Source organism: Lepus europaeus, chromosome 4 (assembly GCF_033115175.1).
Source record: "Lepus europaeus isolate LE1 chromosome 4, mLepTim1.pri, whole genome shotgun sequence".
NCBI classification, from domain to species: domain Eukaryota; kingdom Metazoa; phylum Chordata; class Mammalia; order Lagomorpha; family Leporidae; genus Lepus; species Lepus europaeus.
Genome location: NC_084830.1, coordinates 122,781,506 through 122,908,805, shown reverse-complemented (window position 1 = coordinate 122,908,805; position 127,300 = coordinate 122,781,506). Strand labels below are relative to the sequence as shown.

The 127,300-nt window shown below is 40.3% G+C and overlaps 1 protein-coding gene and 1 non-coding gene across 3 annotated transcripts; one reads left to right on the top strand and one right to left on the bottom strand.

Moving 5' to 3' along the window:
• Positions 1–22,901: 22,901 nt before the first annotated feature.
• On the bottom strand, positions 22,902–95,957 carry CLINT1 (clathrin interactor 1). Of its 2 annotated transcripts, none has more exons than XM_062188762.1 (12): positions 95,736–95,957; positions 56,100–56,204; positions 55,433–55,529; positions 53,861–53,969; positions 52,775–52,939; positions 49,592–49,769; positions 45,547–45,793; positions 42,630–42,696; positions 34,527–34,601; positions 28,925–29,217; positions 26,699–26,903; positions 22,902–24,631 (listed from the first exon to the last, which is right to left on the bottom strand). In XM_062188762.1, the coding sequence occupies exons 1-12, from the start codon at positions 95,774–95,776 to the stop codon at positions 24,285–24,287; spliced, it is 1,929 nt and encodes a 642-aa protein (XP_062044746.1). In that variant the 5' UTR covers positions 95,777–95,957; the 3' UTR covers positions 22,902–24,284. The 2 variants fall into 2 exon arrangements, with proteins under 2 accessions (XP_062044746.1, XP_062044747.1); XM_062188763.1 differs by having other exon boundaries at positions 26,699–26,849; positions 95,736–95,956.
• Positions 49,233–49,338, top strand: LOC133758946 (U6 spliceosomal RNA). Its single transcript, XR_009865845.1, has one exon. It is a non-coding gene; the product is annotated as a U6 spliceosomal RNA (small nuclear RNA).
• Positions 95,958–127,300: the final 31,343 nt, after the last annotated feature.

The following is a 127,300-nucleotide window of genomic DNA, read 5'->3' as shown; positions in this document are numbered from 1 at the left end:
GTGAAAACACACACACACACACACACACAAACAGGGGAAAGGACTCCATGACATTAGTATCAACAAAGTTTTCACTGCCCAGTACTTCCCTGAATAGTAAAATTGTGTATTTATGAGAACTAGAATAAGACTATTTACTGGGCAGGTGCCGTGGCTCAATAGGCTAATCCCCCGCCTGTGGCGCCTGCACCCCGGGTTCTAGTCCCAGTCGGGGCGCCAGATTCTGTCCCAGTTGCTCCTCTTCCAGGCCAGCTCTCTGCTGTGGCCCGGGAAGGCAGTGGAGGATGACCCAAGTGCTGGGCCCTGCACCCTCATAGGAGACCAGGAGAAGCTCCTGGCTTCGGATTAGCGCGGTGCGCCAGCTGCAGCGGCCATTGTGGGGGTGAACCAACGGCAAAGGAAGACCTTTCTCTCTGTCTCTCTCTCTCACTGTCCACTCTGCCTGTCAAAAAAAGAAAAAAAGTATTTACTGAAAGTCCTCTATGCAGATTCTACTAGTATGGCTTTGTTTTCTGATGCATTCTTGTTATTGATGGCATGCTCTGCATAAGGAATCTGAGATCCACTGCTCCAGCTGCTTCTCTACTGTTTCCAAGTCTGATTATGCCTCACCTGGCCCCAGAGCTAAAGTGAGCACAGCTGTTACTCAAAGTTCCCTTCCCCTGTCCTGGGAGTCCTCTGTCCTTACTGGTGTAGAACAGTTCTTAATGTACATTTGAATGAATTAGGTAACAACATACATAAATGCACATCCATTTTAATGAAGAACAAAGAGACACAAACCAAGACTGACCGTAAGAACCTATCTCAGATCACATAGAGAGCCTCCCAGAAAGTAACACACTTGGGGATGCATCCTACCCAGCACTGCCCAACTGATGAGTCAGGGTGCCTTCAGTTACAGAACTGATGCTGCAACTCTTGAGGGTGCCTGGAACTTCTGGGCTGGTCACTTCTAGCCACAAGCATGGATAGCTTCTGCAGTGTCCTTCACAGGGGGCTTAATGGAACAATGTTGTAGCCCATGATGCTGTGGACGTTGAACCTAACCAGCTTTATGGCATCCACAGTGTTGCACTCCACATTGGTGCACTGAGTGTGGTAGCTAAAAGGTGGCTTCAAATTCCAGAAGCCAGTGTGGCATCAGCCACTGCCCATTGTGACGAAGGGCAAAAGGTAGCTTCTGAAGCAATTTAGGCTCTAGGTGCCCAACATGCCAAAATCTGCTACGTAAATGGCAGGGCCCAGTGCAAATTGAAAATGCAGGTGCTTTATTCAAAAAGTGTCAAAAATTTCCAGATGGCATCAGCAGAGCACTGAACTAAACACAGAGCCCTTCTTAGCATGAGCTCTGTGCAGCTGTGCAGGTTGCATGTCCATGAAGGCATCCCTGTGGCTGAAGTGCTAAAAAGAAGACAGTTGGAAATTTCCACAGTGAAGGGGGAGGAGGTGGCAGGTGCAGCACAGAACCGATTCTTCCGGTTGTTTGTGACTGACATGCTCTTTCACTGGTGTCCAGACTGGCTGTGTTTAGTAACTACTCTTAGTATGCATGAGTGACTTACAAATGAAAGCATTATCATTATTTTGAATACTTTGAGAACATTTCATTAGATTTGAAAGATACTCACACAATAGCAAAGAATATCAATATTACAAATGTCAATGAAAGAAAAGGAAGAACTGTTGTTTTCTTTAAAGATAGCTCAAAAGTAAACTTAGGGATGTTTAAAAAATGCCTTAATGTTTTTCTATCACTTGTTTAAACAAAGCTTATTCTTAGTCATAACTTTCATGAACTTGAAGACACTATTATTAAAAAGTCTTGATTGGAGGAAAGAAGTTGAGCTGGAATTGTTATTTCTAGCATAAAATCTGATACTAAATAGTTATGCTCATAAAAGAAAATGTAAATTTCTCATTAAAAATTAAAGATGTTATTTTGGGGGAATTTTATATAAATTCAGTATTTAATGTCTTCCCTAAATTTTGAACTCTATTTTCTTATATAATATGAAGAGTGATGAAGGCTTTTTTTAAGTCCCATATAGATGCCCCAAATCCCTTTCAATTTATTCAGTTTATCCCAGTGTGTACCTTAACGTACTATCATTTCTGTGTCCTATGCAGCAAAAATTACTGGAGCATATTCTAGCCAGCAACTGTCTGGGGGAGTCTAGAGACTATGAAGAAATGCATCTGCTTTTGCTCACTGCCCACTGGGCTTTGACCTGGGAAACAAAGCCATGACTGAAACAGAATTCAATCATGGGGACAATTACCAGTATTTCATGGAGTATTAAACTGGTGGCATGAGAAACAGCACAATGCCTCAGCTCTCTTTGTGTCTCTACTTTCCATTTCTCTGATTCTGCCCCCTCCTACTTTTACCATTTTATCTGTGCTCACCTGGACAATCATATTAGCCTCTTAGCTTGTCTATTCAGCTTCATGTTTGACCAGTCTGGTTCAATTACGATGCATTAGGTTTCAAGTAATAGAGAACCCAATTAAAACTTATTATTTCACACATAAGTTCTCATAGTTGGTTCTGCAATCAAACAATATCAGAGCTGCGTAGGGACTGTTTGTGTGTGTGAAAGGCATAGAGATCATTTGTTTGATCTGCCTTTCCCCTCATGGTCTCAATATGACTGTTAAAGCTCCAAGCATCATCTCCACTCATGATGACATCCAAAGACATAGAGTAAAGGAGTATTCTCCTTGGAATCTCTTTCTACCCAGGAGGAAAGTTCTAGAAATCCTCTTAGAGTTCCTTGGGACATATCCAAGTTGAGCCAATCACATGCAAAAGGGAATGGGATTATAATATTGGTTTAGATGCCTCATTATTTATCTCTGGACTTGGCATACATTTCCTGAGAATAGTTAGAGCCCTATACCCGAATAGAATAAAAAAGTCCATATCCAGGAAGGCGCAATGGCTACTGGGTAAAAATCCAACAATTTCAGTGTGTCTTTCCTACACATCACTGGAAGACTCATCACACATTTCCTGCTTGAACAAGAGTCCTCCAAAGACTACTGGGTAAAGTTTCAGTCCCTTCACTTAGAATTTTGAAAGGTCCCCAATCTAGAGGATGAGGTCAGATTTCACAAGCACAATCCGCCTGGAGCCACTTCTATTTTTCCTTCCTGGTCCCTTAGCACCTTTTTATAATTATGCATGAACCTGGGAATTACATGACCATTTAGAGCTCCAGAATGTAATCCCCGGTAGAACTGTTTCTGTTGTGCTTATCATTATACCCAAAGTCCAGCCTTTCACTCGGACATGGTAGGTTTTCATAAATATTTGTTGCATGGATGAATGTGTGTGTGTGTACACCTGTCTGAGGCAGCAAGCAGCCATTTCAATAGTTAGATATTTAATTTGGCAAAAGCAGGTTTCTGTGTAGCTATCAAAAGAGGTTGAAAGAATTTGGTACCTCAACATCACCAACATTTTGTTAAAGGACTAATTGCCAAGCCCCGTGTGCATGTGGGACCATTAGTAATTCTGTAGCTATGCAAATTAAAACAGTGATGTATGATTTATAGCTTTAATAACATTCTGAAGGCTCTTAAATTTTAATCACTTGCAACATCCTTTTTAATATTCAATTACTTTATTAACTAATTAGGTCACTTGCTGAAAAAGCACATAAGGCTGGTGCTATTTTAATATCAGCTGAGCCTCACAAAATACCTTTGAAATGGTGCAAATGGTTTATTTATTTTAAACAGATCATTAAGATGCTATAATTAATAAACCAATTACCAAAAAAAAGGCCCAATAGTGATAGATGCATAAGTACAATAGCAGTGTCCGATGGATTAGTCATTTTTATATACATACGTCAAGGGGCAAAACCTAAATGTGCTTTCCTAAATAATTAATTTGTGCAATGACTGATAACCCTATCACGATGAACCTAACTTGAGACCCATTCATTACGTAAACCTGTAATGTGTACTTTCATTTTATCTAATGACGCTCTGGATGGAAAATCTACAGCAAGCTAAACTTGGCGTTCCTTGATTACTTACAAGGGCCTTAATTTGCAGACAGAGACGGCCACTTCACTACCTATCAGCGTGTTGGCGTGAGGCGAGCCTCCCAGAGGAGACTCAGAGGGAGACACATCCCGGGTCAGCAGCCGCTCTGCTTATTGATTTCTCAGCACTGTGTTAAGGTCTTCAAAGCAAACAATGTGAACAAAGAAAGCCAAGGCCAATCCTGTAGAGATTCTTCACCCAAAATTCTCCAAGGAGACTCTGGATGGTAGCATTGAACCTGCATAGCTAATGCACAGAACTATCGAGACTGCGGCTGGGGTACAGAGAGGAACAGCCTTTGGGCTTGGAATAGGATTTTATTTCTGGGATCAGGGTGAGATAAGAGACATTAACCCTTTTGCTGGGCTGGAAAATACTGTCAAATCTTGGAGAACAGGTCATTTTCACAGCTGTCAATAATACAATAATAATTTTAAAAAATATAATAAGAAATAGTGGCCACCATTTATGGAGTGCTCACCATCTACTTGCTAGACCCAGTGTTGACTGCCTGTATTAACTCCTTAAAAACCTTCCACATATCAGAATAGCCCTCTCAGGGTTCCTGCCAGTACTAACTGCTGTAGTTTTATCTGCTCCCACATTCCTCCTGGGCCTTCTACTCTGCAGGGTACTTATTTTGTCAGTATGTATTTACTGAGCACCTTCTAGTACCAGCCACTGTTCCAGGCACTGGAGATCCTGGGGTGAACAGGACAGACAGGTTCCCTGCGGTCATGGGGTTGACCTACTGGGGTGGGAGGGCTACAGATAATACACAAAGGTAAAACTATGAATCAGAATTTTAGAAAACATAAACTGCCGTGGGAAACGTGAAACAGGAGATTGTGATGGAGTGACTGGGGCAGCTGTTGGTGATGAAGTCACTAGCGAAGGGCTTTTGAAGGACAGCAGCATTTGCCAAGAGACTTTAGGTGTATTCTTCTCCCAGTTTCACTACTATATTGTCTGTGCCCTTTGCACATGAGTGGAAAACAGGGAAGGCAGCTAAGGGAGAGAGAAAGGGAGGCCAGGCAGAGTGAGACAGGCTGGTAGGAGGGAGACTGAAGGAAAGTGGTAGGTGCAGACACTGGCTTGCAATCAGACAACAGCATGAACTTGCATGTGTTCTGTTGTGTGTGTGTGTGTGTTCTGGGGGGTAGAAAACGTGGAGAGAGAGTGATTTCTCAGGCCTCACCTCTTTTCTGCCACTGTCAGGCCCTGCACGTGCCTATAGCTTGATTTTATGCTTTTTTGATCTATTTTAGCACCTTCCTGATGTGTTGATGGAACTTTAAAATATTCATCTGTTTCCACATCCTGCCATGGATGCTGAGCTCTCTAGGAGGAGTAGCAGAGCCCAGACAGTGAATCTGATGTTGATGCTGCTCAAATGCAGAGAAGATCTTCTCCCAAGTCTCTATTTCTCATTGTTGTGGCTTTCTGTAAGTACCACATGGTTCAAAACAAATGACTTTTCAATTTTCATTTCATTATAATTGACATTGTAATCTGTCAGTTGTCCTTCCATATGTCTCCGTCTGCCACATCAAGAATTAAATAGGTTTTAAGTTGAAAAGAAAAAAACAAACTATTGTAAACCACTGTGATAGACATTAATTCTGAGTTATAAATGACTACTAAGGAATGTGTGCCATATATCCGCATTTGTGGTCTGGGTCGTCTGTCCTTTTTTAAAATTTGGAACTGGAGGGGCCACCACCTGCAGCATATGGACCATGTGGGTCCATTTCCAACCCAGCTGTCTGTTGATGTGCCTGGGAAAGCAGTGAAAGATGGTCCAAGTGAGTGGGCCCCTGTACCCAGGTGGGAGACATGGAGGAGGCTCCTGGCTCTTGGTTTCTGGCTTCAGATCAGCCCAGCTCTGGCCATGGCAGCCATTTGGAGAGTGAACCAGAGGATGGAAGATCTCTCTCTCTCTCTGACTCTTTCAAATAAATAAATAAATCTTTTATTATTATTATTATTTTATGTTTAGATTTATTTATTTATTTGAAAGAGTTACACAGAGAAGAGGCAGAGAGAGAGAGAGAGAGGTCTTCCATCTGTGGGTTCACTCCCCACTTGGCTGCAACGGCTGGAGCTGTGCCAGTCCGAAGCCAGGAGCCAGGAGCTTCTTCCGGGTCTCCCACGTGGGTGCAGGGACCCAAGGACTTGGGCCATCTTCCACTGCTTTCCCAGGCCATTGCAGAGAGCTGGATTGGAAGAGGAGCAGCCGGGACTAGAACCAGTGCCCATATGGGATGCCGGCACTGCAGGTGGCAGCTTTACCCGCTACACCACAGCGCCGGCCCCAATAAATAAATCTTAAATAAACAAACAAACTGTGGAACTAGATCAAGATAGTTGGGCCTTGAGGTAGGAAACAGGCTATGCTGACTCCTTGGATGCGTGCCCGATACTCATGAGCAGATTCCTCAGGATCCTTTGCCCTCCCTCAAGGATAGACAGGGTGAGAGAGAGCAGGTGTGCCAGGGAAAGGAGCTGCAAATACATCCATAATGCATGTCCTGGTCTTTCCTAGCATCTCCTTTCTCACACCTGCTAGTCACCAAATCATTTAAACAGCCTAATGTAAAATAACTTTTAATGTACCACTTCCAAATGTGTCTATTCATAAGATAGATACCTGTACTATTGTTAGGTTGTATATTAAGCACGAGACACATACACTTTCTAATAGCTTGGATAAAACAGATTCAAGTCTGAGCCAGCATTGTGGCTTAGTAGGTGAAGCTTCCTTCTGTGATGCTGGCATCCCATGTGGGTGCCCGTTCATGTCCTGCTGCTCCACATCCAATCCAGATCCCTGCTAATGGCCTGGGGAAAGCAGAGGAAGATGGCCCAAATATTTGGGTTCCTGCCACCCATATGGAAGACAGGATGAAGCTCCTGGCTTCGGATTAGCCCAGCCATGGCCATTTCAGCCACCTGGGGAGTGAACTAGCAAATGTAAGATCTCTCTGCCTCTCCCTCTCCCTCTTCTATAACTCTGACTTTAAATAAATAAATTTTTAAATAAATAAGTATAAATTGATATTCAATTCCTACTGTGCCCCAGTGGGCCATCTGACATCTTTTTTTTTTAAATATTTATTTGAAAGGTAGAGTTACAGAGAGAAAGAGGCAGAGACAGAGGAAGAGAGATCTTCCATTCACTGGTTCACTCCCCAAGTGGCCACAATGGCCAGAACTGTGCCAGACTGAGGCCAGGAGCCAGGGGCTTCTTCTGGGTCTCCCACATGGGTGCATGGGCACAGGCACTTGGGCCACCTTCCGCTGCTTTCCCAGACACATTAGCAGGGAACTGAATCGGAAGTCGAGCAGCCAGGACTCAAACTAGTGCTCATATAACATCCTGTGGGCAGCAACTTTACCCACTACACCACAATGCCAGCCCCATCTGGCATCCTTCTAGAGCTTGTGTGAATCTTCCTTGAAGATCTGAGCTCTGAAAAATTGCAGAAATGTGTCCCATGCTGGTGGCAGACAGATCTACTGCTAGAAGTACCTTAAGAGCAGTTGGGGCGTTTCTTGCATGAGAATCCAGATGGTGGGGCTGGTATTGTACTGCAGCTGGTGAAGCTGCTGCCTGAGATGCTGGCATCCCATATGGGGGCGCCAGATCTGAGGCAGCTCTTTGATAATGCAGCTGGGCAGGTAGCAGAGGATGGTGCAAATACTTGGGCCTTTGTCACCCACGTGGGAGACACCGATGGAGCTGGGGGCTCCTGGCTTCAGCGTGGCCCAGTCCTGGCTGTTGTGGCCATTTTGGGAGAAAGCCAACTGATAGAAGATCTTTCTGTTTTTTTTCTCTCTCTCTCTGTCACTATGCCTTTCAAATAAATAAATCTTTTTAAAATAAAGGTATCTGGATAGAAAATGCAGTCACCTACGCCAGTGCTTCCTCCAGTTCTCATATGGCCATCACAGTCTTTGCCATGTCAGGGTACCACAGTGTTGTTATTTTAGAAACAATATTCTTTACATTTTCTCATGGCTGTTCATGTACACATGAATGCACTTCAGAAGGACCCTTTCTATCACTACCAGAAAGGAAATGCCAGCTTTGCCTGCCAGAAAGACAGGAATCGACAGGTGCTTAATGATTAAATTTAAAAGGATTCACTTATGTGCTTCCTCTAAAACCACCATAAGAACCCAAAGCACCACAAGTTGAGAAATATTGCCTTTAGCTCTCAAGAAAACCAACACCAGATTTGCCAGATCTCCCTTTAAAGGGTTTTGACACCTGTAATCAAGCAAGAGATGACATTCCCAGCTTCAATCTGTGAGTTTCCCTATCCAGCCACTGATCTGAATCAACGCTCAGTTGATATTGTTCCTAGTCCTGTCAAATGTCCACAGGTTTCTGTTATTTATTTAAAAGGCAGAGAGAGAAAGAGATAGAGACACGGAGACAGAGAGACTGAGTGCTCCCCTCTGCTGGTTCACCCTTCTACTATCTACAATGGCAAGAGGCCGGGACCAAAGCCAGGAGCGGGGAACTCCATCCAGGTCTCCCACATGGGTGGCAGGAACTCAATCATTTGAGTTATCACCACTGTCTCCCAGGATTTGCATTAGCAGGAAGGTGGAATCAGTAGACAGAGCCAGGAACTGAACCCAGGTATCTTTATGTAGGATGCGGGTATCCTGTGTTTTAAGTGCTGGGGCAAATGTTCACTCTGTGTTTTGTGTTAAGAAAAATGGTGTCATTTGGTGTTAGTGTGCTGAATAGTTTAGAATTCATTTTTTTTTTTTTTTTGACAGGCAGAGTTGATAGTGAGAGAGAGAGAGACAGAGAGAAAGGTCTTCCTTTTTGCCCTTGGTTCACCCTCCAATGGCTGCTGCGGACAGCGCATCTCGCTGATCCGAAGCCAGGAGCCAGGTGCTTCTCCTGGTCTCCCATGCAGGTGCAGGGCCCAAGGACTTGGGCCATCCTCCACTGCCTTCCCGGGCCATAGCAGAGAGCTGGCCTGGAAGAGGGGCAACCGGGACAGAATCCGGCGCCCCGACTGGGACTAGAACCTGGGGTGCCAGCGCCGCAAGGCGGAGGATTAGCCTCATGTTCTCTTGAAATATTTTGTCTGAGTTTTTTCCTAGGTCTGTCAAACAAGCTATGGGACATAGTTTTTCCTTCTGGATAATGAGGCTAACTGACTTACTATTTAGCCCAGTGTAATGGAAATGTGATGGGTGGATGAGAGGTCATTTGTTTTGGGGATTGAGCACAACAGTATGCTGCACTGATGAAAGAACATCTGGTACACTCAGAGACAGGGGTGAGGGTTCGCAGCCCAGTCATCAGGTATGTACTGAGTACTGTGGTGGCCAGATGTACACACGAAGACACAGCCTGGCGCTCTCATATGGGATGTCGGCATTGTAAGTAGCAGCTTAACCTGCTGCACCACAATTCTGGCCCCAGTATCACAGGCCCTTCTGTGGAGTCGTCTTTATGCACAATTGGCCTAGAAGAGATGATGGAAGACTCATGTCTGTTGTTGTCTCAGCTGGCCTGTTTCTACTGCCTCTCCTCATGGGACCTTTGCCTGTGCCTGACAGTGGTACTCCACATAGACACACCTGATTACGTATTGCACATAACTACCTAAGAGGGCTTCATAAAGTTCATGGAAATGGTGTTTTATGAACAAACATGTAAGGGTTTCAATTTTTTACACCAAAATAAACTTACCTTTTAATTCCATTTTTCATGGACTTTTTGAAGTACCTTTAAATATTGTTGTTCAAGGTTATGACCACAAAGCCACACACAACTTAAGGGATTTTTCAAGGAAAATTCTATTCCTGTCTAACATGAGTATTTCCTATATTCCTGCTTCTACAAGCAAACCTCACAGAAGCTTCCATGTAATTCAAGATCATGGGTTACAAGAATCCTATGGGATTATGTCCAAAAATCTCCTAGCCTAGTGCCCGGCACCTTGCTGACAACAGAGGTTATTATAATCATGATGATAATGTCATTATTACTGTTTTACAACCAAGAGTTCAAACTATCAAGGATGAGTTCTATTCTGTGGTTATTATTAGCATAATTATCAAAAGGAATGGAAGAGATGGAGGGAAGGAGCGAGGGAGAGGGAGAGAGGTAGAGAGAAAGGGAGGGTGGGAGGGAGAGAGGAAAGGGGGTAGATAAAGAAAGAGAGAGGAAAATTGATTTTACTTCCCCTGGGGTTACAGAGTTTTTGAAGAGAAGAGTGGATATTTCAACAGACAGGACCTGAGATCTGGTGGAGGCCTCCAGGGTTCTGGTGTCAGGACTGGCCTGGGGCAGTGTTAGAGGAGGAGAAGCAGATATCAAGTGCCAAGTGTGAGAAGCAGTTTCCTTTGGTTGGCACACATCAGAAGGGGTAGGGGAGGAAAATCTGGGAAGGTAGCTCATCATTAGAAGGCTTGAATGCCTGGATTTGATTCAGCTGGGAATGAGGAGCCATTGACAGTTGTTGAGCTGAGGAGAGAAGAGCACCACTTTTGCTAGAAGCATAGAAACCAGGGAGGAGGCTGTTACATATGTTTGTAAGAAGTCATTCTGAGCTCAAAGGAACTCAGCCAAGGCTGAGCCAAGGCAGCCAAGGGGAGGGAAGATACTACCTCATGTTGGCAATGATTAGCTTCATATTTTCTGAGATCTCAGATATTTTGCGTTTTTTAAAATTTATTTTTTTTTCTTTTTTTTTAACTTTTATTTAATGAATATAAATTTCCAGTATACAGCTTATGGATTACAATGGCTTCCCCTTCCCATAATTTCCCTCCCACCCGCAACCCTCCCCTCTCCCGCTCCCTCTCCCCTTCCATTCACATTAAGATTCATTTTCAATTCTCTTTATATACAGAAGATCAATTTAGTATACATTAAGTAAAGATTTCAACAGTTTGCACCCACATAGAAACACAAAGCGAAACATACTGTTTGAGTACTAGTTATAGCATTAAATCAAAATGTACAGTACATTAAGGACAGAGATCCCACATCAGGAGCAAGCGCACAGTGGCTCCTGTTGTTGACCCAACAAATTGACACTCTAGTTTATGGCACCAGTAACCACCCTAGGCTGTCGTCATGAGTTGCCAAGGCTATGGAAGCTTTCCAAGTTTGCCGACTCTGATCATATTTAGACAAGGTCATAAAAGACAGGGTGAGGATAGTAACCAATGATCCTAAGAGTGGCATTTACCAGGTCTGAACAATTATACAGCATTAAGTGGGGAAGAGGACCATCAGGACACACAGGTTGGGAGTAGAGCCATTGGTGGTAGAGTAGAGGTTATGATTACAAAGGAATGAGGCCCAAGTGCACTAGACAGGGTCTAGAACAAAGGACAGAGTCATTATTAGAGGAGCTAAGAAAGGTGCTGTCTAAGCTACAATTAAGTTTTCTGATTGAGAGGCAAATAGAACCTGACAGAAGGGGCTTGATAATAATCTGGTGGGCTTTAGGCCTTGTAAGTTAAGAGGCCCAGACCTATCTATCTCTTCACATGGGGTATATCCTAAGGGAGGTGTGCACCTCCTAGGGGAAGGCACTCTGTTGACTTTTATTACTTGGCTGGCCTGGGAGGCGTTTTTTAAAATTTATTAATTATTGCTACATAGAGTTATGTATTCCCATCTCTTTAAAAACATTTTGAGGGGGCCAGCACTGTGGCACAGCAGGTAAAGCTGCTGCCTGCAGCGCCGGCATCTCATTTGGGTGCTAGTTCGAGTCCTGCCTGCTCCTACAACCCATGTGAGAGACCCAGATGGAGTTTCAGGATCTTGGCTTTGGCCTGGTCCACCTCTGACCATTGCAGCCATCTGGGGAGTGAACCAGTGGATGGAAGATCTCTCTCTGTCTCTCCCCGACTCAGTCTGTAATTCTGCCTCTCAAATAAAAAATATATATAATATATATAGATAGATAGATAGATTTTATTTATTTATTTGAGAGGCAGAGTTACAGACAGAGAGAGGGAGAGACAGAAAGGTCATCTGTCTGCTGGTCATCTGGCTGCAACAGCCAGACCTCGGCTGATCCAAAGCCAGGAGCCAGGAGCTTCTTCTGGATCTCCTACGTGGGTGCAGGGGCCCAAGCACCTGGGCCAGCTTCCACTGCTTTCCCAGGCCATAAGCAAAGACCTGGATTGGAAGTGGAGCAGCCAGGCCTCGAACAAGAGCCCAAATGGGATGCTGGCCTTGCTACTATACCACAGTGCTGGCCCCAATACATCTGTAAAAAAAAAAAAAAAAAAAAGTTTCAATGTGTTTTCTACCACTTATCAGTAAATTTTTTAAAAAGTCATTTTCAAGTATAATGATAACATTATTGAGGACTTTCACAAGCCACAACACTGAAAGTTAAATCTCAAAAATGTAACTAATGTGGGAAGCCCATGGAAAAATCCCCACCCTGGGACCTTGGACCCAGCAGCAGCCAGTGTAACAACAACAATATAACAAAAACTCCCTGGTCTCAAATTGCACTGCCAACTGAAACCAACCGAACCAATCACCTTCAAGAAAACATGAGAGGGAGAGCAAAAGAAAAATCCAAATATTGAAAAGACATTTACCCTGATTTGAACATCACACAATGTATACATGTATTCAAACATCACATGGTACTTCATAAATATGCGCTTTGTATCAGTTAAATATTTTAAGAAAATTTAAAAAATAAAAAGGATGCTGTCTTACAAATATCTTATAAGGATGGATGAATATTATTTATAGGAACTGATTCTTGGATTTGCTAGTGTCTAAGGTATGCAGGTGGATAGTTGCTTCACAATTTTATAAAGAATTTTTATCTTAAAATTATTTTTCATCATACTTGCATTGCGGATGATGCAAGTTGCAGAGTGTGCCTGAGTATGGCACTGGAATTCCTTCAGCTGAATGTCTCCCACCTGCTTGGGGTTAGAGAACATTACTGCACATCAAAATACGTGATTTCCTACTGGATTGCTTACAGAATGTTGTCCCATCTACATGTCCTTGCCTCCAGTACCACTTCCCTTTGTCACTGAGTCATTCTATAATTTAAAAATTTAAATGTTTGATTTGCGGAGAAGGAGAATGAGAGAGATATAAATAAACAGAGATCTTCCACCTTCTGATTCGCTGCCCAAATGTGAATCAGCCAAGGCTGAGCCAGGGAAAATCCAGGAGAAAGGAACTCCATGAAGGTCTCCTATGTGAGTGGCAGGGCCTGCTCAATCACTTGAGCCATCACTTTCTTCCTCCCAGGGTGTGAATTACTAGGAAGCTGCAATTGAGAGCTAAGCCAAGACTCAAACCTAGGCACACCATCTAGCAGCATCTTAACCACTATGCCATACACCTGTCCACAATCCATCATCATTTTACATTTACATTACATTACATTTCATCTATAACATGAATGTGTTAGAAGAGGGAGTAGTTGTTGGTATTTTTTAATATAATTTTTTTAAAGATTGATTCATTTATTTTGAAAGTCAGAATTGCATAGCGAGAGGGGAAGAGAGAGGAGAATCTTCCATCAGCCAGTTCACTCCACAGATGGCTGCAATGGACAGTGCTGGGCCAAGCCAAAGCCAGGATTCAGGAGCTTCATCCTGGTTTTCCACATAGCTGGCAGGTGCCCAACACATGTGCCATCTTCTGCTGCTTTTCTCAGGCCACTAGGAGGGAGCTAAATTGGAAGCCAAGCAGCCAGGACATGAACTGGCATCCATATGGGATGGTGGCATCACAGGCAGCAGCTTTACCCTCTAAGCCACAATGCCAGCCCCTTTAATGTAGCTTTGTGGGGAAAATGACCTTATGTCCCTACAAATATGGAACTACTCTCTGGGTAAATATTCAAGGTGATATTCTTCTCTTATTTCACAAAAGAGTCACTCACACATCTGCAAGCTTGTAGGCTTTTTCATGTGTCTGACTCCATGGGTTCTTTCAAAGACAACCATAGCCCTGAGCTTAAGATAGACCCACACAATGTTACAATAGATGAACGGATAAACAAAACAGGTATGCACATAGAATGGGATATTATTCATCTTTCAACAGGAATGCAATCCTGACACAGGCTATAACTTGTATGAATCCTGATGACATCATGTTAAGTGAGACAAGGCAGTCAGAAAAGACAAATACTCTAAGACTCCACTTTATAAGGGAGTTAGAGTAGCAAAATTCATAGAGACGGGAAGTAGAATGGTGGTTGTCAGGGACTGAGTTTCATTCTAAGAATTTTCTAATTCATTAGATGTCCATCTTTCACCAATTTGTCTCTGATGTTCCCTACCTTTCCTATCTAGAGATGATGCCTTTGATTAAAGTTATCTTGGCAAACAAGTGATTTAGTGGGAACAAATGGAAGCCATTTTTGGAAGATCAATATTATAAGACTCAAATCAGGCCCTAAGGAAAAAGAAGTTGCATGTCAGACCACTGCCACCATTTTGGGAAGAGTGTTAGTGCCAATGCAGGATACAAAGACACCCTTAGCTAAGAGCTGATTGTTAACCTCCCAAACTCAATGCAATGTGACAGTGACACTTCACAGCACATTGCATCCAATCTCATTTGAAGCTGACAAAGATTGTTTCTGCTTTACATCTATTGGTTTATTAATGGTCTACAGCCTCTTAAGCAGATGCATATTCATTAGGTAGCCAGCTGTTAGGAGGTTCCCAGATGTCGAATGTAACTCTGTCTTGGAACATTTTTTTTTTTCCTTATCAGGAAACAAAGTAATTGAGGCCTTATTAAAGAACCAGTTAATTACTAAAGCGGTACCTTATGGCACCTTTTTATCATTCAAATCTCAGAACTCTCGGGATGTCTAAAAAATTTGGTGAAGAAACATATTTAAGAGCCAAGCTTTGTTCTAAGTTTATATACATAGAAACAGTATGTGTAGAGACACACATACACACTTCTACATTGCAGGAAGTGAAGGATGTGATGAGCTCTTAACTGACAAATTTTTCAGCAATAATCTCCTATCCTTAACTCATTATAGGTATTACGTCTAAAGAACAATACTGACAAACCTACGAAGTTCATTGAAATTACAGAACTTTAATAGTGTTCTTTTATCTAGTCTTATTACTTTCCTGTAAAAGAGAGCCACTGAAAAATGTTTTTTGTGTAATCCATGTCTCAAACTTCATGTAAAATTTTTCATTAAAGAGTATTTTTTCCCCATCAAAAATAAGGAAGCTCAACTATTGGTAATGAAAGCAAGGTTTCGAATAGCTAGATATTACCAAATGCCTTTTTAAATCCTATCTAAATGTAGCCGGCGCCGCAGCTCAATAGGCTAATCCTCCGCCTTGTGGTGCCGACACACCGGGTTCTAGTCCCAGTCGGGGCACCGGATTCTGTACCAGTTGCCCCTCTTCCAGGCCAGCTCTCTGCTATGGCCGGGGAGTGCAGTGGAGGATGGCCCAAGTGCTTGGGCCCTGCACCCCATGGGAGACCAGGAGAAGCACCTGGCTCCTGATTTCGGATCAGCGCGGTGCGCTGGCCGCAGAGCACCAGCCGCGGCGGCCATTGGAGGGTGAACCAACGGCAAAAGGAAGACCTTTCTCTCTGTCTCTCTCTCTCACTGTCCACTCTGCCTGTCAAAAAAAAAAAAAAAATCCTATCTAAAGTTATCAATTCAAACACTCCCTTAAGAACACCTTAATCTAGAAATCCCATTTCTACTTTTATTTGGTGACTTGTCTCTATTTCTCAGCTGCAAGAATCACAGGAGCAAATATAAAATGGCCAAGAGCGCTCAATCTTTAGAAAACATTGTGGGGCACTTTTTGAAGTGGATTCTTCAACCAAGCAGTCCAGTGACATCCAGCTTCAGCCTGTGGCTTACTTTTAACATATCTTTTGATCCCTTGAAGTACATTTTGTTAATATTACTCCATATCTGCTGGATACAAGAAATCTGGTTAATAGCTTATGCTAAGTTACATCACCACATCAACAACACAAACATTTCAGAAGAGACCGGTTTTTATGGGCTCTGGGGCTTATCTCCTGCTGGTGACCTTTAGAACATGCAAATAGATTACATAAACATAAAGTGCTTACTTTAAAAGCATATTAGTTAACAAGCATTTACTAGCTGTCTGGTATGTGTGGAACATAACACAGCATCTGGGGACAAAGTGGTCAGGGCTCAGGGGGATATGCCAGAAAAAGCTGACAACTTCTCTGTGTGACATGTACAGCCTCTAAATTCAAGAGTCTGAAATATTAAGAGGCGGGTAATGAGGAATGGCGGAATGAAGCTGAATTTGGATTCTAACGACCAGCCCTAGGAGATGTGGCTTCCCTAAACCATCTTGAATTCTCAGGGCCTCAGTTTCCTCCTCTGTAACAAAGGGATGACAATTGTCTCACCTTCTCAGCTTTGGGCAGGGAAGAAATGAGTGTTAAGACACTCTGTCACCAGTAACATGCAAATTAGTACTACTTGAAATACTCCACTTGCATGTACAAATGGATCCTTAGGTTAAAACAATTTCTGTCTTTCACACTTAAATGAACTGCTAATGAATTTCAGGTTTGACAGTAAATAACAAACTACTGCCATACAATTTTCCACTCAGGTTTCTTAACATTCAAGGGAGCCCTGTGACAACCATGGCAAGGAAGGCGCACAGGGCCTTCAGAACATTGCATTCCAGGTGTCTACAGTCCCCATGAGGAACTTCGGAGGGAAATGAGTCACTAACTTCAGCATCCTACACACCAATTACCAGTCCGTCCTTGCCTATCTGCCCCTCACTCCCTCCCCATTCCACTCCTTTTACGTGAAGCTGCACCCACACCCACTGAACTTCTGACAATTCTTTCTCCACTTGGGGGTCTTCATGTATGTACTTTTTCCATGGCTCTATGCTTTCCCTCTTGCCTAGCATGGTTGCCACCTTCACATCCTTCTTCAGACATCAAAGTAAAAGTGCCTTTCTCAGAAAGGTATTCATGGATTAATCCATTTAAATTAGGATTCTGCTCCTGGTTTTTTTTTTTTTTTCTTTTTTTTGACAGGCAGAGTTAGACAGTGAGAGAGACAGAGAGAAAGGTCTTCCTTCCATTGGTTCACTCCCCAAATGGCCGCTATGAGCCAGCAGCCAGGTGCTTCCTCCTTGTCTCCCATGCAGGTGCAGGGCCCAAGCACTTGGGTCATCCTCCACTGCCTTCCTGGGCCACAGCAGAGAGCTGGCCTGGAAGAGGAGCAACCGGGACAGAATCCGGCACCCCGACCAGGACTAGAACCTGGTGTGCCGGTGCCGCAGGCAGAGGATTAGCCTATTGAGCCGCGGTGCCAGCCCCTTCTGTTCTTTCTTAACAGCACCTTGACCAGTTCCTTTGTAACACTTAACACCTGCCCACACTTCCATGTGACCTTATGGAGAAATTTGTTGAATTATCTTAGCTCATAATTTGAGGTGATGCAGACAGTAGGCACATAATATGAATAAACACATTAAAGCATACTTGGGCAATGGTCCTCTGGTTTGGCACTCCAGTACACTACTGCAATCTCATTTCCTAGTTGGGAATATTTAGGGTTTCTATATCATAATTACAGCGACTCTTTTGGTATTGTTTTCCTTAATTAAAAAAAAAAATTTTAGAAGCAGAGAGATTGAGAAATAGAGAGTATTCCCATCCCAGTGATTAATCTTCAAACGACTGCAATGGCTGAAACTAGGCCATGTTGAAGCCAGGAATTCAATCCAGGGACCCAACTACTTGAGCCATCACCTGCTTCCCCGGGTGTACATCAGTTAGAAGCCGGAAGCTGGAATCGGGAATGGAGCCAGGACTGAAATTCAGGCATTCCAACAAAGCATGTGGGCATCTTGACCGCTAGACCAACTGCCTATTCGTGATTTGCTTTTTCTTTTTTAAAATAATCAACTCATATGGTTCTCTTTGTATTTGGTAAGCAGAGACACACAGAAATCTTCATTTGCTGGTTCACTGCCCAAATGCCTTCAACAGCCAGGGTTGGGCCAGGCTGAAGCCAGGAGCCTAGAACTCATTCCAGGTCCCCCACATGGGTGACAGGGACTCAAGTACTTTAGCCATTATCTGGCACCTCCCAGCATGAGTTTTAGCAGGAAGCTGGATCTGAAGAAGTAGAGGAGCCAATACTTGAATCAGACTTGGATACTAGATGAAAGCAACCGAAGAAGCATCCTAACTGTTGCACCAAATGTCTGCCCCTTGATTTAGCTTTCGAAGACTGAAAAGTAAAAATTAAAAAAAAAAAATTCTATGAATATTAGGACCTATTCCACCATCTACACTTTAGTTATACTTGAAAAATAGTTCAATAAAACTGATTTATAAATCAAACATATTCAATGCTTCCTTACCAAAAATTATGTACCTCTCCTATGTACTGGTTTACTAACGAAGCTCTCTTCAAATGGGGAAACTAGTCTGGAAATTCCTCTTTCCATGATTTAAAACAAACCTTGTCAAATGTACTGACCCCACTCCCTGATGAGTTATTAGAAATCAAGTCTCCAAGTTGGGGACTCTGCAAAAATTCTCAAAAGCTTTTTTGTTATCTCATTTCTGACTCTCTTACCATAAGAAGATAACTGTCATGGATCATGAGAATGAAATGTTATGATGGACATCAAGGGACCAGCAAACAGCTTGGCATTGTCATTTCATGAATTGGATGCAAACTTTGCTGAATTCTTCTTCCGATGGCATGGATCAAATTTATCAAGGAATGTGGTCTGGTGCTCTGGCATAGCTGCCACCTGTGGAACTGGCATCTCATATGGGCACCAGTTCAAGTCTGGCTGCTCCATTTCTGAATAAGCTCCCTGCTGATGGGCCTAGGAAGGCAGTAGAGGATGGCCCAAGTGGTTGGGCCCCTGTTCCTTCGTGGGAGAGCAGGAAGAAGCTCTGGCTCCTGACTTCAGACTGGCCTAGCTCCAGCCATTGCAGCCATTTGAAGAGTGAACCAGCAGCCGGCGCTGTGGCTTAACAGGCTAATCCTCCACCTTGCGGCACCGGCACACCAGGTTCTAGTCCCGGTCGGGAGGTCGGATTCTATCCTGGTTGCTCCTCTTCCAGGCCAGCTCTCTGCTGTGGCCCGGGAAGGCAGTGGAGGATGGCCCAAGTGCTTGGACCCTGCGCCTGCATGGGAGACCAGGAGAAGCACCTGGCTCCTGGCTTCGGATCAGCGAGATGCGCCATCCGCAGCAGCCATTGGAGGGTGAACCAATGGCAAAAAGAAAGACCTTCCTCTCTGTCTCACTATCCATTCTGTGTGTCAAAAAAAAAAAAAAAAAAAAAGAGTGAAGCAGCAGATAGAGTAATTCTCCCTCTCTGTAACTCTGCCTTTCAAATAAAACAAACAAATCCCTCCACCCCAATTATCTAGTAGTACAGAACACAGATGCAGTATTTCTAAAGAAATATCCTTCCGGGGTGTCAGAGAACATTAAGTAGGTTAAATTGCCAGAGCTCCCTCAAAACTGGTCAGAAGCCTTCAGACTTAACCAAGATTCTTAATGAAGGCTAGGTTTTCAACTCACCACGCACCCTAACACCCAATCTCTCAGCCGGTTTGTGAGTCTTAGGAACTTACTCTTCCTAATTTTATAAAAGCAAGCTGGTAGGAACACACTACGTTATTAGAATAAATAACCTTAAACATGGTATGAAATTCTATGGTATAACCTATTTTAAAAATTTTTAGTACCCAGAGAGCAATCTCATGTGATTGTTCTGCTAATGGTAAAGGCAAAACTAAACTTTTTGTAACTCAAGCAAATCACTTCGGAATAAATCAAGCATGGATACACAGCATACTAGGAAATAACCTTACCCCTTAATTACAGCATTGTTGGCCAAGTGCAGTCTGAAAACCACTGAGGTGCTCTGAGGCCAATTCCAGGGAGCTTGCAAAGTCTTCTTTCCAACCACAAAACAACTTATCACTCCAGACTGAATCCAGAGAGACCAGGGAATCCAGCTGTATCCCATTAAGCCAGAGTGGTGTTAAAGACTTGTAAAAATGCAAAACAACATCACTCAAACTTTTATTTTCAAAAATATAGTTTATAAAATTACAATTTGATAATATACAATGGATTTAATATGGTTAGACCAACTAATACTTTCAAAGCTTCTCAGCTGCTTCATAAATATCAATAGATATGAAACTACTTCAAAATATTCATGGAAAATTTGAAACAAAGTTTTTGTGGCTACAATTTTTGAAATCCAAGTATTTTTCTCATAATACAATTTCCATGAACTTTTTGAAGATACTTTGTATTCATAGATTTCCCAAAGTTCAAAAAATCCTTTCATGGATTTTTTAAGTATTTATATTTGAGAGGCAGAGTTAGAGAGAAAGAGGTCTTCCATCTGCTGGTTCACTCCCCAAATGGCCGCAAAGGCCCGAGCTGGGTGGATCGGAAGCCATTAGTTTCTTCTAGGTTTCCCATGTCAGTGCAAGGGCCCAAGCACTTAGGCCATCTTCCATTGCTCTCCCAAGCCATCAGCAGTGAGCTGGATGGGAAGTAGAGCAACTGGGACACAAATGGGTGCCCATATGGGATGCTGGCATCATAGATGGAGGCTTAACATACTACACCACAAGCCGGCCCCTTCATGAATTTTTAAAAATTCTATTTGTATCTGATGACTTATCTGGGTATCACAAGACTAGCAAGATCTTAGTCAACAAAACAGCAAGAACTCAAGCAAAAACAGATTTCCACAGCCTGTGAAAGCTGAGAACATTCTCATCAGAGTGGTTCGTGTAGCAAATCCTCTCTAAAGGGCTCATTTTATGGTTCTTTCCCTTGCACCTGCCCTAATGTGGTAAGAAGTGAGTCAATAAAGTCACAAACAATTCATTTACAATTTCCTTGACAGTTAAAGAAAACAGAGTTAAATTCATGCAGATAGTAAACTTCTCATCAGAAAATGCCTCAGAGGTGTCTCTGGCTTTCTTAGCTCTACTTTGCTTTCAGGAAAAAACTTTTTAATTTGCTGTGTAACTTAAATGACACTCATGTGAACCATTCAGCACAAAGACTGGCAAAGAAAGCTGTCCGTATGTAAAAACATTCACATCAACAAGAAAATGGGGGGCAGCGACACATGAACAGCACATTTGTCAGTGCGGGTGGGTCATACACATCATTTAATTATGCAACACTACAAGACTTTAGTAGTTTGTCTTAGAAAAGTCATATTAGGGTCCAGACTGGGTCGTACACATCATTTAATTATGCAACACTACAAGACTTTAGTAGTTTGTCTTAGAAAAGTCATATTAGGGTCCAGACTGGTCAGGTAAACCGATCAGGACCAGTGAGTGGTGGAAATGGAAACACTTTCCTTAAACAATGAATGCAGTGTTGTCCAGGAGAGCTGCTAAGTAAGGCCAGTTTATTTCAGAAACCCATTAAGAGAAGCCATGCTCTGTGCCAGTACAAATTTTGCATCTTAGCTGGAAAACTACAGCATGACAACTGATCTTCATATGGAGACAATGTAATGTTCCGAAAGAAGAAAAGTTCTTTTGTATAAAAAAATCTACTGTTCTAAAAATATTCTGGAAAAAGTACTAACCTCTATCTCCAAATATAAGTGACTATAAAGGCCCCAAGTTATTAGTGAACTACTATCACACCCATAACATTATAGGTAACTCAATTAAAAAAATCCAAAGTTCTGTACAAGAACACTGTGTACATGTATGGTTCTTCAAGATTATCAGAGAGTTAAATAAAATCCAGAGGGAAACCAACCAACACAAATCTGGAGCAGCTATGTAATCATTGTATATAGGGTTGAAAGGAAAGTCTATTTGCTCCTCACAGTACAGGAAGTAGGAAAAATGGATACAAATAGAACCCTGGGTAGGAAGGCAAAGTGGTATAGGAAGTGTATAAGGGAGCCCAACAGGAAACTGAAGAGCTGTCATCTTGCTAACTCCAAGAGATTTGAGGAAATTCATGCCTTTTTTTGAGGCATCACTTATTAACCCTTTCAGAGACAAATCTTTATAAATTGGATAGACTCCCAGTGAGGCAATTCTGCTTTTCTTTCATGGGCTCTAACACAAAAAATTCTTCTAAGATAGCAGCTAACTATGTTGACTAAAAAGGAGACAAGGGGTACCCCAAGTATCCTCAGAGATACAAAATTTAGGGAGGCACTGGTATTGAAAATGCTTGAGAAAGAAACCTTACTATAAAAAAATTTAAACACAAAAGTTCAGATAAAAAATATTTACTTCCTGTAAGAACCACATATATTTTAAAGGTTGAAGACATATTTCTTAATTTAAAGAAAAAAATTATTTAACATTATGGGTTTTAAATTTAAGTGAAGACATTCTACTGTGCTGCCACCAGAGGTTGGTTTGATTGCTCTGAAGTAACAACACTTGAAAGCTCCTATTCTTTGAAACTAATTTAAACACATTGAATTGTTGAAAGATTAAAAACCACAGTCAGCTAATTATACTCTCTCTCATCTCTTATTCAGCAAATGAATCACTTTTCATTACCACTTAGCTGAAGTACATGAATTTCTGCCTAATTAGAAACGTTGTAGATGGAACATTAGCAAGAATGGAGCAGGTCAGGATATCTGTGCTGCTTCATTTTTAATTCTTAACAGTAGAGTCTGATAGGAAATAACAGAGAAGTCATTAAATAATTTTAAATTATTTATAAAAATTACTTTGCCCAAATTATAATTATTTTTTCCCCAAATGGTCTCAAATGTCTAACAGAAAGAAAGAAAAAGCACTTCAACATTGATTTTAATGAACATTTTAATGTTGTGTATAACAGAACATTATGAATACAATGGAAACAAAGTTTTATCAATTTAATAAAAAAATTCAACATAAAGTGGGGAGGTAATAATTTGATAACTATATTATAGTATTTATTTTAAAAAATATTCCCAGCTTGAGGGTGAAACAATTAATTTTGCATTCCAAACTCTAGAATCATGATTTTCATGTGAGCTCAATGCAGAATTACAGCAGGAAAACAAAAACATTTTAATTAATTTCCTTTATTTGTCATTAAATCAATAAAATCTTTGACTGCTACAGGTCTCCTTTAATAATATATATTTAACTCCTCTCTATTGGAACCATATTGCTAATGTCATATTATATACACTCAAAACCCAAACAGAACAAATACTGTATAAAATCTAAAAGTGAACATTGTTGAATTCTAACATTGATATTTAACTTAAGGTTTTAATGGACTTTTACCTTTCAATTTTTTTTTGACAAGACACCAAAAAAATAAATAGTTTTCTCTTTTGACTGTTCCTGACTTAACTGATAGTTACAGGGATAAACACGGAAGGAAGCTTTGCCAAGTAAATCACTGCAAACTGTAAATAATGACAGCAAAAAAACAAACACAAACACTGGAGGGTTCTTTTTTTTTTTTAAATTTTAAAGGAAACCATAGAGCAGTCCTGAAAAAAATTTTTTTCCTAGTTCTGCAAAGGATAATTATAGCAGAAGACATGGGAAAAGTCCCATAGCTATTACCAATTTCTTAAAGTTTTGTTACAATAAAAATTTGGATAGTATAATAGCAGTGTTGCTGGAACATTAGCAAAAGTATATACATTCCAGTTACCTTTGATTTAGCCATAATCACATATGTATGCCTTTTTTGGACAAAAATATATATTTTTATAAAAAACTGATCATCCACTTTAATGATTTCATATATGGACTCAAGAATGGTAGTAAAAGGAACAGACCCAATTATGACAAGGTGATTCAGGGACAGAAAAATCAAGTTCCTCAGGAAAAGAGAAGTATAAAATTAGATATCCTAACATTTATTCAGCCCTATTCCAGTACTTCCACAAATTATGATGTTAAATGAATGGGCTCTTTAATTTATAAAGGCCTTCAGTGTTTTCACCACCTCATGGGTGGTCTATCCTCACCGGGAAAAGATTCTGTCTCATCTGAAGTGCTCTTCCCTGGCCTTCTAAAATACTAGCTATTTCACTTTTATAAAACAGCTTTTTTGGTTCTTTATGTAGGCTTATTTAATTAACTGATAAAAGAATGGGGAGTTGATTAGCATTTTCCATCCCAGCATCACCTATCTGCACAGATAAAAATTCTTCATTTATTCTGTTTCTTTACAATCTCTTATTTGCTAAAGTTGGCGAAATTTGCAAAGGCATCTTGCTTAGGTTGCACAGTTCCAGAAGTCATGGCTATGTTGGGCATGCCCATTCCCATTGTGCCTGTCAAGCCCATCCCAGGAGTTGACATCCCTATGTTCATGTTCATGCCCATCATGCTCTGGTTCATCATTGGAGTATTTCCAAGAGGGGCCATTCCCATGGTGCCAGTCATCACATTGGGCATGCTCATAGGCATGGGTCCCCCCAGCAAAGGGTTAGTTTGGGGCCGGACAGGAAGCATGTTTGATGGAGAACTGAGGTTCACGGCTCCAAAACTTTGAGTCATCACATTCATAGGCTGTTGCATATCTACAAGAAGAAAAGAGACAAAAGAATTTTAACACACTGAATTCTTTTTTTTTTTGAAAGCTTTTATTTAATAAGTTTCATAGGTACAGCTTTTTGCAATACAGTGGTTCTTCTTCCCATACCTGTCCTCCCACCCCCACTTCCGTCCCACCCCCACTCCCTCTCCCATCTCATTCTTCATTAAGATTCATTTTTAATTATCTTTATATACAGAAGATCAACTCTATACTAAGTAAGTATTTCAATAGTTTGCACCCACACAGACACACAAAGTATAAATTACTGTTTGAAAACTAGTTTTACCATTAATTCTCATAGTACAACTCATTAAGAACAGAGGTCCTAGGTGGGGAGCAGGTGCACAGTGTCTCCTGTTGTTAACAACTGACACTCTCATTTATGATGTCAGTGATCATCCAAGGCTCTTGTCATGAGCTGCTATGGAACACAGCTATGGAAGCCTACTGAGACACAAACTTGGACATTATTTAGACAGGGACATAATCAAAGTGGAAATTTTCTCCTCCCTTCAGAGAAAGGTACCCTTTCTTTGATGGTCCCCTCTTTCCACTGGGATCTCACTCCCAAAGATCTTTCATGTAGGCTATTTTTTGCCACAGTGTCTTGGCTTTCTGTGCCTGATATGCTCTCATGGGTGTTTTCGCCAGATCTGAATGCCTTAAGGGCTGGTTCTGAGGCCAGAGTGCTATTTAGGGCATTTGTCATTCTACCAGTCTGCTGTGTGACCTTCTTCCCATGTTGGATCATTCTTGCCTTTTTAATTATATTAACACACTGAATTCTAATACTGAAACAGCAAAAAAGAAATAGAAAATAATAAAAAGAAAACAATAAAATTTTCCTGACCATCCATACTTCTAGCCCCAGTAAAACTCCTTTACAGTAATTTTATTATAGAAGGCTGCTCCAAGGCCGGCACCGCGGCTCACTAGGCTAATCCTCCGCCTTGCGGCGCCGGCACACCGGGTTCTAGTCCCGGTCGGGGCACCGGATTCTGTCCCGGTTGCCCCTCTTCCAGGCCAGCTCTCTGCTGTGGCCAGGGAGTGCAGTGGAGGATGGCCCAAGTGCTTGGGTCCTGCACCCCATGGGAGACCAGGATAAGCCCTTGGCTCCTGTCATCGGATCAGCGCGGTGCGCCGGCCGCAGCGCGCCAGCCGCGGCGGCCATTGGAGGGTGAACCAAGGGCAAAAAGGAAGACCTTTTTCTCTGTCTCTCTCTCTCACTGTCCACTCTGCCTGTCAGAAAAAAAAAAAAAAAAAAAAAAAAGACGGCTGCTCTTGAGAGATTTAGCAGTTGTTGGCCTTGTTTCTCAGAGATGTAGAAAGAATTATGAATGAGCTGGGGAAAAGCATTCCTATAAAATCTTCTGTTGAATTCTACATAACAAAAGTTGTCAAGAGCTAGTGTGAATCAAGAGTCTTAAAAAAGTCTATACTTCTGACTTATTCTATTTTTAGAATATTATATTAAGTTAAAAAATCAGGAGTACAAAGATTTATATAAAATTATGGAGTTACTTATAATAACAAAAAGCTAGAAACAAGTAACCTGAAAAGAGGAATTATACACTGATATGAAAAATAACTTTAAAGATCTAAAAGTCATTTTTCTTAAAAACATTCACAGAGGAAAATGATTATAACCTAATGTTGGATGAGAACAGTACGTTACAAAATACATATTCATTCCAAGTATTAACAACATGCTTAGAAAAGATGGAAATTAATGGTAATTATCACTAGATTGTGGCATATAGACAATTCTTATTTGTGGATCATATTCTAAAAAGTTTATATATAGCTAATAATTTTATTTTAGTGACCAGTTCCTGGCCCCAAACTCAACACAATACAATAAGTATCACACCAAGAGTAAACACAAAGTCAAAGTGCCAGGAGGGACATCAAGTTGAGTATTATATATGGTTAATTACCTTCCCTACAGTTTATGTTGTATATTTTTATTTTGTAGCCTGAAGTGGTGCTACTAGCATCTAGGCAAAAAGTTAAAGTACACAAAGAAGTGAGATATCCTGAAATAACTTACTCTGTTGTTGAATCATTGTATTCAGTGATGGCTGCTGGGGTTTGGAAGGCTGCATACCAGGTAGCAAGTTGTCTAGGCTGATGTTTACACTGGGGTCAGACCAAGTTGACGGCAGGGTTTTGCTGACCGACTTCTGGACCATATCTGTATTCTGATTATAGAGAGGATTAGGCTTCTGCAGCACTGTGCTAAAATTTTGCAAAGGCTGGAAAATAGAAAAATGCTCTAAAATTTAAGAATCCGTTTCATGAAGATTATCAGATGGTAGCTTAATCACAAAAATGAACTTCAGAAACCAAGAGAAGCCACTGATGTTCTATGCTAATGTTATCAATACCCTAACCATTAGTTTCCCAAAGAGAACCCTCTGACATCCCAATCAGATTTGGGGTAGAAAAAAATCTACAATATATCTATACTGACAATTATTTGCCTGTAACCCAAAACCTCAAAGTCACTATCCTTGGAAAATGTTTAGGCAAACTCCCAACTTCAAGTTAATAAAGCTTTAATGGAATACATGAGTGGCAATTTATTTTTATAATACAGAATTATAAAATTTAATACAAATTATATTTAATATAGCCTGATCGTCATGTCCCTACTTCTACTGCCTAATATAAGCAACACAGTAGAATAGACCAATTTGGGAGAAACTAGAAATTCAGGAGAAAGAAGCAGAAGTGCCTGGTGATTACTAATGTTAACTGTGAAAGGCACAGAAAAAAGGAAAGGAATACTAACAAGAAGAACTTTTAAATGGTACCAATGCAAAGAATCACAACAGTTATAACTGTCACTGCAAATAAAATGGACTGGCTTCATACTTATGTTAAATCTAACTTCTGTTACATAGAACAGTCACTTTTCTGTTTCTTTCTTCTCTTCCTTTATCCTAACACCCAAAAAAGGAAGACTCCACACATTAAAATGAGTAATTAGCATCATAAACAAATATCCTCAAGAGCTTTAATCAAACATACAAGTTCCTGGTACAACTCAGGCACATACTTTCTCACTCTACATTTTAGGGATTCTAAGCTAGTATTGGGCAATCTAAATTTAACTAGAGAAAAGTAAATCAGGATATTCTTATTTTAGTTTTATTTATGAAAATGAAAGTTGAAAAAAGAGTCTATATAATATTTATACAATATACTGCAAGCCCAGAAAAGGGGAAAACATTCACCCTCTTTTTTTAAAATTTTTTTGACAGGCGGAGTGGACAGTGAGAGAGAAAGACAGAGAGAAAGGTCTTCCTTTGCCATTGGTTCACCCCCCATTGGCTGCTGCAGCCGACGCGCTGCGGCTAGCGTACTGCGCTCATCCGAAGCCAGGAGCCAGGTGCTTCTCCTGGTCTTCCTTGCGGGTGCAGGGCCCAAGGGACTTGGGCCATCCTCCACTGCACTCCCTGGCCACAGCAGAGAGCTGGCCTGGAAGAGGGGCAACCGGGACAGAATCCGGTGCCCCGACTGGGACTAGAACCCGGTGTGCCGGCACCGCAGGTGGAGGATTAGCCTAATGAGCCGCGGCACCGGCCCAGAAATTTTTCTAAGTGAATGTTTGTCCTTGGGAAAATTACTATATTTCTATTATTTTTTCCCAAAAAAAATTTTAAAAATCTAGGAAATATTTATTTGCTATAAATCAAGAGATTTTCAGTATATCTCTCCCCTATACAAAGAACGATGCTCGGTTATACAGAGATTACAAAGATGAATGAGATGATCTTACCCTTGAGAACTCAAATAACTGCAAAAGGGGAAAGCATGCAAGGTAAATGTCCATGTACAATAGTACAAAGGCACTTCAAAAGTTCATGGAATGTGGAATTAAAGAATCAGCTTATTTTGTTGCAAAACGTTTTAAAATTCAAGCATGTAAGCGTATATAGCCATAGTATATACAGCCATGTGCTGCATACCAACATTTTGGTCAATGATGGTCTCCGTATACAATGGCAGTCCCAATGTCTATCACCTAATGACATCACAGCTGTCTTAGTTGGTCTAATACTCCATTATGTTTACACAAGGAAATGCCTAACACTGCATTTTTCAGAACCCACGTGATCCTGTTAAGTGACACAGAACTGTATATATAGGCACTCATACACACACATGCAGAATGAGCTAATTTTTATGTTTTACATTATCCTATCATTAGATTAGCTAGAGCATCTTAAAGATTAAGACTCACAATTTCTAAGGAAAGTTGCTAACTTACCTGTGATCTTGACATGGGCAAACCAAGTCCTACAGTATTAGTACTCATTATAGAGAAATTCATACTCTGAGAAGATGTCATAGTTGCCTGGGACGAGCCCATCAGATCAAACAGGTCTGAAGAGTTTGAGGCAGCTGCAGTTGGGCCTAAAGGTGGTTGTGAGCCACTGACAAGTTCTACTGGTAGCTGTGAGGCACTGCCAAAGAGCTCGCCACTGGAAGCAACAGGGCCCGATGGGGCTTGGTTGAAGGCACTCCAGTCACCAAAGTCTCCATTCCCACTTGTTGCTGTTACTAAGACAGAAAGAAGTATAAGGGCAAGAAACTTTCTGAAATGCACAGAACAAATGTTAACAATCTATGACCTGAAATAAATAAGAACTGATGGGAGTCCACACAGATTAACATCTACAGGTACTATCTCCATCTGGACATTATTCTTTCTCATGAATATTACATGCGAGTTAACAAGGTGGCAAAAGAAAAAAAAAACTCCACATACACACTGAAACTTAACAGGTCTGTAGGTGATATGTAAAAACCACCATAAAAACTTCTTTTCAATCGAATATGCTTCCAGTTAAACAAATATGATCCAGACTTGGTCCCAGAAATACAAGGAGGAAACTCTAAACTTGGTTAAACTTTTGTCAGGAGTTCCAGAATTCTCTTATGAGGAGACTTTCTGTAAAATAATGGAACGCAACTCATTTTACAAATTCATTTAGGGGGCCAATGGCTCAGCAGATTAAAGCCACAGACTGCAGCACCAGCATCCCATATGGTCACCAGTTCTAGTCCTGGCTGCTAAATTTCTGATCCAGCTCCCAGCTAATGTGCCTGGAAAGCAGCAGAGGATGGCCCAAGTCCTTGGTCCCCTGCACTCACGTGGGAGACCAGCAAGAAGCTCCTGGCTCCTGGCTTCAGATCAGCTCAGCTCTGGCTGTTGCAGCCATTTGGGAAGTGAACCAGAGGATGGAAGATGTCTCTGTCTCTACCTCTCTTTGTAACTCTTACAAATAAATAAATAAATAAAAATCTTAAAAAAAAAAAAAAAAAACCCCAAAAAAACAAAAAAACAAAACCTGGACTGGCACCGTGGCTCACTAGGCTAATCCTGTGCCTGCAGCACCGGCACTCCAGGTTCTAGTCCCGGTTGGGGCGCCGGTTCTGTCCCGGTTGCTCCTCTCCCAGTCCAGCTCTCTGCTGTGGCCTGGGAAGGCAGAGGAGGATGGCCCAAGTGCTTGGGCCCTGTACCTGCATGGGAAATCAGGAGGAAGCCCCTGGCTCCTGGCTTCGGACTGACGCAGCGCACTGGCCGTAGCGGCCATTTGAGGGGTGAACCAACAGAAGGATGACCTTTCTCTCTGTCTCTTTCTCTCTCTCATTGTCTAACTCTGCCTGTCAAAAAAACAAAAACAAAAACAAAAAACAAAAAAACAAAAACAAAAACAAAAACAAAATTAAAAAAAAACCTGATAGTTAGATTTTAAAAAATTCCATTTGGAAAAGTTCACAGAGAAATAAAATTCAGATTTATACTATCTCATGTAATTTTTTAAATTCCAAATTCATGAGAGATAAATTTATTTTTTGAAAAACCGCAAAAGCATGGAGAAAATACCCTAATAAAATCAAAGACAGGTTTAATTTCTTCTTTTTTTTTTTTTTTAAGATTTATTTATTTATTTGAAAGTTAGAGTTACACAGAGAGAGGAGAGGCCTTCCATCTGCTGGCTTACTCCCCAGTTGGCTGTGCCAATCCAAAGCCAGGAGCCAGGAGCTTCTTCCAGGTCTCCCACACGGCTGTAGGGGCCCAACGCCTTGGGCCATCTTCTACTGCTTTCCTAGGCCATAGCAGAGAGCTGGATTGGAAGTAGAGCAGCCAGGTCTCAACCGGTGCCCATACGGGATGCCGGCACTTCAGGCCAGGGTGTTAATCCACTGCACCACAGTGCCAGCCGTGGGCAGGTTTAATTTCTAAAGGAGTTTTCACTCATTTGGCAATGCTTCCACTGATAATACAAGGACTATCATCACAATTTACCCTTTAGTACATTGTTTGCTTTAACTGGGATTATTCAATTTACTTAAATAAAAACAGGGGAAATAAATAACAGGGAAATAAATTTAAAAACATAGGCAGAAACAAAATTCTCTTATGACATTTCAAAGTACATTTTCAACAAGTTTAAATGTCAATGTATTCAACAGCAAGGTAGACTGGGGCTGGCACTATGGTGTAGCAGGTAAAGCTGCTACCTGCGATGCTGGCATCCCATATATGCATTGGTTCAAGACCTGGCTGCTCTACTTCTGATCCAGCTCCCTGCTAATATCCCTGGGAAAGCAGTGGAAGGTGGTTCAAGTGCTTGGGTCTGTGCACCCTCTTGAGAGATCCAGAAGCAGTTCAGGCTCCTGGTTTTGTTCTGGCATAGCCATGGCCGTTTTGGCCATTTGAGGAGTGAACCAGCAGATGAAAGATCGATCTCTCTCTCTCTAACTCTGCCTTTTAAATAAATAAAAATAAAAATCGTAGGAGAAAATTAGACTGATAGACTGTGACGGTGAAAAGCATGGTTTGTACTTTACTAGCTGTGTGACTCAGCAAATTATTTAACTTCTTTGTATTTCACTTTTAAAATCTAAGTGGTAAAATTGAATATCTCAATATATAGTTAGTGTCATTTAAGATCTGGGATTATTACTCTGGATTAACTGTGAAAGTTCGTGTGAAAGCCAACACACTGCAACACTGCAGTCTCTTTTTTTCTAAGTATGCCATAGAAAAGTGGAAGTCAAGCTTTTGTAAATTATGCATATATAATTTTAACTAATTGGAACACAATGACTATTTTTTCTTTTTTTTGACAGGCAGAGTTAGAGAGAGAGAGAGAGACAGACAGACAGACAGACAGAGAGAAAGGTCTTCCTTCCATTGGTTCACTCCCCAAATGGCCCCTATGGGCCGGTGTGCTGCGTCAATCTGAAGCCAGGAGCCAGGTGCTTCCTCCTGGTTTCCCATGCAGGTGCAGGGCCCAAGCACTTGGGCCATCCTCCACTGCACTCCCCGGCCATAGCAGAGAGCTGGACTGGAAGAGGAGCAACCAGGACAGAATCCGGCGCCCCAACTGGGACCAGAACCTGGGGCGCCGGCCGGAACACAATGACTATTAAGGCAAGTGATATCTAAAAAAACTTTTTAAGCTAGGCTATACACACACACACACATACATCTATGTAAATAAACCTTCCATTAAGAAGGGGAGAAATGGACAAATATGAATAAATGGAAGTTGAAAAAGCAAAAGGTGAAGAAACAACCACATAAAAACTGTCATCCAAAAGCAAATAGCATGTATTTTCCAAGTTAATTAGCACCATCTTTTTGCACTCCATGTTCATTTACAACTTGGAAATACATTTTGTCTAGCCTAAAAAGGTAACCAACCCCTGTAATACTATGTCTCATTATACAGAATATCAAAAGAGAACATGAAGTTTTAAAAATTATTCTTCTATTACCATATTAAAATGTAAGTACACTCAAAAGAGAAAATAATTCACTTAGAAGCGCCAAGCCCTATCAACATTTTAATACAAGAACAGGATGAAGTGCCAAGCCCTACCAAAAATTTAATACAGAATTGGACAAATATTCATTACCTTAGGGTAATGATCTTCACCAAAACAAAATGCATCAAGAGTTTTACAATTACTTATATACATTAAGCAATTTAAATTAATGTAAGTAAGGCTGCTGGATAAAGGTAATCTTTATGTTGATTTTCTATTTGCTTGATCTGTAAGACAGAATATAAATGGAAACTGGGGCAAAATGTGTGGCCCCATCTGAAACCTCAGTATCTGAGATGATTAATCATGGGATGAAGAGATTTCTAGAGGGGCATATACTGCTCAGAAATGATTAATCATTGTTGCAACAGTTTCAGCCCTCTGCGTAATGGTGATCAGGTTACATTAATCACATGCATACAGATGAAGAGATGTTACACTTAGGCAACATTAACATATTCAAATTACTTGCACAGTAGGCAACTTTACATACATAAAAACTTTGGAATTACACAGGGAGTCTGTAAAATTAGGACAATGTTTATCTTTCACTTTGGTTTGTCTAAAGTAAGATATCAACACTTAGAAGGTATAATCACACTTCCAAAATGAAGTACTTAATTACTAAACAATTCTGTTTTCTGGAAAATCTCTGGAATGTATAAAAACAAGCTGTTCAAATAATCTTAAAACATGTTAAAAGCTATGCATTTTTCTTCCTAACTCCTCATAAACCTATACCAGCCATTACTAAATATAAATTGTAATCCACTTTTATGTTACACCCAACAGACTATTCTATTTGTAATGAATAAGATAATTCAGTTAAGTTACATCTTTCTTCCTTGTCTCACCTCAAATTTAAGAATTTTATGGCTGAGGGGCCAGCGCTGTGGCTGCCTGCAGTGCTGGCATCCCATATGAGTCCCAGCTGCTTCACTTCCAATCCAGCTCTCTGCTATGGCCTGGGAAAGCAGTAGAAGATGGCCCAAGTCCTTGGGTCCCAGCACCCACGTGGGAGACCCAGAAGAAGTTCCTGGCTTCAGAATGGCCCAGCTCTGGCTGCTATGGCCATTTGGGTAGCAAACCAGAGAATGGAAGACCCCTCCTTCTCTCTCTCCATACCTTTGCCTTTCAAATAAATAAATCTTTTAAAAAAAGACTTGTATGGTTTATTTTTAAAATATTATCTCTCAAGCTGACCAGATTTTATGGAACAAACACTACAACATACTCTCCCCTCCAAAAATGAGACAATAATGAATTTAGTCTGTATTCTACCTACTTTTATAGACATTATTTTATTCTCTAAAGAACCACAACAATTAACCTTATTCCCAGGTTTAGAAAACTGGAGGCTTAGAGGCTTTTCCAAAGTTAAACAAGTATTGCAGTATAAGCAAAATTAGTAAGATAAAAAATATTTAAAAAAAAAATACTAGTTACCTCAATCCTTACCATTTAAGCCTAAAAACTGCTTGAATGTTATTTTTAAAAAACTTCTTACTTAATGCAGAGTGAGAAAATTATAGCTGAGTTCATCTGCTCACTAGTTTTAGGGTATGTAAAAATGAAGCTCAGTTACTTTCACAGAAATATTCTTAAGGTATCTGTCTACATTACAAAGCAATGGATTTTATTAAGACAATCTGCCCAATCCCAGTGCTCACTTCATTCACAAAACTCAAATAAGCATAATTAAATACAAATCAAAATATTCTTCCTGTTAAAATAAGATTGTTTATACTTATTAATTCTCCACTCATCCCCATTCCCTGAGAAGATACACTTACAAATATGAGCAATTTTCTTTAGGTGTCCCTGAGTAGTCTACAACCAAATTAATTCACTTGGTACATTTTAGATCCAATAAAATATCTTGTGAATAAATTCCTTATGAATTATGAGTTATAAATACTGCAAGGATAAAAACAAAGTAAACAGACAATCTTGGAAGGAGGGAGTCTTTTTGTTTTGGTAATCTTTTCACTGCTCGTAGATGTCTGGCCAATTAAACCACATCATACCTTGGGAAGAGAAACTCCCTGATGCAGCCGCTGAGCCAAAGTCAGCAAATCCCCCAAATAAATCAGTTGATCCTCCTAGAAGTTAAGAATGAGGAAAAAGTTAAACTGTGAGAACTAGAGAAGAACTGTAAGCAATTTCAGGAAGCCATTTTTAAATCACACTGAAAGTTTCCAGTATTAGAGGCCTCAGACCTCTCCTAAAAGCTAGTTTGTTGGTCTGAGTTTTCATGTCACCAATGCTCCCTATAAGCTGCCACAGACTTTTATATTTCTCAGTCCTATATCTAGTAGATAAAATGATGCCACATCTGTGGAAAGTTATCACTAATATTTTACAAAAATAACACGGCAAACGGTTTATTCAGCAATTATATTCTATGTATAACAATCTTCAGTAGATGTTAAAACCTGAGTAAAACACAGCTGGAGAATAAATATTTAAATGACAAGTAAATGAAATGCGTAATACCTCATTGGACCTTGGATTTTGTTTCTGTTGAAACAAAATTCATTTGAAAGGCAGAGTTACAGAGAGACAGAAGCAGAGGCAGAGAGAGAGAGAGAGAGAAGCATCGATTGGATTCACTCCCCAAATGGCTGCAATGGCTGGAGCTGCGCTGATCCAAAGTCAGGAGCTTGAAGCTTCTCCCAGGTCTCCATGTGGGTGCAGGGGCCCACGTAGTTGGGTTATCTTTCGCTGCTTTCCCAGGTACATTAGCAGAGAGCTGGATCGGAAGTGGAGCAGCTGGGACTCTGAATCAGCGCCCATATTGGATGCTGGCACTGCAGGCAGCAGCTTTACACCTACCATGCTACAGTGCCAGCCCTGGACCTTGTATTTTTGAAAAAGTGTTATCCTTAATGATATAACTCATAGTATGGAAATCTGAATATGTTTGTATATTCAACAAAAATAGTGTTTTAATGTAAATTTCGCAAGTATATATTTATAAATGAGCAATGTCCTTGCAAGGAAATGCATGCTGAAGTGTTTTAGGAGCAAATGTCATGTTAGATACTTCCTCTCAAATGGTACAGAACACTGCATAATAAATGAACAACAAATAACAAACTAGAGAGACTTTTTAAGATTTATTTTATTTATTTGAAAGACAGAGTTACAGAGAGAGGTAGAGACAGAGACAGAGAGAGAGAGAGAGGGAGAGGGAGAGGGAGAGGGAGAGGGAGAGAGGTATTCCATATACTGGTTCACTGCCCAAACAGCTGCAATGGCCCAACCTGAGCTGATCTGAAGCCGGGAGCTTTTTCTGGGTCTCCCACGTGGGTGCAGGGGCCCAAGAACTTGGGCCATCCTCTGCTACTTTCCCAAGTGCATTAGCAGGGAGCTGGATCCGAAGTGGAGAAGCCAGGACTTGAACTGGTGCCCATACAGGATGCCATTACTGTAGGCTGGGGCTTTAACCTGCTGCGCCACAGTGCCAGCCCCAAGAGAATTTTAAATGAGTAAATTTTCAGTATTTCATAAATTTTTTTTTTTAAATAAAAAGGAAAAAAAAAACACCTTGAAGTTGATTGAGAAGAAGTTTAGGGTGAGGCATTTAGCCTAGTGGTTAAGGTGCTCACGTCCCACATCACAGCACCTGCACTGCATTCCTGGCTCTGGTTCCTGAGACCAGCTTCCTGCAAAAGCAGATTGTGGGAGGCAACAGTGATGGCTCCAGTTACTGAGCTCCTGCCACCCTCGTGGGAGACATGAACTAACTTCCCATTCTCAGCTTAGCCCAGATCACTGTGGCATTTGAGGAGTAAACCAGAGGATGGGCGCTCTCTGTTCATCTGTCCCTCTCTAACATATGTAAATAAGTAAACATTTTAAAGTCAGTTTAAATAGACATGAGGGGGGAAAAGTCAATGCAGTGAGTTCAGTGTATTTTTTCCTTATTATTTACTCCATGTAAAGATGTTTTAATTTTAATGCATGGAAAACAGCTTTTTGCTACTTCTTGATTGATGTTTTCCAAGGGACGAAATTCCAATCACAAGTCTTCAAATCAGTCTATGTGTACTTAACATCATGTCCTCCTCATTATTATTTATAAATACTACATAGGTAAGAATATTTTTATCTACAATTTGGAGTAACATTATTTCAAATTTTAATATTCCATTTTCTCCAATTCAGTTATCAATGGAATAGCCAAAGATAAACTTTAAAGAATTATGCTTATTTTTGTCCTTAAAGATTTCACCTCTTAAGAGTCACAACCTTAGAAATCTAGAGCCGCAGTTCAATTACGGGGCTTTTAGTGTTATGTGAACATTATATAGGTTACATCACAGCTGCTTAGCCTGCAATGCTTAGAAACTAGCCAGGTGGGACTGGAACATCTGGGCTGTACTCAAACTCCACCAGGGACAGCTTCTAACATCTGGTGCCATTTCTGAATTGTCTTATCGCTCCAAGACATTCTGCCCCATCTGCTACACTCAACTGGGTTAATTAAAGTAGAACTATCTCCCCTTCTTAATAAATGGCCAGCAGTAATAAAAGGAACAAATCAGTTTCTGATACATGTATATCTGACATTTCTTTTTCAACACACTCTCACTGCAGTCAACTCTCAGCAGGCGTAACTAATTCTTCATTCCTTTACCACCTTACATGTATATCCTCACATTTATATTCTCACTCACCAATGACCTAATGCTTGCCAAAATCAAGGTCTTTAATTTATTATGCCAAACAGGTTAGGAATTTTCAAAACTTACTTAGTTTAAGCTAAACAGAAATTCACGTTGAGGATAAAAGTTTAGAACACAACTTAAACTGGGACACAAAAACTTTATTTTCTGACATACCCTGAATTTAATTTTTCAGATAATCAGCCACTTCATTCTGCTGCTCTACCTTCTACTACTACCTGAAGTGAAATGACATGATATTCTAACTTACCTCTAGCAAACATTCTTCTCCCCCATACCATAGGGAGTTTGATTTCAACATGACTAATCTGAGAAACGCAGGAGCAGAGCAGAAAGAGGCAGAGCTATTTTCCAAATAGAAGCCACCTTTCTTTGAAACAGATTTGAGTTTTTTCTCTAATTTTTTGAAGTGCAACATACTATGCCTTACTAGTTTAATGTGATCTTCAACTCTGAAAACTGTCTCAAAAATTAAAATTCTCTTTCATCATTTACGCTAAGTTTCTCTCTCCTAGGAAGATCTATACCCACATGAATGACACTCCTACCAGTGCTTTAAATGCAAGAGAAATTTTGTGTGCTAAAGCATTTTCCCCGATTACCTGTATCTAAGGGAATGTAAATAAAAGAGACTACCAAAAATTGCTGCATGTGGATGACTGCTAACTTTCACAACAAGAGCCATCCTTTAAGATTCCCACATGAGAGCTGTCATTATAAATGAACCATTTCCATCTGCCTTTTCAGGGCAGCAAGGAGGTTATTTACAATCACCAGCTGGGAACACGTATTTTCCAAAGCAATATTGTGAAGAAAAATACAGCTAAACCAGACAATGCTTAAACTAAAAATGGAAATTTTCTTCCACAAAGAATTTAATCTAGATGGCATTAAGAATACTTTTGCATAAATAATTCTAATATGAAATGACAAAATGCAAAAAGTATAAATATATAAAGGAATTAACTCCATAAGAAGTTTTTAAAAAAATCAATGATGAATATCCCCAACAGAAAAAAATGATGAAAGGACATGAATAGACAAGTCACAACTGGCATATAAACACGAAAAGTGTTCAAACGCAGTCATCAAACAAATGCAAAATAAAACAAACACTTTTCAATTAACAGTATTTTTTCCTTATCAAACTGGAGGATTTTCAAAGGTGCATTTTGTGCTACTTTGTTTATAACAGAGGAATTTTTGAAAAAAAAAAAAAAAAAAAAAAAAAAAAAAAAAAAAAAAAAAGCAAAAACTAATGTCCAGAAAATAAGGGATGGTTAAATTATAGAATGACCATACACTGTAAGAATTATTTAAAAAATGGTCATGAGATCGTGGGTGAAAATGCAGTTCACACACACAAAAATTCCTCATCTAGAAACCTGAAAAAGATTTGCCTCATAAAAAATATTCTGACTGAACAAAAATGTGTTTTAAAAAGAATATTCACCAAAATTATTAATAGTTAATTTTATATATTCATATTGGAACAACTCATTTATTTTCCACCAAACTCCTAAAATAAGCTTTTAATAATCCTTGAAAAGAGAAATATGCTAAAACAAAGCTAAAGCTAACCTGCAATCAAATTCTACTATGTAAATTGATCTACTAATGATGTGCCAAGGTGATTCATATTTATGTAAATAGTCTCAACTAACTAGCAATTATTGAGTGCAAAGCAACAGGTTCAAATATAAGCCTAATGAAAAATTTGGATTTGATATACCTTAGTCCCTTTCAATGTTTGTTTTTACAACTTAAAAATAAAAAAGGTCAAAACATACCGCCAAGTTCCATAAGGTTTTTCTATCTTCACTGATTACAGGTATTCTCTCTTCAACTTTACAAAATGTACTAGAATTATCTTGGGTAATATGTTAATTGAGACCCAAATTCCTTAATTACAAAGTGACAAAGACAACTAGGACTTTTTTAAGAGGTAATATATACTTAAGTCACCAAAGCATAAATCAATGAGACATTACAATGGGACATTTATCAAAATAGCTTCAAATAAATCTTGATTAATGGTTAGGTTTCATACATATATTTTTAAACTTGGTAGATATTCTACAATGATTTTACTATATATCTTTTTGAAGATGCTAGCAGTAAGGACATCACACACACAAACAACCAAAAGGAAAATCTGAGCATTTTCTCAGAGGAGATATTTATCTGATGAGTGGTACAGATGCGCTATCTGCTTAGCTTTACAGTTCATGCCCATATTACTTGCATGATGGTACTATTATAAATATGGGCACATCTGGTAAATGACACCCAAATGGCATCCCAAACAGCAATGTTAATATGGTAGATTCTTATACCTTATCATGTGTAGGTGCTGAAGATTTAATATGCAATTTTCTTTCACTGCTGAATTCAATCTCAAATACATTATTAAAATATCTAAATAGAGAGTAGGAGTAACTACATTTATATACTGATTGGAGGGGCAACACGCACAAAACTGGAAAAATATACTGTTTCAAATAGGAGTTAACTTTAAAAATAACTCTAATGTTACTCCACATTCACTTGTTTTTAGAGAACATTGAGATAAATAAATCTTAAGGTAAGAAACCTTACATATTTCATGCGAACTCTGTATCAATTACTACACTCATATTAACTGTTACTTCCATTTAATTAGTCTATCTACTGTTTGCATTGGAAAAGAAAAACCACTCAAAGGTTTCTGGCCAAGCAAAGAAAGCATGTTGGTATTTAATAATTCTTTCTGTTCAAAGCAATCTTGGTATCACCAAGGAGGAAAGTTACATCCACTCATCTGACCTTCCTGGTTAACTCTTCTTTGATTGCTCCATTAAAACTTTCCACAGACACATGAAAGGAGTCCTTTAATATTTTATGCTAGAAGTCCAAAACAGTTGATACTCTGCGACACTACATCTATATTATATTTCTACATGCTAACCACCAGTTAGTGTTCCAGCTCAAATCTTAAACATACAAAAAGACGGCACACAAACTGTCAAATAACTATTGCAGATATTTGTAATCTTGGGCATTATAATCCCATTAAGTTTAAAGAATAATTTTAGGAATGAACAGTTACAGTTACAGAAAAAAGGAATTGAACAACCTCAGAAACGAAGGCAAATCAGATTTCCAGTAAGTTCACTTCCAGTCCAACAATTTAGTGACAGCAAGAATAATGAAAAAAAATGGCATTTATATACTGCATTTATTTCATGTTCTAACTACCACCAATGAAAATTAATTTCCATCAAAGACTTTAACTTAAACATTAATGCAAAAGTTTAGAAACAATTCAAGCTTTGAAAAATCATTATACACAACTGGGAACAGATTTACTTTGCACATTAGTAATACCCCAATTTTGCATTTTAATGTGAAATATACTTACAACAGGCTTGGAAAGACTGTCTTAAATTATGGCATATACACACTATGGAATACTACACAGTAGTAAAATAAAATGAAATCCTGTCATTTTCAACAACATGGATATAACTGGAAACCATTATACCTAGTGAAATAAGCCCATCCCCAAAAAGACAAATGCCTTATGTTTTCCCTGATCTGTTCTAACTAAATAGATAGCTAAAGGTAATCTATAGAAGTGAAATGGATATTTTGAGATTTGATGACTTTCCATAGCCCTTCTCTCGACTGTTGAGGAACAATGTTTTTTTCCTCCTACTATTTATTGAACTGTTTACTTAGTAGAGTTAATCTGATGAGTATAAAATTAGCTGAAAACAGATCTTTATAAAAATTAAGAGTGGGAATAGGAGAGGGAGGAAGAAGAAGGGTGTGGGCATGGGCAGGAAGGAGGGAAGGATGGGAAGTATCATTATGTTCCTTAACCTGTATATAGTAAATACATGAAACTGGTATACCTTAAATAAAATTTAAAAAAACAAAAAATAAAACTTTACATTAATTGAAGTTGTTTCTTGAGCTGTTTTGATTTTAGACATAGTAGCTTACAGTTAAAACACTGCAATCATCAAATATAGCCCTAAAATATCAATTTTCATAAAAATAACTTATTATTAATTACTCAAAATCTAGAATGTTTGAAATCAAATGAAAGAAATCAAACTACAAGAAACTCTTGGTAAGCTGCTCTCCCCACAGTTCTGTGAAAATATGTTTGGTAGATATTTTCACACTTGATTTCACAGAATGCCTCTCTCCTCCAATGCATTCCCCTTGTTTACAACTAGACAGCTATTTGTGACTCTTTGATTGATGATTACTTTCTCCACTTGACCTTTCTATGAGGGCAAGAACTCTGTTTTACAAACACTCAGCCCAGTGTCTGGTTCAACAAATATTTGCTCAGTAAATGAATGAAAAGTTCAACAAACCCTAGGCATGCCCTTGTTGACACTCAGAATTAAAAATTCAATGAAAGATTAAATTGGGCAGAGCAGCACATTTTGCTTATAAAGAATGCAAAGGTGGAGATTCTAACATAATTTTTTGTTTTCCAAGTTAAAGGATTAGAAATGAAAATTATAAAGCCTCTAAAATCTGTAATCATGGAATATTTCAAAAAGTATACATACCTTGAAATATAATTTATTGTTTATTAGAGGAAGCACTACATCAGATACAAGGAGTCATTAAAATTACAGTGATTTCAGGATATTATTATAACATACCAGTTTTAACTGACTACCCAAAACAATTAGGTTTTTACCAGGTCTCAGGGTCAGAAAAAAGGTGTAAAACAGACTATATTTCTTTTAAGGGCTAATTTTGAGAAGTGGATGTTTATATAGAAAGATAAACAAAAATAAAAACATAGCAATTTGAAAGTGGTAAAGCCTTAAAGAAATTAACAGGAACAGATTACTGAAGTTATAAAATATTTAAGTATTCATCTCCCCTATTTTGGAAATTAAAAAATTCCTACCAAATAATGGTCAAGGCTCATGTTAGGAAACTGGCGCAGTTTTAGCCAGGTGGCCATATCGCCCAACCTCTGTGGTCAAGCTCTACCCCCATCCTAATGGGATTCGCTGCTCCTGCTTCCCTGCCCACCCTCGGGCAAAGTTTTAAAAGGGCCTGTTCCTGAACACGTGCTCTTTTGGCTCTCCTCTCCTGTTCTCTCTGCTCTATCTTCTCTCCTCACTAGCTCTTCTCTTCTGTCTCTCTTTCTCTCATACTCTCTTTCTCTCTCTCTTTCCCTTCACCCCTTCACTCTGGTCTGTTGGGTGTTCCCCAATAAACGCTTTCCCTTATTCCGGCGTTCGGTGTGTTTTGTGATGGCTAACGTTAAAAATAACAGATCACTAATTTCATACTAAAACTAAAGCCAAAGCCAAAGCCAACAAATAATTTTATTTTTCATTTCATCTTTCATTTGGTATTAAAAAAAAAAGATTCTGAAACCAAGGCGACCAAAAGGATAAAGCCATTCTGGAGACTTACCTGACTGGCTGGAGCCATCAAATAGATCAACAAGGTCACCAGATGACTTGCTGCTAGGCACTGATGTCTGAAAACAAACAGGTAAGAAGCTTAGAAAAATAAGTTTCTACTTTTCCTTTTTTTTTTTTTTTTTTTTTTTTTTTTTTTTTGAGAGGCAGAGGGCAAGCAAACGAACTCTCAACCACTGGTTCACTTCCCAAATGCCCGAAACAGCTGGGTGGCTGAAGCCAGAAGCCACAAACTCAATCCCAAATCTTAAGTGGCTGGTGGGAACCCAACCACTTCACCTTCTGCCTCACAGGATCTGCACTGAGTAAGAAGCTAGAGCTGGGGATAAAAAACAGGTACTCTGAAGTGGGTTCTTTGTGTCCTAACTGATGTCTTAATCACTAAGTCCCAAGCTCTACCTTTCATTTATAATTTAGACAAAAATACCTGTAATTAATTCAATGAAAAATGGATACTAATTGTGATGTAGTGAAACTTTTTAAGTAATTCCAGTTCCAATAATACCAAAGTTCCCAATGTTAATAATCTTTTCCCTAAGTCATTTATTTTCTTATTGCACTTCACTCAGGAAAAGATACCTCCCAGGCTTCACTCAAATCTTAATGCTATACATTAGAATCACTGAGAAAAAAAAAAAAAAAAAAGCCATAACCCCATCACAACACAGGGAACTTTCCAAGGTAGAACCTTGGCTTATGAAGTCTTGTAAAGCTTCGTAGAACGTTCCAAGGATCCAGATCCACTGGATTAGAGGTCAAAAACTTGTGCAATACTCATTTATGTACCACACAAGTTAGAGCAATTCTATGCTGTTGGATCTAATTATCTCATATTTAGTTTTCAAACTAAACTGTGGGGACTGGACCTACATTATCATCTTTGTTTTTTGCATAATGCTAAGCACTCTGACAGCTATGTTCTCCAGATCCAATACATACATGTGAGATTAGCAGTGAACTGCTAGCCAACAGGGAAACAATGAGTTCCTAGGCATTTTATTTGTGCTCTAAAGATAAACATACTACATTATGGTTCAAAAACCCTTGAATTTTCAAGAGATCTGATGATGCTGGGTAGCTCTTCAAGAACTTCAAGCCTTCCAAACACTTTTTTCTAACAAAACAAAAATAAAAAGCTTACATTACAAATATGAAGCATTTATGGCAGAGTGATATTCAGGTTATATTATAAATTAATATTTGAAATCCTTCAATAACAGAATAGGTGTTTGGCCTAGTAGTTAGAATGCCAATTAAGAAACTTAGGTCTTATATTAGAATATATGGCCGGTGCCACGGCTCACTTGGCTAATCCTCCGCCTGTGGCGCCAGCACACAGGGTTCTAGTCCTGGTTGGGGTGCCGGATTCTGTCCCAGTTGCTCCTCTTCCAGGCCAGCTCTCTGCTGTGGCCCGGGAATGCAGTGGAGGATGGCCCAGGTCCTTGGGCCCTGCACCCGCATGGGAGACCAGGAGGAAGCACCTGGCCCCTGGCTTTGGATCGGCGCAGTGCACCGGCCGCAACGCTCCGGCCGTAGTGGCCACTTGGGGGGTGAACCAATGGAAAAAGGAAGACCTTTTTCTCTGTCTCTCTCTCACTGTCTAACTCTGCCTGTCAAAAAATAAAAAAAATTAAAAAAAGCTTTTTGTTTTTTAAATCTGACACTGGCTCCTGACTCAATCTTCCTGCTTATGGAGACCCTAAGAGGCAGTGGTGACATCTCAAGTGACTGGATTCCTGCCACCCATGTGGGAGACCTGGCTTGTGTTTCTGGCTCCCAGCTTTGGCTCCTAGCCTGGGGCAGTTGCACACATATGATAGGAGATCTCTTTGTCTCTGTCTCTTAAATAAAAAAAAGAAATGCTTTAGTATTGAAATGTCACACTGTATTCCATAAATATTTATGTCTGTAAGTAACAAAAATTAACACCCTTTAAGTTGTAACTTGATTTACTGTTAAAAAATTATAGTTTGGATGACTTTCCTCATGTAACCTTAAAGAGTTGTCTATGCCAGCCACTGTGTACTTAGGTGTTAAATATGGCTATTTATCAGATCCTATACAACTATCAGTAAGTTAACTATACAGGATGGGGAATCTTAAGACTACAAAAAAAAAAAAAAAAGAGAGATTCACTATTTTTCTTTAATTACAACTAAAGTTGAGTTATAATTCAAAATTAAAAAGATAACGGCATGAGTAAAACTTGGCAAAAGGTTGTTGACACTAAATAGGCCTAACTTTTATCTTTAGAGGCACCTAAATGTGCAGGATACATTACAACAGTGTATTTACCACCTACTTCTACTGAAAAGATCGAAGTTGAGCAAACAGTTGTGGGGGGCAAAGTGACAAAAACAACAATTCTGTCTTCCAGGCAAATCTCCCTATTTGGCAGATTTCTGTCTAAATGACTAGCGCGGGGCCAACTTCTTGGGAGGTGGATTTCCTTTCTGTGGTGAATAAAAACAAATGAAGGCAGGAGGCAGTGTTTCTGATACTGACTAGGATGCAAGTAAGCAAGGCGCCATCAACATGTTAAGAGAGATCATTTCCTTAATACACTTCTATCTTTTTAGGCCCTCTTTTGTCATTTTACAAAGTTGCCAAACAGTCTGTTTTCCTCAGTGAGTCTAGTTGTGTTTGGTGATAACTAGAATGGAAACAGATGCACAATGTTCTGATTCACAACTTAGCCCAAATGAACCAAAAGTGTCTCTTCTACTTCCATAAAAAATAGACAATCATTCAGCAACTGGACACACTTCTTAGTATTAATGACTCTAATACATGCCTCCAATTAATACAATTGCCAGAAATGCCCAAGTCTACTAATGCAGGAATTCTATGAGTAGTTTATAGAAAGAAAATCATGTGTAATGCATAAATTCCTGCTGGAAGATTCCCACCTTCACTGAAGACTGAGGTGTGTGGGTGGAAGCATTCTGATCTGGACTTGCTTTGTCCCCGGTGTAATGTGCTGCTGCTCCAAGATCAATGGTTTTGGAAGGGTTTGCAGTGCGCTTGTGTCTAGTTGTGGTGGTCTCTGTGGCCTGTGTGATATGGATATGCTTTGTCGTCACTGTCTCCTCTTCATCTTTGAATTCACCTTTGGGAGATCTCCCTCTTCGGGCTTTCTTTTCCTCATCGCTGTCACTAAAAGATATTAAAAATGAAGCAAAATAAGATGACTTGGGATTATTTTAAAATGGAGTCCTCAGTGAGTTGAGTGAAAGAATTTCAGATGCAGTAACTCCAATACTCTACACTTTGACTATCTGACAGGGATCAACATAATGTTATTTAAGCTGTCTGAATAATGATATGTGTGTATTGGGGAGGGGGAATAGAAAGCCACAGAATTCCCTAGGTAAGTCTCAAACACTGCTATAAGAAAAACTGAAATACTCAGTTTTTTTGTTTATTATAGTTTTGAGGTTAACTTAAAAACATAATAGCGTTGTTCTATCAGAATTAACTGGTAAGACCTCAGTAATTCACACAGCTGCATTTCATGACCATTTTGCTTGAAATACAATGTGTGCAAATGGCTATAATCTCATTTTATAATACACTTTTATTTTCAACTCTCATTAATTCATTATAACAAGACACAAGTTCAACAGATGCATTTGAAATATCCTGTTTGGATTCAAATGCCTAACCTCTCATCTGTCAATGTAGGAAGAAAAATATGAGGGAATGTACTTCACAACTATGAACTTTATTTGACTACAGTATCAAACTTTTAACATATTTTGGAAACTGCTTTTTAAACATGCCTTTTAAATAATTCCCCCTCAGGCACATTCAAAAAAAATTTTTTTTTAAAGAGGCAAAAGGAAAAAAAATCTAAAGAGTAAAAAACTGGGTTTTTCAGCTGCTACAAAAGAAAATGTCAGCACTAGTCTGTCCTACAGTAACAAGGTATTGGGGTTTTTTCTGATATAACCTGGGGAAAAGAGGGAGAGAAAAAAACCTGAAGTATGTTCTATTACCTATATTAATTACTTAATTTTAGAGCAGGGAGTTTAATTTACAAATATCTTAGAATAAAATGCTGAAAGTCTCTTTTAAACTATGACTATTAATGATACAATGTATTTAGACTAAGCTAAAGCAATTTCTACTTAAATATAAACCAATTTGGAATTGTATAAATCAAGGGTAAAAAAAAATGGTATCCCACACACACAGAACAAAAGGATTACACAGATTTTATAAATAAGCATTTTGAGGAACCCACATATTCTGATAAGTGACCAAAGGACCATAATTTCTTAATAATGAATGACTTAAAGATTCCTACCATCAATAATGTAAGTAAAACAGTTATTTCTTACCCTTTCAGAATCTAATTTTATTTTAGTACAAGATAATTTCTTTACAAATTGAAAATCTCAGTATGACTACCATACATTGAAGCAGATGTTTCATAAAGGATCAATGTTCAAGAATTCCTGAATCTAATAATGAGCTAATAAAGTCTGAAATTCCTGTTAACATGTCAAAGAAGTCACATGTAGCTTCTTATAGAAATCTAGTCTTCTCTCAGAAAAACTCCAAGATGCAAAATTCCTAGTGATAAATGCTACTCATCTTCTATCTACTCTTTTAAACTTGAATACTCCACACAAAAGACTCAGGAATGCTAGCATATCTGTGTTACGAGTATAGAGTGTAGAATAAAAAATAATGGCAGAAAAAAGGAAGACAAAAAGACTAGGGAGGCAAAGCAAGACAAAATTGAGGGTAGAAGGGTAAAGGAAAGAAAATAGCAATACAAGTATATAGACAATATACAAGTATATAGATACAAGTATATAGATATAGATCAGCCTTCTGATTTTACACTTCATCAGGAAATATCAGAATATATAGCCATTATGTTTTCTAAACCAAGGGAAAAGTTTATACACACAAGCCAAAATAACATTAATGTTGGAAAAATTGCACAGATTATTTCAAGTAGGCACTGTTTCCCAGAGTTTAGTATTTATAACTACCATGTATATACTCTCCTAGTATAAAAGAGCCAGGCTAGAGATGGAGTTATAAAATATACATACTGAGTACTAAAAATAAATTCTGGCTCTTCAAAGTGTACAATCCAGACATGATCTTGAAAAAGTGGCATTCCAGGGATTTAATAAATATGGAAACACAATGAGAGTAGATAATACAAATATTTCAGGCCCTGTTTCAAAATTAGATTACATTTTTATTTGCACTTCTTTCTTTTAAAAAAGTTAAAAATTATTTTTTTAATTAATTACTTAATTATTATTATTTTTAGAGTCTGAGAGGCAGAGACAGAAAGGGAAAGTTCTCATTAGTGCTAGGAGCCAGAAACTGAATGTTGGTCTCAAACATGGATGTGAGGACCCCAAATCCCTTGAGACCCTCCCGTCCAGAGTCTGCATGAGCAGGAAGCTGGAATCAGGTATCAAACTCGGTTACTCTGACATGGCCTTCAGATTGCATTTTAACCATGCCAAAGGTCCACCTCTATACTTCTTTTTTAATGACTCCTAAATCCAAATTACTAAGGTATGTGCTAGGTAGGAAAAAATAGATGGTATTTAATAAGAACTCAGCTGAAGGCTTGGTTTTTACTTTAGGCAAGTCCACTTAATCTTATTGGGTCTTAGGTTTTACTTCTAAAAAAATGTAGGCAAAATTCTTGCTCTAAGCTATTTAATACAGGTATTACCATGCATAATTGTTATAGATCTTGTAAAACTTAAAAATTAAGTGCTACATATGTTGCCCTTTAAATTGACAAAAAAATTAGCTTATAGCTGTACTGTTAGTTAAGAACAAAAAAAGAATGCTGTAAAGTTCCAAGTACTGTTCTATGTAAAACTATATACAAATTTCTACCAGCAGAAACACTGTTTATGAAACAGTTAAGTCTATATTCTAAAACTTCTGCTTTGAAAATTCATTTGGGGGCTGATGTTGTGGTTGTGGCGTATTGGGTAAAGCTGCTGCCAGTGAAGCTGGCATTCCATAAGAGCGTAGGTTCTTGTCCTGCCTGCTCCACTTCTGATCCAGCTCCCTGCTAATGGCCTGCAAAAAGCAGAGGAAGATGGCCCAAGTACTTGGGCCCCTGTCACCCACATGAGAGACCTGGAAGAAGTTCCTAGCTTCCGGCTTTGGCCTGGCCAAGCCCCAGCCAATGTGGCCAGCTAGGGAGTGAAGCAGCAGATGGAAGTGCTCTAATTCTCTCAAATCAATCAATCAATCTTAAAAAAATAAATAAAATTTGGATTCTTTTTCTGGTAACACTGGCACAGAATCATAATGAAATATTAGAGAGAGAGTTAAATTCCAAAATATTTAACCATTTTGTTTAAACATAATATATAAACTTCATTATTCCTTGTCAATACTGAGATCCCTGGATCATCTGCTGTGCAAATGCAAAGTAATACATAAAACTTTTTAATGTGGAAAAATTTCTAAAGAAGCTTGAATAAAAATATATATGGCATATGATCAACTTAGAAACAAACCAACAGACGACACAGAAGATGTGTCAATGCTAATTATAACAATGTTTGACTTAGCATCTTAAAAGCAGCTGCACAGTGCTTGCTTTGGCAATCTAAGTATTAAAACTGAAAATATACATGAAAGATTAGTATGGCCCTTAAGAGAGGACAACCTTGCAAATTCATGAATTGTTTCATATTTTTGCAAAAGGACATTGTTACAGCAATGAACTATTCTATGTGGTACTATTATGGTAGTCAATATGCATCTAACAGGAACCACAGAACTTATAATAGAAACTGTAATGTTAGGAGGTAGTATATAGCAATTCTGTAGGTATTTCATGTACTATTTTTCTGTAAATCCAAGACTCCTTTTTAAAAAAAAGGCTACTAGACAAAAAAGTTGAGCATAAAGCACCCATTCTAAGAGACCCAGGAGATAAAGTGTTAATACCTGCATCTCTCTGGAGAGTCTTCTCTATCTTTCCTCCGGAACTTGCTGATGGTGTCATCAATTGTGCTTCCAATTTTATCACTCAGTTCTCCTAATTTATCACTGAATGGAAAAGCACTCTTGTTTTTATCCCACTCTTCATCCCATTTTGATTTGGGCTCAGGATCATACCTTTCACCTATATAAAGCATTAAAAAAAGAAGCAACTCTAAGGATATTAAATTCAAAAGGTGTCTATAGTCTTTATTTCTGAAGCTTTTCCTCATAATAAAATTGTTTTAAAAAGAAAACAGAAAGCTCCCACAGTGCTGAATCAACACAATTACAGCAAGGCACAGCATGTAATGCCAGTCATTAAGTGGTAGGAATGCAGATTCAAAAGCTTTTGTTTATGAAAACTTAAAACAACCTTAATGCGCAGCACGGCATTCATAAAGTTCATAAAGGAGGTTGAAAGACTAGTAGAAAACACAAAACCAACACAAACCACATAAGCAAAAGAGAAATGGCAATCTTTTCATTTTTACCAAACTCACTTAACTGCATATTTTATTCTTGTAACAGCTTTTTAATTTTTAGAAAAGTATTGTACAGCAACAGTGTTTGAAAAAATTACACACTAAACTAATTGCTTCTGAATACTACCTATCCCGATACACTGAAAAGACTCAGTAGTGGTCATTAATTAGTATCGAACTAGAAAAATAATTCAATGGATTTCAGGTCACAGAAGAACAGTCTAGAATTACTATAAAAAGGAAAGAATATTCTAAAGCTTATATGCAAAAATTATGAAGTATGTTCAAGCAGTTCAGAACAATCATAACCTATTCAAAGATCAACTCGGAATATATGATGAGATTGGTGAAAACACAAGAGCTTGTGTATGAATTTGGGAACACAGAGAATACAGTATGACATAGAACAAAATGCCTAAAATGTCAAGATTTGCTATCCTTTTTTTTTTGACAGGCAGAGTGGACAGTGAGACACAGAAAGGTCTTCCTTTTTCCATTGGTTCACCCCCCAAGTGGCCGCTATGGCTGGAGCGTTGCGGTCGGCGCACTGCACTGATCCGAAGCCAGGAGCCAGGTGCTTCCTCCTGGTCTCCCATGCAGGTGCAGGGCCCAAGGACCTGGGCCATCCTCCACTGCACTCCCGGGCCATAGCAGAGGGCTGGCCTGGAAAAGGGGCAACCGGGACAGAATCCGGCGCCCCAACCGGGACTAGAACCCTGTGTGCCGGCGCCGCAGGCGGAGGATTAGCCTATTGAGCCACGGGCCAGCAAGATTTGCTATCCTTAACCTTAGACATCCTAAGGAAAGATAGGAATTACTGACACAAAATGAAACCCTTCTATTTCCATGTCCAAACTCAACTTCAAAAACAAGAAATCATATGAGCCATTCAAATTAAAAAGTTGAAAATTAAGGCCAGCTGGAGTAAAAGATAAAGGGCAATGAGAAACAAAATAATCAAAAAGTAACTAACAGAGCTTTTGAGTTTTTGACAACAAGTTCTGGGAGCATACACATTCTTTGAAGATTGAACAAAAACCATTTTGTTGAAATGCCTAATAAAACTGTAAGGCTAAAATTTTTCTGCAAAAGTGAGAGGATTCTAAAATATATTTACTGAATCTGAAGTGACCACTTGACGATATGGTTTTCCAGACAGAATTTAAACCATAATGGTTTTCCAAAAATATTTTTCCAACAATGTGTACATCTCAAAGATAATGTGATGAGCCAGAATTTGAAATAAAACAAATTTATAAGAAAAAGCAGATGAAAACCAAATTGATTACAGTGGTGGACATCCCATTAAGTGAGTGCTAAAGATATTGGTAAGATCATTTAATGACAAAATGGAAGCACATAAAAAAGCTAAAGCAGATTACCTAAGTCTCAAAAATATTAATAATAACAGCACAGAATGTGATGAAAACAAGATGTTCAATTCTACCTCTAAGATGGATGCCACAATTAGTTGTGAACCTGAACTTAATTTTTTAAATATATCTGATATGAAATACTATGCCACTAAAAAGAGAAACAACAAGTAACACAATGAAACTAGCTGCATACAGCAATTTCTACTCAAAAACATGTTAAAAGCTATAGCTACTTTGAAAAAGCTGAAGAAAATACTTGGGTAAATAAACCAAAAACATCTTAATACCAAAACTAATAAAACTTTCAAAACATATTTATGTGCTTTAAGAGAAATCTTCCAGCCCAATTCAAAAACTCACTTTTACATGACATAAAAAAACGGAATTTTTCTGCTGTTAAAAGATCCATAAAATTAATTAAATGCAGGATTTTATAGGTAATGACAAACTAATAGAAGATTTTTATGTTGCTCCACTGAAGGTGCTACAAGATCCCACTATAATCCAAACTTAAACTTATACATGGAACTGGTGAGCCCCAAGCATCTGGCATGTTTGCAAGGAGATAAAGTGGCCAGGGGATAGATACTCAGAGCTCACAGGAGACAGAACAAGTCCAAAGGAGCAGGCTGTGTAAAAGTTCATTATTTTGTGTATCCGTTCTGAGCACCTAGTGTCAAGTCTTCAGGAAACTGTATCATTACATTAAAAAATAAACATGACATATGAACATTCTAGTTGTTCTTAAGAGTGCGAGGAATGGTCAACAAAGCAATAGGTGCAGATGAAAACTAACAATATCATCAGTCATCTTTTTTCCATGTTATATTGTTATGCATTGCTTAATTAAGTGAAGAGAGAATACAGGCAGACTTACAGGATGTTATTTCTGCCCTGAAATAGAGATACATTGGTTTTGAATTAGAAAGGTTGATTTCTTAATCAAACTATATTTTTATACTCCAAACAGTGAATTAGAGAAATTTTTTTCTTCTTTTTTAAGGCACCCTAAGAGGGAAGGGTACATTTGTTGTCTGTGTGCCAACTCAAGCTTTGCAGTCATTTAGCTAACCGATGATGGTTAAAATCATATTCTTGAACCTATAAACGTAAAAAATAAGATTCCCAGGGTCCATTTGCTAGGAAACAAAATAAGTATTATACATATTTTATTACTATATGTATTCATGAAAACAAAAAGCAGATCATCTATTGTATTTCAATAATTCTTAAAATACACCCAAGAAACCAAGTTGATGCTTAGGTGCCAGCCTATCTTTGATACTCACTGTATCTGAATCCTCCAACACTGTCAGAGGAAACACCAACATATTTGTCTTTGTTCTTCTTTGCTTTCTTTCGCTCTTCACGAAGCCTGTCATCATCCTGGGCAAATTCAACCAATTCCTTTACCTTCTGGCGAATATTTATACCTTGATCTTTGCCATGCTCATCTGAGAGAATGGTAGGGGAGAAACAAAACTTTCAGAATTCTCTTAATATGTATCAAACTCAAATCTTTAAAATGAAAACAAAAATTCCAACACAAGAAATCAACTTCAATATTTACAAAGATAATGAAAACAGGTAGATTGTGTTATATGACTTTGTCATATCCTTTTCAGAAAACTCTAAGTTCTGAAATATAATTCTGGCTTAAGGACTGCAGATAATAATCTATGTAAGGTCAATTAAAGATACACCAAAAAGGATCAATGATGAATATATGAAACAGACATATCATTAATGGCATTTATTTTTCTACTATATTTTAATAGGAAAAAATCAAAACAAGAACCACTTTAAAACTGCAAGGCATCCTTTTGCCTTGGAATCCCAAATATAAGTTTGGGAATGCTAATTACTAGGATTTAATGTAGCTGGAAAGCTTACTTTTTAAAGTACTTTCAACAGGGTATGCTACAAAATGAAATGTACTTCATTCTCTAGCCTCTTTCACATTCAAAACACACTCTGGCCTTGCTGCCTTTGCACAGTAAATATTATTTGGTGGGAGGGAAAAAAAAAACTCAGCTTCAAACAGATGTGTGTGTTTTGGAGCTCTAACCTTTTCTTCCCATATGATTAAAGCTATTCCTTTATGGACACCACAGGGGACCAGTCTCCAGTGCATATTTTAATATAAACCCGAACACTCATGTTGTGTTGGTTCTGTTGTTATTAGCCAGTCTTTTCTGCAAGTTCTTGTCTTCACTAATTAATACTCTAGGGCCCCACGTCTTGGATTCTGCACTCGTCACACAACCAGCAACAGTCACATTCTAATTAGAGCAGAGAAGCTTCTAAGCTAGTTCAGGTGACTGACAACTCCAACTACTGTTTTAATTTGCTTATAAGGTTTTTCTATTGCTCACCTACAAAGTGGTAATTTTCCAGGGATCGCAAATCATAAATGTGTTCTCTGGCACTTGTAACAACACGCTCTGATCCATTCCTTATGAGGTAAGCTAGGAGCAGCAATGACTGTAAAAATACAAGGCACCAACTAATTTAATGAAATAAATTCTAGTAGAGCTTTGGAAAATGTTTTAAAAAAAAGAGAGATTTCAACATTAGCAAATAACTAATCTTCTTGGTAGTGGGAGTTCTTTACCTTATATTAGACTTTAAATATTTATAGTCTAGAACATATATTATCAACTTGAAGTTTCTCTTGTATCAAGCATAGTAAATAATTGTAAACTGTCCACTGGATGCTATATATCAGAGGAGTTTTAAAAAAATAAATTAGTCTGATGTTCAAAAAAATGTGAACATATTATGTAAATAAACAATAAAGTCTTAGAAAACTGGCTGTTTTTAGTTTTTAACTGGACATTATGCAACTATACAAAGTTACAAGCAGCAGAATTATTATTTGGTAATACCACAGTATTTTCTCCAGATAAATTTAATTTTGATGTTAATGAAGCTTTTGTTTCAAAAGATGCTGCCAACAAATAAAAGAAAAAAACCCAATACCTTGAAAATTTTGTTGCAATGTGAATTTAAAATGACCACTAACAGGTACAGGGTTTTCTTTGGGGGTAATGAAAATGTCTTGGAATTAGACAGCAGTGACTCTTGCACAAACTGAATACATTGAAAACTACAAACTTGTACACTGAATGGAACTCTGCTTGGAACAAATCTCACTTGACTATATTTAGATATGACCATCTAGTTAGGTTGGTAAAACTGAGGGGTACAAAACCTCATCGTATCAGTTACTTAAAAAGTCATTTACTCAAGAAATGAAATCGCATCTACCACACAAGCAGACAGAAAGACATGGAATATTTTCAGAAACAAACAATATAAAAACACACAGAATTAAAGCACAGATTTTCAATCCTGAAAGCTAGAAATGTTACTTTCAAAGTTCCAAATATGAATGTTATATGTCATTTTGGAAAACACCGAAAAACGTACTCTGAGTAGCAAGAAAATATGGTGGGGCTGAAAGAACAGATGACTGCTACTTTATAATTCTAATGAAAGGAATCTGATAAACAGCATACATTCACAAATTAAAAATATTAGAATTTCAAGTCTAATATGTTTTATAATTTCTGAACTGACACATTTTGAGTTGCAGAACTCTATAATACTATTATAAATTAAGCAAAGTTTTATGGAAAGTCAAATCGTATTAAACTGCAGTTTTCGTCTTAGCCGTTCATGCACTACACATGTATACTAACTATTTTTGATAGGCACAATTTTTGGTAGGAAAAATTTTAACAGATTAAAACAAGAATACTCAAATTTACAAGTATGATTCATATTAACTTTAAACATTTTACACTAAGAGTAACTGCTTACCCCAACTAATAATCAAAACTATACATCTACTTTTGTTTTAAGATCACTTACATATGTACATCTTAAGTTTTAAGGTTTTGCTTTCAACATGTCAAGTTACTGAGAAAGGCTTACATCCATACCTTATAAACTCTTCTCCAATTCTTTTTGTTGTCTTTTAACATTCGTGACCAAAGCATGTTCATAAGTTCTGGAAATTGTTCATACATAAAAGTTGCCCTGAAAAAATACAATTTTCTTTAAGCTTGCAATATATTAATTTTGACAGTAGATGGCAGACTTGTTCTAAGTTATTGGGTATCCCTCAAAGAGCTTTAAAAAAATTAGTATGCTTTGTAACAAAAAATACGCTTTCAGATATACTTTCTTGAAAATGTTTACCCTGCATTTTCTTGAAAATGTTATCTCCCACATTTGTAAGCCTTGCTAATATCATACCTTGGAAGCTCTTCATTTGAACAGGGGCTTAGTTGTTACATATCAGTGAAAACATTCTGGTAATTTTACTTTAAAACATCTTATATGCACCCAACAAAATTTTACATAGGAAGTTACTGTTAAGTCTCTGATCTTGAAAAAGAAAAACTGTGGGTTTTTTTTTTTTTGTTTGTTTGTTTAAAGCTAATAGTTAAGGGGAATGGACTCTGCATAAAACTTTCTACATAATCTGAATGATTATGCTACATTTATATTTGGCAGCTAAAGAGTTTAAAACTAAAAGCAAATTTTTCATTTCTGTGAAAAGATACTTTGATTCTTTCTGCACTGCTGAGTCAAATTATCACTTACTTGGCAATCTCTCCCATGAGTTGCCCAGAAGGTCCCCAAGGATCATCATTCGTTGCTTCTCGAACCTTAGACTCGATTTCTGAATAATTCATAACCACATTGGTGCTGCTCAGAAAAAAAAATATACGCACATACGCACAAAAATTAGCATCAAAACTGAGAAACACATGAAAACTTAATAATGACACTACTGGGTGTCCTAATGAGCTACCTCTACAGGGTGGGAGAGAAAACATCTTTTGTACACAAGCTACCCCAAGGACACTATATAACACATTTAAGTTATCTTTAAGAAGATTTTACTATTCCATTAGCCTCCAAGAATACAGATGAGAGACTACATTAGAGCTGGCACTAGTCCAGTGAAAAATAGCTTGGGGTCAAATTAAAAGGGAACTGTATATGCTAGACTCTATTATAAAACTAAGTTGTCAGTTCCCTGACCAGAACTGGTTTACATGTAGGGTTATGTATCCAGCTTCCAGCAATTCTGTACATTAAGCAAAATTGTGTAACAGCTGAACATTATCATGTAAAAAAAAAAAAAGACTATTGAATCAAGTTAATCTACAGTTTATTAGGACTTAGATGAACATTTAATTGTAATCCCTTGGTCTCTTTTCACTTATTATATAGTATACAGTTTACATATCATTATATAGTCACTAGAACTTAAACTGTTATTGTTACATAATATTCCATTCCAAGATTCCATGATACATACAACTTTTCCTTAAGATTTCAGCAATGCTATAAAGAACATGGACTTTAAAAAGAGAATGATCTAACTTTAATAAAACACTTACTTTTTGATCTTTGGCAAAATTATTTTAATTATCTTAATCTCTGCTTCTTCCAAAATAAAGTGAGGATAAATAAGACTACTACCTCAAAAGACAGCACATCAAATGGTGCTTAGTACAGTGCCCGACATAGGCAGTGCCCCATAAACGTCACCTGTAACTATTATAGTAAACATCTACTAGGAGAACATAAAAACACTAAAGAGTATGTTAGCAAGAAAAGTTAGTTTTTTAAGGAATATCTTAAAATTAAGACATGAGATAGCAACACATTTGGTTAAAACAATTCCTCAATCATGTATGAACTATAAGAATTCAAAGAATAAATAATGTGAAAATGTGACATACTACAGTATTCATTTGACATCTAAAGTTCTGATTGTTACTTAAGAATTGTTATAACAGATGCTTGTGAATGTGGTAATTCAAATTTCCTACTTAAAAAGTGTTAGGGATAGTGAAAATTCAGAATTTGGTAACTACTGCATATCCCACACTCTTGCTACATGGCTTTTGAGTCATCAAAAAGTTGTGTTTTTTAAACACAAAAGTTTGGTTGAAATTAGTGTTCAAATATCTTAACTATAAAGAAATATAAATTTTACTGAACATATTTCAATTTCTTTACTTTTATGACGAGATGAAGATTTGAGTACAATTTTAAAAAACTATTATGCATATAAATGTGATTTGCCAAATCAGTGAATAAATTTGGCTTCTAGATTTATATTCAGAATACCATTCTATTAAGAAAGAAATGTGAACTCTTAGTATTTTCTTTTTGATAAATTGAATACAAATTACTTCCCAGGAACTAAATGAATCCATAATCTTCCAAAATGTAAGATTCTTAATGAATAAATTTTTATAAAAAATCCAGTAATGATTTTACTGACAATTGTATGTATAAATGTAGAATAATTTTCTCTCTAATTTTATCAACACAAAACAAGAAACAAAACCAAGAAGCCAATAACAGATCTGCAATTTAAGATGCTACAAAACAATGGATTTCAGAATGCTTTTGTTTATCCTGGTGGCTGAAGAATGTGTGGTTTATGCAGTTAGAAGGTGTCAAAATGCAGCAGTGAAAATGAACAACAGCAATTAGGATTATAATTCACCCAAGCATTTCATTACCAAGAATGCACTTGAAATCTCCCTGCATTGTTTAATTTGCTGGAGAACAAGATGAAAGGAGTTAATCTCCAATCCATGTACATGAAATATTTTTACCAGAGCCTTCATAAATGCTGTAGCTTTCAGAACACTACTTCCCTTGTTCAAGCTACAAAGGCCCATGGGTCAAATGAGAAAAGTCCTGTTTCTGTAACCTTTCACAAGAGTCTTAGCTGAAGGTTTGTATGTTTGAGTGACGTTTATTTAGAGAGAGGTGGCAAAAAGCCAATAATTTAAGAATCTCCTTATTCTCCTGGTTAAAAAACATTGAGATCCATTAGAACATACAATATAAAGTATATCTACAGAAGGATATGGCAACCACAATGACCAAAAAAAAAAAAAAAAAAAAAAAAACCAGAATACTTCTATGATGTGAATCAGCCTCTATTTTAAAGCTATCTTCCAATGAAACTATTGTTTTCAGAAGCTGGAAAGAACTTTTTCAAGAGATCTATTGGCACGAAGAATTCCAAAACAAAGTATTTTTAAACTTCACTCAATTCAAAAGTAAATGTAAACTGAAACAAAACAGCACTACACTGGATAGTTTGGCCTTATTTCAGGTCATTTAAAAATAACTATGCTTAAAAAGGTAGAAATGCTATTCTGTATCCTTTCTTTCTTATGTTTTCTACTGCCCATAATTCTGGTGCTATTTTTCAAGAGAAAGCAATCCCCTCTCCCTGCAAAAGAAAAGGAAACAAACAAAAACTTATGTACAGACATGAAAGGAAAAGATTGCTAGTTTAATTCTCCAAAACTTTCTATGACTGACAAAATATCTTACAAAACGCTATTTCAGACACTAGAGGGGGCAGTTACGGTTTTTAAGACACACACAAAAAATCCAGACAAAGGTGTTCTGCCAACTAAATTATCAAAAAAATCCTAGTAAGTTTCATACAACTTGGACTAACAGTATAGTCAGACAAGAGGCATGTGGCTTAAAAATTCCAGAGATCAAATCTTAAAGAATTATCTCTTTATAATCAGTTTGAAAAGAATAAGCAACCACTATTATGACTTTTTATTGAAGGTCAAGTTTTGGATACAGGCTTTTCTACTTGCATTTTCATTCATGTAATTATAATAAAACTTTAAACAATAAAAAAAAATGAAGAGTAGGTTTCCCTGTCCTCATTAATAGATAATGATGAAGATCACATTGTTTACAATTAATAGTAACAGTATTAATTAACAATTAACAGTATACTGGGCTGTATCCCAATATAACAGGCAATAATACCCAAACTTAACAGACTCCAATGTTAGGCGAAAGAGAGAGAAGGAGAAAAGCAGGGAATGAGAAAAGAATGAAGAATGGATCATGGCAACTGTAACGCTGGCTGCTTTCTTTCTAATGCATGCTGCACTCTACAAAAAAACAAAATGAAAAGAGAGGAAAAATATACAGCAACTCCTTGTAGAGGAGTTAAAGGATAAATACAGTTAGGTTTAATTCCAAATTCCATTCTCTATTACGTTAAAATGACCTAAAAATCAGATAATCAGTATTATTCTCTGACCTAAATGAAAAGGCTTACTACTTAATATACAAACTGTTCTTAATTACTCAAACTATATTTTCTATGGTTTCAGCAAATGTTAAATACAAACCATAAAACCAAACAGGAAGTCAATGCGCTCCCTTTTTACGCATGCACACTTAAAAGCAAGGTAAATAAAAATAGCAGTTTGGAGAAAGGCTAAAATCAGAGACATAAAAATCTGAGGCTCCTTTAACCCATCCTTTCAAAAAAGAGTAACCTACTTACTTAAAACCCATACAGCCTATTTCAGCGCAATGATATTATATCTATGATGGATGCTCACGTGCATATTACTTAAGACTTCAAGTATTTATACAGGATTATACTGGATTATGCATTTTCTGTTTTCCTCTTTGCTTTTCAAGAGGGAACACTAAAATTCTAAATGATGAAACATGAAATTTTATACTTTCTAAAATAATCAATAAAAAAATCTGCATTGAAATACTATTTCATGTTTTAGCTATCTCAGAAACGAAAGTAAGATCAGATAGAGTAGTTTCTTGACAGGTTTTGGGGGAAGAAGGGAGTTGCATAGTCCTTTTTAAATCTTATACAAAAATTTTGGATACTTAAAGATCAGGTTTGTTAGCATAATTGGGTACTTAAAATATTTTTTTAAAGAATTTATTTGTTTGAAAGGCAGAGTTATAGAGAGGCAGAGGCAGAAAGAGAGACCGAGACAGAGAGAGAGAAAGTGAGGTCTTCCATCTGCTGGTTCACTCCCCAAATGGCCACAATCGCCACAGCCAGGCCCATCCGAAGCCAGGAGCCAAGAGTCTCTTCCTTGTCTCCCACGTGGATGCAGGGGCCAAATCATCTTCCAGTGCTTTCCCAGGCCATAGCAGAGAGCTGGATCAAAAGAGGAGCCGCCAGGTCTCAAATTGGCGCCCATGTGAGATGCCAGCATTGCAGGTGGTGACTTTACCCACTTCACCACAGCACTGGCTCCCAGGTACTTAAAAATATTTTGAAAACACTGTAATAACAAAAAAATCCACCTAAGTCTAAACTCAAGCTGCCTGACATTAAAACTACAGAAATTGCTTAAAAACATCACTCCTGACTGTTCTTCCCCCACATGATATAAGACCACAGAAAAGAACCCCCAAATGATATAACTATTTTTGAAATACTGATTGTTTTAAGTAGTATGAAAATTAAGGATTATAGACTTTTGACATCAATTCTATTGCCAAATGCTTTGTTTCATTCTGATCGAAGCTGACATTCAATTTCAGCAATAGTTCAGTCCAGTATTATCATGAGGGTGGAGAACTGAACTGCATAATTTTTTTTTTTTTTTTTTTTTGACAGGCAGAGTGGATAGTGAGAGAGAGAGAGAAAGGTCTTCCTTTTTGCCGTTGGTTCACCCTCCAATGGCCGCTGCGGCCGGCGCACTGAGCTGATCCGAAGCCAGGAGCCAGGCGCTTCTCCTGGTCTCCCATGCGGGTGCAGGGCCCAAGGACTTTTTGGGCCATCCTCCACTGCCTTCCCGGGCCATAGCAGGGAGCTGGCCTGGAAGAGGGGCAACCGGGACAGAATCCGGTGCCCCAACCGGGACTAGAACCCGGTGTGCCGGCGCTGCAAGGCGGAGGATTAGCCTGTTAAGCCACGGCGCCGGCCCTGAACTGCATAATTTTAATGATTTGATGATTTCCTACTATTGAACACTGTTGATTAATATGACTTAAAAGCTTGTAATCTTAATTCAAATTTTTACAATTTATTTATACTACTTACAGATAAACTAGAAAGATAAATTCCATAATGTTTCTCTAAAAATACTTTTCACTTTTTATAGAGGAAGGTAGAGGAGAGAAGCAAATAAAACAGAACAATTTCCTGCAATTAAAACAAAAACAGGGGCTGGTACTGTGGCAAAGAGGGTAAAGCCGCCACCTATAGTGCCAGCATTCCATATGGGCGCCGGTTTGAGTCCTGGCTGCTCCACTTCCAATCCAGCTCTCTTCTATGGCCTGGGAAAGCAGCAGAAGATGGCCCAAGTCCTTGGGCCCCTGCACCTGCAGGGGAGACCCGTAAGAAGCTCCAGGCTCCTGGCTTTGGATCGGCGCAGCTCTGGCAGCTGCAGCCAATTGGGGAGTGAACCAGCGGATGGAAGACCTCTCTCCCTCCCTCCCCCGCCTCTGCCTCTCCTTCTCTCTCTATGTAACTCTGACTTTTGAATAAATAAATTGAAAAAAAGAAAGAAAAAAGCAGTACTAACAAACTCCTAACATTTTTGAAACTCTAGGGTATCCTCAAAATTACAAACATGTAAATCTTTTGCACAGACTCCTGAAATCTCCCATAATCAACTGAAAGTTCAAGTATCCTGTGCATACTGAATTTTCCTCACCACAGATAATCAATATTTACAGTCACCAAAATTTTATTTCTCAAGTAACAAATTTTTACATGGAAACACCTGTCTCATAAATTTACTGATCCTACATAGATTTGACTGTGTGATCAATCCAAGCTTATTGCCAAATCGATGCATTCTTAAATATATGCATAATATTTATTTTCTGTCTATATGCTGTCATTTCCTTAGACTGTGTCACACTATTGGCACTAGTGGTTACCTTTCTCTGAATAATCCACAAAGAATCAAATTGTTACCACTGCCCCTTGAGAACAAAATTGAGCTGTGAGGTGGATGCCAGTGACTGAGTAAGGGAACCCATTCCTGCACAGGTAGTTCAGATGTGGACCACAACAAAATTTTTTCCTGTTAAAAAAAAAACCCTCCCAAATCTGTTTTTTTTTTAAAGATTTACTTTATTCATTTGAAAGACAGAGTTACAGAGAGAGAGGTCTTCTATCTGCTGGTTCACTCCCCAGATGGCTGCAATAATCTGAAGTCAGGAGCCAGGAGCCCCTTCCAGGTCTACCATGCGGGTACAGGGGCCCAAGGACTTAGGCCATCTTCCACTGCTTTCCCAGGCCATAGCAGAGAGCTGGATGGGAAGAGGAACAGCTGGGACTAGAACCGGCGCCCATATGGGATGCCAGTGCTTCAGGCCAGGGCTTTAATCCACTGTGCCACAGCGCTAGCCCCTCCCAAGTCTGTTTTATAAAGTCAAAACTTTGGAAAAAATTCTATCAAGAAATTACTGTATTTTTAGAAAGGTTAGTTCATAAGCAAAATAATGCAAAAGAACTCTGAGGAGCCAATAATGTGAGCAGTGAGTTAGGCCACAAAAGCATTCCCAGTAGGAGAGCTGTTCTGCGCCCAGCTGCTCTGCTTCAGATCCACCTTCCTGCTAAGGCACAGGCAATGAATGATGGCTCAAGTACTTGGGCCCGTGTCACCCACATGAAAGACTTAGATGGAATTCCTGGCCCAGCCCTGGTCATTGTGGCCATTTGGGGAGTGAACCAGTAGATGGAAGAAACATCTTTCAATCTCAATCTCAATCTCTGCCTTTCAAATATATAAACAAACAAACAAATAAATAAAAAGAGAAAGAAACCTGAGATCCTTCCTTTTTAATTTAAGCACGATTCTTGCACATCTGTGAGCATTTCCCAATAGCTGATAATGGATTTATACCATATTTACTCTTCTGATTTCTAAAAATACCTATTACAGATCATCAGTATTACAAATAGTCTTAAAAATGTTCAAGCTTAAAAACCAGAATTCTAAATTTCTGTAATTCTAAGTTGCACATTAAAGAAATATGTGGTTCCTTGCTTATAAAAGAGTCTACTTAACAATCCAGCAAAATTTCCAGTAATAATTATCACTTTGGATGTATTAAAACTAACCAGAATCACATCTAAAATTTCTCTGAGATTTCTAACAACTGACACATCTGTCATTTAAGTTCAAGTCTCAAGATACACCTAGCACAATAAATCTTAAGACTTTTAAAAAAACAGTTCAGAGAATCATTACTTTATGGCTTACGTAGAATTCAAGATTAGAAAGCACTAAATTAAATGAATAATCATTAAAGAAGTCAATGATACAAATTTAGTTTCAAATGGCCAACAGTGCACCAGAATAGAATGCATATATAAATTATCATTGAAAAGTCGTAATTTATTATAAAGGCAGGGACCAAAATAACTCATTTTATAAAAAAAGTCATTAAATGTTTATAGTCCAGCATAAAGTCTCTTGGGGAACACTAAAAACCATATATAATTATTTTAATACTTCAAAAAAACATAGGCATCAATCCAAAAGCAAAACAAAACAAAAATGTGCAACCAGAATGGTAGTGGGATTTCTGCTCTTTAAAGCCTGTCATTTAATTCTCTAAAGGTACCAACCTCTTGATGGCTATTAAGCACGACTTGAACTGGCAATTTTTCAAGGAAATAGTTTAGTAATTTATGTAACAGATGTGCAAGGAAAACTACATGACTGAGATAAGCCAAGAAAAACATCCTGATGTCCACAACTAAATTATGACCTGTGGGAGGAAGAAACTATAAAACTATTTCCCTTTTTCTTACAACTTCAGTGGTTAGCAATACCAAATAAAAGAGCCCGTCTGATAGCAGCCCATTTTCAGACATTAAAATGCACCTTGACTTCAGGAACTGTTCCAAAACACAAGGCCACACTAAGGGAAAACATTGCACATTCAATTACTTCCATAAACTACTTCATTTTTTATGGCTATTTTGCATGAAAACAAAGTAATGTGTGTTTTAATTGATCAATAATTTATTAGCAATTATTAGGGCCTTAATTTTTTTTTTTTTTTAATATTTAGTTACTTAAAAGGCAGAATTACAGAGAGAGAGCTCTTCTATCCGCTGGTTCACTCCCCAAATGGTCCCAATGGCTGGAGCTGGGCCAATCTGAAGCCAGGAGCTTCTTCGGGTCTCCCATGTGAGTACAGGGGCCCAATCCAAATATCTGGGCCATCATCCACTGTCTTTCAAGGCACATTAGCAGGGAGCTGGATCAGAAGTGGAACAGCCATACCTTGAGCTGATGTCCATATGTAATGCTGGTAGCTTTAGCCACTACACCACAGGTACAGCTCCTAGGTCCTTAATCTTGTTTCTAGCATACACTAATTCTGGTCCCTATATAAAACAATCACTGTGTGCCTCAGTTTCCTCATATGAAAGGTCTCTATGTATTATAGACCAAAATGAAACGGTATGTGTGAAATACTTAGCACACAGTTTCCCATTATTATTTGTTTCAAGCTGAAGACATTCAACCTAACCACGGCCCCTTATAAGAAGATTGGCATAATGCTTATTACTGATCCACATCTGATTGTCACAGAACTTGACAGTCACAGCAACTAGCCACCAAACTGACCCAGTACAGACAGTGAAATTAAAATTTCAGAGAAAGAACTATATACAGCAAGGTAGAAATGCCTCTATAACTGAAAATGAGTATCACCAAAAACAGCACAAGAATCTTTTAATATAAGCCTTATCACAGAATAGTTACTATCTTCACTTTTAACAGAGGTTTGGCTTTGAAGTTTACTCTCCTTAAAAACCTGGTGCCTAACTTTAAGTTAGGATTTTACTTTATATTAACTGGTAATTTCTCCTTTAACAACAATCTAACACCATCTGATAAAATAAGCATTAAGTCTCTAACATTTCTGGACTCCCTCAAATAATTCATTCATATTAACTACATATCCCTTAGCAAAATACACCAAAAACAAAGACTTTAACTTATGAAAATAAGATGGAAATTACCTAGCAATACGTTTATATTTAGAAGTTAGGAATGTCAAATGTAGCAGAACTCTGAGCTTTCAATATGCCAAATATAAAGTTCATAAAATTTAGTTGTTGAGGTATCTGAATGAACAAAGTATTTTAGAAGAGCCATTGTTAGTCTGTTTCTGTATTGTGTTTCTTCTGCAAGAATACAAACCATGATACTAGGAAATGTGTGGATGCTCACTGTGTTTTGATGTTTTATGTGGAAACCCTTCTAGTCCCATTCTAGCACAGGTGCTGCTGTTACTGGGATCTGGGCAGCAGACGGCAGGCTTACAGAAAAGCTACTTCAACTTTTTTGTTAAATCCCATGATGCTAAGGACTTATTTTCCAGGTAGGCACTGTGGCAGTGTAAAATTGATAGAAGGGGTGTTTTATGGCTGGTAAAAAGGAAGAGTAAGTTGTATGGTTAAGGAAAGTAGGCTGAAAAGCAGCTTCCGAAATGTGGCAGCAATAGTATCTGAATGCCATGGTAATAGATCAAGCAGAGATAACTGCTACTAGAAAATCCCTTTCCTTTCATGGCCACAGAATATCACCTTCCACAAAAAATTTATGAACACTGACTGCTACATAAAAACACAAGTGCATGTGGACAAAGTCTGGAAAGACCAAAAAACCCACATGAGAACAACTGTGTTAGAGTGGACAGAATGTAAAAGTGTCAAGGTGCTCTCTGTCCCTTGGCTAGGTGCAGTACATGGCTGCTTGAACAGACTATTCCCTATGCCAATTCTAACTCCAAACTTTCTATTTCCAGTCTGTTTTTTTTTCTTTCTTTTTTACCATGTTTCTCTAATTTTCAAGATTTTCATTTTCTTTAAAACAGTAGTCTAAATGGCGTTTTGTGAAAAATACTCTGTCTGGGAGAAATAATTGATGCTCTGTAAGAAAGGAGTTCCATTGGGAGGTTTGGGAAATGTTAAACAAAGTCAACTTTATTACTGCATGATTTCTCAGAGACTTCACTGTTCTAATGTGGCATTTTGAGTTTCCAAGAGGGAACTATATTAAACATTTCTAAAACTTGAGACAACCAATCTTTTTCCAGCTTAAGTGTCTCAAGAAAGTTGCTTTGGTGTATTCTATTCCTTTAAAAGTCCTTTTCTTTGAACTTCTAAACGTATCTGTCCACTTCTTACAACCCACACAACATGACCTGGATTACTGCCAATAGCCTCCTTTTTTTATACAAATTTATTTTTCAAATTTATTTGACAGGTAAAGTTATAGACAATGAGAGAGAGAGACAGAGAGAAAGGTCTTCCTTCTGTTGGTTCACTCCCCAAATGGCCGCTATGGCCAGCGCTGTGCCGATCTGAAGCCAGGAGCCAGGTGCTTCTTCCTGGTCTTCCATGAGGGTGCAGGGGCCCAAACACTTGGGCCACCCTTCACTGCCCTCCCAGGCCACAGCAGAGAGCTGGACTGGAAGAGGAGCAACTGGGACTAGAACCTGGCTCCCAGATGGGATGCCAGCACCGCAGGCGGAGCATTAACCAAGTGAGCCACGGCACCGGCCCCTGCCAATAGCCTTCTAACTAGCCTCTGCTTCTACATTACCTACAACCAGGCTAACATTAAAGGGAGTTCTTGCTGAAATACAAATCCTAATTAATTGAGTCCTCATTTTAAATCCAGCAGTGACTCCCTTTTGGCCTTCAAGATGAAGTCCAAATTCTTTAACATGACATAAAAAGGTCCTTCATGTGAATTTTCAATTTACATCTTTAGTCTCATCAGTATGTCATTGTCACCTCTAGCTTATGGAGCTAAAGGAAAGTTTTTTGGGGGATTGTCATTTAAGTTAAAATTTTAGCATGAAGTAGAGCAGGGTAAGTCGGCAAAGGATTAGAGATAAAACAGCCTGTGCAAAAGGCTGTGTTTTATACAATCCTGGACTAAAACTTAAACCAGTGTAAGAAAACAGGCTTATTTACTTGTTTATGTTCCTCTCTCAACTGAAAATACCTAGAACACACAAAATACTGTACCCTGCTCACATCAAGATGGCGAGTGCCTTGGAACAGGCATACTGACAGCAGATGCTCAATGTTTAGAATAACTGAACAAAAGGACTGAGATTCTTAACTTGTCTTTTTCTTAAATAACCCCTTTAGGACTATCAAAAATCCTAAGTAAACTGATGGACAAAACCTGCATGATTTGTCCTCAAATGACCTATCCTTTTCTCCCATTACTTCTGTTTCATTTCCCTGATGGGATAATTATACTGTCTTACTAGCTAATCAGCATTACTGCATAACCAACATTCCCTTTACTTTCTTATCTCAGTGACTCTCTGCAACCCTGGAATCATCATCTCTCCTTCTTTTTAACAAAGAAGAAATGAAGCCATCCTGAATCTCTCCAACACATAATTTTCCCTTTCTCAGATCAAAATTAACAATATTATGTCTTATATTCTGCCTTATACAATGGCTGTGGTATGGATTAATCTTTCTTTTTAATTAATGCACTGTAGTTGTATGTATTTATAGGGTATAATGTGACATTTCAATATATGTATACAATATATAATAATTAGATCCGGGTAACTGGCAACTCCATAACCTCACACTTTTATCATTTGTGTTAAAACAATCAGAACTCTACTAGCTGTTTTGAAATACGGAATAGCTGTCAACTGTGTTTATCTCAACCTTAGTTTTACAACATTAGAAGTTATTTCTCCTATTCAACTGCACCCCATGCCCAATAACTACCCGTTCTCCCTAATATAAGTTTTTTAAAACCAAGTTGAGTTGATTCTCATTATTTGTGGGTTTCATACTTGCAAATTTGCCTACTCATTATACAGCAATTGTAACCACAAAATCAGTATTCATGATGCTTTTATGGTCATCACAAACCTGTGTAGAGAAGCAAAAAATTTTTAGTCACCCGTCACATGTTTGCAGCTGATTTTGTTTCAGTTCTCATACCATAAACACGTGTCCATTTTACAGTCGATTTAAAATGTGTCACATTTTTCACATTTTTGTGTGATTTTGGTGATAGTGCTGTTTAAAATGGCCAAGTGTAGTCAACTGTTATCTAGTGTGTTCATAAGCTCAAGAAGGTTGTGACATACCTTTCAGAGAAAATAGGTGTGTTAGATAAGCTTTGTTCAGGCAAAAGTTATAGGGCTGCTGGTGAATTTAATGCTAATAAATCAATTCTCTAATATACATATTATTTATAAAGTATTCTGTCTTTAAACAAAAACACACCAATAAGAAGGTTAAGTTCTAACTGGCTGAAGAAAACGTGGCTTATGGGGACTCTTTAACTCTGTGCTGTCCCCTAGGAACAATAGTTCGGTCTTTGCTAACTTCTTTATAAAGCAACAAAACTACCTCAAAAACAAAACAAAACAAAAAAACAGAAAACACACACAAAAAAACAAGGATTGCAGTATTATGTATTTTTGTTTCTCCCACTTTAAGATGAATACTTAAAAACTGCCAAGTGAAATATATAAATGAAATCCATGGTATCTTGGAAACAGAAAAGGGGCAAGAAGGGAAGGAAGGAAGCTGAGACCAAAAAGGGATAAAAATAAACACTTCCCACCCAATAAACACACAAAGAGAATGACATGATAAAATACCACCCTCACAAAATTTTTCTTAAAAAAGAAGGCTATAACAGAATACTGTTTCAGTCCCAGGTTTTTTTTTTTTTTTTTTAGATTTACTTATTTATTTGTATTTATTTGAAAGGCAGTGTTACAAAGAGGCACAGGCAAAGGTGAGGGGACAGGTCTTTCACCTGCTGGCTCATTCCCCAAATGACCTTTAATGGCAGGAGCTGGGCCGATCCAAAGCCATGAAGCAGGAGCTTCTTCTGGTTCTTCCATGTGGCTGCAGGGGCCCAAGGACTTGGGCCATTTTCTACTGTTTTTCCAGGCTATTAGCAAAGATCTGGATCAGAAGAGGAGCAGCTGGACTAGAACCAGCACCTATATGGTATGCCACCACTGTAGGCAGCAGCTTTACCCACTACACCACAGTGCTTGCCCTCCCAGGTCTTTTGAGCACATGGCTGGAAGCATTTATTAACTGGCTATATATTCTGAAATTAACTCACTGATCCCTAACAAGGATTTAAACATTAAGGATAACTTGGCGCAAGATTTCTATATCTCACAGAAACATTTGAAGAGCCAAATGTATAATCAAGTTTTAAAAAATACTTCAGGGGCCAGCACTGCGGTACATCAGGTTAAAGCCCCGGCCTGCAGTGCCATAATCTGATATGGGCACCAATTCCAGTCCTGGCTGCTCCACTCCTGATACAACTCCCTGTTAATGGCCTGGGAAAGCAGCTGATGATGGCCCAAGCCCTTAGGCCCCTGTACCGATATGGGAGACCCAGAAGAAGCTCCTGGCTTTGGAGTAGCTCAGCTCCTGGCACTGCAGCCATTTGTGAAGTGAACCAGCCGATCGAAGACCTCTCCCTTTCTGTCTCTACCTCTGTCTGTAACTCTTTCAAATAAATTAAAAAAAAAAAAAAAAAAAAACTTCAAAAGCACCGGACATCCTGCTACTCACTGTCAAATACAAATATGAGAACCATCAAGTTCCACAGGTGCAATAATTTTTTTATATAAACAACTTTCACTTTGTATCACAGTATCTTGTTAACTAAACTCATATATACAGGAACACTGCCCTAATTTTACATAATTTGTTACCAGAGAACTGTGCAAAGACAATAATGCCAGTTCAACAGTAATTTTTGTGTTTTCTTCCCAAAGTAAAGCAAACAGCAGGGGACAATGAGAACATTTTATTCCACACTTCACATCCTGTCCCATAATACAGCACGTTTGTTAATTTTTAAAAATTTAACTCTAGAGGCCGGCGCTGTGGCATAGTGGGTAAGGCCACCCTCTGCAGTGCTGGCATCCCATATGGGCACTTATTCGAGACCCAGCTGCTCCATTTCCCATCCAGCTCTCTGTTATGGCCTCGGAAGGGAGTTGAAGATGGCCCAAGTCCTTGGGCCCCTGCACCTGTGTGGAAGATCTGAAGGAAGCACCTAGCTCCTGGCTTCAGACTGGTGCAGCCCCGGCTGTTGCGGCCATCTGGGGAGCTCCTCTCTAACTCTGCCTTTCAAATAAAATATATCTTAAAAAAAAAAAAAGTAACTCTAATGGGCCAAGCACTGTTCTAAGCTTTTTACAAAGAATTCACTTAATCATCCTAACAACGCTACAAGCAAGATACTACTATAATACTTATTTTACATATAAGGAAACTGAGGCCCAAAGAGAATCAATATCTTGCTCATTAAGTGGTATGCACAAAACTTGACTCTAGGCAGTCAAGTCCAGAAACCAAAGTCCAGAGATCATGTTCCTAAGTGCTATGTTATAATCATGATATCAACCACTTCTTCCTTCTATTCTTAGTTTCCTCTCTGACCCAACTCAGCACCAAAAATTAGCTATGTAAGTGGGAGCACTTCACTCTCTTGTTCGTCAAAATTCCTTTCTTATAAAAATTAGAATAAATTCAAACTCAATGCGAAGACTTACAAATTCCTAAAAACTACCCTCACATTCTATGCTCTTGCCACAACACTCTGGCTCTACTTTCTCACCAGCTTTCCATTATCTGCTCAAACTGTGCTATCTTCACCCTGGATCACTATACTCTCTGTACTCTACTTTTCAGTCTTAATGCCACATTCTCAAAAAAGCTTTCATCAGCCATCCTACTTAAAATAGCTCCATTTATCAACTCTCTACTTCAAGCTCTTTCTTAACACTTAGAGAGGGTATAATTATTTTATTTATTCTTTTTATTTAGCTCTCTCTACCAAAACTTCCCTACAACTATACTTCAAGTATCTATGAGTTCCAGAGGAACAATTCTGAGTCTTTACTAAATTTCTTGAGGCCTTCTGTTTTGCATGGCTAAAAATAAAATGAAATATTCATAAAATTAATAGGCCAGGTTACCCTGTGGCTTCCTGCTCCTTGTTACAGCATCTAATTCCCTTTGTGATATGGATATCTGACGTGAGATGCATACTTATATCTAGCCTTTATCAGAGATTATATAAGTATTAAGAATATATGTCAAGGCCGGAGCCGTGGCTTAACAGGCTGATCCTCTGCCTTGCGGCGCCGGCACACCGGGTTCTAGTCCCGGTTGGGGCGCCGATTCTGTCCCAGTTGCCCCTCTTCCAGGCCAGCTCTCTGCTGTGGCCCGGGAAGGCAGTGGAGGATGGCCCGGGTCTTTGGGCCCTGCACCAGCCAAGGGAGACCAGGAGAGGCACCTGGCTCCTGGCTTCGGATCGGCGAGATGTGCCAGCCGCAGCGGCCATTGGAGGGTGAACCAATGGCAAAAAGGAAGACCTTTCTCTCTGTCTCTCTCTCTCACTATCCACTCTGCCTGTCAAAAAAAGAAAAAAAAAAAAAAAGAATATATGTCACATAAATACATCTTTTAAAAAATACACCTCATTAACTAACAGATGATTCTAATTATATATTCTAACTCACAGTTGAGAAACATTATCAGTCTCAAAGAAATTACAAAAATATGTGTTGACTTTCAAATTACTCCTTATAAATCTCAAGATGGCAAAAGGGATATTACTTAAAATTCAAAACCAGTGTTAAATCACCAGAAAATGTTTTTTTAAAAATATTTATCTATTTATCTGAAAGTCAGAGTTACAGATAGAAATCTTTCATCCACTGATTCACTCCCCAGAGGACCATAATAGCCAGGGCTGAGCAGGCTGAAGCCAGGAGCTTCAGCTGGGTCTCCCATGTGGATGATCCAAACACTTGGGCCATCTTCTGTGCTTTTCTCAGGCCATTAGCAGGGAGCTAGGTTGGAAGTGGAGCAGCTGGGACGTGAACTAGCATCCATATAGGATGCCAGTGTCACAGGCCCCTCCAGTAAATTTCTTAAGCTCTTCTAGCCTTAATGTTCTAATTAAAAACTTATACTTAATTATTTAGAATCATGTGATGCTTCAGTTTCTTTACACACTTGTTTTTTTTTAAGTACCAGAAAAACATCACTCTCAACGTATGGCCAATTTTTTCCCCCTAATTTAGGTGAGAAAGACTTTCTATTTCAAATAAGTTTTATATATTTTTTGGGGTACAGCAGGCAGAGATCCACTTAAAATACACATCTTAAGATTATATTTAAGTTAATATTGAGTATTTCTATAAATTTCACATCAATATTTTACACTTGTGTTTGCTAAACAAAGTGCCAACTTCTAGTATTCTAATTAGAACAGTGCTGTGATGAGTGAGAGTTTTAAATTACTTAGTAGTCAGTTGCTAGTATAAACAAGCCAACAGCTTTGCAATACAACACAAGTATTGTGAATTGCAGGTAAAAAAAACAAAACAGAAAATAGCATTAGGAAGAATAAGTTTTATGGGAGCATTTTACTGATATAATCAGAATATTGATAATATATACACTCAAATAGCATATGCTTTGATTTTTGCTGGCACATACTTGATTTAAGAAAAGCAAATTAAATTGCTGAACATGGGAAAAGCAGGCTAAGAACAGAAATGCAGAGTGCCTCACAAAATCTTAAGCTTTAATTATCAAAAGAAAAACACTACCACCACACTTCCAATGAGCTTTTTGTTCCAAGAAGTTCCAGCAACATCTTATTTTTATTTTTATTTATTTTTTTATTTTTATTTATTTATTTATTTATTTTTTGACAGGCAGAGTGGACAGTGAGAGAGAGAGAGAGAGAGAGAGAAAGGTCTTCCTTTTGCTGTTGGTTCACCCTCCAATGTCCGCTGCGGCCGGTGCACCGCGCTGATCCGAAGCCAGGAGCCAGGTGCTTCCCCCAGTCTCCCAAGTGGGTGCAGAGCCCAAGGACTTGGCCATCCTCCACTGCACTCCTGGGCCACAGCAGAGAGCTGGCCTGGAAGAGGGGCACCCGGGACAGAATCCAGCGCCCCGACCAGGACTAGAACCCGGTGTGCTGGCACCGCAGGCGGAGGATTAGCCTATTGAGCCGCGGCGCTGGCCCCAAGAAGTTCCAGCAACATCTTAATAATGATGACATTATCTCTACACAAGGGATCTTCAAAAAGTTCATGAAATACAATAAGAAAAAAAAATTTAAGGATTACAAAACATTTTTGCATGAAAATAAACCTACCTTTTCAATTCTTTTTCTATAAACTACAATATACATCAGCTGTATAACCTTTGGTTTATACAACCTCACCACTAAAAGGAACCAAAATAAGAGCCCATGGAGAAATGGCTGATACAGGGCTGATGCAGTAAAAGTATGGGTAAGCCTAAGTTATCTTATGCCAGAAACTTCAACAGTGCTTTAAAAAAAAAAAGGAACTGCCTTTAAGGGGTTCCTGCTAGCCACATTGGTGACAATTTGGGTACTGAAATAGAAAAAGACAATAACAGATTACAACCCACTGAATAAAATAAAAATCCACAGATGGATAAAGGTAAGAAAACAATGAGAGCTCCTGCTTATAAGAAATTGATAAATATTTAGAGCTGTGGAGTATGGGAGTGGGGCAGGAGAATCATCACTCTGCAATTCTAACATAACGACTGGTTCAAGGAAGAAGCATGAGTAGATGCTAAATTGAGGGAGAAAAGTTTGATAAGGAGGTCTCAGAGTGTCTCCAAAGATTACTTATCAGTTGCAACAATAAGTATATGATAGAGGAACCAGAAAACACCTTGACTCTAGTGATCAAAACTCCTATACGGGAGCCAGCATTAAATAGCGGGTAAAGTCATTGTCCGCAGTGCCAGCATCTCATATGGTGCCAGTTTGAGTCCTGGTTGCTCCACTTCCAACCCAACTCTCTGCTATGGCCTGGGAAAGCAGTGGAAGATGACTCAAGAGCTTGGGAACCTGCACCCATGTGGGAGACCCATAAGAAGCTCCTGGCCACGGATTGATGCAGCTCCAGCTGTTGTGGCCATTTGTGGAGTGAATCGACAGGTAGAAGACACCTCTTCCTCTCTCTGCCTCTGTCTCTAACTCTGCCATTCAAATAAATAAATAAATAAATATTTAAAAAAAAAAACACACAAAAAACTCCTATATGCTCAATAAGGAGCATATAGATACTGTGCATCACTTAATGAAATAATTCTAGCTGGGAATAAATAATCCTGAGGAAACATCAGCTAATCATACATTGTGGAATTTTCCAAAAAATAACTGGCTTGTAGTCTCTATCATGGAAGACAAAATACTAGGGCTGGCATTGTGGGGTAACAGGTAAAGCCACCGCCTATAACACCATCATCCCATATGGGCGAGTCCTGGCTGCTCCACTTCTGATCCAGCTTCCTGCCAGGGCAACTGGGAAAGCAGCATAATATGGCCAAAGAGCTTGGGCCCCAGCACCCATGGGGGAGACAAAGATTAACCTCTAGGCTCCTGGCTTCAGCCTGACCCTGCCCAGCTGTTGGTGGCCATCTGGGGAGTAAAGTGTCAGATGGAAGATACCTGTCTCTCCTTCTCTCTCTTTCTGTAACTGTGCCTTAAAAAAAAAAAAAATAAATGAATCTTTAAAAAAAAAGAAGGAAAATATACTAAAGTGACTGAAGAATCCTGACTACATAATACATGGTCCATTATAGAATCCTATACTGGAGTGGGAAAACAGAAAACTAGAATATGGGTTATGGAGAAAATAAAGTGTTGTTTCAACACTAAGTTTTTTTAAACTTGATAACTGTACTGTGGTTATGCAAATCAATAATTCTTGTTCTTAGGAAATGTATGTATTAAGGCAAATGGGGCATGATCTGTGTCATCTTTTCAAATGGATTAAAAAAAATATGAGTGAATACTTGGTATACAAAGATTCCAGTAGGGCAGGGATAATGTCAATATGTAAAAAAAATTGTGAATATGGACAAATGGTACATGTCCTCTTTATTATTATCGAAACTTTAATTTCAAAATAGTTATTTTAAAATCTGCCTCACTGTACAACATTCTGATGTCACTGAATTAAATGTCACTCAATTAAACACTGCAAAATGCTTAATTTTAAATAACATGACTCTTACCTCAAGTAAAGCTTTTTTTAGGGGCTGGTGCTGTGGCACAGCAGGTAAAGCTGCCATCTGCAGTGCCACCATCCCATATGGACGCTGGTTTGAGACCCAGTTGCTCTACTGTTGATCCAGCTCTCTGCTATGGCCTGGGAAAGCAGTAGAAGATGGCCCAAGTGCTTGGGCCCCTGCTACCCACGTGGGAGACCTGTAAGAAGCTCTGGCTTCTGGCTCTGGCTTCCATCTCCGGCCGTTGTGGCCATTTGGGGAGTGACTCAGAGGATGTAAGATATCTCTCTCTCTCTGCCTCTGCCTTTCAAATAAATAATTTTTTTTTAAAAACTGTTTAAAAGGTGCCTCATGAAACAAAATACATAGCTTGGAACAAAGACCAACTTTATGAAAAGGACTGGTTAATATTTTTTATTCTGACCCTGATTTTCTGGACTCTAAACTTTGAAGAAGACTTATTTCAAAGTCAAACTAGGCAGTAACTAGTTCTCTAGTGTAATCGTTCTTCTATTAAAGCCGTGAAAAAAGATAGCATGAACACTATATTTTAAAATCCAGAACAACTAAGTTTTTCTTTTTGTTTAAAATTTATTTATTTATTTGAAAGGCAAAGTTACACACACAGAGAAGGAAAGGCAGAGAGAGAGAGAGAGAGAGAAGGAGAGAGAGAGAAAGTCTCCCATCTGCTGGTTCACTCTCCAATTGGCCACAACGGCTGGAGCTGTGCCAATCCAAAGCCAGGAGCCAGGAGCTTCTTCTGGGTCTCCCACGTGGGTGCAGGGGTCCAAGGACTGGGGCCATCTTCCACTGCTTTCCCAGGGCATAGCTGAGAGCTGGGTCGGAAGAGGAGCAGCTGGGACATGAACCGGCGCCCATAAGGGATGCCAGCACTGCAAGTGGTGGCTTTACCTGCTACGCCACAGCACTGGCCCTAACACCTAAGTTTTAATATAAACTATAGTTTATCAGTTAAAACAATTTATTAATATTATTTTAAAAATATTAACATAATTTTACAGTTAAGTTATAATAATCCATACTGTCTAAGTTACCTATATTTTATTTTCTTGGGATGCTCACTACCACCCCTTACATGAAGTAAGCATGTCAAGAAGTCTTAACTATTTATCAGGAGGCCGGTGCTGTGGTGTAGTGGGTAAAGCTGTCGCCTGCAGTAGAAGATGGCCCAAGTCCCTGGACCCCTGCACCTGCATGGGAGACCCAGAGGAAGCTCCTGGCTCCTGGCTTTGGATCAGCATAGCTCCGGCCATTGTGGCCAATTGGGGAGTGAACAAGCAGATGGAAAACTCACTCCCTGCCTCTCCTTCTCACTCTGTGTAACTCTTTCAAATAAATAAATAAATCTTTAAAAAAAAAGAAAAAAGTATCAGTAGAAAATTCTAAGAAATCATTTTACTTAATAAACATGTGAAAAATATTATCCATGAAACTTGAGATTTCCAAAGCTCTTACAATTGTTCTAATTAAAAAGATTTTTTTTTTTTTTTTTGACAGGCAGAGTGGACAGTGAGAGAGAGAGACAGAGAGAAAGGTCTTCCTTTTGCCGTTGGTTCACCCTCCAATGGCCGCTGCGGTAGCGCGCTGCGGCCAGCGCACCGCGCTGTTCCGATGGCAGGAGCCAGGTGCTTCTCCTGGTCTCCCATGGGGTGCAGGACCCAAGGACTTGGGCCATCCTCCACCGCACTCCCTAGCCACAGCAGAGAGCTAGCCTGGAAGAGGGGCAACTGGGACAGGATCGGTGCCCCGACCGGGACTAGAACCCGGTGTGCCGGCGCCGCAAGGCGGAGGATTAGCCTAGTGAGCCGCGGCGCCGGCCTAATTAAAAAGATTTCATGAGGCCAGTGCTGTGGCATATCACTCTGCAGTGCCGGCATCCCATATGGGCAACAGTTTGAGTCCCAGCTGCTCCACTTTTGATCCAGCTCTCTGCTATGGCCTAGGAAAGCAGTCGAAGATGGCTCAAGTCCTTGGGCCCTTAAACTCGTGTAGAAGACTCGAAAGAAGCTCCTGTCTTTGGATTAGTACAGCTCCAGCCGCTGTGGCCATCCAGGGAGTGAACTAGCAGATGGGAGACCCCTCTCTCTCTCTCTCTGCTCTGCCTCTCTGTAACTCTGCCTTTCAAATGAGTAAATAAATCTTTAAAAGATAATAAAGAAAAAATATTTTATAACATAGTAATTTCCAAATTTAATACCATTAATAAAAACCCACAAAATATTGTATCTTATTTTTTGAAAGAGTTACACACAGAGAGAGAAAATCTCGTATTCCCCATTGGTTCATTCCCCAAATGGCTGCAATGGCTCGGGCCAGGCCAAAGCCAGGAGCTTCATCCATGTCTTCTTCTAGGGCTATCTTCCACTGTTTTCCCAGACACATTAGCAGGAAGTTGGATCAGAAGAGGAGCAGTCAGCACATGAACCGGAGCCCATATGGGATGCTAGTATTGCAGGTGGTGGCTTAACATGCTGTGCCACAACACTGATCCTCAAATACTGTATTTAGATAAAACAGTAACAGAATATTCATGACTCTAAATACCCAGGCTACTCATCCCTACTTGCTAGAAAACTTTTATTCAAATATATAGCACAAAACACATATTTGAAATACCAGTTATTCAAATTCAACTATGTTTCCTATGTTACACTTTACACAGTTTGGAATAAATATTCAAAGTCTAAGCTGTTAGGTCAATTTCCTTAAAAAAACAAATATCATTTCTATTCAACAACTAAAACTTTACCTTGTACTTAAAGCAGCTTCAGGCTTGCATTGTTTTGTGTGTTCATTTTAACTGTGAAATATTCTTTCCTACTGTTGAGAGAGCTTAAGGCCAACTGCACAGTTTATTTGCTTTTTAGTACATTGATTTTGTTCTAAAAAAGAAAGGAGACTGATATTTTTCTTGCCCCTTAGGGTATCACGTTAGCCTAGTTTCACAGGCAGATCAAAATATCCAAGGTATTAAAACATAAGTACAGGGGGCTAGTGCTATGGCACAGCAAGTAGCCACCATCTGCAGCACTAGCATCCCACATGGCCACTGGTTCAAGTCCCAGCTGCTCTACTTCTGATCCAGCTCCCTGCTAATGAGCCTGGGAAACCAGCAGAGGATGGCCCAAGTGCTTGGGCCACTGCACCCATCTGGGAGACTGGGAAGAACTCCTGGCTCCTAGCTTTGGATCAGCCCAGCTCCAGCTGTTGCAGCCATTTGGGGAATGAACCAGTGGATGGAAGGTCTTTCTCTAATTCCACCTCTCAAAAAAATAATAAAAAAATCTTAAAAACAAAACAAAACAAAACAAAACAAAACTAAGTACAGGGGTGGCGCTGTGGTATATCAGGTAAAACTGCCGCCTGCAACACCGGGACTCCATATGGGTGCTGGTGAGAGCCCCAGTTACTCCACTTCTGACCTAGCTCTCTACTAATGATCTGGGAAAGCAGCTGATAATGGCCCAAGTACTTGGGTCCTTGTACCCATGTGGGAGACCCAGACAAAGCTTCTGGCTTTGGATCAGCCCAGATCTGGCCATTGAGGCAATCTGGGGAGTGAACCAGTGGAGGGAAGATTTCTCTGCTTCTGCTTCTCCCTCTTTGTAATTCTACCTTTCAAATAAATAAATCTTAAGAAAACAAAAAACAAAGAAAATGCACATAAGTATGGTATAAGAATTTTATTTGCATTACACAACAACTCTAGTTTTTACAAGTATGGCAAAACAGTAACTAAAATAATTTTAATAGTAAAAAATTATACTGTGAAAGAGGTTATTTCTTTTTAAAGATGTGTTTGTTTATTTCAAAGACAGTTACAGAGAGGCAGAAGCAGAGAGACAGAGAGAGGTCTTTCATCCGCTGGTTCACTCCCCAGTGGCCGCAATGGCCAGAACGGCACAGATCCAAAGCCAGGAGCCAGGAGTTTCTTCTGGGTCTCTGACGTGGGTGCAGGGGCTCAAGGACTTGGGCCATCCTCTACTGCTTTCCCAGGCCATAGCAGAGAGCTGGATTAAAAGTGGAGCAGCTGGGACTTGAACCAGTGCCCATAGGGGATACTGGCATTGCAGGCAGCAACTTTACCCACTGCGCCACAGCGCTGGCCTCATGAAAGGGGCTTATAACTTCAAGAAAATATTTGGCAACTTTTAAATTTCTATAATTAGAACAAATCTGTAAATCGTCTTTGTTCATTTATAACTGTTAACTTTTGGGTTACAATTTTTGAAGCTGTCTCATAATGACAAATCTAAAGAAAAACCAAGAAGGGTCTGCGGTTGTGATGTAGTGGGTTAAGCTGCCACCTGTGAAAACAACATCGCATATGGGCACCAGTTCAAGATCCAGCTGCTCCACTTCCAAGCCAGCTCTCTGCTAATAAGCCTGGGAAAACAGCAAAAGATGATCTGAGTACTTGGGTCCCTGCACCCACATGGAGACCTAGAAGAAGCTCCAAGCTCCTAGCTTTGGCCTGGCATAGCTCTGGCAGTTGCGACCATTTGGGCAGCGAACCAGTGGATAAAAGATCTCTTTTCCTGGGGCCAGCACTGTGGCATAGCAGGTGAAGCTGCCGCCCGCAGTGCCAGCATCCCATTTGAGCACCGGTTCAAGTCCCAGCTGCTCCACTTCCAAGTCAGCTCTCTGCTATGGCCTGGGAAAGCAGCAGAAGATGGTCCAAGTTCTTGGGAGACCCGGAAGAAGCTCTTGGATCCTAGCTTAGGATCGACGCAGCTCCGGCCATTGTGGCCACTGGGGAGTGAACCTGCAGATCGAAGACCTTTCTCTCTCTCTCTCTCTCTGCCTCTCCTCTCTCCGTGTAACTCCAACTTTCAAATAAATAAATAAATCTTTAAAAAAAAATCTCTCTTCCTCTGTGTCTCTCCTTCTCTCTATAACTCTGCCTTTCAAATAAAAAAATTAAAAATGAAAAAATAAAGAATACAAAATTCTGGTGTTTCATTACATAGCAGGGTGAATATAGTGTTAATATTCTGTACATGTTTCTTAAAAACAAAACAAAATGTTTTAATTGGGGGAGGTATGTTTAACATGGTTCAATACTACAAAATGTTCACATGTAGCAAAACATCAAATGGTACCCTATAGTATACAAATAAAACAGTTAAAACTTTTTTAAACTTAAAAAAATAAAGAATTTATGGAGAACACAACAGTAAATGTTTTCACAATATATTAGTTCATTTATTCCTCTAAATAGTACTGGCAGGTAGATCTTACCCCTGTTTTATACAGCAGAAGGAGAATAAGTATTTTCATTTGTGTTTCCCATCCAATTATACCTACCACTCCACATAATGATAAAATAAAATTGAAACCCAAAGAAATGTGATCAATTCTGGCACACTTAAGAGCCGTTACATTTTAAATAGGTGGTACCTTACTTAAAACATGCTATTAAGGTAGCTCTATCGAATCTATCATCTTACTCCTTTAGGAGAAAAGTCTAGAACAAATTACTGAAATCTGTTAGCCTTAAGGAAAAAAAAGGATAAAATTCTTCTAAGTGAATGGCAGAAACAGACATCCTGTAGTTACACAACATGAGAAAATTACATCTCTGTGGACACAAATGTCTGATATTGTACAGTCTGATACCACAGACTTTTTCATTTCTACCTGACTAAATTCAAATACACTGTAAAACAATTAATAGTATCTAAAACCATGTAACTCTAAAACTCTCATCAACAGAATGGCATAATGAGAAATCCTATACCACAAAAGTGCTAAGTTTGTTATAACACATATTTGTAAATTCATATACTTATGTTTTTCATTTTTCACTACTTAAACAGATGCTTTATCAAATCCCAAAAACTAGATTCAACTTTTCCTTTTTAAAATTTTTAAATTTATTTGATTCATTTATTTTAAAGGCAGAGAGGCAGAGAGACAGAGGAAGAGGTAGAGATCTCCCATCCACTGGTTCACTTCCCAAATGCCCACAACAGCCAGGAGCCAGGAACTCAACCTGGGTCTCCCATATGGGTGGCACAGAGCAAACTACTTGAGCCAACAGCTGCTGTCTCCTATGGTATATATTAGGAGGAAGTTGGAATCAGGAACAGAGCTGATACGTTAACCCAGAGACTCTGGTAAGGGATATCGGCACCATAAGCACTGCACCAAACATGCACCCCAAAACCCAACTTTTCCGACAGGAAGACAACTGTTTACAGACTCTCACTACTAAAATTTTGAAAACCTTTATAATTTATTTTTTCTTTAAGTTCTCAAAAAAGAAATCTATGGTTCAAACTATTTAGTTTGGACTATTCAATTGGGGTAGAACAGAGACCTCCTTACAGAGAATAGGTTCTCAAGAGTATTTACTGATGTCATCTCATCCTTGAAACCATTTGGGAGTGGGGTCTTCTCCGTGAGCCTACATCATCTGACGTGTGTTTCAGAGTTTCTACTCTATGTTTGATACCTTATTTGGCCACATCGTCTTCCCAGAAAATATTATTTTTAAATACCATGCTCTATCTCCTTCATGATGTTTTTGCTCAATCTTGTTTTCTTCCACTCTTCTACAGAATTTATAGTATCCAAATTTGGATACACAATCTTGTATCACGCCCTTCCTTTTTTTTATGTGTTATTTGAATGCATCTGCTTTACAGAACCTTAAGCTATCCACCAGAGCCCTAAGGTCTGTCTCACACCTACCCTACCCTACAGGATTTGTAGGTGTTTAATAATAAACACTTATTGAAGGATCTTTACAAGGTATGATTAAGATTAGTAAGGAAATCAACAATGTATTGAGTTATTGTATAGTATTTACAACCTATGCCAAAAATGCAATACTTGTTCAGGTACATAAAAGATTAGGGGAAGGGGCTGGTGTTGTGGCATAGCAGGCTAAGCCTCTACCTGCATCCCATATGGCTGCTCCTCTTCCGATCCAGCTCTCTGCTGTAGCCTGGGAAAGCAGCAGCAGATGACCCAAGTGCTTGGTCCCCTGCACCCACGTGGGAAACCTGGAAAAAGCTCCTGAATCCTGGCTTTGGATCGGTCCAGCTCCAGCTGTTCCACCAGTGGATGGAAGACCCGCCCACCACAACTCTATCTCTCAAATAAACAAAATCTTAAAAAAAAAAGACTAAGGAAAATTATTCCTAAATGATCATTTTGAATGATCCATAAGAAAAACTAGAGGCCGGCGCTGTGGCTCAACAGGCTAATCCTCCGCCTTGCGGCGCCAGCACACCGGGTTCTAGTCCCGGTTGGGGCGCCAGATTCTATCCCGGTTGCCCCTCTTCCAGGCCAGCTCTCTGCTATGGCCTGGGAAGGCAGTGGAGGATGGCTCAGGTCCTTGGGCCCTGCACCCGCATGGGAGACCAGCAGAAGCACCTGGCTCCTGGCTTCAGATCAGTGCGATGCGCCGGCCACAGCGGCCATTGGAGGGTGAACCAACGGCAAAAAGGAAGACCTTTCTCTCTGTCTCTCTGTCTCTCACTATCCACTCTGCCTGTCAAAAAAAAAAAAAAAAACAACTAGAAGTTGTAGAGAAATTAAGACGAGAAAGACATTAGCACTACAGGCACATCAAACTGACCACAACATAAAGATCAAACAATTATCAGACTTTTAAAAGTTGTAGGGGCCGGCGCTGTGGCACAGCGGGTTAAAGCAGCCGCCTGCAGTGCTGACATCCCATATGGGCACTGGTTCGTGTTCCATCTGCTCCACTTTCAATCCCGCTCTCTGCTATGGACTGGGTCCTCCGGCCCTTTCACTCATTTGAAAGAACTGGAAGAGACTCCTGGCTTTGGAATGGCACACCTCTGGCCCTTGAGGCCATCTGGGGAGTGAACCAGTGGATGGAAACTCTCTCTCTCTCTCTCTCTCTGTCTCTGCCTCTCTGTAACTCTGCCTTTCAATTAAATAAATCAATTAAAAAAAAAAAAGTTGTATAAGTTGGTTACAAAGGACCACTGAGTCCGAAGAGTGATACAGATCATGACTATCTCATTTCTTGGGACTGATTACAGAAAACACAGTCATAATAGCAGATATTTTCTTTTTTTGTCTACAGAAATGTCTGTTTGCTTCTCTTCCATTAACGGTCACCCAATTTGCAGACATTATTCAGAATACTACAAGAAGCTAAAAAATTTTTATAATAGGTGGACACAGGGAAAAATTAACAAATACTCTCACTGAATTGGTTCAGAATCCTAAGTATTATGTCTTTTTTTTTTTTTTTTTTTAAATTTATTTGAGAGGTAGAGTTACAAACAGTGAGAGGCAGAGACAGAGACAGAAGTCCTCCATATGCTGGTTCACTCCCCAGATGGCCACAATGGCCGGAGCTGCGCTGATCTAAAGTCAGAAGCCAGGAGCCTCCTCCAGGACTCCCACATGGGTGCAGGGGCCCAAGCACTTGGGCCATCTTCCACTGCTTTCCCATGCCATAGTGGAGAGCTGGACCCGAAGAGGAGCAGCTGGGACTAGAATCGGCACCCATAAGGGAAGCCAGCGCCACAGGCGGAGGATCTTTAAAAATACCAAGTTGTATCTTTCTAGAACCCCTATTGGGTTCTCTGAAGACACTCGCTGCTTACTGGATTCCACGTAATCTGGCATTTTTCTGCCTTCTATACCTCATCTCTCACTACTCTGCCTTGCTATCTCCATGTTGTGTAGGCCTCCCACTTGTATTACATAACATACAGTGGCACATAACACTTTTCCCCTGTGCCTGCCTTCTTTTATTTATAGGTAGCCATCTGCCTCTGAAATTAAGCTTCTTGAGGGAACAGTGACTGCAGTTTATCACAGTGTTACCAACTACTACAAAAGTGCATAACATAGTAGGTGCTCAGTAATTATCTTTGAATATGTCAGATTTCATTAAGTCAGTACATAGTACAGAAGGTGTCGCTGAAGTCCAGATATTTCTGCTAATAAAAGCTAATAGTTATTGAGGCCAGCGCCGTGGCTTAACAGGCTAATCCTCCGCCTTGCGGCGCCGGCACACGGGGTTCTAGTCCCGGTTGCTCCTCTTCCAGGCCAGCTCTCTGCTATGGCCCGGGAAGGCAGTGGAGGATGGCCCAAGTCCTTGGGCCCTCCACCCGCATGGGAGCCCAGCAGAAGCACCTGGCTCCTGGCTTCGGATCAGCGAGATGCGCCGGTCGCAGCGGCCATTGGAGGGTGAACCAATGGCAAAAAGGAAGACCTTTCTCTCTGTCTATCTACTCTGCCTGTCAATAAATAAAAAAAAAAAAATTAAAAAAAAATAGTTATTGAGCATTTGCCATGTGTAGAAGCTGGACACAGAGAAGCCTGGCATCTTGTCATTGGTTACATCTGAAAAACAGTCTAATATTAAATCTAGGTGATCTCCTTTGAGAACAGTGTTTGCTCATTTTTAAAAAATTTTTTATTTATTTGACAGGTAGAGATAGAGAGCCAGAGAGAAAGGTGTTCCTTCCATTGGAGCAGACGGAACACGAACTCTTGCTGTTACGTGGAGAACAGATTATAGGATTAAGTTTTATTTTGTGTAGGCCAGTATATAGCAGGCTTGACTCCTGGCTGCTCCATTTTCAATCCAGTTTCCTACTAATGCACCTGAGAAAGCAGTGCAATGGGACCCAAGTGCTTGGGCCCTTGCCACCCACGTGGAAGACCAGGATGATGTTCCTGGCTCATGGTTTTATCCTGGCCCTGACCTGGCTGCTGCAGCCATCTGGGGAGTCAAACAGAGGACAGAACATCTCTCTCTGCCTTTCAAATAAATGTTAAAAAAAAATTGCATTTGACTTCACGAGAAATGAGCATACTTCAAAAGCTCATTTAGGGGGCAGGCACCGTGGTGTAGTAGGCTAAACCTCTGCCTGTGATGCCAGTTCTAGTGGGCGTCGGTTCTAGTCCCAGCTGCTCCTTTTCCAATCCAACTCTCTGCTGTGGCCTGAGAAAGCAGCAGAGGATGGCCTGAGTGCTTGGTCCCCTGCACCCATGTGGGAGACCCAAAAGAAGCTCTTGACTCTTGGCTTCGGATTGGCCCAGCTCCAGCCCTTGCGGCCATTAAGGGAGTGAGCCAGTGGATGGAAGACCTTTCTGTCTCTCCCTGTGTCTGTAACTCTACCTCTCAAATAAAACAAAAAACAAAAAAACCTCATCCAGAACTGAACTCATAGCTATAAGACAATTAAGTCTATTTGGCAGTTTCACTGCAATTAAAAACATGTGTTCCAGCCAAACAACTTAAGTCACTTTAAAAAATGACAACAAATGAGTAAAATAGAAATTAAGTTCAATATTACTTGTATTGTCCTGTTATTAAAAACGCATGAAAACAAATGGCAAGAAAAATATGAAACTGAATTTTCAAAAAAGGTCTTTATTACAACGTAAGTTTATTTGGATGAGAATTCTTGAGCAAAACATTTCAAAAGCATGCATTCATATTTTCCACATAATGGTGAGTTTGTGTGAAAATTGCAAAACATGTATTAGAATCATGCAGATTTTATATATTCACCTAAAAATTTAGAACTAAACAAAATGCATGTCAAAGAAGGCATTCCCCCCCCCCCCCTTTTTTTTTTGGACAGGCAGAGTGGATAGTGAGAGACAGACAGAAAGGTCTTCCTTTTCCGTTGGTTCACTCCCCTAATGGCCACCACAGCTGGCGCTGTGCTGATCCAAAGCCAGGAGCCAGGTGCTTCTGCTGGTCTCCCATGTGGGTGCAGGGCCCAAGGACTTGGGCCATCCTCCACTGCACTCCCGGGCCACAGCAGAGAGCTGGCCTGGTAGAGGGGCAACCAGGACATAATCTGGCGCCTCGACCAAGACTAGAACCCGGTGTGCCAGTGCCGCAGGCGGACTAGACTATTCTTTCTCTTATTTGCTATTTTATTAATTACAAAGGCCAGATCCCACCTACAGAATATTTTTAAGTAAAAGCATGCATGGCTATTACTGCACATTAAGACTCAAAATTAATAATTCAACAGCCAAATCTATCCACAAGCCATAACTATAAATTGACTCCAACATGAGAATGTTATATTCCTTTAATTTTATTTAATTTTCAGAATAAAAGGCTGATAAGCCAAAAACAATTTCTTGTCAATTTGAGCAAGTGTGCTAAAGAACCGCAAAGCCCTCTTTGCAATGTCGTTTCCTGTATATACTGCTCATCTACGCCAAAGATCATGAGTTTGACATTACTTATTTCAGAGAGCTCCTTTTCTTAATATTACTCAGTCTCGTAAGGATAAAGAGCTTCAATTCATATTCACAAAATGAATTATTTTGCTGTGAAAGAAATGTTTTACATTAGCACTATCTTTAAAATTTTGAGAAAATACAAAACAAGTGTAACAAAATATTACAAGAATTGGCAGATGGAAGTTGCAACATGTCCTTCCTAAGACTATTCCTCACATGTCTGTTCAGATATTTCTACAATATGCTTTAAAATACTAAGTAAAAGATTTATAATTTGGTAAAAATAACACATGGCACACACAACAGGTATTTAAATGAGTTTTCCTACATGTAGGCTAAGTTGTTTTTTCAGTTAAAAGTTTTAGGAGTGTCCAAAGGAAAATGAGTTTAGATTAATATATACAATCCTGGGGCAGCGCCATGGCATAGGTTAATCCTCCGCCTGCGGCACCGGCATCCCATGGGCGCTGGTTCTAGTTCTGGCTGCTCCTCTTCCGATCCAGCTCTCTGCTATAGCCTGGGAAAGCAGTAGAAGATGGCCCAAGTCCTTGGACCCCTGCTCCCACGTGGGAGACTGGGAAGAAGCTCCTGGCTCCTGGCTTTGGAACAGCGCAGCTCCAGTGGTTGTGGCCATTTGGGGAGTGAACCAATGGAAGGAAGAACTTTCTCTCTGTCCCTTCCTCTCACTCTCTGTAACTTTACCTCTCAAATAAATAAATAAAATCTTTAAACAAAAAATAATATATACAGTCCTGGAGTCAGTGCTGTGGCACAGTGGGTTAAAGTTCCAGGCTGCAGTGCCTGCATCCCCTATGGGCACTGGTTTTAATCCCAGATGCTCCTTTTCTGACCCAGCTCTCTGCTATGGCCTGGGAAAGCAGTACAAGATGGCCCAAGTCCTTGGGCCCCTGCACACAGTATGGAGACCCTGAGGATGCTCCTGACTCCTAGCTTCAGATTAGCTCAGCTCTGGTCGTTGCAGGCATTTGGGGAGTGAACCAGCAGATGGAAGACCTTTCTCTCCGGCTCTACCTATCTCTGTAACTCTTTCAAATAAATAAAATAAATCTTTTAAAAATAAATACATATAGTCCTTACATATTTGTAAAAATGCAGTCTGATGGGTATCTATTCTCTCAAGCACTGTATTCCTTTGATTTTTCTAAATATTATTTTGTGTGTAATAAGACATTTCAACAGTTTATTACATATCAAGTATATAATAGGTGTTTCACAAATAATTATCTCATCTTGTAAAACAAATATCATTATTTCCACTCATATTTATGGAAATTCAGAGCCACTACTCTAATGCCCAAGACCAATGTTCTCAATAGTAGGCCTAAGATTTCAACCCAATGCTCATCTTCAAACCACTAACTGCTTCCTAGATCCATTAAATACTACCTGCATGTGCTTACCTATAGTGGAAAAATTAGTTTGGCTGGCAAATTAACATAAATATAAATTAATAGTGGGCCAGTATTGTGGCCCATCTACCACACCTACATTCTATATAGGCAATGGTTCAAAGCCCAGATGCTCTGCTTCTGATCTAGTTCCCTAATGAGTCGGAAAGCCGCAGAGGATGGCCCACATCTTTGGGCCCCTGCACTGACATGGGAGACCAGTGGAGTTTCAGACTCCTGGAGTTCCCCAGGCCCAGCCACCAGCATTGTGGCCATTTCGGGGAGTGAAACAGGCAGTGGATGGAAGGTTCTCAATCTCTCTGTCACTGTCTCTGTCTCTCTTATAACTTGACCTATTCAACTAATAAAATATTTGAAAAAGAACAATACATAAATTAATAAACACACACAATTAGACTGGACAAGTAAAGTTCATACAAAAGGATACCTTAATAGAACAGGCTAGGGGCTGGCACTGAGGCATAGTGGGCTAAGCCTCCGCCTGTGGTGCCAGCATCCCACATGGACACCAGTTCGAGTCCTGGCTGCTCCACTCCTGATCCAGCTCACTGCTGTGGCCTGGGTAAGCAGTGGAAGATGGCCCAAGTGCTTGGGCCCCTGCACCTGCATGGGAGACCAGGAAGAAGCACCTGGCTCCTGGCTTTGGATCAGCTCAGCTCTGGCCGTTATAGCTGTTTGGGGAGTGAGCCAGGGGATGGAAGACCTCTTTTTGTCTCCCTGCCTCTCTATAACTCTGCCTTTCAAACAAACAAACAAATCCTTAAAAAAAAAAAAAAGGGTTAGAATTGTGGCATAACAAGTTAAGGCTGCCACCTGCAACACTGGCATCCCTCACAAGAGCCAGTTTGAGTCCTGGATGCTCAACTTCCAATCCAGGACACTGCTAATGTGTGTGGAAAGGCAGCAAAAAGATGGTCCAAATACTTAGGGTCCTATCACCCATGTGGGAGACCAGGAAGGAGTTCCAGGTTCCTGGTTCTGGCCTGGCCCAGTCTTGCTGGTATGGCCATTTGCAGAGAGAACCAGCAGATGGATGACCAATCTCTCTCTCTCTCTCTTCCTCTCTCTTCTTCTCGTGTCTTTCCCTCTCTGTAACTCTGCCTTTCAAATATATAAATCTTAAAAAAAAAAAACAAAAAACAAAAAAAAAACACACACACAGTTAAATAGCTTTATCAGAAGGGTAAGGAACATGCAGCTGAGTCTGAAGGATAACTTTTTATATACAGGAACACTAACAGTACTAAAAACATACTCTGAGCCTATAGAGTAATAGAGGAACATGTAAACAATACCATGAGCATGCAATGAGTAAAAATCCAGACTAAGAAAAAGGCAAACAACCTATTTTCTCAACAAAGACACTGCTAGGGGCGAAGAAAGAAGAGTGCTTCAACCTATGGATTAAGAGAATTAAAGGCTAGACCCACCCATCCAAAACAAAAAGGAGTTCTGAAGCAATTAAGAAATGAATACTGAGTACCTGATTTTAAGGAATCACTTTTTGTTTAAGGCATAATAATGATATAGTGATTATAACTTTAAAAAGATAATTCCTTACTTTAGGGATTGATGTATTTATAAACAAGATTCTGAGATTTGCTTGGCAATAATATGGCATGGGGGTCACAGCTAGGAGTATCACTCATAAAGATTAGTGAAATTGTTGAGGCAAGGTCAAGTGCCCAATAGTTCACCACAGCAGTTTTTCTATTTTTGGAAATACCTGAAATTCTGCACAAAAGCTAAAAAAAAAATCCCAGCTAGGTAGCAAACCTAAACAATAAAGTTTCCAGAAGGTTAAAAAGATATTTAAGCTGTCTATATGGCTTCTTTTTTCCTACAGGAAATAGTAAATAAACATTAGAAATAAGTAGGAAAAAAGAGGAGTACAGGAAGAAACTCAACAACGGAGCCATACTGTGAAACCTAGGAGTACTAGTGACTGGCACTTAAAATAAAAAATACTAAGTACTTTTAGTGGACATTATCAGTAAACAGATGAAAAACTACTTGTAAACTAACACTAATGGGCTCAGGAAAACATAAGAGGCAGCTAAGTGGTTTTTAAAAGCACCTTGACAATAGTACTAAATAGATAAATTTAAACTACAGAAAATCTCTCTACCAGATGCCAGCAGAAGATAAATTCCTTTCTCTTTGAAATTAAATTCTTAGTACCTACTGGTGTCTACTTACTAGGAGACTAATTTTTTTTTTTTTTTAACAATAACAATTACCTACAATTGGTTCAAAGAAAAGTTGACATGGGAAGACTAGAAAGCTGACAATCATCTTATCTTTGTTTTCAAGTTCCAAGAAGTACTGGACAGATATTTCATGGGTGAGACAGGAAAAATAAGGGGGCAAATGTGTGCAGAAAGAAAAGTAAAACCATTAATCCATACCAGTTGTACCATGTTTGTAGTGGCAAGTTTCTTGCAGGCAGGTATTGTACTTTGCGAGTTCAGAAAATTCTGTATTAAGTCAATAAATAGTAAATCTATTCTTGTTGAAATAACTGAACGAAGTACTCTGGGCCGGCGCCATGGCTCAACAGGCTAATCCTCCGCCTTGCGGCGCCAGCACATGGGGTTCTAGTCCCGGTTGGGGCGCCAGATTCTATCCCGGCTGCCCCTCTTCCAGGCCAGCTCTCTGCTATGGCCCGGGAAGGCAGTGGAGGATGGCCCAAGTGCTTGGGCCCTGCACCCGCATGGGAGACCAGGAGAAGCACCTGGCTCCTGGCTTCAGATCAGCGAGATGCGCCGGCCACAGTGGCCATTGGAGGGTGAACCAATGGCAAAAAGGAAGACCTTTCTCTCTGTCTCTCTCTCTCTCTCACTATCCACTCTGCCTGTTTAAAAGAAAAAGAAAAAAAAAAAAAAAAAGAAGCACTCTGTATAAAAACACTAGACTACAACCGTACTTTCTGGAGTCAGCTAGACTAGAACGGTACTTTTGAACCTGGTATATTATCTAAACTTTTTAAGAACTAAAAACAACCAAATATACTACAACAAAAATAAGGTATGGTGAAAATGCAAGCCATCATTATTAGAATATCTTAAAATGGATGATCTATAGCAGCTGCCTTAGGACCTTAGCCAGAGTTCTCTGAATCACTACTACAAAAAGATAAAGGGCAACTGATGAAAACAGATTTACCACTTATCACCCTCTGAAAGAAAAGAGAAGGTTTGGCTGGGCTTGAACAATAAATAGCAGCTTTGATCTACCACTACTGTGTCATCTTCACTGCATTCTTCAAACCTGGAGAGAAAATTAACAGAACTGGGGACCAGCACTATGGTACAGCAGATTAAAGCCCCAGCCTGCAGCGCCAGTGTCCCATATGGGCAACGGTTCCAGTCCCAGCTGCTCCTCTTCCGATCCAGCTCTCTGCTATGGCCTGGATAGCAGTGGAAGATGGCTCAGGTCCTTAGGCCCCTGTGCCCATGTGGGAGACCCGGAAGAGGCTCCTGGCTCCTGGCTTTGGATCGGCGCAGCTCCGGCCGCTGTGGCCATCTGCGGAGTGGACCAGCAGATGGAAGACCTCTCTCTCTGTTTCTACCTCTCTCTGTAACTCTTTCAAATAAATATTTAAAAATAATAATAATAATAAATTAACAGAATTGCAGCAACTTTCAATTTATATCAGCTATGGGGAGGAGAAACAGAAACAGATACAATTTTAGCATTGCCTCAAATAATGGGTTGTAAGGCACAGGATGACTATGGACAAGTTAGTCCCTCTTACTAGGAGTGATGCCACTTACCCCTTCCTGCCACAGCTGCCTCTTATGCAACCTGACTACCAGTAGGAGGAAACTGGCACTCCAAACTCGGCTAGCCTATGGCTCCATCTGCTTTCTCTCAGTTCCACAATGCTCAGCATAAACAGATCCATTTAATACCACCAGGAAGTGTAACAACTGTAGAAAATATCCTCCCACCTTCCCAAAGTCTTCAAGGTCTCAAAAGTCAATGTTTGACTTACGTCATTATACTTAAGAACTGCTACTACATTAGAAATAAGTAAGCAGCTGCTCTAGGGAACACATTTGAAAGAGTACATTTTTCTTTCTGAAGTAAACTTCACTGGATGAAGATATGCAGTGTAAGACCCAATTTTCCTGAGTCATGAACTGTACATATCGCAAAAAAATTCAAATACAAATCTACTAATTATCACTTGAAAAATTTCCCTTTCCAGCCTAAACTCTACCTGCTATTGTGAAGCTCTAGTTTCAATTATTTCTTCCTTGATGGAAACTCATTTCTCTAAATTGCCATCAAAGTTGGAAAAGGTCTCACCTTAGCCCACTCCCTTCATTTTACAGATAGTGAACCCAAAATCTGTAGATTCATGTGATTCTGTTTCAGATCACACACACAACTAGTTTAAAAGGCGAAGTTGGAATCTGAACCCAATCCCTCAAATTCCCTAATCCAGTGACCTATCACACAGGCCTTGAGTCTATTAACCGAGGTATCAGAGCAGCCCTTAATCACTTCACTGCCTCTTCATTTCTAAGTGTCATCACTTTAAACCTTTGATAGAGCATTCAACAGATTTGCTTCACTTAAATTACGGCATTTTAAGGTACACAGTCTAACTGGACGCAGTGACACAGGTACATGTTCTGTTAAGATATTTACATTTTGGGGGAAGAAATTTCTTCTCTTTGTGCTAGTGAAAGACGAAAACTAAATCCTGAGTAGTTAGTAAAATAACCTCATGTTCTAAACATACTATCATGTGTCAAACACCTACAAAAGCTTTAAGAGGTCCTTGGCAGCAACATTCTTACACATTCTTGAATAATTTGCTTCAATTTCCATTCTAAACTGGGTAATAAAAAGGAAGACAAAAGTTATTTTTCAACAACAGGTCTTCCATTAGGTGACCTGATAACTACTCACTCAATGACTTTAACCTGCACATTAGTAACATTAGTGATAAAGATAAACAAATAAGAAAAGACAACCATAGCAGGAACATGGCCTTGAATTCTACCATCTGAAAACTGTACAGCTTCTTCAAATTTTTAAGTACCATAAATTTAGTCCTCTAAAATAACACTGTTTGTTGGTGGTTTTCTTTTGCACTCCTCGGACTTGAAAGAAAGAGGTAGTTTTGGAAAAGTTTTTAAAAAGTTGGGGGATGCCGGCGCTGTGGCTCACTTGGCTAATCCTCCGCCCGCGGCACTGGCACCCAGGGTTCTAATCCTGGTTGGGGTGCTGGTCCTGTCCCGGTTGCTCCTCTTCCAGTCCAGCTCTCTGCTGTGGCCCGGGAAGGCAGTGGAAGATGGCCCAAGCACTTGGGCCCTGCAACCGCATGGGAGACCAGGAGGAAGCACCTGGCTCCTGGCTTCAGATCGGCGCAGCGCGCCCGTAGCAGCCATTTGGGGAGTGAACCAACGGAAGGAAGACCTTTCTCTCTGTCTCTCTCACTAACTCTGCCTGTCAAAAAAAAAAAGTTGAGGCATCAGCATTAAAGCTTAGCAGGTTAAGCAGCTGCCTGTGATGCCAGCCAGGATCCCCTATCAATGGGGATTTGAGTTTTCACTGCTCTACTTCTAATCCAGCTCCTGCTAATGAGCCTGGAAAAACAGCAGAAGACAGCCACGTGACTGGGCCCCTGCCACCCACATGGGAGACCAGGAAGAAGCTCCCAGGTCCAGGCTTTGGCCTGGCTCAGCCAGGGCCGTTGTGGCCATTTGAGCAGAGGATCAGTGGATAAAAGATCTCTGTAACTCAGGCTTTCAAACAAATAAATAAATCTTAAAATAAGGTCGTTTCCTAATGAACTTGGATCTAGAGGTGAACCAATTACTATGTTATAATTGGTACCCAAAAGCAAGTGGTATATAGACAGCAAAACAGCCCAAAAGTATCAGAAGGGTTTAATGTACAAATGAACACTTGTAAAAAAAAATTATTAGGCCGGCGCCGTGGCTTAACAGGCTAATCCTCCGCCTTGCGGTGCCGGCACACCGGGTTCTAGTCCCGGTTGCCCCTCTTCCAGGCCAGCTCTCTGCTATGGCCCGGGAAGGCAGTGGAGGATGGCCCAAGTGCTTGGGCCCTGCACTCGCATGGGAGACCAGGAAAAGCACCTGGCTCCTGGCTTCGGATCAGCGCGATGCGCCGGCCGCAGCGGCCATTGGAGGGTGAACCAACGGCAAAAAGGAAGACCTTTCTCTCTGTCTCTCTCTCATTATCCACTTTGCCTGTCAAAATAAATAAATAAATAAATAAATAAATAAAGCAAACACTTCTGAAACCCGCAGTTTCTCTTAATTTATCTCACTCTAAAATGCAGAACATCTGGTATAATTTCAAAAGTTTACTAAACTGCTTTATGTGCAATTTAATCTTCACAACATTCTGAGTTAGGTATCATTATTTTCATTTTCTACCATAGAAAACTGGGACACTGTGAAGTTAAGAAACTTGCCCACGGTTACAATGCTTGAACACAGCTCTGCAAGTTTGCAACCTGTGCTCCTTAGGCACTCTAATGTCTTTTTGGTTGAATGAAAAATTTTAAAATAGGTGAAACTCTAGTTTTAACTGATCCGTTATCCAAACCAGAGTGCATCATGCTGTCTTCTGGTGTCAAGAAGTTTGCCATCTACACTTCCTGGTTTTGGGTTAGGTGGGTGGCACAAATGAATCTTTCTCACCACACATTGCATAATCATCACTACAACTCAAAAGGAAGGGTTGGCTGAATTTATAAACTTCATTTCCTGCTGGCCTAGATCATACTGTTATATCTGATACTCTGTTTAGGTGTTAAGTGTTTTTATTGCAGTAAGTCACTGAAGTTTTTTCCAGTCTTAAAGAAAGTCACGTATGTACTGGCTATTTTACCTGTTTGGAAAGTTAAAAGCAGATCAACAGGATATGAAGCTGGAATGTTTTATTTTTTAGGGGAAATTCCTTAATGACTTCTTAATGAAACGGAATGGAACAAGTGGCCCACCAAGAAAGAAGTGGAGTGTTAAAGGAAACAAAAGAGAATAACCACACTAAGTTATATGATGATTGACTTTCACTAGTGCTGGGAAAGCAGACCATGAGTCTCCTCTTAAGTAACTTCAGCCTGACCACAATGGCCACTTGTTACACCTACCACCCACTCCAACACTCAAGCTCATTAGGATTTAAAATAAAAAGCCCAGCAAGGTTAAAAAAATAATAATAATAAAGACACACCCCGAACAAGCCTAAGGTCTCTCTGTACCACACCCTGAGGGACACCGAGGGCCAGTGCACTGTGTCCCCCACCCTCAAGCCGTCCCTGAGCCTGGAGCCAAGACAGTGCTCCAGCCAAGGCAGTGACCCAGCTCCAGATAAGCCGCCACTCCCCTGACCAAAGGCTCCGTACTCAGGGGTTGGGATAGGGGCAAAGATAGGAAGGCCTGCATAGGCGAGAAGAAGGCTAAGAGAATGTTTTGAAACGGGGGAGGGTCCCTTCCCAGCCTCGCCGGTGGGAACGAGGCCCGGGACCGGAGAGGGAGCCGGCTGCCGCCATGATGGGGCCGGCCGGGGTGGGGGGCGTGACGCGGACGACCCCGAGCGCGGGACCACCTCCCCTTTCCCCTCCCCCGCGTGGGCCTCGGCCACAACTGTCCCGATACTCACGCTTTGTCCACCAGCTCCCGCACCTTCCACATGTTCAACATCGTGCCCGCGCAGTTCGGGCCGCCCCCTTCCTTTCCTGCTCCCCACGGACCCCTGGATATTTCCGTGCCGGGGCCGGTCCAGGCCGGGGTCACCGCCGCCACCGCCCGCCGCCTTGAACTCCCTCCGTCAGCTCCTTCCCTAGCCACAGCCACGGCGCCGCCGGTGACACGTCGAGACGTGGCGGCAGGGGCGCTGCGTGGGGCGGAAGTGCCCGGCTCTCCGCCTGCGGCGCGCGGGGCACGCCGGGATTTGCAGTTTCCCTGCGCGCCCGGACGGCTGGGGTTCCGGGGTTAGGCGGGTTTCGCCTAAACTCTGGTTCCTCTGCGCCAGACAATCCTGCCAACCCGGAAATTGGAGTTGAGACCCTGCGTCCTGAGCTTTGAAACCTTCTCCAGGTGATTTTGGTAACGCTGAAGTGTCTGAACCCCTGGTGCCGGTTCTAGCCGCATTCAAATGTGAAGTGTCATGTTAATGATTAGAAGGAAATGTGGCTGGTATATAAAATGTCCAAGCGTATTGCTGGGCCTTGATTTCCACCCCTTTAAACTGAAGAATTTGTATTCTAAGTCTTTCCACTCTAATTCTGTAATACAGTCGTCTGTATTTAGACGGCTACCTGATATCCCTGTGAGATACTTTGTTAGAAACCTTAGACACTTAGTTCACACTCTATGGGAAATTAGATAAATAACACTATACATACACATATGTCCATATGTACATATTTTGTATATGGTACACCCCAGAATTTGCAAGTTTGTGTTCTTGAAGCGTAATTATGACAGTATTTCAAAAAGTTCATGAAAAAGTGGAGGTAAAAGTAAGTTCATTTTGGTGTATAAAAATAAGGCTTACTAATTTGAATCCAAGAATGGACTGTGCTACCTGGAGAATCACTTGGCTCCGTTTGCACTATTGGTATAGGCAGAGATCCTGTGAACTCTTTGTTTAAGCTCATTTTTATTTGAAAGGCAGGGAAAAGAGAGAGACAGATTGATCTCCCATCCTCTGGTTTACCTCTCAAATGCTTTCAACTGCCAGGGATGGGACAGACCAAAGCCAAAGGCGCTGAATTCAAGTACTTGAGCCATCGCCTGTTGCCTCCCAGGGTGCACATTAGCAGAAAACTGGATCAGAAGCAGAGAAGCCAAGACTGGAACCAGGCACTCCAGTATGGGATTTAGGAATCCCAAATGGCATCATAACTGCTGTACCATATGCCTACCCTCCATGATCTTTTAAAATTACCCTCATATAAATACTGCTTTCAGTGTTTTGTTGCAATGACTTATCACTTTTTCACTTACTTATTTTTGTCACTGCTTATGTTACCTTCAATTTCATTTGGCCCAACTGCTTCAATTTTACAGTTGTAAATATCTTCTGATATTTATTGAGCATCTTCTATATGTCAGAAGTGGAGAAAACACCTGGGTCCAAGCCCTTTGAAGCTTAAAGGTCATTGGAGGAAGCAGATAAATATCAAGGAAACATTTAAGATAATTGTAAATAATAAGTATTTGAAGAAAATAAGATGATGTTATCAAGAATGACGTTAGAGAAAAATAATGAAAATATTTGCAACCTCCTTGAGGACACTGTATTTAAGCTGAACTTGAAAGATAAAAAAGAACTGTCCATAAGATCTGCAGGAAGGAGCCAGCGTGTGGCATGGCAGGTAAAGCCATTGCCTGCAGTGCTGGCATCCCATATGGGCACCAGTTCAAGTTCTAGCTGCTCCACTTCTGATCCAGCTCTCTGCTATGGCCTGGGGAGTCAGTAGAAGATGGCCCAAATGCCTCTGCACCCGTGTGGGAGACCCGAAAGAAGCTCCTGGCTCCTGACTTCAGATTGGCAGAGCTCAGACGTTGCGGCCATTTGGGGAGTAAACCAGCACATGGAAGATCTCTCTCTCTCCTTACCTACTTACCTATGCCTCTGCCTCTGTAATGCTGCCTTTGAAAGGCGTTTCAGGAAGACTTTGGGATTAAGGCCCTGGAAGAAGCAAATTGAAGGAATTGTCAGGCAAAAAAGTATAAAGAACAGAATTCAGAACAGAACTGTCTTAGAGCTTTGTCAAGATAGGAGTGCTTGGGCTCACACAAAGTGAGTTGGAGAAGGGGTGGGGAAGGTCTGGTAAAATTGAGCAGAGATAAGTAGAGGAAGGAGCTATCAAATGAGAAGGTTATGTTCCTTGTTGAAAGAACTGTCAGGCCCAGGGTTCAAAGAATGGAATGTGGCCAAAGGAGATAAGAAGGAGAAACAACTCCGCTTAAGTAAGAACTCAGTAAGTTAACTTTCAAACCAGCCAGTCCAGAGTACACCTCCAGAATGGGCCTGACACAAAAATACCCGCCTTCTCCACCCTGAGCTTGTTTGTATGTTTATGGTAGGGCAGAGTCAGCCTCACCAGAGCTATTCTGAGAGTACAGTATCGTTGTCCACTTTGTGCTTCCCAATTCCAAGTTTGGGTGGACCTAAACTTATTCAAGATTTCTCATCACCTGTGATGTTTTCACAGTCAGCTGGGGTCCTGTGGGATGTAAGACCAAAAAAACCTGCCTATCTACATTTGTTCCAAAGAGCCCCTTCAAGGACTCAGAAAAACCAAACCAGCAGTTTGTTAACAAGTGGTCTCCTGAGACTAACCATTTGCATGCCAACCAAGTGTTCCATTTTTACCTTTTATCTTTTAAGTTGGGGAGCAGTTTCCATAGTAACTTCTTTGTGGCAATTTAAATCTGTCCACGGTAGAATAATAAACGAGAAAACACCCCACCCACCACTTTTTAGGAAAACATGTTTAAATGAGCTGACATTTTCAGTGAGGCCAAACCAACACATGTTTTGAAGGAAGGCATACTCAGCAGTGTTAATTACTCCTATGTGTGAGGAGCAGTAGTAGACAATGGACACTGACTGCTTATCTCACATGACTGGTTCTCCCGTGTTTACCCCAGAGGAGTTTAATTCTTGGTACCCAGGCATGGTAGCCATGGAAAGGCACCTTCTGAAGCTCGCTTCAAGAGAACCAGATGCAAAAATGTGATTGAATGACAGCTTCCAGCAACCACTCCTCGGTGATCAGTTAGTCCTTAGTCTCTTTGAACAATTCCCAGCCCATAAGCGAGGACTCCTCTATAAGATGTTGTTGCCCTGAGCTCCCCAGATTTCCCCAGAGGTATGCTATAACTGGACACTTCCTACCCCATCTTCTTTCCTTCTTTGCTTCTCTTCCTTGAGAGGTGTCAGAACTTTTTGCTGTCTGAGGCTCTCCTCATCTTCTCTTGCCCTCTCTCCCCTTACTCTTTTATAGGGTCTCCCCCTGTAAATCTCTTACATTTCTGATTCCATCTTTTTTTTTTTTTTGACAGGCAGAGTCAGACAGTGAGAGAGAGAGAGAGAGAGAGAGACAGAGAGAAAGGTCCTCCTTCCATTGTTTCACCCTCCAATTGGCTGCTACAGCTGGCGCGCTATGGCTGGCGCTGCGCCGATCCGAAGCCAGGAGCCAGCTGCTTCCTCCTGGTCTCCCATGCCGGTGCAGGGCCCAAGCACGTGGGCCATCCTCCACTGCCCTCCTGGGCCACAGCAGAGAGCTGGACTGGAGGAGGAGCAACCAGGACAGGACTGGCGCCCCAACCGGGACTAGAACCTGGGGTGCCAGCACTGTAGGCGGAGGATTAGCCAAGTGAGCTGTGGTGCTGGCTCTGATTCCATCTTGGTTTCTACTTCCTGCACTACCCAAATGACAACAGGCAAACAAGTACACCTTGGTTTCAGTATCTGGGCCTGTGAGTATTGTTTTTGATCGTACCTGACTGTTCCCCTCTAAAAGTCAGCATATTTGGTTTCTAGTCACATGATGAGGATTGCCACAAAGAGCCATGTAAATTAAGTATTGCACAACCTCAGGCGCCCCATTTATGTGCAGTACTGTGAAATACCAGTTACCTACAGAGAAGAAAGGATAGTGTATAATGAGCACAATCAGCTATGCTGTCAGACAGACCTATGCCCAAATTCTGTAATTCTCTTTCCTAGTAGCTTAGTCATTTTGATAAGTTAATTAAGCGAGTATAGCAGAATGGTTATGAACTGGAACGCTGAAACCAGATTGTTCATCTTTGAATCTTTTTTGCTTCTTAGGACTTGGAAAATGATGTGACATCTTTGTGCTTGAGTTGTCTTATTATAATGGAGGATAGGAGAAGCCTACCATGCTGCTTCAGACAAGTAAATGAGGTAATGTTTTAAAGAATTTACAGTAGTCCCTAGCACAGAATAAACAGTGACAATATTCTGCTGCTAGTCATAATAGCGATTACATTCATCTGTAATAATGGTAGTGTTGTTGTTTGAGTGTGTTTCCCGAAAGGTTCGTGTGCTGGAAGCCTGGCTCTCAATGTGATGATATTGAGAGATGAGGCTCAATGGAAGGTACTTAGGTCACTGAAGACATTGGACTCAGGAGGAATGAATGCTAGTCTCCCAAACTGAATTGGTGTGTGTAGAAAGGGATCATTAGGGAATAATGTTTTTCTGTCTCAACAGAGGATCACATGACATAATATATATATAACTGGCTTCTCATTGGGTTCTGCATGTGGTAAATGCTTACTAAATTCTACCTTAATAATGTCATCAAATTCCTTATGTGGACCTCTGCTTTGTGCTTACAAAGGACAAAAGGGGTTGTTCTACGTATTGTAAACTTATTCATATATGTCATTTAAAACTAACTTAAATAGAGCAAGAACATATATTAACCAGGAAACTGGGAATTTTTCTCAGGAACTTAGTAAATATCACCCAAACTCTCTCTGATTCTCCTTTCCTTTATTGTGGACAGGTTTCTTTCCCCCAGTTGGTAGAAGATAGGACTGTCACCTTGTGGGGAATAAGTACCGTTTTTTCAATTAGGCTTCCAAGGTGGGAAGAGACACTTTTGTGTTTCTTCTACTGAGTCTGACATCACAAGGGATAACTCTGATTGGCTCAGTTCAAATCAGGTACCTATCCTGAGATCAGTAACTGCTAGGAAGGTGTACCTTGCAGAATTGGTAGCCTTAGTGGAACCACGCCAACTGGGAACAAAAGGGCTGTCTGAAGAAACTATGAAGAGTGCCATACCTTGGCAGATGAAAGCGATTATTGTTTGTAACTGTATGAATTAGGTGGAGTCTAAGAAATCTCTATTTTGAACCTGGTGTTAAATTGGAAATGGCATAGAAAATTAATTTTTAAAAAAAATATTATGTAGGATCTCTGTCTTTAATGTGCTGTACACTCTTATTTAATGCTATAACTAGTACTCCAACAGTATTTTTTTTTCACTTTGTGTTGCTATATGGGAGCAAACTGTTGAAATCTTTACCTAATATATACTAAACTGATCTTCTGTATATAAAGAGAATTGAAAATGAATCGTGATGTGATTGGAAGGGGAGAGGGAGCGGGAAAGGGGAGGGTTGTGGGTGGGAGGGAAGTTTTGGGAGGGGGAAGCCATTGTAACCCATAAGCTGTACTTTGGAAATGTATATTCATTAAATAAAAGTTTAATAAAAAAAAAAGAAATCTCTATTTTGATAAAACTTTGTAGGTGATTTTACAAGGGTTTGTGATACTCTGGAGTAGATGAGACAAGGTCCTTTCCAGGTCTCCTAATTCCACAAAAGTAGATGGGTTGGGAAGAGTGAAAGAGAAAAGAAAGCCAGGGGAAAAACAGAAAAGAGAAAGAAGCCATTAAGAAGGAAGGAGTTAAGTGGTCTGAGGCTGCCCATGGCATTGTCAGCATTGTGCTGCAGGTAAGCTGATAGCGGGTCACACCCTTGCTTACTCCATTCTGCCAACAGTTGGGCTCTTCTTGGCTGAAATTCAATCCCCTTCCAAGGCTGTCAGCGGGGCTCAGGTGGGCCTATTCAGGAAGCCTCGTGTGTGCTCTGAAGGGCTAATATATTTGCAAGAATGGGCAGGTGCCAGCAGGAAGAGAGATGGAGGCAGAAGTGTTCTTGGAATCATTTTCCTGTCCCCTGGGATCCCTATCTCCTTCTGTCTCCTGAAACAGGTGAGCCCACAGTAGATGAGCTGCCTCTGTTGTCCAGCCCTTTGAAAACTCTATTCCTAGGAATGTGCTGTCAGAGAAGCAACCAGGCACTTGTGCCAGCGGGGACTCATCCTGCATGGTCAAGTCAGATTCAGAGGGGAAGAACTTCAAAAAGGATCAGCTGATTAATTTCTGAGACAGGGTCTTTCTGGATTAAGTCAAGTGTCCCGAGAAAGACCCCCGTGTTTCCAAAGTTTATGCTAAATCTCCATCAATCCCCAAAATCAGTTAGTTCATCAAAGGGGTTGTGCTGTAGAGGAAGAGCTCACTGCAATGAAGCTCAAATACTCTGGTGGACAGATCACTGCTCTTTTGTAAACAGAATGTATGTGGCTAAAGACTTGTATAGGCTGGAGGACAATCAGTAGTAGGTATGCTTTCCTGATGGCATCGAGTAAACATTTAACATTTACTGGGCACCTGCAATGTGCAGTGGAATTAAATAGATAACTAAAAATTATTGTTACTTAAGGCCAGCATTGTGGTGTAGAGGGTTAAGCTACCGCCTTCAATGCTGGCATCCCCAATAGACACTGATTTGAGTCCCAGCTGTTGCACTACCAATGCAGCTCCTTGCTAATGGGTCTGTGAAAGCTGTGGAAGATGACCCAAGTGCTTGGGCCCCTACTTCCATATCGGAGACCAGGATGAACCTCCTGGCTCTTGTCTTTGGTCTAGCCAAGGAATTGAGGCCCTTGTGGCCATTTGGGGGAGCGAACCAGTAGATGGAAGATTCTCTCTCTCTCTCTTCTTCCTTCCCTCCCGCCCTCCCTTCCTCCCTCTCTCTGTAACCCTGCCTTTCAAATAAAACAAATCTTTTAAAAAATTATTTTTCCTCAAGGAACTTACAGAGTAGGGGAGGGAAACTTTTCTTCTGCCCTCTAATGTTCACACCCTGGGGGCTGTGAATTAAACTGACAAACAGCAGATGAACAAGGAAGTTTGTTTAATGTGTGCAATGTGCATACAAGCCAAAATGTCCAGTGATTTGTAGCCCAAAGGGGTGTTCAAAATTGGAGACTTACAAACCAAACTTAGGAGGGGAAGAGGAGCAGGAAGAAAAGGCTCCTGTGAGGAGAACAAATAGGAAGAACAAATGGGTTTTCTAGGAAAACAAACAAGAGATAATACCGATTGTGATGTTTCTTGGTACAGGTATGAATGGTCTTTCTGTCTTTTTCAGGGTCATGAAACTCCCCTGGAGAGGGGCTTTATGGTAAATTTACCCTTGCATTCTGAACCGGGAGTAGAAACCACTCTTAAGAGGGAATTTACGGCAGTCTTCATTTCTCAGAAGTTTCTGCCTTGAGTCAGATAAAGGAAGTTCCAAAAAGTCTTATGTTTGCATCTGTTGGATTTCAAATGTCATCTGCTTAAAATCATCTTTATATCAGCTCTGGGATTCTGAATGGATCCCCACATGGTCTAGGATAGAAGATAAGCATATTTCAATAAACAAAACCACAGTGAGAGTTTTAAGGAGGCAGCACAGAGAGCAGGAGGGGCTTGGAGCATCAGCCCTGGTTTATGTGCAGGTACCCTCACAGAGCTGTGTGACTTTTCATAAATTATTTAACCTCTCAGGTCTCAGCTGTCTCTCTGGGAAAACAGAGCTATTAAGAGTCTTTATTGGGGTGCCAGCACTATGGCGCAGCAGGTTAAAGCCCTGACCTGAAGTACCAGCATCCCATTTGGGCACCGGTTCTAGTCCCAGCTGCTCCACTTCTGATTCAGTTCTCTGCTATGGCCTGGAAAAGCAGTAGAAGATGACCCAAGTCCTTGGGCCCCTGCACCTGCATAGGAGACCCAGGGGAAGCTCCTGGCTCCTGGCTTCGGATATGCACAGCTCTAGCCATTGTGAAATGGATGGAAGACCTCTCTCTCTCTCTCTCTCTGCCTCTCCTTCTCTCTCTGTGTAACTCTGACTTTCAAATAAATACATAAATAAATAAATCTTTTTTTAAAAAAAGAGTCTTTGTCTCATTCATTGGGTTGTTGTGAAGAGTGAATGGCATAACATCTATTAAATTTCTGGCATAGCACTTTGACCTATTAAATATAAGATCAATTGTTTCTAAACTGTTTGTATCCAGAGATCTTAGGTAGTATGAGAGTTGGTGTAATAAGAAACTTATTAAATCTTTGAATATGTATGCATTTGGACACTTACCTTATTTTTAAAATTTTTAAAAAAGATCTATTTATTTTACTTGAAAGTCAGAGTTACACAGAGAGAGAAGGAGAGGCAGAGAGAGAGAGAGAGAGAAAGAGAGGTCTTCCATCCGTTGGTTCACTCCCCAATTGGCCCACAGCCGGAGCTGTGCCTATCTGAAGCTAACAGTCAGGAGCTTCTTCTGGGTCTCCCACATGGGTGCAGGGGCCTAAGGGCTTGGGCCATCTTCTACTGCTTTTCCAGGCCAGCAGAGGGTGGGATCGGAAGTGGAGCAGCGGGACTCAAACTGGTGCCCATATAGGGTGCCAGCACTGCAGGCGGTAGCTTTACCCACTACGCCACAGCACCAGCTCCTAAAATTTGTTTTAAAATTTCCCTCTCTCTCTCTCTCTCTCTCTCTATATATATATATATATATATACACACACACATATATATATGTATATATAGAGATACATTAATATACATTAATATATATTAATACATATATCAATATATATGTTAATAATATTAACATATGTATTAATAAATATATGTATAAATAAATGTATATATATATATATATATATTTGAGAGACACACAGAAAGAGAGAGAGAGAGATGAGAATTCTCATCCTCCAGTTCACTATCCCAAATTTCTGCAATGGCTGGGATTGGGCCAGGCTGAAGCCAGGAACTGGGAACTTAATCCAACTTTCCTGTGTGGGTGGTAGGGACTCAACTACTGGAGGTATCATTGCTGCCTCCCAGAGTCTACATTAATAGGAATCTAGAATTAGGAGCAGAGCCAGGAATTGTGCCGTGAAAAAGAGATTCAATTTCTGTCCTCTCAGCATTTACAGTCTGATGGAGGAGACAGATATGAAACAAGCAATGCCACAATACATCTGTCATTGCAAACTGTGCTGAATGCTGTGGAAGACAAAGATGGGCTGCTATGAGAGAATACAACAGTGGTATTTCATTGAGAGTGGGTAGATAGTGAGGGCCAGGAAAAGCTTCTCTGAGAAAGTGACATATAAGGCAATAGTGCAAGGCTAGTTTTGAGCTAATGAGGTGAAGAGAAGTCCAAATAGTGAGATCAGCCTGCTCCAAGACCATTCAGCATGGTATGTTCCAGAATCTGTAAGAAGGCCCCCTGAGGATGGAAGGGAAGGAGAGAATGGACAGAGATGAATGTGGGAGGTATGCAAGGACATGCTGGTTCTTAGCTACTCAGACCATTTTCTATTCTTCTTCATGCCTTTCTGCCATCCATGGAATGCATGACCTACATCTTCTGGCTTCTAGAGAGTTCTGCCAGTTTTGTGATCAGGAGTTTGAAGAGAGAGAAGGTTATGATATTTCTTCCCCTTCCTCCCTGCTTTGGGCCATGCTTCTTGCAGGAGGCACTCTGCTCCTGCTGGTGTCGGTGAAACCCCTCCCCCCTTTTGTGGTTCCAACTCTGTCTGCTTCTTCTCTTTCCTCAGTCCTCGGATGGTAATGTATTCACCCTGGTGCTAATTCCTGGGTGCTCCTCCAGACATTGCTGGTTTCCTCACCGTGCCTGCACTGCTGTTCGTTGTCTCTTCGTTATGTAGTTTTTATCCCCTGAGTGTGCCATGTTTGCTGCTGGGACCCCCGCTGGTGTAAGAGGTCACTACGTGGATCCCTTGCCTGTCAAGGATATGGCTTTTTAATATTGTGCAACAAGAAGCTGCACGCATGCTGTAGTCACTTCCTGCTCAATTCATCTTCTCACACCTGTGGCCCCATTTCTCTGCTCCCTTATCAGAAGTCTGTCTTTTTCATAAACAGACTCTGCATCTTTACTCCTGAAGACACAGATAACCACTTATTTCTTCCCCAAACTGCTCTCTTAGCTTTCATGACCCCACTGTCTTCTGGGTCTTCCTCTATGTCAGGTTTCTTGGAAAACTTTTGTTCCTCTCCTTCCAGATTTTGGAGGGGTCACTGTGTCTTGCCATTGTCCTCCACACCAGTATGAATGCTAAGTAACCCCTAGATATATTTTTTAAAGATTTTTTTTTGACAGGCAGAGTGGACAGTGAGAGAGAGAGAGAGAGAGACAGAGAGAAAGGTCTTTGTTTTTTGCCGTTGGTTTACCCTCCAATGGCCGGCGCGCTGTGGCTGGCACACTGCGCTGATCTGAAGGCAGGAGCCAGGTGCTTCTCCTGGTCTCCCATGGGGTGCAGGGCCCAAGCACTTGGGCCATCCTCCACTGCCTTCCCGGGCCATAGCAGGGAGCTGGCCTGGAAGAGGGGCAACCGGTACAGAATCCGGCGCCCCGCCCGGGATTAGAACCTGGTGTGCTGGTGCCACTAGGCAGAGGATTAGCCTGTTGAGCCGCGGCGCCGGCCCCAAAGATGTATTTATTTATTTGAAAGAGTTACAGAGAGAGGTAGAGACAGAGAGAGAGGTCTTCCATCCACTTGTTCACTCCCCAAATGGCTGCAACAGCCAGAGCTGTGCCAATCCGAAGCCAGGAGCCAGGAGTTTCCTCTGGGCCCCCCACGTGGGTGCAGGGGCCCAAGGATTTGGGCCATCCTCTACTGCCTTCCCAGGCCACAATAGAGAGCTGGGTCAGAAGAGGAGTAGCTGGACCAGAACCGGCGCCCATATGGGATGCTGGTGCTTCAGGCCAGGGCTTTAACCTACTATGCCACAGTTCCGGTCCCAACCCCTAGATATTAAAACTGTTACAAATACCTGTTAATTTTTTCTCCAAAATATTTTTGAATCATAAATTGGACTGTATTACTACTTGCACAAAATACTTCGTGGCTTCTCATAGTATTTAGAATCCAAACTTGACCTATCAGATGTCCGCTCCAGTCTAGAAAGTTGTAGCCAGAAGGAAAGAGTGACACTATGACCCTCTGGTGGGTTAGAATGCAAGCCAAGTTCTCAGAAAGAGGTGATGGTGGGTCATGGGCTCAGCTGGTATTGCTGAAATCTGCCATTGACAGGTGGCAGTACAGTTTTCTGTTACATCATATTTTTTTTCCACCCAGCCCTTCCTGAGAATAGATCTCCATGATACTGCTTGGGTTTTTTCAGTTTCGATATTGAAGTGACCAAGCTTTGGTTCATAATTTGTTTACAACCATTCCCTTAAGGTAAGGTTATTTCTGATAATTTCATTTTTTAAAAAGATTTATTTACTTATTTATTTATTTGGAAAGCAAAGTTACAGAGAGGCAGAGGCACAGAGGAAGAGAGAAGTCTTCCATCCACTGGTTCACTCCCCAGATGGCTGCAGTGGCCAGAATTGAGCTGATCAAAGCCGGGCTGATCAAAGCCAAGAGCCAGGAGCCTCTTCCAGGTCTCCCACACAGGTATCGGGGCCCAAGGACTTTGGCCATCTTCTACTGCTTTCCCAGGCCATAGCAGAGAGCTGGATTGGAAGTGAAACAGCTAGGACTCCAACTGGTGCCTATTTGGGATGCCAGCATTGCAGGTGGCAGCTTTACATGCTATGCTTCAGCACTGGCCACTGACATTTTCATTCTTGATATGTTGATTCCAGTATTTTTAGGATACATTCTTTTCTTTCACATTTTTAAAAATTTATATAAAAACAATAGATTTCATGTATCTCATAGGTACAATTTAAAGAACATAATGATACTTTTCTTTTAATTTTTGTAAAAACATTTCAGTTTGCTTTATAATCACAGGCTTAATCTTCCACTAAATAAAGAATTCAACAAGTAGAAAATAGAAAGACCCTTGTTCCTCAGGAGTGTTGACAAAGAGTATAAACGATAATCAAATCCCAAGAAGGACATACTTTTTTCTTTTTCTTTTTAATGCTAAGTATCTATTCTGGTGGCACCCATAGAATACAAATGCCTTGAGTTTACTTTGGCTTTTTTTGTAGTTGTGTCTGTCCAAGGAAGCTGCAGTCCTTCTGTGCTTTCCTTCAGTTCACTTGAAATATCACTTGTGTCTTAGGGTTTCTTGTGAGTGTTATTAAGCCTAGTTCCTCTTGGACAGATTTAACTTCAGAATTTCCCCATTTTTGATGATTCACACTGAAAAAAGTGGGTTAGAGACCTAGCGTGGGAAGTCTAAGATTTGACAGACTCAAATGCTATTGGGAGGGGAGGGAAAAGAAAAAAATATAGTACAAGTTAACAATAATAATACAGGTTAAATCTCTTTTTTCAAAATTTAAAAAAAATTTTTTTAAATTAGGACAGTAAAACATATCTATTCATCCTCTATCTATTCATTGACCCAGCAGTTCAACTCCTAGGTATTAATCCAAGAGAAATGAGAAGTTTTATCAAAATTATCATATAATAATGTTCTTAGCAGCTTTATTCAGAATACTAAAAAACCAAAAATAGCATGAATGCACATAAACAAGGTATGAATCAACAAATTGTGGTGTGTGATTTGAATGGAATACAGCTCAGCAATAAAATGGAATGAATTGTTAATATTTTCAGCAAAATGAATGAATTTCACAGATGTAAGCAGAAGAAGTAAGCAAAGAAGTTAGACACAAAAAGTTATGACTACATTTATATAAAATTCTAGAACAGGAAAACCTAAGGTGAGAAAAATTAGAACTGTGGTTGACTGAGGTGGAAGGAGTGTTGGGAATAAGAGAATTAAAAATAAAAGGAATGGGTTGGCGCTGTGGCTCACAAGGCTAATCCTTTGCCTGTGGCGCCGGCACTCTGGGTTCTAGTCCCGATTGGGCCACTGGGTACTAGTCCCGATTGCTTCTCTTCCAGTCCAGCTCTCTGCTGTGGCCCAGGAGGGCAGCGGAGGATGGCCCAAGTCTTTGGGCCCTGCACCTGCATGGGAGACTAGGAGAAGCACCTGGCTCCTGGCTTCGGATCGGTGCAGCGCCGGCCGTGGCGGCCATTAGGAGAGTGAACCAATGGAAGGAAGACCTTTCTCTCTGTCTCTCTCTCTCATTGTCTATAACTCTCTCTGTCTCACTCTGCCTGTCAAAATAATGGCTCAATTTAGGTCAATGCAGGGAGCAGGGAACTCAGGCCTTGTATCCCACATGGGTGGCAGGATTCAACTACTCGAGCCATCAGCTGCTACCTTGCAAGGTCTACATTGGCCAGAAGCTAGCATCAGGAACCAGAGCTGGAGATTGAACTCAGGCACTCTGATCTGGAATGTAGACTTACCTGCTAGATGAAACATTTGCCCTTCTTTTGGGAACTTTTAACAATATTAAATAATATACCATGGATATCTTTCTAGTTCAATAAACATAGATTTAACTCTTTCTCTTTAATAACAGTATGTAGGGATTTAGTTGACATGACTGTAATCACCAATATATGACCCTGGCAAGCCATCCCAAGCTCTATACTATAAATAAAGGCATTGAGATATTCTGCCCCATGTTTTATGCTGGGCATTGATGCCTGGAATATCTCTTACATGACCCCTGGCATATTAATACTTCTTGAGAAACTCCAAGTGCATTCTGGTTCTCCACAGGACACCTTTGTCCATAAAACTTTACCTCATGCATCCTGGCACAGGGATTCTCATGTCTTGCATTCACCTAAGATATGCTTCTGTCCATAAGTCTCTCATAAACTACTCTGTATATTCCTGGATTTGTCCACCTTTTTCTTTAATCTATTGCCACCTCTTGCCAGTTCTTAGATACCTAGTTTTCCTGAAACATGGTGTAATACCCTAATATGAATGTACCACATTTGTTGAATCATTCTCCTATTGAGTAGTGAGGTCACTTTTCGTATTTTTGTCTTTCCCACTCCAAACAATGTTGAAATAAATAGGTCTTTGAACATATAACTTTACATACAATATTTAGAACAGATTCTTAGAAGTGGGTAAAAAAAAGTATATGTATTTTTAAGTTTTTCATAATTGAGTTTATCATTTTTTAATGGAGAGTTGGAGAAAGAGAGATCAATCCCCTCTGCTGATTCACTGCCTAAATGGATGCAATGGCTGGAGCTGGGCTGGACTGGGGCAGGAGGCAAGAGCCAGGGTCCAGGAATGCAATCCAGGTCTCCTATGTGAGTAACAGGAGCCCAATTACTTGAGCCATCATTGCTGTCTTCTTGGGTCTGCATTGTCGAAAGCTGTAGTCAGGACCCAGAGACAGGTATTCTGATGTGGAATCCAGGCATCTTACCTGCTAGGCTGAATGCCCATTCTGTGTTTGTAACTTAATGGTAGTTTGGTAGATTGTATACCAAGGAGATTATAGCAGTTCTCGCTGTCACTATGCAACATATTGAGGAGTCCATTCTGTCACATCCTCACCAGCACTAGATGCTGTTGCTGTTTTGAGGTTTTGCCAATTGGATTGACTGAAATATGTTGCATTCACTTCAAAGTATTTATAATTGAGGTAAACTTATGTTTTCAAGCCTTGTGTAGAATCCCATCTCTCCCATCTTTCAGTCCTCGTTCTCCTTGGTCAGTATGGCTCAGATTCCTCAAAATTGCATCTGCATGTGTATTGGAGATGGAAAGCAGGCATGACAGGGAAGGAGCCATGCTTATTTTTCCTTTGCTTGTTTCTCTTCAACTTCAAATATTTAGCTTATTTTTTAAAAAAAGTTACTTATTTATTTGAAAGGAAGAGCTACAGAGAGAGAGGAGAGGCAGAGAGAGAGAGAGAGAGAGAGAGAAAGAGAGAGGGAGAGAGAAAGTCTATAATCTGCTGGCTCACTCCCCAGATGGCCGCAACAGCCGGAGCTGTGCCAATCCGAAGCCAGGAGCTTCTTGTGGGTCTCCCACGTGGGTGGAAGTCTCCCACATTGGGCCATCTTCTACTGCTTTCCCAGGTCATAGCAGAGAGCTGAATCAGAAGTGGAGCAGCTGGGACTCAAACTGGTGCTCAAATGGGATGCTGACACTGGAGGCGGCAGCTTGTACTCTACAGCGCCGGCTCCTATTTAGCTTATTATAATGTGGAAATAATAAAATGAATGATATACCCAGAGATCCAAAAGCAGTTGCAAGCCCTGGCAGAGGTCCCATAAAGGAGTGACTTCATCTGATTCAGATTCCTCTGCAAGTTTGCCACCATTTTACCTCCTTTAACATCAACCTCTGTGCTGTGGATGTTAATGGACTTAGGCAGAATGAATCAAAAAACTTTCCCTAAATATCTTGCCTGAGCTTGACTCTCTTTCATTCTTTATCACTGCAGCCTGTTTATTTTCATCCTGTGCTTATCTTATTTGTTTATGGACTTATTATATTAGGTATGTCACAGCAGAAAACAAAATTCTTGTTAAAGAGAATGAAGTAAAAAGATCATTTATGGAGGTAGGGTCAGAGTGAATAATGTTAACAGGAACGTTGAGGCACCTGGGACAAGCAGCATTGAGAAACCATTATCACCTGTTTTCAGGTTATCCCTTGCCATGTAACACACACTTAATGACTTACCCATCACTTATTTGCTCACAGTTCCTCCATTTGAGCAGGGCTTGGTGGGAATGGCTTATCTGGACTCTGCACTTTGTGGAGTTGATTGAGAAAATTAGACTAGAACTGTAAGACCCAAGATGGGTTCATTTGTATATCTGGTGCCTCTGCTGGTGTGGCTGGAATGGCAAGGGATGGGCTAGGCTTTCTCTTTTCTTGCCACATGGCCTCTTATTATTTAATAATTTAATCTGAGCTCTTAACAGGTGGCTGGATCCCAAGAATGTCAAAGTAGAAGCTGCCAGACTCTTAAAAACGCTTTTTCAGAACTGGCAGAGCTTCACATTTTCCATATTCTACTGGTAAAAGCAAGTTGCAGGTTAAGTCGAGATTTGATAGGAGGTGAAATAAATACTGCCGTTAAAGAGAAGTAACAAGTGCATATAGGGTTGAAATGAATCACTAATGACCATCTTTGCAGACACTCTACCACACATATCTAGCTGTGAAAAGGCAAAGGGAAGAAATGGAGTTACTCATGAGAGCTGGCACTATGGAGGGCTGTCTGTCTTACAGATGTAGTGGTTTAAAGCTACTGCAGGAAGTGTATGCCGAAGCAAGAAGGAAATGCTCTGACCTCTCTCTTCCTAAAGTCTGAACTCCTGCCAGTACAAGGAAGTTTGAGTAATACAATTCATAGAGGCCAACTCCACCTCTGTAGGACACACAGGATGAGAAAAGGCCATAGAATGTATTGGTGATGGGTGGGCTATTAGAGAAGACTAGTATGTTGTTGTTGTTCTCTGTTTCTTATTTTGGAATGTAGTCCCCAGAAAGAAAAGGCTCTGGCTGTGCTGGTCATAGGTGATTCCGTGATGTCTACAAAGTGTCTGACACTTCCCAGGTGCTCAGTACAATGTGTTGAATTGATTTCAACAATCTGAGAATGAGTCATAAACTTGACCGTCCTTCTTCCCGATACTCTGAAATAGGGCAAGATGGATGTCAGTGAGCTTGGTCCTGAATCCTGGTTCAGCCACTTTCACTTTGGAGCTTGTCACAGTGCAGGGCACAAATGCATCCTCCCCTGGAGATGGGCTGGGAGTGAAGAGAACACAACTTACTGGATCTCCCAGCTGATTGGCTCATCACTGTTCTTTTCTTGATTCCCTGATGGAGAGCGTAGGTGCTTTGAATCAGGTGATTTGTTTTCCTTAATAGAACAGTTATGACCAGCCAGAGCTATTCTTTCTTTTTTGAGATAATATGTAATTCACATGTAATAAAATTCACTCCTATTTTCTGTTATTTTTAATTTGACAAGCAGAGACACAGAGCAAGAGAAATTGGGAAAGACAGCTCCCATCCAGTGGTTAACTCCCTAAATGCCCTCAATGGCCAGAGCTGGGCCAGGGCCTAAGTCAGAAGCCAGGAATTCAATCCAGGTCTTCCGTATGGGTGACAGGAACCCAATCACTTGTGCCATTACTTCTCAGAGTCTGTGTTAGCAGGAATCTAGAGTCAGGAGCAGATCTGGTTATCAAACTCAGGCACTCCTATATAGGATTTGGCCATCTTCACATGTACAGTTTTAGTTCTTATATTCAGTCAGTTATTTGATCCTATTTTGAGTTAATTGTATGTGGTGTGAAGTAGGAATCCGATTTCATCCTTTTGCATGTCAGTATCCAGTTGTCCCAGCACCACTTGTTCTATTCTTTCCCCAATGAATTGTTTCTGTACTTTGTTGACAATGAATTGGTGATAACTCTCAGAAAGTATTCCTAATATCAATGATAATGACTAGAATTATTGCTGCCTCCTGGTTTATACCATGAACCTTCACTCTTTCCAGTTGGAGGCCATTTGTTTTGGAGATCAGTAGAGACTGCAAATTTATATTTTTATTAACACAGCACTGAAATATGCTAAGATGCTAGAAGCATACTCCAAGTATGATTATGCAAGGTTTTGTGGGTAAATAATTTTGAAAGCTTTCTCATATATAAATGGAGATAAGGGTACTTAGCCATAGAACTTGAAGATTAAACACATTTAAAAAGATGTGTATGAAGTATGTATGAGGGGGAATAATTGTAAAATACAGATAGAAGGCAAATTTCAGTGCTTTAGCAGGAGTTGGGTTGTCAGGAAGCAAGTGTTGCTCTGTGATTAATTAGCTGAAGGACTTTGCCCAATCACTTTAACTCTCTGAGTCTCCATTTCCTGGTGTACTGAAGGTAGGTAATAATTCCAAGTCTATTGACCTTTCTGGGTTATTGTGAGATTGAAATAATGTCATAGATGCAAAAGTGCTTTGGAAAAACTCATTATTATTCTGGACATCATAAACATTTCATAGAGAACACTTGCTTTCATTTTAAAAATTGCCTTTGAATTAATTATAGTAACCAATTTATCTTTCATTTTTGGGTCAGCCACAATGATGTTTACCAAATAAAGTATTAACATGAAATTTCTCACCACTTATCTGGGTAAGGGCAAGGGCCTGATGCTTGGCTCAAAAAAGTAGTTTTGCAGCATTTAATAACAAGCAGGCCCTCCAGCAACTCTCAATAAATACATCTGGTGCAGGGTAAATGATCAAAAATTATCAGCCAGGGCTGGCATTGTGGCACAGTAGGTAAAGCTGCCACCTGTAATGCCAGTATCCCATATGGGTGTCAGGTGGAGTCCCAGCTGCTCCACTTCCAATCCAGCTACCTGCTAATGTGCCTCGGAAAGCAGCAGCAGATGTCTCAAGTGCTTAGCCCTTGCCACTCACCTGGGAGATCCAGAAGAAGCTCCTGGCTCCTGACTTTGGCCTGGCTCATCTCCAGTCATTGTGGCCATCTGAAAGTAGATGGAAGATTCTCTCTCTTTCTCTGTCTCTCTCTCTCTCTCCCTCCCTCTTTTTGTATGTAATTCTGCCTTTCAAATAAATAAATATATCTTAAAGTATCAGCTGTAGTCTTTTACTGGTCACTTAGAATTTTGAGGAAGTGGGGCTGGTGCTGTTGAGTAGCAGGTAAAACTGCTGCCTGCAATGCCGGCATCCCATATGGGCACTGGTTTGAGTCCCGGCTGCACCACTTCCAATCCAGCTCTCTGCTATGGCCTGAGAAAGCAGTAGAAGATGGCCCAAGTCCTTGGGCCCCTGCACGCACATGGGAGTCCTGGAAGAAGCTCCAGGCTCCTGGTTTTGGATCAGCCCAGCTCTGGCTGTTGCAGCCATTTGGGGATGGAAGACCTATCTCTCTCTCTCTCTCTCTCTCTCTGCCTCTGCCTCTGCCTCTACCTCTTTGTAACTCGGCCTTTCAAATAAATAAATACGTCTTTTAAAAAAGAATGTTGAGAAAATTTGTTCAGAACAATCTCAAACAAACTTATTTACACTATGGTGGGGCTGAATGACTCACGCCTTCATATGCTCATCTATTCCACCAGCATCCTAGGCCTGGTAATCCAAAGCACTAGCTGCATTGTTGAAGAAGATACACATGCAAACTATGAAGCATTGCAAATTATCATCGGTATTTCTCTACATCTTTATGGGTTAATTTAGACTCAGCTGCCTCTGAAAATTAATACTAATCTTTGGGAGATACAAGGGTGATCCAATAATTGCTGACAGGCCATGATAGAATAAAGATCTTTGGCCTGCTATGTCAGAGACACTACAGGGAAGTAAACATCTGGAGGATCCCTCAATTCCCTCCTGCCAACTGTCTGTGTATTAATCTATACTAACTCAGCTTTTGGGAATTCTTTTTCACCTATTGAGAACACATTTAACCTGGTAGAGCAAAAGAGATGGCCCTAGGCCAATAACAGCCCTTGGGAAGAAGAGCAGTAGAGAGGAAGGCAGGGCTCTCCTGTGAGTAAGTGATGATGAAGAAGCAAGATTAGGACCTTGGGGCTTGTGAAAGGGAACTTTTCAACTAAAGGGTTTAACTCTTTGATGCTTTCCTCTTTAACCCCACAAAGTTATACTTTGCGCATAGCTTTAACCCCCTTCCCTCATACTCTCTAATTCCCTGTATCTTCCTCCAACAATTCTTTGGTATAGTGGGATATACAGCCACTTACCAGCCATGCCTCAGTGTCCCTATCTATAAAATAGAGATAATGCCTACCTCATAAGGTTGTTTTGAGGATTAGATAAATTAGAACATGTTAAATGTGCTAATGAATGTGAATTGTTAGGACACCTGCCTGGCACAGAAAATGCTCAGAATATGTGAATTGCTCTAACTGCTAACAACGCTAACACTTTGTCTTCTTTCTCTTCAAGGAGGTCTCTGATGTTGAGAGCCACCAGGGCCAGTAAGAGAGAGAGAGAGAGAGAGAGAGAGAGAGAGAGAGAGAGAAATTACAACATAAGATTGTGATAACTTTGAAATACTTACATATGATAAGCTCATGCTTTGCAGCACACACACACACAAAATATGAACAATGCTTGGGCTGGTGTTGTGACACAGGAAGTAAAGCTGAAACATGCAACACTGGCATCCCATATCAGAACACCAATTTGAGTATCAGCTGCTCCACTTCCAATTCAGTTCCCTGCTAATGTCTTTAGGAAAATGGCAGAAGATAGCCCAAGTGCTTGGGCCTCTGCCACCCAAGTGGGAGACTCAGATGGAGTTCTAGGGTCCTGACTTCAACCTAACCTCAACCCTAGCAGCTGTTATCATTTGGGAAATGAACCAATAAATGTAAGATCTCTCTCTCTCCCTCTTTCTCTCTGTCACTTCCAAATGAATAAATCTATGTTATTCATAGGATAGTTGCACAGAATACAAATTATGTACTACAGACACTGTAGCTCATGGATTAGGTACAAGCTGAAAGCTGAAATGTAGACATCAATACCTTCCAATCTGTTAGCCTATCTTTTTATATTAATATATAACCTTGTTTGGCACTAACTTTAAAGACAAATTTTAATCCTTTCATGAATGTGAAGCAAAACCCAAAGTTCCTCTTGAACCCCTCTATTCCTAATCCTCAGGCCTATAGCAGATTCACAAAAAGAAGAAAGGCTGCCTCTTACCAGACTGCCTCTCTGTCTTTGCGTAGGGGGAGTGGCTAGAGAATAAGCAGTTTGACTGAGCAGTGTCAAAAAGATGATTCTAGAGGTATTGCTTGGGCTATCCACAATCCTTTATCAGACTGCCTGGGATTAAGTCCTGCCCTTGGTTCTGATCTAGCTTCATACTAATGTTCACCCTGGGAGGCAGCAAATGATGGTCCAAGTACTTGGGTTCCTGCCACCCATGTGGGAAACATGGCTGGAGTTCCTGGTTCTTGGCTTTGGCATGGCCCAGCCCTGGCTGTTGCAGCCATCTGGGGAGTAAATCAGAGAATGAATGATCTCTCTCTCTCTCTCTCTCATTTTAATAAGAGGTGATTTTGTAAGTGGCAAATTCTTTCCATAATATTTGAGAGGGTGGTAATAATCTAGAGAGAGACAAGCTAACATTCTACTTCCTGGAGTAATGCTTATATAGCACTGCAGGAGAGCTGAGCTTCAGCATCATGAGCTGAAATTCATTTTTATCTGTTTTGGTGGAACTATTTCTAAAATGGAGTTTACTTCCCTTTCTTATTAAAAAGAACATAGTGAAAATAAAAAAAAAAAACAAAAGATACTCTCCAAATGAAAAAGATTTGGGTTGTCTTATTTGTGATATGGTGGGCTTGTGAATCATGTCTGAGGATTTTCATTTTGCCCTGGTGGAGTATCTAGACTCTCACAGCAGAAGATAAGGAATGAACACATTTTCCCACACTGTTTGCATTTCCTTCACATTTTTGTGTCAGCATCATAATTCAGTCTATGTCTTCATGCGGGGAAGAGAGTTTGGTGATACTGCTGTAACAGTGACCTGCGGAAGTATGGACTACAAGCATTTATGTTGGATGAGGACCATTTTAGGTGCTTTTTTTCTTTTAAAAATAACAGGCACTGCTCAAACACATGGAAAGGTAAGTTCTTTTTTTAAAAAAATATATATTTCATTTATTTGAAAGGCAGAGTGACAGAGGAAAAGACAAAGAGAGATCTTCCATCTGCTGGCTTACTGCCAGATGACCACAATGGCTGGGATTAGGCAAAGCCGAAGTCAGGAGCCTGAAACTCTATCTGGGTCTCCCACTTTGGTGGCAGGGGCCCAAGCACATGGACCATCTCTACTTTTCCCAGATACACTAGCAGGGAGCTGGATAGGAAGCCAAGCAGCCAGGACTCAAGCTGGTGCCCATATAGGATACTGGCAAAACAGGTGACAAGCCAATGTCACAATGCTGATCATCAAGAAAAGTTCTTGAAACAAGTTTCCCTGTGAAAAAAGGTTTATTTCCACTTTAAGGCCATTCCCTTTTTACTCAGGAGTCTACCTTTATTAGATTCCATTTTGAGCCCCAAAGATATAATGATGTGTGGGAAAAGACATAGGTAGGCTAAAGTCCTAGGTGCTGGTCTGTCTCAGGTCCCTATCAGCCTGTAGTTTTAGGCAACGTTCCTTGGAGTCCTTATTTGTAAAACATGGATGACCTAATACCCTCCTGCTTGAATGTCATAAAGATGTAATGCAGCAGAGATTTGTGACTGTAAATCCAGGTGGATGATGTTGCCCAATGCCTGTCTTGGAATCCAGTGAGTGCTCTACAAAGGGGAGCTACTTGTATTAGTCCTGTTTTATTTCCAGCTGTGCTCCTTAAAACACAAGCCTTCCCTGTTTTCATATCAGTGCTTTAGCTGTTGACCAATGGGATACATGGCCTCATTCACTCATCTATTTATAAACTTTTAATCTGGAAAATGTTAAGCATATATGAAAATAGAGTGAATAAACTAGTAAACTGCAATGAACCTCTTATCTAGATATAATCATTAACTCGTGACTGCTCTTTTTTAAAGATTTATTTGTTTATCTGAGAGGCAGAGGGAGAGAGTTCTATCCACTGGTTCACTCATGAGATGCCTGCAATATCTGGAGCTGGGTCAAAGCCAGGAACTAGGAACTCCATCTTCCTCTTTTTTTTCCCCCCTTACAATTAATTTGTTGCAGAAACATGTCAATTGTCTAGAAGAGTTTTCCAAATTCCATATTTTGCTGATTGTGCCCTCGTTGTGTTAGCATGTTTTCTGCCCCTACACACATTGCAAACTGATCACAGGCTCCATCTGATTTAGCTTTCACTTTGGTGAAAATATTTCTTAAGTAGTTAGTGTTATGGGCATTATTGTGGCCCTCCAAAATTCATCTGTTGATGAAAAATTTATCTTTTGAAGTTCCATGCCCCTGTACGTCAGACTGAGTATAATTGAAGACAGGGCTTTTTTTTTTTTTTTTTTTTGACAGGCAGAGTGGATAGTGAGAGAGAGAGAGAGAGACAGAGAGAAAGGTCTTCCTTTTTGCTGTTGGTTCACCCTCCAATGGCCGCTGCGGCCGGCGCATTTTGCTGATCCGAAGCCAGGAGCCAGGAGCCAGGTGCTTCTCCTGGTCTCCCATGTGGGCCATCCTCCACTGCCTTCCCGGGCCATAGCAGATGGCTGGCCTGGAAGAGGGGCAACCGGGATAGAATCCGGCGCCCCAACTGGGACTAGAACCCGGTGTGCCGGCGCCGCAAGGTGGAGGATTAGCCTGTTGAGCCACGGCACCGGCCAAAGACAGGGCCTTTAAGAAGTAACTTAGTGAAAATGAGATTATTCTTTAGAGTGGGCCCTACTCCAATGTGGCTAGTGTCCTCATAAGTGGAAATTTGGAGGCCAGCATTGTGGGTGGTAGGTTAAGCCTCCTGTGACATGCCAGCAGCCAGTATGGTCACCAGTTTGAGTCCCGGCTGCTGTAGTTCCAATCCAGCTTCCTGCTAATGGCCTGAGAAAGCAAGGAAAGATGGCCCAAGTGCTTAGGCCCCTGCCACTCATATAGGAGATATAGAAGAAACTCCTGGCTTCAGCCCTGGCCCAGGCCTCGGCATTGCAGCCATTTGGGGAGTGAACCAGCTGTTGAAAGAGCTCTGTGTCTGTCTCTTCCTCTCTCTCTAATTCTGCTTTTCAAATAAATAAATAAATATTAAACAATCAAAAAGGGAAATTTGGATACAACCAGTCACTGAGGATGGGCCAAACACAAAGAGATGATCAACCACAAGCTAAGGAAAGAGGTCTCAGAAGAGATCAACCCTGCCAACACTATATCTTAGACTTTTAGCTTCCAGAATTGTGAGAAAATCAATTTCTGTTGTTCAAACTATCAGTCTGTGGTACTTTATTAAGACTACCTTAGCAAATAAATATATGTGATGGTGGGAATTTCCATCAGAGGTGCAGAGTGTGAGATGTCTCTATGGTAATATGAACTGCCATTGATTATTATTGCTTGTATCCAAAATGAATCATGCAAAACAACTTATTGCAAAAATGGTCATGTTCTGATTCTAGCATTCCTTTTTCATTCTTTAAAGTCTAGAAATCTTTTCTAAAGAGAATCCCTCCCCCCACCCCATTAACTATTTGGAAATTTCAAGAATAGGCAATCTTTTAAGCTTTTTTAAAGATTTATTTTATTTATTTGAAAAAGTTACAGAGGGAGATAGAGTCAGAGAGAGAGAGGTCTTCCATCTGCTGGTTCACTCCCCAGATGGCTACAACAGCCAGAGCTGCATCGATCTGAAGCCAGGAGCCAGGAGCTTCTTCTGGGTCTCCCACATGGGTGCAGGGGCCCAAGGCCTTGAGCCATTTTCTACTGCATTCCCAGGCCATAGCAGAGAGCTGGATCAGAAGAGGAGCAGCTAGGACTTGAACTGGTGCCCATATGGGATGCCGGTGCTTCAGGCCAGGGCTTTAACCTGCTGCACCATAGCGCTGCCCCCTCCTCCCCCAGGAGTGTTTCAAAAGGGAGCAATTTTTGTTTCATTGAGCTCATGTAGTTTATAAACTTGACCTATTTAATCAGTTACAGTATGCCTCTTCTTGATGTTCAAATTATCTCAAATCTGGCCTGTGGGAGTTTTTTTTTCACCCTGGCTACTAAACCCTTTTTATATGACACCAGTCTTATTTAATATTGCTTCCTTACTTTTTATTATGACAAGATACTCAGGCTCATCTTCTACATTTCCTGCCCCAGTGTAGAACCAGCCATTTCTCCAAGGAAATGGAGTGTAGAGGATGTGACCTGGGAATTAACAGTGTCTTTACTATTAGGTTTATTGTTTGTTGGTCTTTTTCATGGAGCTTAAAATATATATATTAATTTTAAAGAAAAAATACTAGTTCATAGAAATTCAAAATTTGTTACAAGATATTACTTAACTTTTTTATATTTGTATTTCTTTTTATCATATTTTAAAAGTCTTGGTTCTTAGCAACATTTAAATGACTTATTTGCTTTATCCTACAGTGAGCAAGACAGTTTAATTATAATAGCAATAACAGTATTATTACCATCAGTATGATTACTGAAAATAGTTTAAGAATGTTTTGCAGTCCTTTTTCTCCTTAGGATATATTCCATAGGAATATATAGTCAAATTACTAAAGCTGTGTGAACTAATTCCTTTTAATATTCTGTTAGTTTTTGTTTTATTTTATTTTGGTTCTTAATTTTTTAAAGTAAATAATTTAAACATTTATGTGGCTGAAAGTCAAATCATAAAATATTTTACATTCAGAAGTCTATTTTCTTTCCTTATTCCCACTACACTACTTCCCCTCTTTCCAATAGATAGCATTCTATTTTAAATATAGATCAACATATATTTCTTCCATCTCTGGAGAAAGACATAAATCCATTCATGAGGCTAGTACTGCTATGGCGTAATTCTCTCTCTCTCTCTCTCTTTTTAAATTTTTTGACAGGCAGAGTAGACAGAGAGAGAGAGAAAGAGAGAGAGAGAAAGGTCTTCCTTCGCCATTGGTTCACCCTCCAATGGCCGCCACGGCAGGCACGCTGCGGCCGGCATACCGCCCTGATCCAAAGGCAGGAGCCAGGTACTTATCCTGGTCTCCCATGGGGTGCAGGGCCCAAGCACTTGGGCCATCCTCCACTCCACTCCTGGGCCACAGCAAAGAGCTGGCCTGGAAGAGGGGCAACCGGGACAGAATCCGGTACTCCGACTGGGACTAGAACCCGGTGTGCCGGCGCTGCAAGGTGGAGGATTAGCCTATTGAGCTGTGGCGCCAGCCACATTGGCAATTTAATTTCAACATGAGTTTGGTAGGAAAAAACATCACATCCTGAATCTAACATCTTGGGTATCACTTTATAGCATTTTATGCCTTAGGCCGCTACATTGCAGCCGTGAAGTCTTTGCTCCTTATCAATGAGCCTTTAGATTGCTTCCAGTCTTTCGCTATTCCAGATAGTGTCAGTTTATACTTGGTACAGTAACAGGTGACATTTTGTATTTCTCCAGGTGTGTTTTTGGGACAGATACTTGGAAATGGGACTTCTGAGTCAAAGATGAAATGCAAATAAAAATTCCGTGGATATTGCAATTCTCTGTGCCATTCATTGATGAATGAAAGGATGTTTCCCCAGAGTATTATCTATGATTATGTTGTCAAACTTTTGTATATTTTGCCAATCTGATAGGTGAGAAATGGTATCTCAGCATGTTTTTTTTTTTTTTTAAGATTTTATTTATTTATTTGAAAGGTAGAGTTACAGACACAGAGAGAGGTCTTCCATCTGTTGGTTCACTCCCCAACTGGCCACAACGGACAGAACTGTGCCGATCTGAAGCAGGGAGCCAGGAGCTTCTTCCGAGTCTCCCAAGCGGGTGCAGGGGCCCAGGGACTTGAGCCGTCTTTGACTTTTTCCAAGGCCATAGCAGAGAGCTGGATTGGAAGGGGAGCAGCCAGGCCTAGAACCTGCACTCATATGGAGTGCTGGCACCACAGCGTTGGCCCTTCAGCATGGCTTTAATTCCCATTTCTTATTATGAGCAAGACTGATCTTTTCCTGTGTTTAAATTCATTCATGGTTGTTTGTTGAGGTGGATTCGTTTCTGAGAGGAGGAGTGTGGTGGGGGCAAGAGGCACGGAGTCACCACACAGACCCCGGGAGTCAGGTGAAAGCAGGCCTGAGGCAAGCAGCCTGCAGACTCGCTTATTTCAGTTGCTACAGATGCTTATATAGCCAAGGCAGCCAATCCAGTCAAGGGGCAGTCTATGCCATAACCAATCACAGCCTGTTGCCAGGCAGTTTCCAAAGTTATCTAATCACAGCCTGTTGTCAGGCTCTGTTGCCGTGTGGTTTCCGAAACCATCCAATCACGGCCTGTTGCCAGGCAGTTTCTGTTTCCAGCGGCCATCTTGGCATGACCTTCTCATTCCACCACATTTTCCCCTTTTCATTTATTTTTGAGCAATGGGAGGCATGATTCTTGGCCATACCATTATTGACCCCATTTCCATGGGGTCTCTGTACGTGGCTGTGCCTGTCTTAGGTTGTCCCCCAGGGGATCTTACCCATCATTGACTAGCCAGCACTCAAAATGGGAGACCACAGGAGTGCTTGCTCAGATGGGGATAGGAATGAGGAACAGTGGTAATCAGGAATGGCATGACCACACACAGGCTGTGGGCCATTTGAGTGGCTGACCAGAGCTAGTGGGGTATAAAGCAGTAATGGATGTGGCTATGGGCAGTTTCTCAGGCTAGCATGATAGGGTAGGTGTGTCTGCTAACGAGGCAGACTCTCAGTCTTGTTCAGCTGGTTCTGGTTGGCTGTCAGTTGCAGGCTTGATGTTTCTGGCTGGTACCCAAATGGGCTGTTCCGCATTCTCTGGAAAGACACAAGCATATCCTCGACCTTGGTTAGCAGAGGGTGTGGTCCCTTCCATTCTCCTGTCAGGGGGTCTTTCCACCTAACCATAGGGGCTGGGGTCTGGGATAGAAAGGATCCCCAGTGTTTATAAGCTGTGCTGATCCCTTGAAAATCAAAACTAAGAAAACTGATAGTGAAAAGGACCTCAGTCAAAGCAAGTTGTGGGTCTGGGGGCATATGATTGTTTTTCTGGGCTTTGTAAGAGATCTTTAATCATCCTATGAGTTCTTTCAATGATTGCCTGTCCCTGTGGGTTGTATGGGATACCTGTGGCAGACTGTATGTTCCAGGATTTCAGGAAGGAATTAAATTCCTGTGATGTATATGCTGGCCTGTTATCAGTCTTTATGGTCCAGGGGACACCAAGGGCCAGCATGGCTGATTTAACTGTCTTTATCACATTACTAGCCTTTTCTCCGGATTGGACTGTTGCAAATACAGCCTTTGAATAAGTATCTACTACCACATGGACAAACTTAAGTTTACCAAAGGAGTTAATGTGGGTAATGTCCACTTGCCAGAGCTTATTAGGAGCAAGGCCTCACAGGTTCACTCCTGCTTGGTGCAGTGGGCCTAACAGGGTGAGGGATGCACAATTCTTGCAAGAGTACACTAGGTGTTTGCATTGGCTCATTGTTAGCTCTGGGAAAAGCAATTTTATGTTGCTTGCTGACATATGAAATTTTTGGTGTAGAATACGGGCTTGTTCTAGGTGTCCAATGGAAGCCATGTTGCAGGAGATAAGACGATCAACCTCTTTGTTGCCTTGGAAAATAAAGCCAGGTTACCCAGTATGTGATCTTACGTGTGAGATACACCGTGGGTGTTTTCTGTTCACAGTTAGCTCTTTAAGTGTTGTGAACATCTGGTCAATTGGCTTATTGGTTGGGTTAAAGACTGCAAAAGGGATTGTCTTTGCTACCTGTACTGAGGATTTGCTGTCCGAAAATATATTTACTGGCCCATCCTGGCTAAAGAGTAGAACCTTGATTATTGCCTTTATTTCTCCCAACTGTACTGATCACCCATGGGGTTCTACATGGATCTTATCTTTTTCTGTTGAGGATTTGATCACTATTCCAAACAGTGACTTGTTGGCATCCATAAACGCACACAGTGCCATGGGTATAGGTTGATTAGCAGGGAAAGCATGTTTTGGATAATCTATTTCTAAGGTTTGTAATGTCTGGAGTAGCCTGTTCGCTGGCAGGTGATTGTCAACCTGTCCTGGGAAATTTATCATTAACATTTGAAAGAGTGTGCTATTCTGCATCAATGTCAACAGTTCTATTTGTGATAGTGGTAGGACCACTATGTCTGGCTCTGTGTTAAATATCTTATTGGCATAATATCTTAATTTAAGTTCCATCATAAGGATGGCATCTACTTTGTTAACTATTTTATGACACTCGCTCCAGGCTATGTGCACCAAAAAAAGTGGATGGTGTTGTTGCCAAATAACTCCTAAGGGGGCCTTGAGGGTAGATATGGTTATGGCAAATAGAGGCACCTGAGGGTCATATCTAAAGGGGGAAATGTGGTGGAATGAGAAGGTCATGCCAAGATGGCCGCTGGAAACAGAAACTGCCTGGCAACAGGCTGTAATTGGATGGTTTCAGAAACCACACGGCAACAGAGCCTGACTGACAACAGGTCATGATTGGATGGCTTTGGAAACCACATGACAACAGAGCCTGACTGACAACAAGCTGTGATTGGATGGTTTCAGAAACTGCCTGGCAACAGAGCCTGACTGGCAACAGGCTGTGATTGGATAACTTTGGAAACTGCCTGGCAACAGGCTGTGATTAGTTAGGGCATAGACTGCCCCTTGACTGGATTGGCTGCCTTGGCTATATAAGCATCTGTAGCAACTGAAATAAACGAGTCTGCAGGCTGCTTGCCTCAGACCTGCTTTCACCTGATTCCCGGGTTCTGTGTGGTGACTCCGTGCCTCTTGCCCCCACCATGCTCCTCCTCTCAGGAATGAATCCACAGTTCTTTTTTATTTTTATTTTATTTTTTAAAGATTTTTTTGAGAGGCAGAGTTAAAGACAGAATGAGGGAGAGACTGAGAGAGAGGTCTCCCATCCACTGGTTCACTCCCAAATGGCTGCAATGGCCAGAGCTGGGTCAGTTTGAAGCCAGGAGCTTCTTCAGGTCTCCCACGTGGGTGTAGGGGACCAAGGACTTGGGCCATCTTTGACTGCTTTCCCAGGCCAGTAGCAGAGAACTGGATTGGAAGAGGACCAGCCACGACTTGAACTGGTGCCCATATGGGATGCTGGTGCCACAGGCAGAGGATTAACCTACTGTGCCATGGTGTAGGTCCTCTTCTTTTTTTATAACATGTGTTCATATCTCTTGTCCATTTTTCTATAAGGTTGATATTTTAGATCTAGCTCATTTTATGTGAATCATAAACTAACTAGGGTGTGCCATAAGCAACTTTATGAGGTGCCTTTCCTGGCTCTTCCCCTTCTGTGGTGTCTAATCCTTTTAGGTCCCTGGTGCTTCCCTGTTTAGCCATCTTGGGCTTTTAGGTACAACACATGGTTGTGTGCTTTTTGCAACTGAGCCTTCTTCACAGGCCAGGGGGTGAGGACAGCAGTGTTCTAGAGCACCCACAAAATTGGTTGGAAGAATTGCTGTAGAACCCCCAAAACTGAGTCTTCTCATGTGATGAACAGCAAGCCAGTTACTGACACTAGGGTGGTGGATGAAGTAGGTATTTATTACAAAGCACAGAACAAGGAGCTGGGCAGCTATAGCTTAATTCCTGGGACCCCTGAGGTATTAGGAGTAAAGATTCTTATAGACTGAAGTTGGGGTTGAGAGGTGCATATTCAGCTCCTGTGCAAGTTCCTGGTTGGTCTACAGTGCTCAGGGCCTTCCTTCTCTTGGTTGGTGATATTCATGTGGTTTGGAAACCTTTGATGGTGGCAAAGTAGTCTCCAGTGAGTTTGTGGGCCATGTGCAGGTGGTTGTTACTTTTTGATTGTGGCTTGGTGTGGTACCTGAAAAAAAAAACCTCTCAAGACAAGACCAAACATCAAGATATTATCTGTAGTGGAGATAAGTGATCTTGGGAGTCTTGTGTTCAGGGACCCTGCAGGACCAGTGCAACACTACCTGAATTTAGCAAGTTAGTTTTAGTTAAAGCAGCATGAGGAAACTTTAAGCCAAAGGAGGGAGACTAGCAGACTGGGGGAGACTGAGGCCTATTGGTATCCAACACTTGCAGCAAATGTGCTCTGGGTGCTTGGTTTCCATAGGAGAAATAAAAGTAGCAGGTGCTATCCCCACCTTCTTGGGACCACAGCCCATCTGATTAGACAGGGAGGCTTCCCTTCTCAGAGCACTAGGCACGTGTGTGCTCCCATGACTGTTAACTCTTGCTATCACTTCCACTGTTGTGACCACTGGGTTGCCTTGGGCTTGCACAAGAGAAGAGAAGAGAGGAGGAGAGAAGAGAAGAGAGGAGGAGAGAAGAGAAGAGAAGAGAAGAGAAGAGAAGAGAAGAGAAGAGAAGAGAAGAGAAGAGAAGAGAAGAGAAGAAAGAAAAAAACCCTAAGGGACTTTTCTAGTCTGTTTAGCATCAGGAATTCCCTTTACCTCTCTTGAGGAGGTCAAAACCAGAGGGTTTCTCCTGGATCTCTCCTGGTCTGACTTGAAATGACTAGAGATTCCAGGAAAAGGGGACAAAGGAATTCATAGCTGGTTCAGGAGTACTTCAAATTTTGGTTGTCTCTTATCTGACTTCTTGTGTTTAGATTAAGAAAGCCCCATAACATCTGCCCAGATTTTATAGCTACTTCCATTGGGGAAGAAGTTGGAATGTGATAATATCACCTTACCTGGACCTAGAACTGCTATCTTAGGGATTTTGTTTTACCTTCTTTCTCTGCTTGAAATACTTTCCATCTAGATCTTTGATCATTCAGCTCTTACTCGTATTTCAGGTTTTACCTCAAATGTGACCTTCTTAGAGAAGCCTTTTCCTGAC

Bases quoted from the DNA above. Each gene is read 5' to 3' on its own strand.
- CLINT1 (XM_062188762.1), bottom strand. From the start codon at position 95,776: ATGTTGAACATGTGGAAGGTGCGGGAGCTGGTGGACAAAGC. The intron at 56,205-95,735 runs GTGAGTATCGGG...TTTTCTGAGCAG, and splicing joins CGGGAGCTGGTGGACAAAGC to CACCAATGTGGTTATGAATT. The intron at 53,970-55,432 runs GTATGGATGTAA...GTATTTTTACAG, and splicing joins ATTGGAGAAGAGTTTATAAG to TCATTGCTGCTCCTAGCTTA.